The sequence below is a fragment of the Apodemus sylvaticus genome, chromosome 5 (genome assembly GCF_947179515.1).
Source record: "Apodemus sylvaticus chromosome 5, mApoSyl1.1, whole genome shotgun sequence".
Classification (NCBI taxonomy): domain Eukaryota; kingdom Metazoa; phylum Chordata; class Mammalia; order Rodentia; family Muridae; genus Apodemus; species Apodemus sylvaticus.
In genome coordinates, this window is record NC_067476.1 from 46,286,738 (window position 1) to 46,416,776 (window position 130,039).

General features: G+C 40.0%; 1 protein-coding gene across 3 annotated transcripts; it reads right to left on the reverse strand.

Annotated features, from left to right (window-relative positions):
- Nucleotides 1–42,714: 42,714 nt before the first annotated feature.
- Nucleotides 42,715–114,619, reverse strand: Ttc21b (tetratricopeptide repeat domain 21B). 3 transcript variants are annotated; one of them, XM_052182605.1, is made up of 29 exons: nt 114,489–114,619; nt 110,005–110,134; nt 109,798–109,908; nt 106,555–106,721; nt 104,597–104,719; nt 101,768–101,925; nt 98,534–98,618; nt 96,883–96,981; nt 95,372–95,564; nt 94,398–94,495; nt 93,829–94,029; nt 89,495–89,624; nt 88,707–88,864; nt 86,633–86,854; nt 85,822–86,060; nt 84,093–84,165; nt 83,530–83,640; nt 82,470–82,608; nt 77,600–77,706; nt 69,789–69,977; nt 68,303–68,413; nt 67,330–67,411; nt 59,169–59,319; nt 58,821–58,982; nt 55,704–55,899; nt 49,807–50,028; nt 46,619–46,739; nt 44,497–44,564; nt 42,715–43,227 (listed from the first exon to the last, which is right to left on the reverse strand). In XM_052182605.1, the coding sequence occupies exons 1-29, from the start codon at nt 114,507–114,509 to the stop codon at nt 43,150–43,152; spliced, it is 3,945 nt and encodes a 1,314-aa protein (XP_052038565.1). In that variant the 5' UTR covers nt 114,510–114,619; the 3' UTR covers nt 42,715–43,149. The 3 variants fall into 3 exon arrangements, with proteins under 3 accessions (XP_052038565.1, XP_052038564.1, XP_052038566.1); XM_052182604.1 differs by having other exon boundaries at nt 49,807–50,031; XM_052182606.1 differs by lacking the exon at nt 109,798–109,908 and having other exon boundaries at nt 49,807–50,031.
- Between the last annotated feature and the right edge of the window lie 15,420 nt (nt 114,620–130,039).

Here is a 130,039-nt window from a genome sequence, read left to right on the forward strand (position 1 = left end):
ACACATGCTCCACCCTTCTCCGTCTTCTGACATTCTAGCATATCATTGTGCTCCACTGCATCTGCTATTAGTTCACAGACAAGTCATTGCATAAATATTGACTTAACATGTGACATGCATGCAGGATCTAATATTCTCAACTCTACCATGAATCATGAATGGGGAATTTATCTGGGGATAGGAGGAGGGGTAGGAGGCACAAGTTCTTGTTCCAGGAAGTTCAAATGTTAGGCTAAGGCAATAAAAGTTATGTATTGCCTCCAGAGAGAGGGAGGGGGGAAGGGAGGGAGGGAGAGAGAGAGAGAGAGAGAGAGAGAGAGAGAGAGAGAGAGAGAGAGAGAGAGAGAGATTCTAGAGTCATGTCAAGGAAGAAATAAGTCTTGCATTCCAGTTGAAGCATAGCTTCTTTCACGTGGTAGGAAATGCATAGCTTTGGAAAGCTAAATATAGTTTTGAAGCCATTCTTTGTCCAGCAGTGTGTGTGGCCTTGGTCAAGTCATTTTTCCCTTCTAAAGTGTTATAGCTGTGGTCGGAAGTGGATGCATACAGTACTGATGAGTCCCTCTTCAGCAGTAGGAAGGAAGTCCAGAGCCAATGCTGAGTAACTTGGAGGAGTTATTGAAATTGCTCATGCCTCAGTTTCCCCATCTGAAAGTGGAAATGATAGTACAAGTTGATTTCATATCATTGTTGGAAGAATCACACATGTTCATTGAATAAAATATCTAGTAGTGTCCATGCATGGTAACTGTTTCCTATGACTTAATGAGAAAAGATATAGTATTAATCTTGCACATGGCCTGCAGAGTGGAAACCCAGTAGGTTTATTTATTTTTTACTCACTATAAAGTGTTGAGGTAAAGATTAGGAGAAAGTGTGTGGTAAAAATTTAAATATAAATTAAATTTATATTTAAAGAAGTATAAAAACATTTAGCCTACTCATAAGAAATATTAACATGTAATCAAAAAAGGTGAAACATGATAAACTATGCAGATAAGAACAAATATTGGCCCTTTGATAATTCAGAAAATAAGTTAGGAAGGAGAATGAAAATTATAATAGACACAACCTTGGGTATGAGACTCTGGAGGAAGGAGTGCTCATCTTCTGGGCAGGAGTTAGCCACCCTTGAGTCAATGTGTGTACAAGTAGGTTAATGCTGAGTGGCCTAAGAGAAGGAAGGAGACTCAGACAAAACCAACAATGGGTCCAAGACAAGCTGAGCAGTGCCTCCGTGTGTGTGTGTGTGTGTGTGTGTGTGTGTGTGTGTGTGTGTGTGTGTATAGGGGCAGTATGGCAAAGAAAATAACTCATTCAAGATATCTGGATCAATAAAAAGCCTTGTAGCCATCACACGACAGATGGAGATACAATAATGAATAAGACATGAAAGAAATCTTGTTAGGTGATACTTGCTGAAGACTTGCTTGTAGTGTCCTTTCCTCCCCTCTCTCTGTCTTCCTGGAAAGTGTAATTGTTGTTAGCAACAGTGCACTGGAGAAATGTCCCTCCTCTTACATCATCTCTGCATGACCCAGCTTTCTTGTGACAAAAGTGAAAGTGATGTAAGAACGCTTCTTTCCTTTCGCATCTCATGTGGCCTAACTTTGTCATGTGATAAGATGTGGTTAATATTGCTCAAGTTGTAATCAGCTTCCGAGTGGGACGTTTCATTATACCCAGTGCCTGTGCTGTTGTCTTATCTCATTCTCCAGCCTTTGCTAGCACAGTTCTTGTAATCAAGTCATGTGAGCATGGCAAAGGGTAGGCAGCAATAAATACAGAATTGAACTGAAGGTCTTGAGAACTTCAGTGATCTAAAAACTATCATGATGCATGCAAATTCTTCCAGATACTGTAAGTTGGGTGTTATTATGAAGGACTTAAACTTGTGAACATCTTTTCTTTATGGTGGGAAAGCATCTATATGTTAATTTTAATGCACTGGAAAGATATATATCCTATTCACCTTAAATCAATGCCCATCAATACTATTATGTGACACAGTCAACTTAATGACCTTACAAATTTTTTCATTATAAAATTATTCAAGAAACAAAGTTTTGTCAAATCTACTAACCAGGGAGAGTTTTTTACTTCAGTTTCGTCGTTCCTTGAACTTTATCCTACCACACATACTCACAGGTGTGTGCAGACATACGTCATTATGTTTACTGTTAATTGAAGAGTTGCTGTTGATATGAAGGAGCCATAGAAATGGCTCAACCCCCCTTCAGTGCAGACCTAATATAAAAAAAAAAAAACTATGGTATAGCTAGCACTGATCATTACAGTGTACTTAGAGTGAATAGTTTACTTTGAGTAGTTTTATTTCAAGTGATACCTTGGACAGATTTTCAAATTGTCAAAACTACAAAAAAAAAGAAAGAAAATTGGGGTAAGGTGGGAAATTCCTGTTAGTGAAACATAAACATGCTTGTGCATTTCATAACTTATTCATTATACTTAAAGTGTGTGTTAGCCTGGGAAACTTCTGGAAAGATAAAAAGGAAGTACACATGGTGACTACTTCGTGGGTGGGCACACTGCTAAGGCAGCTTCACAGCCTTATAATTCTTTAACTTTCACCATGCTAATATCTTTTTATTAAAATGCTTAATTAAAGCAAGAACACAGCAAATGGAGAAAAGCCCTTTTTAGGTCAATTCCACAATGGTCAATAAAAGACCAAATAAAGGCAACTTTGCCATGATGTCCATATTCACAAAGCACCATTTCTCAAAACTGGTTTTATTAAAAGGTCATTTCCTAGGGACTCAAAATCAATAAAACATCTTAAATGATAAGTTAGTTTTCAAAGGGAGTATGTTTCATTCATGTTGGAGAAAGAGAGAAACTAAATAGAAACCATTTTTTAAATGATCCTATAGAGAGCAGTATAATTGCTTTAATTTCCCTATATTCACAGGCCCAAAGCACAGGGGAGCCCCACGCTCTTCATTGCAGCTCACTGGGGTAATATTTCTCTTTGCTCTGAGCACAGTTCGCTTTGGGGGCAATGGGCCAACTTTTTCAGTTTCTGCTTTTCATGACTTCCTTCTGTCTTCTCCTCTGCTTCAGTTCAGGTCAGGCACACAGATAAGCATTATGCCCAGAATAAAACCGGCTTTGTCCATCTGGACTAATAAATGAATGGGGCCAGTTATTTTCGTTGGCTTATTCTGCAAGGAAACCAAACTAGTTTCCACAGAGCTTAGACTGGTCCTAAACCCAGCTACTTGTTCTTATTAATAATCAGCAATGATTACTCCAAAGTGTTAAAAAATGCCCAATAGTTTATAGAGGTAGTTTTGCGAGCTACTGGCAATTGAGCTGTGTTTAGAACTAGAAACTGACACAGGACTCTGCGTGTCCTCAAGTCTCTCACATTCCCATGTTGGGGAGTTTGAGTCTTTCAGTTCAGCAGATACTTCTTTCATGTTCTAGAAGTTTCGATCTTCCTCCGGGCAGTGTTCCTTCTCAGGCTATGCTGCTTTCTGCCAATGAGCAGAGCATTTGTGGTGCAGGCACGAGTTTTTCAAAAGGCTCTGTGTGATGAAGAAACTTAAAACTCATGTTTGTATTTCCAGCGTTCCGACATCACTCACTAGTTCACAGGTGGAGCATGGGGCAGTAAGTTTTTCCCCTCCATGCAGTGAAACCTCAGGGTGATTCTCACCTCTGTCTAAGAAAAGCAAGCACTGCCTCTTTCAAAGAGCATTCATGTTCTGGTTAAGATCCATGATGGCAGAGCCAGAGCCTGACCAATACAGATGCGAATGCTCACAGCCAACCATTGGACTGAACACAGAGACACCAATGGAGGAGTGAGGGAAAAGGCTGAAGGAGGCGAAGGGTTTGCAACCCCATAGGAAGAACAACAATATCAACCAACCAGACCTCATCCCCCAGAACTCACAGGGACTAAACCACCAACAGGAGCACGCATGGAGGGACCCATGGCTCCAGCTGCATATGTAGCAGAGGGTGGCCTTGTCTGGAGTCAATGGGAGGAGAGGCACTTGGTCCTGTGAAGGCTCAATGCTCCAATGTAGGGGAATGCTAGGGCCATGAGGTGGGAGTGGGCAGATGGGTATTTCTCATAGAAACAGAGGACAGGGGATGGGATGGGGATTTGTGGAGGGAAAATTGGGAACAGGAATAACATTTGAAATGTAAATACATAAAATATACAATTTCAAAAAGATTCATGATGGGACTCTCCATTATACTTTCAATACTGTGTCTAAATTATTTCTATAGAATGTGCACAAAAGCATTCAGCATAATTGTGTGTGTGTGTGGCGGGGTGACAAAAGGGATCAATATCCTCACATAGTATCCCAGGCTGTCCTCGAACTCACTATGTATGTAGCCCAGGCTGGCTTGGGACTTGTAGTAATCCTATTTCAGCTTCTTATGAGGCAAGATTACAGACATGAGCCATCATATCTGGTTTTAACTATTAGCCTGCTTTAAAAAAATTGGAATTGTTATTTTGTAATTCAAATTTTGCTTAGCTGTTGTCTCCAATTGTTATTGCTGATATATTGACATGCTAAAGAAATTCTTATATGAGAAAAATGTACAAGGAATTTAAGTCAATATAAATTTGCCATAATATTTATTTTATATACATTTAACTGAAACAGATCCAGATCCTATGTGTATTCTTAAGCCCCCAAAGAAAACTATAGTTTAAATGTCCCTGTATCTTCACAGAGACAGCAGGATGGCAGACCTTAGGGAAGCCCAGATATATTTAAAGGCAAACAAAATCCTCCAGAGAGGGCTTGGGGCATACTATCCTTTGGTGTGTTGGTTATTTTTGAGGTGAGATCACTTGGAAATCAGCAGGGGAGAGAGAAAGAGAGAGCTTCCTGCCCTCTTCTTTATACCTAAAAATAGGCTCCGTCATTTTGATGCGAAGGAGAAAAAAAAGTCCTGACCATCAGAGGCTTCTGTGGCTTTTGTTCAAATTCACTACTCTAACGCTTCCCCTGTGGGTCTTTTAGCACCTTTCCACAGTTTACTGCTCCTAGAACCTTAGGCTACTACAGGACCACTCTCCTCCTATTAATAACGTACCAGTCAAAGAGACTGGATACTGATTTCTACTTGGCTGCTTTACGCTGTCTACCATAGACAAACATTTAAATCATTCCGATTCAGTCCTTCCCTAACTCTACGGCAAACACCTCAGCACATTTTCCTGATCACCTTTTCAGGTTTTCTTTCTTTTTCTTTCTTTTTTTCTTTCTTTCTTTTCTATATTATTTGGTTACATTCCATATGATTTCCCCTTTCCTGGTTTCCCCCCTCCCCATAAGTCCCATAAGCCCTCTTCCCTCCGTCCACTCTCCAATCAACCCCCTCCCAATTCTCTGTTCTGGTACTCCCCTACAATGCTGGATGGAGTCTTTCCAGGACCATGTTTTCTTTCTACAAGTTACTTGCTATCCATACTTAAGGTTTCTGCACTGTCTTCTCAACATGAAAATGCTAAGATCGTTAAAGAGTAGTTCATAGGTCACCCGGAAGTTACTCAGACAGAACTTTTAAGTGGGGGAAGTGGTGAGGAGGCCAGAAAAAGATGCTTGATCTAGTTAAAGATATGAGAAATTTGAAAAACAGAAAGGCTGAAGAGATTAAGCAGGAGGATAATGAGGAAGTGTGTACTCCAGGAAGCCAGAAACCCTCAAGAGTTTTGGTGTGAGTGAGTGTAGCTGAATAGTTATATTCAGGAGACTGGACAAGCCAGCAAGAGTTCATGCCTACAGCTGCTTTCAAATATTACTAATTTCTCAATATGTGGACAATAAAAGCCCCCTTTGCTACCACAGTTTAAAACAATTTCTTATCTTCTTTTCCCTCTCTCAGAGTTATTTAGATCAGGACCTGCTAGGTAAGACCTGATGGACCAGTATCTTCTCAAACGAAATATACTTAGAAGAAGAAGCTTGGACATCTTTCCAACGTGAGTTAGGGTTACCGTATGCACGTGTTTGAATCTGGGGGCGTTTGTTCAATGGCTAAAATCACAGAGGTGACTCAGCAGTTTTTCAAGATAAGATCCTGGCCAACACTTGAGTAAAAATGTAGCCCTGTGGATATTATTTCCCTGCCCTCCTCCCTCCTTTCCAGGGACCCTCTCTTCCCAAGGACCTATATGACCCTGTAGGGCCGTTCCTCTAGTCCTTGTGCAGCAGACCTTCCGGGCAGGGTCCAAGGATCAGACAGAGCACACTAGCTGAGTTCAACAAAGGGAGACCTGGCTACCTGGTTTCTCTTAAACCTACAATTGTACCAAGTAAAGCAAGGCTTGCTTCTACTCACAGTCATGCTGGTTGGGTATAGTGATAAATACTCTTCAGCAAGTTCCATTTGAGTTTTGTTTTGTTTTGTTTTCAAGAGCAATGCACACACTCTAGCTTTAAAAAACTAAACCAGTACATGAAGACTCTTAAGAAAACCACTCCTGAGCTCCAGCATCCCAAACCAAAAGTAAGATTTTTTTTAAGACTTGATTTGTTTATATGCATCCTCAGATGCCTCCACTACCTGCATATTCTACTAGTTTGCGCACGTGTGTGTGTGTGTGTGTGTGTGTGTGTGTGTGTGTGTTTTATAGACCTTAAAGTAGCCTTGTCTCCTTATTGTATCTATCATTCAGTCAGGTAGTCTCATTTTCTGATGCTTCTGTTAAACTATTAGTAAAATCAGATTCACTTCAGTGAGCTGCCCCTGGTACCTTCTCCCAAGATCATCTTCCTGCAGCTGTCCGTAGTCCAATAAATGGCCTTGGTGCTTATTCTGAAGATTCCATTTTCCCTTATCTGTAATTAACCTTTTTGTGGTTCAGATTCCTTATACTTCCTCTTTTTACTCACTTTCCCATTTTGAAGAAACAAATTGTTGAGAAGCCTCCTTCTGTGAGGCCCTAAGAGGCAAGCAAGCATGTTCCAAAAAGCACCTACAGTTTCCCCTCAAGCTTGGCTCTGGTTTGGCAGGGCCAGAACTTCTATGTTGGAAGTCACACTCCCTCAGAATCCTAGAGACAAGAATGTAACCCTGATCTGGATTGCTCTTAAAGAAATTCGGTGAAGTCTGATCCTGATTCTAAGCGATAAAATGTTTTTGAGATGTTCTTTTATCTCTAGCATTCTGATGATGACCCAATTTGAGTCTTCATATACCTGTGAACATCAGCTCTTCCAATTTGTAAATGTGTCCTTCAGTTTCATTCCACAGTTTCTCCTTTTTTTTTTCTTTGATACTGTCTCTGTCTCTGTTTTTCTCTTCCTCATGGAACTATCACTGACAAGATATGATAATGTCTAGTTTCTGAACAGCTAATTGGATCTTTCACGTCACAGATCTGGTCCATGTTAATAGCCTTGTAGACTGTCTTAGTCACAATGTCTGTTTTCCCATATTTTACATTTATATTTTTAATTCTGTCTGAAACTTGCCTTGAATCTTCTATTTTAATTCTTCTGTTTTTCTTGGTAGTACTGTGTTTTCTTTTTCTTTTTCTCTTTCTCTTTCTTTCTTTTTCTCTTTCTTTCTTTCTTTCTTTTTCTCTTTCTTTCTTTTTCTCTTTCTTTCTTTCTTTCTTTCTTTCTTTCTTTCTTTCTTTCTTTCTTTCTTTCTTTCTTTCTTTCTTTCTTTCTTTCTTTCTTTCTTTCTTTCTTTTTTATTTAAAGACCCCTGTCTCACTGAATGCTCCTGTCAGAGAGCACACTGCTATTTTTCATGGGTTCATTCTCTACTTTTGCCTCTGAAATCATTGCTTTCAGGTGTTTGTCATATTGTTCTCTGAAGGGATCCTAGTTTCTGGAGTAATGCCAAGAGCTCAGACTACAGACCATTCCGAAGCCAGCACCAGCACTGTCTTCTGCCATTAACTTTGGGCAAGAGATCTGACCTCTGTTTTTCTCAGTGAGATAGAACAGGGTATTCACTGTATAGGAAGTTGGGAGATACATGATAAATTTATGTGTACCAAGCAGTGAGAATACTACCTGGCAAGTGCAAACCTTAATGATATTTGTCACACCGTATGTACTTCCTGTTTATTCTTTGTTAATTTCAGGCTATATATTTTTTTTAATGTTAAATACTGGTGATCTTCAGATCTTTATTTCTATTTAAGAATAAGAAACTAAAAGCTGACTAAAAATCAGGACATGTTAGACTTCTACGTTAGAATTTCAGGAAATCACAACCTTATAAACTCAAAAGAGTACTTTAAGAAAAAAAGAAATGAATGAGCGTTTCAAAGAAGCCTTCTTATAAACTAAACAATCCTTTTAAAACAAAGATTTCATTAGTCTTAAGAACTTCATACTTGTACACAATGAAGTATGGTTATATCTAAGCCTTCCACTTTCCCCTCCCACTTACCCTATATTCCTCTCAGTATGTACCTCTCCCAACTCTGTGTGTGCACGTGTGTGTTTTGTACCCCAAGCCTAATTAGAACTGTGTGCACATAGACTCATGGATATGGGGACACCCAATGGAGCATGAAAATTCTAAATTGACCATGTCCTCAAAAAAGAGTAATTTGTCCTGCTCCAGCAGCTTAACTACCAATAGCTCCTGGATAAGGAGTAGAGTCTGGTTGTCATCTATCTCATCTGTGACGGAATTCAAGCTGGTTGGATCTTCTCCAGGTACCTCCACCTGATGTGAATCCATAAGCTAAATGGATGTATTCTGTCCAGGAGACCACATTTCACAGGGCACCTTATCCAATGAAGAGAGATGACCATACTCACTCAGGCTAGACTTTTAGAAGCAGATAATTCAGCATTAATGATATTCACCACAATTGTCTAAAAGCCTACATGTATAAACTATAGCATAACTTTCACATTTGGAAGGATAATTTTGGACTTTGAACATCTTGACACAGACTTTGTGTCTAAGATATATTTATTTCAAGTCAACAGATTCTGTTTACATTTCCTTGCTGGCTTTATTTCCATGGCTGAAAATGAAATTAGTCCTCACTCACAGAAGCTAAACCATTGGTTTGAGGAAAGGAACGAAGCAGGGTAGTCAAGGATCCCAAACCGGGGACACAGTAGCTAAGCATCCAAACTGGGAACACTTGCAAAGCTGTAATCTGTTATTAGCCATTCACTATGTAACTGGCAATTTTAGTTATATTCACTGGCAATTTTACTCCACATTTATCTGGAGTTTAAAGAGTTTTAAAACTCTTAAGATGAATATAATAGTAGACGAGCAGGAAAAAATCACCTGTTTAATCACATAAGGTTACAGTGATATGAGAAAGTACTATGTAAGCTACATGGGAGATATTTATTATTTATTGAAACTACTATCAACACTATTCACAGGCCACTCTTTAATATATCTGTAGTTAAGTGTTGTGTTTAAGGAAGAGAATATGATGAGGAAAATCTAATCATTGTATACAATTGATTTGGTAAAAATTACTAATGCCTTTAAAACTGTATTCTATCTCCATAGTAATATAACTGTTCTTTCATTGGATCACCTCCATGTGAAGAAGACCTTGTCTTGGACTGTGGTATAGGGAACCCACAAGGAGACATGTGGTTCTTAGCCTTCCCCATGTGACAGAATTACCTGGAGAACCAGCTTTGACTTTTTAGTCTCCAAAATGTGTTAGAGACTAAGAATTCATATTTCAGGAAATGTCTTGGGTATTGCTACTGTCAACAGCTCAGGTACCGCCCCTTTGAAATTACTGAAACACATCTATTCAGTTTGGACCCACAAATGCTAGGTGGTATCAAATAATATCCATTGATGAATTATTGATACAACAAAACTGGTAATTTTGAAAGGCATCCATTTCATTCTTTGAATGAATGTGTTTCCATAAAAAAGCACGAGAAGAAACCGATAAGTAAGTTTGAGCTCACTTAGAGATACTAATACTTAAACCTAGATTGGGTGAAGCTCAGTAACAATGGCTTTCATGGTCAAGTCACCCTTAGGCACTCTATGTACCTCATGTACTTCACATCAACAAAAGCATTAGATGAAGGTGTCTATATGCCCCTGCACATTAAGAAAAACTGATTCCTTAAAGGGATAAGACATAGGGTGACAAGCATTCTGCCTTGTGCAGGTGTAGAATTTCCCAGATCAAGGAATCCTGGATAAACCAGGTTGGTTGATTGTCTTAGGAAGGCAACTATTTTCCAATGGATGTGCACTGCAAGTCAGAGCGGGCTGCAAGGCTTCAAGTATGTTCTTCGGGGTTACTGGGTGGGTGCTTCTACCCCTGCCATCATCCATAGTCCCGAGAGATGCTCACTCTGTGTCCTCAGTGAAGCAATAAGAACTAGAACCTGTACCAGATATAATACCTTGTATTTACAATAGAGGAAGCTGGTGTCTGGGATGGACTGGTTAATCAACATGGCCTTTGACACGACTTTTGAGGATTGCCTTTGAGAATGAAACAGATTATTTTATTCTTTAATTTAGAAATCCTAATATTTGAGAAAATAAAGTGTTCTTTGACAAAGAGATCACACTTTACATTGTTAGTAATGAATGATAAAATAAATAAACTCTAATTATGTGTTATATTCCGGAACAGTTGATCCCACTAGAGAAGAAAGCATGGGACAAGCCAAACTCTAAAGATGTATAAACATTGATAAGTAAGTGAGATTTTGTGAGGCATACCCAATATGAAAGCAGAACATATGGGTGCAAATATGAGCAGGAAGGATGGGCAGATCACTCGCTATATGCTAAATATATATGAAGTGCTTGTGACACAGTAGTCACATTAAAGAAATTTTGCAGTGCTGTATAGTAAGCGCTCACGAGGGAGGTCTTAGCCACTTGGGAAAAGGTGGGTTTCTAGATGGCTCATTCCTGAACCCAATTCTGAAGGAAATTATGGTTGGTTAAGGAGAGACACACAGATTGGGGACAATAAGTTAAAGGAAGTCTGTGGACTCAAAGCAGGGAATCACTGTGAGCCAATAATGGGGAAATCAGAGATTCAATGCCTTTAGCAATGCTGATTCTGTTACATCTGTCCTTATGGCCATTCTGTTTATCATTTAGGTGTTCTGCCTTGTTTTGAATAACTATATGCATTATCTTATGCTATGTGAAATACTGTAAGGCAGGTGTTATGTGACCAATTGTGTGTGTGTGTGTGAGAGAGAGAGAGAGAGGGGGGGGAGGGAGGAGAGGAGTGGGTATGCTATCCCATGCAAGTATATATGAGCAAGCCCTAAGGGCTTTGAGATGTGTTTTGAGAAATGGTGCCACTGGAGTAATGGGCATCTGCTTTCTTCCTAGGGTCATGCTCCAGAGAATGTCCTTAATGTGTCTGCTGGACTGGAAGAAACACAAAATTTCACAAATAATCAAAGTCCACTTTGATAAGGACATTTGATAAGAAATATCTTGAGCCATAGTTATGCTGGGATCCTAATTACCGAGAAACAGAAAAGCCATCTGCACAAGGCTTTCTGTCAGGCATGCCTAACACTGGCCAGACTTGTTCTCTCATTCATTCACTCACCGAATCTCAGAGATGTGAACCTTAAAGGCATGTTTTGAGAACCGGCAACTTTATAGCCTAGCGAAGACAAACTTTGATATTGTGATTGCGGCACATTTGTCAGTTTTCTCAATTATTATGAGAAAAAGGGTAAACCTAAGAGAAAAAACTGAGGATAGTGTTGGGTCTGACACCACATTATAGATAATAAATATAACTAAATGACTATGTAGATGGATGCCAGCAAAAGCTTTCGAGACAATTCATGTGATTATATTGGAGAAGTTTTAATGATGAAAGGGTGACAATTAACCACAATGGTAAAAAGACATGCAGCAACTGATTCCTTATGCATTTAAATAATTCTGAGTGTAAAGCTATGATGCCTGGGAAAGAGGAGCCTGAGGAGCCTGCAGAGTCACGCAGAAGCCTGAGTTCTTGCTGGACTTGCTGACACAATATGTTGCCTTATTGCTTAAATCTGTTTTACTGTTATTTGCAGATAAGTAAATTATAGTTGATTCTAGATTGATGGATTTTCTTCCAGTGGGGCATATTCTTTACAATAACTACAATATGGTTGCCTTTTTCCATACTGTACTAGAAGATCTAGGAAACCCTATTAGTAATTGGAAATTACTCTCCTGAGCCCTGCTGGGTGTGGAGCTATTAAAAAGGCAGTGGCGTGGGTGTCCAGAGAGTTTTAACAAGCTTTTAGAAAATATCTTTTAGAAAAATACCTAGAAAGAAGTTTCCTTTCCTTAGTCACTAGGAGATGCCAGACACTAAAAATAACTTTTTTTTTTTTTTTTTTTTTTTTTTTTTGCCTAGGGTAATGATAGAGACCCCTCTCCCTTTGTTTTTGCTTTTGTTCTTGCTTTTAGTTTGGTTTGGTTTTGTTTCCTTTGCTGCGTGTGTGGATCACCACTGATCCTCATATACAAATTTATGCTTTTCAAATATCTAGATTTTAAAAGATAGCAGAACTAGCAACAATATAGTTAATGATAGATTTTATTTAATCCAATATATCCAAATTATCATTTCAAAATTCAATCTAAATTTCACAAGGTCATTTACAGTACTAATTTCATACTGCCTTTCAAATTTTACAGGTATTTTATAATTCTAGCATGTCTCCGTTATCGACTAGCTGCATATCATAGTGTTCAGTAGACAGTACACATGTAGTCATACGTGTATATTCTCTATTTCAATCACAGCATATAAAACTCAGCACATAGTATATAGCAGCAAGCTGTAGTACCTTACTCTCTGAGGCAGCATTAGACTAGTGTTATTCTGTTCCCGTGTCTGATTCAGTGCAATCTTACATGTCAATACTTTATTTATTTATTAGATACTTTCCTTTTTAATTATTATTTTATTAGCTATATTCTTTGTTTACATTTCAAATGATTTCCCCTTTCCTGGTCTTCCTCCCCCCCCCCACAAAAAAATCCCATAAGCCATCTCCCTTCCCCCTGTTACGCAATCAACCCTCTCCAGCTTCCCTCTCCTGGTATTCCCCTACACTGCGGCATCTAGCCTTCCCAGGACCAAGGGCCTCTCCTCCCTTTGATGCCCAACAAGGCCATCCTCTGCTGCCTATGTGTCTGGGGACATGGGTAACTCCATGTGTACTATCTGGTTGATGGTTTAGTCTCTGGATGGTCTTTCCCTCAGGCTCTGTTCCACACTTTGTTTCTGTATCTCCTTCTGTGGATATTTTGTTCCCCCTTCTAAGAAGGACCAGCATATACATACTTTATTCTTCCTTCTTCTGAGGCATCATTTGATATGTGAATTGTGTCTTGGGTATTCCAAGCTTCTGGGCTAATATCTACTTATCAGTGAGTGCATGCCATGTGTGTTCTTTTGTGATTGGGTTACCTTGCTCAGGTTGATATTTTCCAGTTCCACCCATTTGCCTAATAATTTCATAATTCACTGTTTTTAATAGGTGAGTAGTATTCCATTGTGTAAATATACCACATTTTCTGTATCCATTCCTTCTTCTGGAGTCTAACTTCTTCAGTTCTTTGTATATCTTGGATATTAGCCTTCTGTTGGATGTAGGGTTTGAAGATATTTTCACAATTTGTTGGTTGCTGTTTTGTCCTATTGACAGTGTCCTTTGCCTTACAGAAACTTTGTAATTTTATGAGGTCCCATTTTTTCAATACTTGATCTTAGAGCATAAGCTGTTGGTGTTCTGTTCAGGAATTTTTCCTCTGTGCCCATGTGGTCAAGGCTCTTCCCCAGTTTCTTCTCTATTAGTTTTAGTGTGTCTGGTTTTATGTGGAGGTTCTTGATCCACTTGGACTTGAGCTTAGTACCAGTAGATAAGAATGGATCGATTTGAATTATTCTGCATGCTAGCAGCCATTTGAACCAGCACCATTTGTTGAAAAGGCTATCTTTTTTTCCACTGGATGGTTTTAGGTCCTTTTAAAGATCAAGTGATCATAGGTGTGCGGGTTAATTTCTGGGTCTTCAATTCTATTACACTGATCTCCCTGCCTGTCACTGTACCAATACCATGCAATTTTTAACACTATTGCTCTGTAGTACTGCTTGAGGTCCGGGATACTGATTTCCCCAGAAGTTCTTTTGCTGTTGAGAATAGTTTTAGCTATCCTGGGTTTTTTGTTATTCCAGATGAATTTGAGAATTGTTCTTTCTAACTCTATGAAGAATTGATTTGGGATTTTGATGGGGATAGATACTTTCTTTGTTTACATTTCAACTTTTATCCCTTTTCATGGTTTCTCCTCCAACCTCCCCATCTCATCCCCATTCCCATGCTCACCAACCCACCCACTCCTGCTTCCCTGTCTTGGCATTCCTTTACAACGTTTGTTGGGCCATTGAGCCTTCAGAAGACCAAGGGCCTCTCCTCCCATTGATGACCAACAAGGCCATCCACTGCTACATATGTGGCTAGAAATATAGGTTTCTCCATGTGTACTCTTTGGTTGGTGGTTTAGTTCCTGGGAGCTGCAGGGTACTGATTGGTTCATATTGTTGTACCTCCTATGGGGTTGCAAACCCTTTCAGCTCCTTGTATCCTTTCTCTAGATCCTCCATTGGGGACCCTGTGCTCAGTCCAATGGCTGGCTGAGAGCATCCACCTCTATATTTGTCAGGCACTGGCAGAGCCTCTCAGGAGATAGCTATATCAGGCTCCTGTCAGCAAGCACTTGTTGGATAAGTGGATATTAGCCCAGAAGCAGAATACCCATGTCATAGTGTCTAATACTGAGGTGAGAGCTAACCTCAGGTGAGAGTACAGGGGATGTCATGACCTCATCTGTACTTAAGGATGTTCTTATCATCTCTATTGAATATCACTTCACAGCTATTGTGTAGAAATATTACAATCCACCCTAAGAACTCTGATCTTTCAACTACACATTGACCACAAATATAAATGAATACCGATTTTCTCTGGGTCAAGTAGAATAGTTACACAAGGAACAAATGTTTAGACTAGAATCAAATTTTTGTTCATTGCTTTTTGGGTAAAAAGAATTTTATATATGGTTGCTTAAGTGGCATGTATATTAGTAAATTAATTAAGAATTCAGATATGTATTATTGTAGATACCATAAATTTTAAACAAACTGTGTTATTTAATGGTAACATTTAGACATAGTTATTAACTTCTTACTCATGGATCAGGAGCCATAACATTGCAAATAGAACTATTTGTATAAATCTAAACATATTTTTCCTATTCATTTTACATCCAGATGCTTCCCAGAGCAAAATCCCACCCCTGGACTCCCCTGCTGTTCAGCGCATCGCACAGTCGATTTCTGGTCAGCAGAGTAAATCATAGAAACGTGTCTGCCACTTCTGACAAGTAGCCTCAGAGCAGAGGGGTGGGTGCATTTCCTCCGTGCTTTTCTGTGATGGCTAGAATTCAGGCAGTAGGCAGAGCTGGAGCAGCCACTCTGAGCCACACAGTGGGAATGGAACACCAGGGAGAGCAGAGGCCTAGGCTGCTCCTGAATGAGCCAGGGCAAAAGTTCTAGTCTACCTTCCTGGGCTTGCAGAGAAAATCAGTTTCTGGTTTCTTTCATTGCGTACCAATATTTATTTTTTGTAACTTGTTTCTGAAGCTAATGCACATAATCCAAAAGAGTTTTGAAAGTTAAATAGGCTAGCATATGCAGAGCACTTCCTGTTGTGTCTGGCACACAGAAATGCAGGTGCTTGATACATGACTGCTGTTCCTCAGGATAAAGTATTGCCTTCAAAGATTACAGTCAGAGTCAAGTGACAACTGTAAGTGAACGTGCTTTCTAATCTGGGAGTCTGAGAAGTCGCAGTATGAATGTTGCTCATCTCATTAAATTAGTATAGCAGGCTAGCCAACTGCCAGCGATTGACTTAGACCAATCGACTTAATGAAAATTGGATACAGACTTCGCTTTTGCTGGGTTTACTTAGCTTTAATCAATTGTGAATGGCTGTAGCCTTGTCATTGCCTTTAAAGCTAAGACACCCTTTTGAGTAGTGGAAAGAAAACTGTTAGATCCTGATGAGACTAGGGCATGTTACTTTTACCTTAACACATTCACTACTACAGGCTGGAGAGATGGCTTGACAGGTAGCGGCACTTGCTGCCAAGCTTGGTGAGTTGAATTCAATCCCAGGGAGCCACTTGCTGGAAGGGAAGAACCCATTCCTTCAGCTGTCCTCCAACCTCCACACGCACCATGGCACATGCACACAGCCTCAATAAGTAAATACATTTATGGAAATGTAAAGTATATCATTCTAAAAATTACTGTAAGTGTTTATAATTAAAATAAATCACAATCTTAAAGTCTTGAATAAAATACATGAAACTCCACCCTAACAATTTAATGGACAAATCATTACAAATAAAATGATCTCCCCCCCCCCATAAAAAGTGAGTTAACATTTTCTCTGAAAATAAAAAGGGGGTCAAGAAAGAGAAACCAATCCTTGAGGAGGTCCAAAATTTAGGATTCAAACTCATAAACAGCAGCTGTTTTGTTTTGTTTTCCTAATTAAAACATCTCCTGGATATTTTTTAAGGTACGTAGATATTTATCTGTCTCAGTTTTGTACCTTCAAGGAATACATTTCTACATTATTACCATTTCATAGCAGTTGCTAATAAATTATTTGTAAAATAAACAAGACTTTCTAAAATGAGTGTAGTTAAGAGCTTAGCATCATGAGAATATCATTTAGTAACTGAAACATGTTTAGCAAAACCTCTGACAGTGAGTAATAAATAGCCACATGACGGTGTTACAATGATGAATAAAATTGACTGAAGCTGGTACATTTTTATTTCTAAGGAAGTGCTTTATTATGTATTAAATATGGGTCAGTATGTAATATTCACTATGGTATTGTTTCGTGTTTGTATGTTCTTCATTATATTGTATGTTTTCATGTTAAGGTCTCCCTCCCACTTGGACTGTGTCTTGTGGCATGTATAGGCACTGTGTTCTAGGCATTGGGTTGTTAGACTCTGGTCTGTTCTTTACTGGATCTGACCAAACTGGAACAATTTTTTTTGACTGTCCTGTCAACAGGTAAGACATAAAAGAAAGTATTTGCTTTTGGGCATTTAAAAACTTGTAGAGATTGTCCAAGGAAAGATGTCTGCTGGGTACGACTTGCAGGCAGCTAACTGCACAGGCTTCCCTGTAGCCACAAGGTCTGGCATAATAGTGAAACCTTTAAGTGGTTCTCAGTCTATGTATTGCAACCCAATTGGAGGGTTGCATGACCTGTTCACAGGGGTTACATATCAGATATCCTGTGTGTCAGATGTTTACAGTACAATTCATAACAGTAGCAAAATTACAGTTTTAAGTAGTTATTTAAGTTTAAATAGCTTTATGGTTGGGGGTCACCATAACATGAGGAACTGTATTAAATGGTCACAGCATTAGGAAGGGTGAGAGCCAGTCCTAAGGCTTAGGAGAAGCTGAGGGAATATGTGTAGTCCCAGGAAAACAAGGCAATGATGGCTAAGGGCTCTGGGGCAGAGCAAGCTCTGTATGATAAATCATCACCCAGAAAGGATAAATGGTAAGTTTCTCTTGGCTGACAGTGGCCTTCTCTTTTAAAATCTCATTTCTTTGCCATTGCCAAAACAATTTACATATACTTATACTAAAGAAGAAAAAAAGACTTGGAAGAAAGAAAGGTGGAGAAGAGAGGACAGGACTTGTCAAATGCACGAATACTCTTTGACCCTCAGTAGGAACCCAGATAAATGATGTTAGGATAAATGAATCTGACTGTACCCCATATCCTAAACTGGAATATCAGAAACTTATATGGACAGAATGTATGCCACATTACAACACCACCCTTGTAGGACACCAATGCTGGAAGCTCAAATTATTATAGTTTTTGTTAGTTCTGTGAGCTCAGAATCCATTCCCCTCAACATCAGGGATACCACATGCATGGAAGAGATGACATCATTCTATGAAGCGACCTCCACGAGGTAGGCAGTTTTTGATAATTTGTACAAAGCGCTTGCTGGTGGGAGTCTCACTTGAGCTGGCTGAGAGACCAGGGCTGAGTGACTTCCAGTAGCATCATACCCATCAATGTGTGTCATTCTCAGAGCTACAAGGCACAGGGAGTCAAGGAACTTGGATAAGCTGCATGCTTTCGAAATCATGGATTCCAATTTATTTTATAGTTTAGTGAAATGAAGCATAGAAGAGTACTTTTCCCTAAGCTTAGATGGATAAAGATCTTTTTAGTAAGTAATATTACAATATCAAGTGAGTTTCTACAAATCTGTTTACTAATACATTGATTTTTAAAGGGAGGTGGAGGGTGGAGGGAGAAGAGAAACCCAATAAAACGTTTCTATCCTGGCATGGTGGCTTGTACCTATAATTCAAGTACTTGGGAAGCAGAGACATAAAGATTTCTTCAAGTTCAAGAGCAAATCTGGCCTGTCACAGGGAGAGGGCCCGGCCAGCCAAAGACACAAAAGCGTAAGAGACACTTTCTGAGGAAGAAAAAGGAAGTCTGGAGGCATGTTCTCTTTCGTGTCCCATATTCTCTCAGAGCTTGTTTTGTTGGCTTTTCGTTTGTTTTTTATTTTGTTTTTTCGAGACAGGGTTTCTCTGTGTAGTTCTGGCTGTCCTGGATCTTACTCTGTAGACCAGGCTGGCCTCGAACTCAGAAATCTGCCTGCCTCTGCCTCCCAAATGCTGGGACTAAAGGCATGTGCCACCACTACCCGGCTTGTTGGCTTTTCAATCTACATTAAATACTCAAAAAAAATTCTCCTGTAAGATTTTAGGAAAGTGACAAAACCCAGGTATTTATTAAGTCTGAGAGATGATATAAGTTTTCTGACTAAGCATTACTACTAAAGTCTAGGCAATTTGTTATGAGTGAATTCTATGACTCCATAGGGTTGAAGAAGATGTCAGGAAGACCAATTGTCTATGTTCACATTGGAATAAAGCTTTTTTCTAAATTCTTACAAGGGATATGATGGAGGATTATGACATCAATATTTGACTCTGAGCACCCTCTGGAATTCTTCATACATGCTAGATAGCAGAGAAAGAAATGGTCTTCTCTGGGGTACCTTTAAATGCCCATGTACTTCACTGAGAAGTCTCTAAGTTAGTTTTACAGCAAATAACCCTTTCAGAGATAAGCTATGCTGATTTCTACATACATGTATAACCAGACACACAGAGAAAAGATAACTTAACCCATGCCTTTCAGCATTTAGGACTAAAATTCATGCTTCCTATCCTTGTTATGTGGAATCCCCTAGAAAATCTAATTTACAAATGTATTTAATTTATTCTTAGTGTAAGTGCATATGTGTGTGTGAGTGAACACACTTGCCGTGGCCCCAGCAGACAGTTCAGAAAACAATTTGAGGGAGTTTGTTCTCTTCTACGGTGGCATGTGATGAACAAACTTGTATGGGAATCACTTTTACCCATGGAGCCATCTCAACAAAAACACTAATTCTTTTTTTTTTTTTTTGACTTTGGGACTTTCCTTTTATTTTTTATTACATATATTCTTTTTTTAAGATACATAAAAACATTTTATAGTTTTTAATATGTGATTAAATCCTAAAGTCATACCATAGGAAGCTCTAATATTGTCAAACTTGATTTAAGTGACTGACTTATGTATTGCTTTGCCTCCAACAAGAAAAAAACGACAAACACTAATTCTTAATTTTAGGCCATATATGAACCCAAGAAAGCTTGATGGCAACCAGTCTAAGTATCCCCAGTCATTCTATATTAACAAGAACAACAACAAACCAGGGAATGTCCTGTATAGTGAAACAGGACTGTGAAAAGGCCATGCGTATAAGAGAACACCAAATGGCTGAGAGAGATATGGTAGTGCTAAACCTTTCAGATATCAAGAGGCTCAAGTCAAACTGAGATTTCTCTTATATACCTTATACACAATGAGTTTTTAAACAGTGCAACCTTCTAGAATACCAAGTACCAGCTAGACCGAGACAGAGCCATAGGAACCTCATTACAAGGTGTGTGGCCTTCTAGAATGACTTTAGTTTGCAATATTTGGAAAAAAAATTAGAATGCATACCATATACCTAGCAATGGCATCTACTATCTACTTTAGATTGTGGGAAATGGTAACAGATAAGATTCAATGAGAAAAGAATGGATAACTAAAATATATTGGATGCATACTATGGAATAATATGCAGTGGGTAGGTGGAATGAGTTATGATGTATAGCTCCATTCTATACAAAGAATGCACAGTACTCCAGAGAACAGGATGTATTGTTAAATATGTAAATTAATTCTATGCACATAATGAGCTTACTTATTTTTTTCAATGACAAATACATTTATGTATTCAATGACATACATGGAAATTTCTAGAATGTCTAAAGTAGAGGAGGTGAAATGGATCTGAGTTCAGGAATAAGTTACCAAAAGATTCAACAATGCACATGTGAAGGCATGAACATAAGGCCTTAGAAGCCTGTGTGTCTCAGTTAGGGTTTCTATCGTTGGGATGATAAACAACTTGATAAACTACAGCTGAAAAACAACCTCAGCAAAGTGGCTGGCGATAAAACAAATGAGTAGCCTTCCTTTATACAAATGATAAATGGAATGAGAAAGAAAATAGGGGAACAACACCCTTCAAAATAATATATCTTGGGGTAACTAACCACAAACAAAAAGAAAGATCTGTATGATAAGAACTTCAAGTCCCTCAAGAAAGAAATTGAAGAAGACCTCAGAAAATGAAGAGATTTCCCATGCTCATAGATTGGTAGGATTAACATAGTAAAAATGGCCATCTACAAAGGCAATCTACAGATTCAATGTAATCGCCATCAAAATTCTAACACAATTCTTCAAAGACAGGGAAAAAGCAATTTTCAATTTCATATGGAAAAACAAAAAACCCAGAATAGCAAAAATGATTCTTAACAATAAAAGAACTTTGAATCACCATCCCTGACCTCAAAGCTGTACTACAGAGCAATAGTGATAAAAACTGCATGGTATTGGTACAAAGACAGACAGGTCGATCAATGAAATAGAACTGAAGACCCAGAAATAAAACTACATGCTCATTTCATCTTTTAATGTTATTCAAAGACAGGAATAACATTTTATCTACCACAGCTCTTGAACTTTACCAGTGAGTTTGAAATATTTTTTCTTTTCTCTCTTCTGATAACTGTAGTTTGTCAGAAGCTAAAAACAAACAAACAAATAAACAAACACACCTCTGAATCTTATTTGTCTTTAGTTGCAGCAACAGCAGCAAAATTTAACATTCAAAGGTATAAGCATTACATAATCTAAAAAGACTTGAAGAGAACTCCCAGCCTTTCTTCACATTCAAACAGCACCCTCCAGATAGCTAGAGTAAGAAATCCCCAACTTAACTCTGTGTGTAGCTGTGTCTTTACACTCAACCATAGATAGGATCTGGAACCAGATGACATTTTCACTGGAAGTCCTTTGAAGCCGGACTCTTAACATGATGCTCATACCTGAAGAGTGCCCTGCAAGCATCAATCCGTTGAATACAAAAAAAAAAAAAAACAGGGTTTGCCTTAGCGATGAGACATACATTACTTTCAACTAATCTTTAAATAACCTTCACTAGTGGATGCTGCTATTTCATTTTTAGAAATGAAAATAATAATAGTCACTCGGCCCCACTGGACACAATGACAAAAGATGTATCAGATTCCCCAAGCTGCTCAGCGCGGAAGCAAAGGCATTCAATAGTGTGTTCACATCAGTCTGTGTTCTCTCATCTTGCTCCCCATTATGCATCAGACACCAGCTCTTTTTGCAGAAGTGTAATTGTTGAAGGAAGATTGGGTGGTCTGAGCTCTGCATCATGTATTTGATGTGCTCCCAGTTCAATCGGATGACCATTGGCCAACAAAAGGGCAAGTTAGTTAGTGCAGGGATCATTCTAAATATATATGAACAGCTATTTCTACACAATGAAAACCACACTTAAAAGGTTTAAAGGGCTGGGCTTTGAATTGCAATACGCAGATTCCTACAGTCAAATACAAAGAGCTAGGCATTTTCTAATCCAATAATTTCTTCAACTAATATTAATAGAAAACAACTTTCAGAGGCTCTTCAATTGTTTTCCAGAAACAACTGATGATCCTTTAATTTTTATTTATATTTCCTTAAGGTGTGTGTGTGTGTATGTGTGTGTGTTTGCTTGTTCATTGTGGAGGTACATACCTGTATATGGGTACACATGTATATATGTGTGTGCTGTAGGTCGGAGGTCAACATCAGGTGTCTTTCTCAGCTTCTTTCTACTGTGCATGTCTGTGTGTGTGTGTGTGTGTGTGTGAATCTTTAAATTTTATTCATTCTTGTGTGTGCGATGTGTGATTTTATATATATATATATATATGTATGTATATATATGTATCTTTAAATTTCACTCATTATTGTGTATATGATGTGTGTGAGTATGTGTGTGTTTATATTTGAGAATACTATGGTGTATATGGGGTCAGATGACAGTGTTATGGAGTTGATTTTCTATTTCTTTCTTTGCTTAGCTTTGAGGGATTGAACCCAGTCATCCAGCTCATGCAGAGCAAGAACCTTTCCCACTGAGCCAACTCAATGGCTCTAGATTGTTCAGACAGGATCTCTCACTAAACCTGGAGCTCACTGACTTGACCTGAGAAGCTGACTAAGTCCCAGGGATCCAGCTGTCTCCGCCACTCCAATACTATGGCTTATATGCTTAGATTTTCCAAAACCTAATTTAACAAGGGTTCTCAAAGGCTTTGATTCCCCTTCTAGTCCACCATTCAAAGGTAAGGGAGAAAAGATGGTAAACAGGACAAGGAGATGTGGACTTGTTTGGAAGTAGTTCTTTAGGACCATTCCAATCTCTGTTTGTCAGGACACCAGCAGTCCAGATCAGTAATGTCAGGATACCAACAGTTGAATTCAAAAGTTTCACCAATCAGCAATGGCAGCATGATCCAGCAGAAACCACCAGTCTTCTGTAGAATCTGCATGAGTCAGCAGGAGTGACCAGGACCATCTGGAATGCCAGAAGTTCTCTTCTGTGCCTCTCTCAAGGAAGTGAAGATCAGTGAAGACCAGCTATGCAAGCACCCCAATACTGTCCATTGAGTCCCACTTATTCTTTCTTCAAACATTGTGTGTCCTCTCACAGTCTTGCCTCATCAAAACATCCTGTGAGTCTACCTCAGCAAAATACCACATGAGTCTGCATCACAGGATATAACCTGAAACTTCCACTTCATAGGCTATTGAGGGCAATCACCAGAGTAGATTTTATGTGGGTGCTAGGGATTGAATTTAGTTCCTCATGTTTGCACGGTAAGTGCTTTACAGACTGAACCATCTCCCCAGAGCTTCTCACATTTCTTTAATATTATTAAATACTGATATACAAGGCTAGCAAGATGGGGTAAAGGTGCTTGTTCAGTGAGCATGATAAACTAAATTCGACCAGCAGAAGCCATGTACAGGTAGAAGGAGAGAACTGATTCCACATAGTTGTCCTCTGATCTTTATTTTATTATTTTTTCTTTTTTATTCGATATATTTTTATTTACATTTCAAATGATCTTCCCCTTTCCTGGCTCCCCACTCCCCAAAAGTCCCATAAGCCCCCTTCCCTCCCTCCCCCTTCCCCCATCCACCCCTTCCCACTTCCCTGTTCTGGTATTGCCCTATACTGCTCCACTGAACCTTTCCAGAACCAGGGGCCACTTGTCTGTTCTTCTTGGACATCATTTGATACGTAGACTATGTCTTGGGTATTCCAAGTTTCTAGGCTAATATCTGCTTATCAGTGAGTGCAATACCATGAGTGATCTTTTGAGACTGGGTTACCTCACTTAGTATGATGTTCTCCAGTTCCATCCATTTGTCTAAGAATTTCATGAATTCATTGTTTCTAATGGCTGAATAGTACTCCATTGTGTATATATACCACATTTTTGCATCCATGAGTATATGTATATTGTAAGTATATGTCTATGTATATGCATGTTGTATATACATATATGTCTATGTCTATGTATACATATATATGTATATATATATATATATATATACTGAACATACACAGAGGCACACACATACACATATATACACACATATATATTCATTTCTAAATAAACCTACTTGGTCTGTATAATGCTACTTCTATATGTGTTTTCAGGGCTGACCATTTGGTATTGGGTTACCAACCAATTGTATTCTCTTCTCTGATTAAGGCTATTTTTCCTGTTCTCAGCATTCTTTAAATCTCTATAGTGTGTGTGTGTGTGTGTGTGTGTGTGTGTGTAGAACTGAGGCCTTGTAGGTTCTCCATTTTGACATGTTTGATTAATCCTAGCTGCAAGGCTTTTCTTTTGAGTTTTCTGAGTTTGGGATTTTTCAATTCCATCTTCATTTCAGCTTGCCTTCTTTTATGTTTCTGACTTTTGAATTTCATTCTCAAGTCTTTATCGTTTCATTCACTTCCTGTTTGTGTTTTCTTAGGTATCAGGTGTTTATTCTCCTTAAGATCTTTCTCTTTCATTTCACTGAATTGTTTCTTTGTGTCTTTTAAAAACTTCTTGAATTCTTTGATGGAGTTTAGGATTGTTCTTTTTTAAATTCTGTGTCCTGTGTTCATCTAAGTAATCCTTATTGGCAAACATTTCTACAGGACTGGCAGGTTTTGGAGAGAAGACACTGGCTTGACTTTTCATGTTGTTGGTATTTTTGCAAGGGCATGCATGTGACTTCTTTTGTTAATGCTAAGACTGATATGAACAGAGGAGGCTGGGACAGAAGAAACAATATATGGGCTGGTTGGACTTAGAGATCAGAAATGGTTCGGGTAGAATGAAGTCATGTGGATAGAGGGGGCTGGGTCGGTGTACAGGTGCCTCCTGGAGGGTTAGTGTTAGTGCAAATCTGTAAGTGTTGCAGTTTTTCTCTTAACCAGGGTAACTTCCAAATAATTGAGACGGGACTATTAGATTTGTTTAACAGCTTTAAGGTTCAACAAGTGAGCAATATTAATCTATTTTAATCTTCCAAGCTAATCTGGCTACCTTGTAGCTATAATCCCCAAGTACTTACATTTTAGTACTGATCTGACTTTCTCAGCACCAAGTGTTCCCCTCCTCCCATGGTGTCTCTTGAACCCTCTCCTTCTAGAGAATCCTTACATTCTTTCTCTCACTTCCACTCTCCTGACTGGGAGGAAGTCCAGCCGTATTCTCTCCTCTTCTTAGTCATTGGCTAATCAACTTCTTTATTGACCAATTAAGGAATAATTATGGGGGACCAATATTTATACAACATCGAGACCAGAGATTCTCAGAATAAGGATTGCAACCAGATATGGATGCACAGAAATCAGCATCTCAATAATACAAGGGTAATCTTTACCCAGTGCACAATAACATATGCCTACTAATTAGGCCAGATCTAGCCAGCTGGCTGAAAAGGTTCAATATGGCCAGTGACTTGGTGGATATGTAGAAAGGATCTTGACAGAAGTTGACACCTGTTGCTTTACAAGCAGGGTGGACAGGTCAGGCTGGGGTACTATCTATCTGCTGGTAGTTTGGAAATGGTGCATAGACGGGGAGTCTCAGGGAGAGTTGCCAGGCCAGACCCTAGAGAAGGATGTAGGAGATCTGCCTGGGTGGAGAGACTGGATATGGCACCAAGTGATAAGCATTTCTGATGAGGAAAATTCAAAAAAATAATTAGGAGGATCTGAGAGATGGAAGTGATGGAATGGTCCAGACTTGGTACTTCTGTAATACAAAATTTTTTTTTTCTGTTCAGTGATACAAGCACTAACAGAAATATTCAAACTTTTTCCTGCTAGACACATAAACCACAATAAATGTAATGCAAATTCAAATTTAATATAATTTAAATTTGATTTAAGAGTACTCACTGGAAAGGTGCTTTTGGACTTGGTACAATAATCAAAACATGAGATTAAAAATAAATATGATCAAATTATGTAACTTTGGTATGGGAAGTTGAGAATATTACCCTGAGTGAGATAACCCAGTCCCAACAGACATGCATGGTATGTACTCACTGATAAGTGGATATTAGCCATAAAATACAGATATCATGTTACACTCCACAGACCCAAAGTAGCTAAACAAGCAGGAAGGCCCAAGTGATGACGCTTGAATCTCATTTAGGAGGGATATAAAATAGTCATAAGAGGCAGATGGAGGGAGGAAACTGGATGGGAGAGGGGAAGGAGAGGGGAATAGGAGGCTCAGGAGCAGGTGTGGGAAAGGATAGGAGACACAGCTGGATAGATAGCCATGAGAATGAATGGAAATCTGCAACTGTTGGGGGTGAGGAGATGGGGCCACTTCCAGGATGAGACAGAGACCCGCCCAAGAATCAATAGGGGTGACCTTAGCAGAAACAACCTACATTGGGGATATGGAACCCAATGAAGAGGCCACCTTCTGTAGCCAGACAGGAACCCCAGTGGAGTGATAGAGACACCCACCCACCCACCAACAAAACTTTGAACCCAAAATTTATCCTGTTTACAGATAATGCAGGCATGGGGGAGGGAGCAGAGACTGAGGGAATGGTCAACCAACTTGAGACCCATCCCATGGGTAAGCACCAATCCCTACCACTATTAATGATACTCTGTTATGCTTGCAGAACAGGAGCTTGTTGTCTGCTGAGAGGCTCCACCCAGCAGCTGACTCAACAGATACAGACTCCTGCAGCAACAGTGGATGGTGCTTGGGGACTCTTACGGAAGAATAAAATAGGAGAGAGAGTTCAGGACCCAGAGGGGATAGGAACTCCACAGGAAGACCAACAGAGTCAACTAACCTAGACTTGTGGGATTCTCAGAATCTGAACGATCAACCAAAGAACATACATGGGCTGGACCTAGGCCTTCCTGCGCATATATAGCAGATGTGTAGCTAGACCTTCATGTGGGTCCTGAACAAGTAGATCAGGGGCTGTCCCAAAAGCTGTTACCTGTACACGGGATATGTTCTAACTGGGTTGCCTTGTCTGGCCTAGTGGAAGAGGAAGTGCCTATCCTTGCAGTGGGGGGAATACCCGGGGGCCCCCACCTGCTCAGAAGAAAAGGGGAAAAGGGACAGGGGAAGGATTGTGGGAGGGGGCAGTGAATGGGGTGTAAAGTGAATAAGTAAAAAAAATAATAAATAAATAAAAATTAAAAAATTAAACTTTTATTAAAATAAAACAGCGAGAGAAGTTACAAAGAAGTGCATTTTATGTAGCTAATATGTAAACATTTAGAATATGTAATTGTTACACTTTCTACCAGGTTCCTCTGGGTCACAATATCTTGGCAATCAATCACAATTTGACAGCATACTTCTATGCTTAGCTCTTCTACAACTTCCCTTCAACACTCAAGGACAAAAGGTCCTTTCCAGGCTGTTAAAATTATTTTCTTCCTATTGATGTATGGGAAGAAATGTTTCTCCAAAACAGCCTATGAAACTTGAGAGGGAGTCCCTATGACTTTTTTTTTTTCCTAACTTAAAATCGGAAGGGCTGGTCACCAGGTGGCTTAGTCACTCTGGTCATCAGGTGGTTCAGGAAGCCATGGGCATTGTCTTAATGAAGGGTATTTCCAGGGAGCAACTCTAAATTGGAACCTCCACCTAGCCATCTAGATGTGCAGCTGGGGAGCACACTATAATAAAGAGGTAAATTGGGTTGTTCAGAAGCCTAGCCAGAAAACCCGAGATCCCTTCACTGGCCTGGTTGAAGCGCATCACTGTGACAGCAGCTAAGACACAATGACTCACACAGCCAAGACACAACGATACCACTATGGATAGTATAACATCAGCCAGAACACAGCAGGAGGGAATGGTTTCAGACTAGGAAGAAATGCCTGTCACAAGGAAAAGGAAGTAAGTGCTGACTTGAAGAGGAAAATTAAATTATATGCATATATCATCACACTACTAGCCCAAGAGAAGTTCAATCACAAAGAAAAAAAATTCAAGGGAAATAAGAAAACTCAAACAAACAAACAAACAAACAGAACCGTGTGATGACTAAGCGTTACTACTTTAGAACAAACATTCTGCTAACAGATCTGAAAGTTAGGAAAAGAATCCTATTCATTGTGGAGACTTATTCCATAAACAGTAAAACACCTGGAGAGCCTGTAGCTTCCATCGTGGGGATCAGTGTGCAGTTTGCATTAGCGGGAATGGGGGTAATCTACAGAAAGAAAACAGCCAGGGAATTGCAGCGTGTCAAGCTTAGAAGCAAACCGCCTTCACTTCCAAGGAGGCTCATCGAGTTAATTTATACTTAAAATTTAAATTAAAAACATCCCCAGTGGTCCTGAAAACAGGCTTTTCCCCCCCTAACAAATTATATACTATAATTCTCATCCAGTAGCTACTATTGAATATGACTCATGACAAAACTATAGCTGCCTGCATTTCAGTGACTGGTCTAACAACTCGGCCCTTGAGTTTCCTGTGCACTAATTGCATCTGCTTCTGCTCATTGCGCGTTCCCTCCCTTTTACGTCTCGGCTTATCTGATGCAACCCTATCTTGGTAACAGTCACAGTGGTCTGCGGCAGTAAGCAAAAAACCTTTCTGAGAGATGAAGTGAAGGGTTCAACCCACCCCCACCCCCACCTCCAGCCGCCGGCCATCCATCTTGCCTTAGGTGAGAGGCTTTCTCCTGAGATTCTGAGGTGTGCGCCCCAATGACCTGCATAGCAAGCCTCTCCCACTTCTGAAAATCCCATATTCCCAAATACAAGAAAGGACTCCCCCTTTCTCATCTTTGAATGAAGAGACTTTTCAGTTTTGTTTTGTTTTTTTTCATTCTGATGTTCTAGAATATGGTGTGGGTGTGTGTGTGCGCGCGCACATATGCATGCTAAATGTACTGAGAAACGGGAAATGCACTAACATCCAGGAATGCTCGTATTTGACTGACTTTCATGTTTATAGCAATAAAGGATTCACATCTTTCTAGCAACTTGGTTGTGATCACCACCATCAGATGGCAGTTTGGGAATTAAAAAGCCAGGGGAAAGAATGATGCTTCTCTATTTGCTTAGAAACTCTAGCCAAAGCCGGTGAGCCGTAGATCAAAGCAGGGATTCATCAGCGATATTAATGGTGGCTCCAGGTCTGAGTCAGTGACCTGGACCATTCATCTGCTCAGGCTGTCAGGAAAAGGGAAGGAGAGGTCAGGTCCCTGCTGGGCTGAGAATGCATCCCCAGTAGCACCTGAAACAATTAGCCTGTGTGCTGCAGGAGTCTGCAAGTGCTTCATCTTCCTCAGAAAGTACATGGCTAGATGACATAAGTGTATCCTTCTAGGAAGGAGGCTTCAGCCCACAGTTTTGCTTTTTCTGCCAGTCTTGAATGTGTCTCCACCTAACCCGATCCTGTGTTTATTTACAGATTTTATTATCTTGTACATTGTCATTTTCACTATTTTATATTTTTCTACAATAATATATTAATCCAACCATTATTTTGGTGCAGAATATTTGGGTGGGCCTAAACAGCCTTCAGGCAAGTGCATCACTCATTCACTTTAACTTAGCTCTACTGGGTACTCAGGGACAAAGGCCTGTCTCCTTTGACTTAAAAAAGCCAGCCCTGAAAGGCCACCCCAGTAGCAGGGTGCCCCCTGGGGATCAGCAGAGATCTGAGTCACAGTCTAACCCTGCTTCTCACCAATCTTTCTCTCATTAGCATTATTCTGAAAATTACTTCTTCAGGTGAAGACTAATATCTGCCTAGTGGTGCCAGACAAGAGAAATGAATATGGACGCTCAGAGGGCCCAAGTTCTCACAGTTCATACGTGCTGAGAACCCAGGTTTGGCTGACTTAAAGTCAGAATGGGCATGGTCTGAGAATTGGCATGGTCTGAGATTTGGCATGGTCTTAGAATGGGCATGGTCTAAGAACTCAAAAGTAAGGAACCTGCAATCCTCACACACCATCCAGATTCACAGCTAGTGAGGTCCTGTCATTTTCGGGCTGTAGGCCTGAGATACTTCCAACCATGTGAGAAGCAGAATAGCTCTCTTTCCCAGAGATGCCCACATCCTAGTCTCTGGTACAGAGAGTGTGTTCACTGACTCACTCAGGGCGAGAAGACTGAAGGTCTGACTGCATTACGGAATGGGAGAGCAGTCTGCTTTGTCCACAGGGAACCACTGGAGCCACAGGGGTCTCCTAACTAGGGAAAGATGTGATGGCAGAGATGACTTGGAGTGATATGTCCATCAATAACCCACCTCAAATACAGGAGGATTCTGGAACCTGGGGAGTTGTTCAAAGAACTTCCAGAAGAAGACAGCTTGGCATTATCCTGATTTCAGCCATATAAGACCCATTTTAGACTTCTGACCTGAACCAGAGGGAAATAAATTTGTGTTGTTGGGAGCCAACTGCTGTGGCTGTGCAATGATTTTTATCCTAACAGCAGTGGGAAGCTGACACAGACCCCCTAAGGGCAGTGTTTTTTTTTTAATCAGGACTTCTTGCATCCTGTCACTCTGACTTGATCCCTAATTTGAGGGGAGCCCTAATGCAAGAAGCAGCAGAGACAAATTTAACGAAGCCTCTCCAGTTGCACTATATTGGACATTTTAAAAAAGAGCTTGGCTGTGTGCACGGATTGATTATCAGTACTGGTACAGATGGCCATGTTCTCCCAACAGATGGACGTCTAGGCTAGGCGGGACATCTACACGGAGGCAGAAGGATGATTGACAGTGAAAGGCAAGCACCATCCAGGAACCCTTTCTACAAGGACATTGATTTACTTTTCTGATTTCTCAGTAATATTTTGCCTGAGTCTTCAATAATACTGTCCTGATTTTCTAAAATAATATTTTACAAGCATATTTTTTCTACTTTTCTGGTTCTGCAATATTTTTTTCCAGGATGAAGACTACTGCTTCTCCAGAACTATTCAGTGTGTGGTAGTGGAAGATAAACATTCCTATTATTTGCATCTGGAACCAATAGTTCTGTGTCTCTCTTGTTCCTTGTTGCACTGGGAAAAGGTCTAGTTTCAGATTTTCTTGCAGCTGAGCAATAAAAGACGGGCTTTGGTTTATGCTGTTAGACATTTGGGTCTAAAGGACAGCAAGGTTTATTATACAAAAGCTGAATCCATGTTGGAGAAATTTTTATTTATATTTTATGAAATACATTTATATTCATTTTATGAAAATGATAAATTTCTCGGATAAGAGCTACAACAGGAAAATTTGGAGCATTGACAAAATATCTTAACCATAAACAGAAAAGAGTTGACTTCCCTTCGATAAAATCAGGGGTTCTTTTGTGTATACGAGATGGGGGAGGAAAACCAAGGGTGGTCATAATTTTATAGTTAAATAGGTAGGACCTTGAATAACCTTGCAGTGATAGTTTTACCCTAAGTATGCGACGGGCAAGCCACAGTTCTACAGTGGAGCCATTACCAGGCAGGGCCCTAGAATCCTTCCAGAGGATCATCTTACCCCCTAAGGGCTCAGCATCTTCATTTGCCTCCTGCCTCTCCTGATAAGTTCACTTCACCAGATAGCATCTTGTTTGTGCTGACCTGAGGGAGCGATACTCATCCATCTCCTTGAATGGTGCTTCCGAGTTTGACTGATGCTAGCTCACAATGCCCCAGGACAGACATAGGAGCCCAAGAAGATGGAAGTGTTATTATATACACTTGGTGAACGGTATAAGAGGGACTCCTTAGGGCTCAAGGGAGCCAGCCTTATCTGATCCTCTCCCAGCTTCTCCTCATCTTTCAAAACAGTAGAGATCACAGTTAAGGTGCATTTTTACATGTTGATTAAACAATGTATAAATATAAAACTCAAAACACAGCAAGAGCAATAGAAAATTAAAGCACTTAGCTCTGTATCAACACAGTACCAAAACCGGCCATGGATCTTTATGACTGTCTTGGGTTTGGAAAGTGGAAAGCAGAAGACGTAGTAGAGAGCAGACATCTGGTAGAAAGAAAATAAATGTAGTTACAAAGTTAAGACAGGTGCATTGGTTCACCTGGGAGGTCTAGGGCAAGAAGATCACACACTTGTGGCCATCTTAGGCTGCTTAATGTTACACTGACTCAAAAAGTGCCAGAGAGATAAGATAGTTCAGTGGTTAAGAATAGTGGCTGTGCTTCTAAAGTAACCACATTCAGTGCCCAGCACTCACATGGCAGCTCACAAACATTTGTTAACTTCAGATCCAAGGGATCTAGAGTCTTTTTCTATCCTCTGAGGTCAATAAGCACACACGTATGTGCAGGCAAAACATCAATATTTCTAATTAAAATATACTTTTAAAAATTACAAAATAAACAATTTACCATATTTGAAATTGTTATTTAAATGAAAGTTAAATATTTTGTCAATTTCTTTCTTTCTTTCTTTCTTTCTTTTGGTTGTTCGAGACAGGGTTTCTCTGTGTAGCCCTGGCTGTCCTGGAACTCACTCTGTAGACCAGGCTGACCTCAAACTCAGAAAGCTGCCTGTCTCTGCCTCCTAAGTGCTGGGATTAAAGGCGTGGACCACCACCACCACCACCCGGAATCTATTTCTAATTAAAATAAGGTTTTAAAATATAGATAATCAGCTATGCCTGAGTATAGCTATCAGACTTAGTCCTAGAGGGACAGGTACTAAGAAAGCAGGCAGAAATGATTGTAGTGCATACCTTGGGACCTGGCAACTTTCTTATCTAGTATTGTAGACCTATGTAAATTGTTTCCCTTGCTCCTGTCTATGTTGCTAGGGACCGAGACCCCACCGACTACATGTGGTGAGGTCTTAGCTTTGCACCAAGGAAGCAACGCCATCACTGTGAGTCCTGGAGAGGGTGGCGCTGTCATGTGTGAGGTCCCTCTGCTTGGCACAGTGCTTAGCATGGAAGACTTCTTCACCTGAATCAGTAAGTGGCTAGACAGGTGAATGGATACAACAACGAAGGAACAGGAGACAAGCTCCGCCCTGCCCACATCTAGACTGGGGGAGCTTTGAGTCTATAACAGCAGGAAACTTTGTCTGTGAACCTGGAACCATGCTGGGTGGTGGTGGTGCACACCTTTAATCTCAGCTCATGGGAGGCAGAGGCAGGGGCAATTTCTGAGTTCGAGGCTAGCCTGGTCTACAGAGTGAGTTCCAGGACAGCCAGGGCTACACAGAGAAACCCTGTCTCCAAAAACCATTCCTTTCACTACATTGGTAAAGGCAAGTTATTGAGTACTGCGTGCTGGCAGCTGTGCTAGGAACACAAGATTGAGCTGTAAAATGTAAGCAAGAAGCTTTTTGTTTGATATGGTCCTGGAGGCGGACCCTCAAGGGGTGCAGTGTCAGAATGCACAGAGGGTGACATAGCAACCAACTTGTGTGTGAAAATCTGCAATGAGGCTAGTGTGCGGGTGTGTCCTTTGGGCTGGGATTGCTTTATTACTCCCATATTAAACACAACGCAGAACGTTTACCACCCACTGTGTGAGTACTTCCCCCCCCCCCCAAGCCAAATTCCTAACAGCAGGTCAGTGTTGAATCAGCTGTCTCACATCTTTTGGCTTGTTTGCATGTCAACAATCTACTCTTAAGGACCATTTTAAATACCAGAAAACAGAGACTACAAATGTCTAGAAAATCTGCCCCAAGTTGAACTGTTAAAAGATGAAAATCCAGGTTGTCTGGTTCCAAAGCCCCAAGATGCTATGTGGCCTCACTGTTCTCATCCAGGATTAGAGAGGCAGGTCAGACTAGTACCCAGCAGTGTGCCCCACACTCACTGTTCTAAATCAGAGACTGTCTATTTGAACTATATTGATCTGAAACAAAATGTGCTCCTCTCTTGTGCTGTCTGCTTAGAAAATAACGATAGAGAGTAGATTATAAATGATTTTAGGAGTTGTACATAAGTATTTTTACAATGTGAATCTCCAGCTGCTCTCCTTTCATTTTGTATTTTTAGTGCTGTTTGATAGCCAGCATATCTTGCCTAGATCTATCTCTCAGCCATTGATGTGGGTTTTACTAGTCTGTAGCTTTCCCAGTCTCCTATATGCCTTCTGTAGGGTAGGGTGTTTCTGCCACCCACTGAAGTTCAGTTCTCAGTTGTTGAGGAAATAGCAGAAGGCTTCATTATTTTATTTTTTATTTTATTTTTTGGTTCGTGTGGAAAAGAGGGAACAGAGCAGGTTCCTCCCAGATGCTGATTTCTAGTCAGCATGATGCTTGGGTCCCCTGGTTGAACATATTTCAGCCATCCTGTGCCTAAGGAGAAAAACACCACTACTGGCTCGGGTCGCCATGGTAACCAATACTCAGCAGGCAGTTGCTGTTTCATTTAACATTACTGGCTTTAAGAACTTGAGGGGGAAAGTATGCTTTCATATAGGAGAAAGGGGAAGCTGAGCAGTTTAATTAATGCATCTCAATCTAATGTAAGGAAACAGGTCACTGGCGCCATTTAACCACATTGCACCTAGGTCTATTTTAAATCTGTATTAGATCTCAAGCATCAAAGGACGGGGTCTTTTTCTCATCATGTGTGAAGTGCACAGAGTGGGCAGGAGAAGAGAAACAGGGGTTACGCTGGACCCTCTGCAAAGGATTTTTTACTTTATAGAGCCATCTCAGCTTGAGAGTATACAGAAGAATTGCTTTCTCTTCTCTCACCCACAAAGAGGGCCTGAGAGATGGGTTGCTAGGCAACCTCACACCGAAGTCTGGGGCACTTTGAAATTAACATAGCTGACCTCCCCATCATCTCTGCCGCTATGCTATTCAAAATCATTTTATGAGTCTGCAGGACTCAAGAAAGTAGATATAAAATGTAAATACAAAATAAAGAATAGGGGAAATAAACCCTTTTCAAGTCAAGACCAAGATTCCCTCAATGAGCTAGGCAGCAGTCTGAAAGGATAGGTGGAAGGGAAAATAGTGTTGGCTGCTATGAGTCAGAAATTCATAGTTTTAATAATATAGGAAGACAGCATTTCCCTCAGAGTTCTTTTGTAGATATTTATAGCTGCCATGTAGCGCATCACAGCAGAATCTGAAAATACTTAGGGTCAGTTTTTAATAACGCCATTTCTCTACACATTTTTTAATAAAAATGCTCAACTCTTATTCTTCACCCCATGGTGCTTTGCTTAAAGCTCCAGGGTCTCCTATTCACCCTTCTGTCACTACATAGTTAGTATGACACTGTTGGCATGGGGAAAGATGGAGTTCATTTTGCAAGGAGAGAAACACAGGGAGACGGCAAAGCTGCTCTGTGGAGCACAGAATATACTCTTGTCAGCAAGAAATTTTTCAGTGCAACTTTTTAAATGCTTTGTGCTACTAGGATATGGTTATAGGGACAGTTTAAAATAGATTGCACTTACCGGTACTGAAAATCAAAATTGGTAGAGTGTGTGTGGTAGGCAGGGAGGACTGTAACAAACGGGGCTTCAGTGGGTTTGTTTGTTATGGTTATTTGGGTGAGGCAACTCTGAACTTTAGTTGGACTAATGAGAAATACATGTGTTGGAATTGGGATTTCAGTGTGAAGACTCACGCAAATAATTATGGAGGAAAGAGCTCTGTTGAATGAGTTGGAATTGATGTGATTTTTGTGTTTCCTAAAATATGCATGTATACATGCAAAGTACAGCTGTGTGATCCATGTATATGTGTATTCATGCACGTGCACCTTTGCTAACTGCAAAAAGGACACAAGACTATACTCTGGGATCAAAAAATGGAGTTTTTAAATCCAAATTTCAATTATTTTTACATTTATTTATTTGTTATATGTGTGTGTGTATAAGAATTTTTCTATGAGTGTGTGGAAAACAGAGGACTTGTGGTATCATGTCTCTCCTTCTGTTCTGTTGGTTCTAAGGATCACACTCAGGTCATCTTGGGTTTGATAGAAAATGCTTTCAACCTGCTGAGCTTGTCTCTTCTGACTTGGATTTTTAATTTCAAATACCAACCTCAGTAAAAGGAATCAGGTCTTTTTCAGTTTTGTTTAAATGCCACAGCATGGAAATGGCTGGATTCCAAGGGGAGGGGGGAGGGGCAGGTTAATTAGATACTGAATCTCCTCATGCTGGAAAGTAAGGGAACATTCTTTCTCCCCCAGCTCTCTCTCTCTCTCTCTCTCTCTCTCTCTCTCTCTCTCTCTCTCTCACACACACACACACACACACACACACACAGTGAACGATACAGTGTGTCACAAGGACACAGGAATCAGCTGTAGGGTCTCTAGCTGGGCAAAATTGAAAAAATGTTATGTGCCAGAATTTTAATTTTTTTATTTTTTTGGTTTTTTTTTTTCGAGACAGGGTTTTTCTCTGTCCTGGAACTCACTCTGTAGACCAGGCTGGCCTCGAACTCAGAAAGCTGCCTGCTTCTGCCTCCCAAGTGCTGGGATTAAAGGCATACACCACCACCGCCCAGCATATGTACCAGAATTTTTAAGGACATTAACAAATTTGAAGGATCTTGAAACCCATGAGCCTACACGTTAAATTATAAGTTTAAAATAGGAATAACATTCTTACACACTCATCCTCAAACACCTGTGTTCTTAAACTACTGGTAGCTGACCTTTGTGTGCCAGTGGAGAAAGGGATGATGCCTAGAATAGTAACATCTGTGGTCATAACAAGGGAAACAAGATCAGCCAAGACTCATCACACGGCTAGCAAGGAGTTTGGGAGGAGTGCGGGATGTCCACATGATCTCAAAGTGCCTGTTTATTGATGAATGGTTGCAAGGAGAAATAAAGCTATACATGGAGGACTTGGGATGATCGAAGCTAATTCACCTGCAAGGCAGATGGACATGTGTGTTGTCAGGTGTGATTCCCTGTGGACACATTGGTCATGTTGAGTTCTGGCCATGGATGCTTGGGATCTCAAGTTGAATTATCAGACAAACCCCAAATAAGAAGCATTACAATATAAAAGTTCAGGGTGCTGAGGACTATTGTTTCCTACAATACGCATGATATGAAAGACAGAAAAAGTTTGAAATTTAAACAAGGCTAAAAAGACATGAGAGGTCCATGAGATGTCTGAGCAGAGGGTGGAGCCGGCCTCCAGGGGATGGAGCTGAGGAAGAACACCATTTGATCAATCAGCAGTCAGAGGTGAAAAGGTACTGTATTCATTCTGAATTTTCTGCATTTGATAATAGCAGTTTGACTGTGGAGGAGACTCTCTTCTTGGGGAAGAAATACCACTGAAATAATTAATGATAGACGATTGAACCTTACATGCTACTTAACCCATTCTCGGGATGCTCAGAAAAACCAAGCCACATGTTTGTTTTTATGTATGATTGTGTAAATGTACATAAAATTTATATTTGTGCAGAAGCATAAAATGTTAGAGATACTTTGCTAAGTATCTGGGTAAATATTTGTTTTGGTACGTGGGCCCTCTGACGTCTTATCCACGTAACTCTGTAACTCTGAATTGATTTCTAACTGAAATGTTTACTTCCAAAACCAATTTTTAAATCTGTGGAAAAAAATTTATACTGGAATGCAAATGTTAACCTTTTAAGAAACCTGTGAGGGACTGGAATGATGGCTCAAGGAGTGCTTATTTGTGAAGCGTGAGGACTTGAGTTTGATCTCCCAGAATTCAAATAAAGCAAGCAAGGCCTCATACCACTCACATAACCCAGTACAGGGGAGGATGAGACAGGTGGCTTCCTGAGGCTGGACAGCCAGCCTAGCACATTAGCAAGTTCCAGGCCACCGAGACACTCTGCGTCAAACAAACAAACAATGTGAATGATACCTAGGCATGAAAACCAATGTTTCTCTAGCTTTTATGTGCCTGAACACACATACAGATACATATATACATTTAGATACATCCAACACTCAACTCGTGTGTGTGTGTGTGTGTGTGTGTGCGGTTTTTGTGTTAAAGTATCTTCTGTACTTTGTGATTTTGGTCCTGGTGGGAAGTGAACAGAAGTTTTCAATAAACGGTTACCAGCTTTCATATACTGGATCCGTCCATGTCGATGATCCCGCGTTAACACGTCTGCAGTTCAGTATTTTGGCTCGCCAGTTTTCTCGAAAGCAGATAAGCCTAGCGAGCCTTTCCGTGTGCGCTGAGTAGGAGTGCGATGCCACCAGTTAGGCCATAGCAGCGTCCTGCTGCAAAGCGTGTTCTCTCAGGCCCTTACATCACTTCCCACGTTAAAAATACAACGAGGCTGCCTTGGGCAGAAACGGAAGTAGTAATTACTTTCTCAAAATATCCCTGTTTTCTTAAAAACAGTTTAAGATTGCCAAAAAAAATTTGCTTGAAAGAAGATAAAAATACCACTCTCTGAAAATGGATTGACTTAGAGACTGCCTTCTCTCCTGAGGCTGTCCCCTCGGGAGCAGGCAGTCAGCAGTCCTCTGGTTACTCAGCGTTTCTCATTTATGGGCTCAGATTACATTCACAGGCACTGTGCCAGGTGCTCCGATGAGCAAGCCTGGGAAGGCAGATTGTAACATGATGCGTTTCTCTAAAAAAACATCTGGTTCCGAGGAAAAGTATTAGGAGGTAGGTGGCACATTTTTGCTCCTAAGATTTATTTATGTGTGATTTATCATGTCTCAGTGCCCCACCTTCCCTCTCAAGTCAGGGGGGGCAGGGCGACTTCCAGCAACCACAACCAGGAACATGGAAATAAGTGAAGAATTCCTCAAGTCCGAGCTGAACGGAGGCCACGACGCCATGTTTCTATAGGCTAAGGGGCTGTGCTTGGTTAAAGGCTATTTTGTACAGCTGAAGCCCATTAGCATGAGGGCTCCTCTCCACACCTTTGTATGTGCCGGCTCCTTCTGAAGCTTTGGTTCTCCATTTCCTTTACAGGGATTGTGCTCCCACCCCTCACTCATTCTTCTAAGGTTCCAGGGCCCCAATTTTCCTCCTCATATGTCCCCATCTGTTATTTCTTGTGCCTTTAATTTTTCTGACTTCCCGCCATAAATATTTCAATATACCAAATGCATCTCTCTTAAAAAGCAATCAAATAAAAGCTTCTACCCTGTCTTCCCTCTGTCCTCATAAATAAATATATTCCTATTATGTCTCCTCACCTTCCATTTTCAGGATGTCACTAATCTACAAGGAAGGCTTATCCAAACCTGAAAAAGAGGGGGGGGGGTCTCCTCCTCCTCCTCATCCAAGGAGCCAGTGACATGTAAGACTCTAATTAGACCTGGTGTTGTGACCTTGAACGACATTATCGGTTACTTTCACCATTCTAATTCCTTTAATGTGGCAAGGTCGTCAAACTCCATTACTACCAAAAAACCCAAAGTGCAGCCAACTGGCTTGCTCATAGACCTGTCTTCCTACAGCTGTGTTCTGTGCCCCTTAGGGTGCCATGGTCTCTGTGTTCTCTTACTCAGTCATTTTCAACTGTCGTTTTCTGGAAGTCTCTTTTCTCTTCTCATTCTGGATCTCTGGCAATCAAAGGAGATTAGAATATATTTTGTAGGAACAATTAAAAATGCTTAAGAATTGAGTGTCAGCTCCCCCTCACTCATCTTCTCCAGGAGAAGAGCTTTAAATAGTGAAAAGGAAGTTTGCAAAGGTTGCCCTCTAAAACTTTAATTAACTTTTCAATTTTAAATGTCCTATTCTTAGTAAAAAAAAAAGTTTATTATAGTTAACTTTCTCTGTGGCAAAGAAAAAAATTATAATCCAGATAACAATTGGGTGATATACATTCAATTTTGTGTGTACGTGGTGACTGTTATATATGGGGCTATGTTTTTTTTTTTTTTTGGCAAATAGATATATAACCTTAATAATTATTCTTTTCCAGCTTTCAAAATTCTGACAATTAAGTATCTTTGGAAAACATTTACTGAGTTTGAAAATAGTTAATTGCATAGCAATCCATCATTAGATAGGTGAATGTAGTTGGCTTTTTTTTTTTTTTTTTAATGTGGACAGTAGTTTTGGTTCAGTAATACCAGAAGGGGGCAGGGAAGAGCAATGCTGCCCCCTCACCTCCATCCCAGAGCAGTCACAATGGTGCTTGTCTAAACCAGACAACTGGTCAGGGCACAGACTCTCACTTGTTCTGCATTTTCTCAACCAGAAGTGCATGAGCGCAGCATTTTCCTTCCCGTGCCTCTTTTGTAGAGAGTTCTGATAAGTTATTCTCTGCCAGTGAGATGAGTCAATTCAAGCCAGATTAAAGTATATAAAGGCGGGTTTATTGGGAGGCTGCTCTACAGCGAGTTCACTGGATCCAAGGAAGCCAGAGAAGTCGCCATGGGGAGGGAGACAGACGGAAGGGAGAAGAAAGAATGAGCACATTCAGGGAGGGAGGAACTGCAGAGACAGAGCAAGGAGAGGGGACTATAATGTCTGGACCATATAGGGAGGAGCTTCTGGGGGGTGGGAAAGTCCACCCCCTGGGCTAGAAAGTTCATGGTAGAAGGCTGGATATGCCAGCCATAGCAGGTAGGACTGAGAGATGCTGGGAGAACCTGGAGGCCAAGGCCACTTTGGGGTTTTTTTTTTGTTTTGTTTTTTGTTTTTTGTTTTTTTTTTTTTTTTTGTTTTTTGTTTTTTGTTTTGGTTTCTCTGTGTAGCCCTTGGCTGTCCTGGAACTCACTCTGTAGACCAGGCTGGCCTCGAACTCAGAAATCCACCTGCCTCTGCCTCCCAAGTGCTGGGATTGAAGGTGTGCGCCACTACCACCCAGCTGTTTTTTTTTTTTTTTTTAAGATTTGTTTATTATGTGCAAGTACGAGCCACTATGTGGTTGCTGGGATTTGAACTCAGGACTTTCAGAAGAGCAGTGCGAGCTCTTAAGTACCTCAGGTTCTTGGTCCGGGTGTGAAATTCAACAATCTCAGTCAGCACCAAGACAGCCACATGGCCCTGTTTGAAATTACTCTCTTCTCCAGTCCTACAGTGTTGACTCCCCTCAGATCCTGAATCCCTCCGAGGATTCCTATCTCCTTGAGCCCTGTTCCAAAGGTCAACTTCTCTGCCTCTAGCAATCCTACAGGAAGCCCTTTTCTCGTTTGCGCTGGGTTGACCAAAGACAGTTATTTTCTCCAGGGTTCCCCCCACTTACCACACTAGATTTGTTAAAGTCAAAGCAGATTAAACTTCCAACCACTCCCCCCTCTTCCCCCCCTGCCCCAGGGATCCAGGTTCTCTGACTCACCTCCATCCTGAGGCATAAGCTTCCAGTCAGGGCAAGGCAGTTGTTGAAGCTGCAGTCTGGGGTTACAACTACCTAGTCTGGGCTCCAGACTTCATATATTTCTGATTGAGGTATATATCACAGAAATCAACTCTCAGTCAAGAATCAAATTCTGGGGCAGTCAGTGTTGTAACTGAGTATGGGAGTGAAAATGGCTTCTCTACACTGATAACAAAATTCCTCAATAAAAGGAGTAAGTCACCTGGGTGGGGTACGGTAAGCCTGAACCCCCACCCTCAGTGACGTGCCCCCTTCAGCCAGGACACACCTCCTAACAGCTTCATAATGTTCCCAAACAGCACTGGGGACCAACTGGGGACAAAGTGTTGAAATACACAGCCTGTAATGGGGCATTTCTTATTCAAATCAGCACGCGCACGTGTTCATTCTTTGTTATGGAAGGAAGAGGCAGGCTCTGGAAGTCCGGGCGGGTGGAGAACAGCTAATTAGGAGTCTAGCCACGGTGGGAAGGATAAGGAAGTCTCTCTCAGCAGTTGTTAATTGCCTATAGCTCTTCACTTAGGCACTGGATGGTTTGGAATCTTTCAAATAGGAATAATACCTTTTCCTAGGCTTGTGATGAACAAATGTTGTAAGATATGTAAAAGTGTTTTTTACTAGCTACTAAATAGTTCCTCAATGTCATTATCTGAGTTTTATGAAACGCTATAAGTGCAATTTTGGTGATGAATGATTAGAATTTTATAGCACATAATTGGAAATAAAAGGACACTAAAATCACAGCGATATGATCCCCAAAGTAATTATTTTAAAGAAAAACAAATTATTAAAAATATTTTATTGTAAGTAAAAGTAAAACTGAAGGCTATTATTGTATTCTGAAAGAACTTAAGATGTAGGTAAGACATCTGGGAGAAGAATGCTAAGGACCAAGGTTGTTAAGATTAGGATAATTTTGTGTAGAAAACAGAAGCCAGCGATCAGAGTGCTATTTGCCAGGGCACCTGCCCCCCCACCCTCCCCACCCCTGACCTCCCCATCCTAGGCTTTGTTAAGTCTCAGATGACTGAAAGCAATTTTCACCCTTCTTCACGAGACCAGGGTCTGGGACACATTAAACTCGCTCTGTGGCTTCTGGTTAAATATTGCTATGAGGGTTTACCAATTTAAACAGGTTTCAGAATGTGACCATTTCTTAAGATCACACTTGCTTTGAGAGTAGGAAGCATGAACATAACAAAGAGAGGCAAACATATATTTTTATACTTTTCCAGGAAAGATTTTTCTAATAAATGTCATTTCCTTCCGTATTATTACATAATACTGCAGACTGTGCTGTATCTTTTGAGTTCTAAAAAAATATAAACAAGATATTCACAAAAATCTTTATTAAAATATACATTTAAAATAATTATTCTTTTTTATAAATTACATGAGATTATATCAAACTATAATAAAAAATTAACAGATAACAATACACTTTAAATAGGATTGTTGGAAAATCTAATACTCTTCAGAAAAGATATATCACCTAGACTTTAACAAAAATATCCTCTGTAGAAATGAGTTAGCTTTTATCACAGAACAACCATTTGTGCCAAATGGAAGGGAGAAAGATGAGCTCTCATCCAGCCACTCCACCAGGGACACCACAGAGCAGTGTTGTCCACGGACAGCAGCAGCCTCTGCTGGAGAAGGCAGGGCACACATCTGTGACAGTCAGCTGGAGCCTGTGTCAACTGCAAAGGCTGAGAAAGCTGAGGGACCCTACCATCTCTTGCCCAACACTTCAGTAAAAACAATCATTTTCAAGGTCTTAAAGATGCCCGTGCCTTATCAAGTATATCCTTTCTGATTTTGGGGTAAGTTGGATGTGCTTCAAGAACCTGGGGAAACAAAACCAAACTAACTTGTAACGAACTGTTGAGAACAAGGGAGCAATGACTCTGACTCTAACTGGCATTATGGCCAAGAGTTCACTGTATTAACACTATACTGTCACACTTTTCAAAGGTGATAATCACCACATGAGTGGTGACTCATTGAGATAAACAGATAAGAGCCTCAGAATGTGGAGCCACATACAGAAACATCTCATGCAAGTTTTCTTAACAGATGACCTAGAGGACAAATTATAATACTTCTGTAACTTAGCTGCTTGTCATATCTAATGCCCTTTGGCAGAGTAATACTAAACTGAGAGCATGCATCTGATATACCTAGGCTGACTTTGGAACATTCTGATTTCTAGCAATACTATGTCCGAGGGAGAAGCTATTCATTTAAAAAGATAGAACTCCACAAGTGATTGGAACGCATAGCCTTGGGTTAGTGTTCATCCCCACCTTGGTGAGAAAGTGCCTCACAGAAGTAAGCAGTCAACAGCAATCCCCTAGCCAGCTATTTACCACAATAATATTGGGACATAACTATCTGAAGTAAGAGCTGAGAAAAATGGTAAGGCCCTCCCCACACGGACTACCACTGGGACACAGCAGGATTTAAAAGATATTATTTTAATTGTAGGGTTTTAGTGGGACGAAATGCAAATACTTTCTAAATTATGGGGCATTTTCAGCTATAATTAATAAAAATTTCTTCACAAATAGATTGAGAAATAATCACAGCAAGTTCCACTTAATACAGTGACCTGGGAAATCTTCAAATGTATCCCTGGAGCCTGCAGAGGCCAGAGCAGGATGGAGGCCCCGGAGCTGAAGTTGAGAGCTGTACCCCCTGGTGTTAGCAAACCTGGGTCCTCTACAGGAGCAGCAGAGGCTCCTTCCTGACTGCTGAGCCATCTCTCCAGGCCTTCAAATACCTTCCAAAGTGGGTTTTGTTTAACAAGTTTTTCCTATCAGCCTATGTCTTTAAAGTGACACAAATACTTTACTATTTGGACCCTAGTTATGAACATATCCTTGCTTTAAATAGACATATTCTTAAATTTTAACTGAACAGTAATAATTTCTCCATAATTTATTTAGCAAACTGTTTAGCTAAATGACCACATCCTCTATTTCTTACTTTTCAGTGACATTTGAGAGTAAAAGGAAATCGTGCACCCATTCTGTTGGTTATAGGCCTTCGCCTTTAAGAGCTGCGCCATCTTTCCATCCTGTACTTTTTAAAGAAATTGCAACTTAAGCATTTACCTGGTGACATACGTCAATTGCATCCACATAGCGTTTTGCTTTTAAGTAATTGAATGCCAATTTGTATCCTGTTAAGACAAAAAAAAAAAAAAAAAAAAAAAAAAACAAATCTGATACAGTGGTCTGTATTTTTTCCTTCCTCTTTGTTGACTCATTAGCGAAGTCCTAAGGGAGACTGTGGGCCAAAGTAATACAGAGAAAAGAGACATATCAGGAGAAAGCAAAGTGAAATTAAGATGAGCAAACAGAAAGGAATGGAGATGGAAAGGACCACAGCGAGTAGCTCCTGGGTGGGAGCACTGCTCCTCCACAAGTGTGGGAGCACTGCTCCTCCACAAGTGTGGGCTCTTTAGCTTACTGAAGACGTCAAATCTCATCACCAGGCAAGCAGAAGTGAATCTAGATGTCTAGTGACTGCCATGTAATCTGAGTGTAGGCGCGAGGAGGCCCTCTCCTTACAGGCTCTTGCTTCCTAGTGGTCTCCTATTTTAAAATGTTGTTTTTCCACTTGAAATGTGTTCTTGTGCATATTTATACAAGAAATATAGCTATATCTGTGTGTATGTGTATATATATTATAGCACATATAATATATATGTGTATAATATATTATATATATATTACTAGCATAGCTATTTGGGGTCATTTGCAGTGACAGTACCAATGCGGAATTCTATGGAAACAGTGTGTGGATTTTGAGGGTTTCTGGACAAGTGAAAGTATAATGTTAATTTGGCCAGCCAGACTGGAGTAGTGGATATAGTGACAATTTTCAGGGGCGAACTAAATAATTGAAAATGTCAGAGGAACACCTAGGAAAGGAACTCCGGGAGAGCTGCCAAGATCACTTATTAAACTATAATAATATAAGGGAAAAGCTGGTGAGTTGGAGTCTCTGTGTTTTCTGAAGCTTTCTAAGGAACAGAGTATATAAATAACTTTGAAACATATTACTCTGGAGGAATAAATTACCAAAATTATTTCTATTTTCTGGGTATTTAATACATTTCCATTTTATGAGGTGACTCTATGTTATATGTTATAGAATATGAATATATAAATGACAATTTATAAACAATCATTAGTTCCTGTACTTTGCCCAATATAGCAGTTTAACAGATGCTAAAGAAACACAAGTGAGGGGCCAGCAGGACAGATGGCATTGAGTGTGAGGAGGACCATGACTGTAGCCACCATGACGCAGCCGGTAAAGATTGCTGCCACCTTAGGTTAAGGTTAGCAGCTTGAAATCACCTAATAAAACCACCAAGCCCTTTATACTCACAGTGAGTCAAACCATCCTTACAAACACATTCACATACAGAAAAACAGTTCAGAAAGAACAGAGCAAGCAAAGTAATTTCTCATGCTTTGTAGCCACAGAAACTCTGCATCTCTATCTCAATTGTAAAAAGTTGCACCAATGTTTAAAGGGAGAGTTGGTGAGCCAAGGTTAGTGGTGTCAAGGGACAGTGTCAAGCAGGGAAAGATGGCAGCTCTCTGAGGAAGCAGCACAGGAAGTACTTGAGTGTCACCTCAGGAAGAAGTTCTCACTGAAGGGCCATCCTCTGTGAGAGGGAAGGGAGTCCCAGAACTCATCCTGCCCTCTTCAGTGAGTCAGACTCAGCTCAATGGGAGGAGCCCCATCTGCAGGAGGCTGAGGTTAGTCACTGAGCCCAGAACTGATGCCACTCAACAGCTTAGACACTACAGACTAACATTCTCCAAAAAAAGAGTCTACACACACAACTCATCATGTTTCTAAGGCTCAAGAGAAAGGTAACACCCCCAAACTGTACTCGAATGTGTTAAAAGATCCACAGTAAAAGAACCTTAGGTGATAATGTAATGTAACCTATGCATAATATATTCGACAATGGGATACCTTTGGGGCACAAAATTACCATTTTCCAAATAGAAGGGTGAAGGGTGAAGAAAAAACGTAGGATGAACCTAGTAATCAGATAATAACTCACTATCCTCATAGCATGACAATATGTTATAAAGCATTGACAATAGAAGTTGGGTTGTAGTATGTATTGTTCTAAAAGTGTATTTCAAAGAAATTTACAATGATAGACCATTTCTTGTGAAGACACTGGGTCCAGTTTCCTGAACTCACCCACTGCAGGATTTGTCTGGTTGCTATGTTTCCACGCCATCTCATAGTTGAAGGCCGCATCTGTATACGCTTGCTCTTTCTCCATGATGTATCCCATATATTCATAAGCTTTGCAGCAGGACTGATGGGGGAATGGAAGATATAAACAGATAAGCTCCATACCAATAAAATTTATGGAATGTATAACATGCAGAGCAGTCATAGTAACCCATTTAAATGAGTATGCCACCAAAGTATGGAAAGAGCACAGTGAATGATTTTGGTGCTAAGGGCCAGCCCAAACCTTTCAGAAGCAGAATTTCTTTTACAGTACCAGGAATACATACAATGGTATGAGTATTTTACTCACAGACAGGTACCCAGTTTATTGTGACTAATTTAAACACATATTTAAGCTTAAGAGTATAAACTGGGTAGTGGTGGCGCACACCTTTAATCCCAGCACTTGGGAGGCAGAGACAGGGATTTCTGAGTTTGAGGCCAGCCTGGTCTACAGAGTGAGTTCCAGGACAGTCAGGGCTACAAGGAGAAACCTTGTCTCGAAAAAAACAAAATATGTATAGTAAACTCATAAATTTCTTTCAAAAATTAAGTATTGACTCAGCTCCTAGCCCACATTTACACTTCCATACTACCAAAAAAATAACCCATATACTGCATAATCTTAACCATATGTATGCTAGAATGCTATTCTAAAAGATAAAGACTTCCTTAAGTATAACCCAAACTCATGGCACATAGAACATACCAACTTCTTAATCACCCATACATTCAGACACTGTCATATATAAAAATGGTTGAAATATAATTTATTTTTAAAGAATTTTTTAGACTGAGAATCCAATCCATGCCCCAGATTGTGAGTGGTTTGAAATAGCTCAAGTCTGTTTTGACCTGGAGAATTTCTCTTCTGTCTCTATTATCTTGGTTAAAAAGTATAAAGAATCTTTACAACAGTATTTCTCTCTACACAGATTTTGTTGGCTACATTTTTGTGGGGTTTCTATAATACAGTCCAATATTATTGATTTTTCCTGCTTTTTGCACTGGTTCTCAACCTTCCCAATGCTGTGACCCTTTAATACACTTCCTCATGTTACGATGACCCCCAACCATAAAATTATTTTCATTACTATTTTCTCACTGTAATTTTGTTACTGCTCTGAATTGTGATGTAAATACCTGATATTCAGCATGGTCTTAGATGACCCCTGTGAAAGGGTCATGACCCACAGGTTGAAAACCACTGTTTTAAGGGGGGCTCAGTTTCAATATTTTCTTTATATACCAACAGTATTTACTGTAACATTCTTCCTTATTCTAAGAAATTTAAGTAAGTATTTTCACTAAAACCACTTTCCATTAAAACACAAACAAGAATGTGACTCTGGGAAAGCCCCCACCCCAATATCCCATAGCTCAGCACAGTAGAGTCTTAATGCCTTGATATTACTTTTTTTCATTTCAGTTGATTGAAAAATATAGTACACTGTTGTATTCATGGTGCTTATTGTGTTTTTTTTTTCTCCTCATCAAGCTCCATCTCTGTCACAGACATTGTGTTCTTCTATGACAAGGCACAGCATGTTTGATTCTCTCCCTTTGTGTAATATTCTGCCCATTTATAAACTCATCAGTGTTGAAACACAGTAATACTTATCATTGATTATTATTTTGAGAAATATATACATTGAGATATCTTATCAAATAATTGGCTACTTACAAGTGCAGTTTATATGGAAAGCCCAGGACAAGTGCTGAATTCTTCTCTATTGTCTAACAGAAACAGTCAGTTTATTAGCATACTGCAGTCCGACTAATTCTATTTTCTTCTTTGTATTTTTATGTAGTCATGTGTTTAACATATTGGATGTGTTTTAATCTATTGTATTTCTCATTCCTTTTGGTACTTGGTGTCCCAGCTCCGGCTGTTGGACTGTCTCCCATGCTGCTCCTGAGTCCCTGGCATGACTCTTACTGTATTTGATAGCTTTTTTGCCATTTATTATGGCAAGATGCTCGAGTGTCCTTTTATGCTTTCTTGGTCCAAATATCAGTGATTTTCCCTCAAAAATTATATAATTCAAGGTTCCTGAATTATTTCTGAGCCTCATGCTTTCAAATAAATATGCCAAAGCAACTGGGCTGAATGAAGGTTCTGAAGGAGCCACCAATTTTAATGTCACAAGTTGCTGCTATGTGGTCAGTGGTGACAAAAGCCGGGATTCTATCCGTGTCAGGGCCTTGATTCCTAGTCAATGTTGATTAATCTCAGACTAGGCATATAGTGTTCAACTACACAGTAGTTTAGACTACTTATCAATAAGCTTATCAATAAGTATTTTGTCTTCAAGGCCAATTTAGGTTAAAATTGATGAAACTGGTCATTTAAAGCTATCTACTAATTGATAATAGACATATTTTCTAGGTTTCTAATTCCTAATATTATATCAATACTACTAGGTAATCATAATTCCTCCTTAAAAAGTAAATGATCCATGTTATAATTTGCTTAAAGAGAATAAAAAACAGATTTACTGTGATTAGCATTTTTAGCTAATTGGTATGAATCTGTGAATACAAATAGCCTCAACTTTCTAAGTCAAATGTAATTATTTCTCAGCAAACACTAATTTACACCTATATTTAAAAAACATTCATAATACATTATCTTCTTTATGTGTCTAAACAACATAAATAAATAGGGTTTACACTGTACAGACTTGAAGATTTTCCATTTTTACCTAAAGATAAGGACTTTCATTAAATTGAATTAGAAGCCCCCATATATATTATGCATACTGGTCTAATAATGTGGAAATGACATGCAGCTGCAGTAAGTTCATCAAGAATACTTCTTAAAGGGAGGGACAGACGACCACAATTAATACTCTGCAATTTTCATTAGTTCTGGGATGAGATGGGTAATCATGGCGAATGCTTGACATTCCAAAAGCACTTTCTGTAAGTAGGCCATCGCCAGCTGGAACTTGAAGCTGCATAAATCTATCTTCCCACTTCCTTCAAGGGAACACAGCTTCTTCTTTTTATCATTAGTATTCATTTCCTGATTGTAATTTTAAACATTTAAAATTCAAGACACAAAGGCGAAACATCAGAACCAGATCCATTGCTCTCCTATAGGAAGTGTACACAGCACAGTTATCCTCCATTTTCCAGGCACCTACCCGGTTATGACACAGACACCGTTTTAGCAATTCTTCTGCCATGTCATATTTTGCTGACTGAATATAAATATCAGCAAGCAGCAGCCAGCTCTTCTCCAGATCCTCCGCTTCAATAGGATTCCAAGTCATTTTTGCAATCCGCTTCAGCTGGTTTCTGGCTTTTGGAGTCTGTTTCAAGATCATATAAGCCGTTGCCATTCCCAAGAGAGCTGGGATATGATCCTTCTGTGAGAAAATGAAACTTTAGACCACAAGATGCATCACAGGGGAAGTAGCAAATGCTTACCTGTGTCTTCTCTCTGGCTCTGTTCTGGGTAAATGTGACTGTTTAACACAGCGAGCCATCTTAAGTTATGATGAGTAACTTAAGCAATCAGTAAACACGTGGCCCAAAGAATTTAAAAACCTATGCAGAAACTAAAGCATGGGCCCAGCCGTTAGTGGGACTTCATCTGTTATGGGACGGACTGACTGATGCGGTTTATACATAACAGAAAGAATGAAATCTGATTCCCTGTAATGCTTCCTGAACTGTTTCTCTTTTAGATTTACAGTTTTGAGTCTGTGGTTCTTTTCACTTGTTAAACATGAGTAACACATTCACTTCCTAATCTTTGTTACTGCTATCTTCCCCCCACTTTCAATAAAAACAAACACACAAGCAAAAACACAAACAAGCAAAAGAAACAAAACCTTTTCACAGTGAAGTTTGGCCAATGAAAAGTCATAAATAGGGTATGCCTTAAATCACTTTCATAGTCCATGGAATAGACTCATGGTTTGAAGACTTTTAGATGCAGGGTCTGCAGCCTCCTGATAGGGTCTATACAGCACAATATACCCTTAGACAGAGTGAAAGCCCCTGAAAGTCTGTCTTCTGTAAAGCTAGGAAGTTAGTCAGAACTAGCATACAATGGAAGCCAAGAGAACCTACCAGAGAATGGACTTAAGCAACATGTGCTACTTCCTGACTAAGCTAGGCAGAGCAATTAGGACAGTTTCCAGAGGAGGATCTCTAAGCTTAAAGTCTTGAATCAGAAGTATGGTAAGAAATTGCAGGGTTATGGCTATAACACTGGTTAACTAAGTTAACTAACTGGTTAACTATTTGAGCAACTAATGTCAAATATCCAGAAAGGAGTTTGAAATGGTGATCTGTTTATGCCCAAGCCTGAGTTTGGTTGGAAGTTGGAAGATGGCAAAGCATTGGGGGCTAAAGGAATAGGAGGGAGATAATACTTTTTTGTCTTAAATTTTCTTTACTTTTTGTTTCTTCTTCTTTTGCTTCTCTTCCTCCCCCTCTTCCTTCCTTCCTTCTTTCCTTCTTTCCTTCTTTCTCTTTCTTTCTCCTTTCTTTCTCCTTTCTTTCTTTTCTCTTTCTTTCTTTCTTTCTTTCTTTCTTTCTTTTCTTTTCTTTTCTTTTCTTTTCTTTTCTTTTCTTTTCTTTTCTTTTCTTTTCTTTTCTTTTCTTTTCTTTTCTTTTCTTTTCTTTTCTTTTCTTAGACAAGATCTCTGCATAGTCCTGGCTGTCCAGAAACTCACTATGCAGACCGGTTGGCCTTGAGCTCAGAGATCTACCTGCCTCTACCTCCTTAATACTGGGATTAAAAGTGTGTGTCAACCCAGCTTCTCATTTTATTTTCAAATAAGGAGGAATAGCAAGGGAGTTCATTTGATTACCAAATTCAATCAGGTTGTAGTAATTTTTGAAGAGAAAACTGGGCTGTGATAAATTAGGGAACTTCACCCTAATCACAGGGTTCCCATTGTGATACAGGATGGCAGATCAGGGTGGCCCATCATGTATCTGTCAACTGGTCCTAAAAGGATCTCAGAAGAGATGAGTCCTGAATATTCACAGGAACAAAGATGTCCATATGGAAGAGTTAAAATAAGACTTTGATTTTACAGCCTGCAGTCTCATTAGGATGAACTAGCTCTTTATAGCTTCAATACTGCTAAGAGAACATTTTTATGTGTGTGTTTGTCTGTCTGTCTCTGTGTACAACTGTCTGTGTGCATGAAATTCAAAGGATGATGCCAGGTTTCTTCTCCAGTCAGTTTCCAGATCTTATGTTCTGAGTCAGGGTCACCAACTGAACATGGAGTGCAATACTTTGGCTAAGACTGGCTGGTCAATAACTCCAGGGATCTGCCTGCTTTAGCCTCCCAAGACCATCTCCACTTTTGACTTTTTATGTTGGTTCATGATTGTTTGACAAGCACTTTACCAACAGAGCCATCTCCCTATTCTCCAGACGTGAAAACTTTCTGAACTCGAGAACCGATCTGATCTTGAATCTCAGCACTAGACTGTCAGCCCCTCATGAGCTTCAGTGTGGACTTTGCATTTTCCTGGTACAGTCTGTGAGGCACAGTTCTTTCTTTTACTCTCAGTTACCACAGAGGACAAGTCTCAGGTGTGGCCAATAAAGGGCCGTTCTACTCTCATGCCTGGTCCCCTGGTTCCAATGATGCCAGAAGGTTAAGCAGCACAGGCCTAGTGTACCATGCACTGCCTCCTCCATGACCTCCTGCACAGTCCAGAGCTACATAGTGCTCTGTATTAGACATTTTAATCTGCCTTTATGGATTTGTATTTTCCCCTTCACTCTCTGAGACACTTTGCCCACTTCTGTTTTGTAAAAAATACAAATTCCCCTAGATCTTGAGTCACACCTGCTTCTAGAATCCCAGCTTCCTTTCAAGAGTCTCCCAATCTCATCAGAATCTCCATCACTCAGGGGAATGTGACCAGAAGGCATGGAGGAAGCAGTGCATAGTGGGTGTACCAGGCCTGTGCTGTGCTGTCCCACTGGCTTCGACAGCTCCACTCACGTGCAGTGCTGAGGTCATCAGGGCACTTCCCTGGCCATGCTGAGTCTGAGTCTGAGGTTTAGAGCATCACCTATAGTACATTCATTTGCAAGTCCAGGGGAAAATATAAAGCATTTTCTTTGATTAAGTAATCATTTTATTCAGTACACTTACTACATTTTTCTTAAGATTATGAGAAATGTGAAGGGAAGGATACATTATTTACTGATTCCCACTACACTGAATAGATGCTGGCTGCCTAATGAATATTCATCATATTAAATATATTCAGTCTATGAGTTAGTTAAGTGGAAAACGAAGCAACACGAACCCAGTGCTCCTGAATTGTAGCTCAGCCCTCACCATCGCCATCACCAGGGTGACACAGTTAGTGAGCAGACTGAGGGGTGTCTGAGCAGCACAGAGAAGCATCTCCATGGAAAACCTTCTTAGGCTCGCTAGGAAAGAGCTGCAATCCTGTTAACTCTATCTGGCTTTTATTTCTTTTAAACATTACAGTAGGAATTTCTAGAAATAACTCCTAACTATATGATACAATATCACCTCACAGCAGTTGGTGGCTGTGACACTAACTGCAAATTGTACCTCTAAAATTTCTTAGACTTACATGAACAGTCCATTTCCCTTCTTTCAGTAGCTGACATCAATCTGTTACAGAATGCCAATTCAGGGGAGTCCCAGTCTCATTTTTCTTTTTAAAAAACACACCATAGAAACTATATATATAAAGTAAAATCCATAGACTCAAAGAGGCTAAGTAACAAAGAGGGCCTAAGGGAGACACTTGAATCTCAATGAGAAGGGGAAACAGTGGGAGGACAGAGGGGACTGGGGAGGGGATGGTTGGGCATGAGAGTAGGAGGTATCAGGGTGGGGAGGACTGAGGGAGAGAGAACTGAGAGAGAAAAGATGGGATAGGTGGGGGACATCTAGAAATCTAGCACAATGGAAACTTCCAGGAATCTATGAGGGTGACCCTAGCTAAGACTCCTAGCAATAGCGGATATGGAGCCTGCACCGCCACTTCCTGTAACCAGGCAAGACTGCCAGTGGAGGGATGGGGACACCAACGGAGCCACAAAATCTTAGACCCAAAATTTGTCCTGCCTGCAAGGTGTGCAAGAATAAAAGATGGAGCAGAGGTTGAGGGAATGTCTAACCAGTGACTGGCCCAATTTGAGATCCATGCCGTGGAGGGAGTCCATCCCTGACACTGTTAGTGATACTCTGCTGTACCTGCAGACAGGAACCTAGCATAACCGTCATCAGATAGGCTCCACTCTGCTGACAGGAGGGCTAAGTGCCCTGTCCCGCCCACAAGTAAACTGTGGATCCTTCCTTCCTTCCTTCCTTCCTTCCTTCCTTCCTTCCTTCCTTCCTTCCTTCCTTCCTTCCTTCCTTCTTTCTTTTTCTTTTTTTTAATAAAATAGCACTGTATTAACTTGAATATGTGTTTGCTTGTTTTACTGCAACTTGATATGCCAAGGCTGACTGATATCCACAGTAGGCCTCTGCTTTTCTGAGTAGAAAGGGAAGAGGGGGTGGAGAGTAGCTGAAGAGAGGTGAGACAGAGTAGGGGAAGCTGAGATCTGGATGTAAAGTCAATAAATAACCTAACTTAAAGAGTACAAAAGACGACACTTTTGCTGACTCTGAAGTTGTACTGCTCATCTTTAAAATGGAGACAATAAACTTAACATCCTCCTAACCTAACATCCATCCTAATGTTCTGAAATCTTAAGCTGTATAAAACATCTTATAAAAACTGTAGCAATATTTCTTAAAACTATGATCTGACCTATAATATACAAATTTACTAAAGAACCCTGTGATTTACTTCATTGAGTGTCTTATGTTACCAAAGGATAATTCTTCCCCTTTATTGAGTGAATCATTTAACATCACATCACTGGAGTTCTTTAGACTATTTTAATATTTTGTAATTTATCTTTCATGAGAAAATCTATACAAATCAGCACCTCACTTAATGGAGTTTTCATAAATGTCTTTTCCTGAGTTTTGAGCCACACATGACCCCAACAATATCACAGTCTTTCTCTGAGAAGGGAGCTGTAGCCATCCTGCAAGGCACATCTCCCTTTGTCCCCATTCCATCTTACAGGTTATGAGGTTTAGAGAACACCCCCTTAGCGCTTGCAGAAGGGCTCTACTTTGTCTTTAGGCTGGTTTGCTGTTTTTGTCCCTGGTGGCTTACAGTGAGCTGCAGCTGCCGTCTAAGGTGGCTCTACACAAATTCCGACATTTTACTCTTCCTTCCTTAGCATCCTGAAGAGTGGGAAATGGGAGCATAGTCAGAGGGATTGGCGGCCTACCTACCACTGTTACCTCCAAGCCAGGAGAGACACTTCTAACATCCTTTGAGAGGGACATACTTGTGAGTTTTCAGTGACCTCGAGCACTGCTCAGTGAGTAGAAGGGCAGACAGATCAGTGATGGCGGTTAGACGTAGCTCTTACTAACTGGGCCTATCCCGTTTTAGCAGTATTGTGCACAGGAAGGCCTAACTGAACACTCAGGGAGGGACTAGATTTGCATGGAGCAGAGATGGAAAAGGAAATAGCCCCAATAAAAGGATTCCAGGAGGTCAGTTCAGGGTTGCTAAAGACAAATCATCACTTGCATGACTGAATTACGCATTGCCAGTCCTGATCCCCTTTAGTTCTTCAGCTGGAAACATGCTGAGTACACCAGGGTGAGAAGGTGGCTGTGCAGGTAGCCAGGCCCTCCTTGTCAGTACGTGAGCCTCTGCTACACCTCCAGCAATGAAAACCCTCCAGAACTCAAAGCTCTTCTCTTCAGAATTATCTTGTGCTCTTCTGAAGAATTTCTTTTCTGTAGAGTATTTCCATGTTCCCTCAGAGAGTAACACACAACAACACACCAAATGGATGGCCCATCCTGTAAGGTTATACAAAAGTATGTATCTACTTTTTACTAAGTGAGCTGTTAGGTCATGTTCAGCAACCAATCAGTTATCCAAAACAGCACTTGCTCTTACCAGGATGAGGCAGACCAAGCCGAAAGGAAACCCCACTGACCTCGGAGGCGGCTATTTCGGTGAAGGTGTTCAGTGCCTGCTCCACGCTGGACTTCTGCTTGGTGGCCATGAGGCAGCAGTTTTCCATTATGCGGAGTTGCAGGCGGCCCTGGACGGTCTGAGGCTTCAGTTCCTTAAGGAGCTTTTCTGCCGTCCTCACTGCTAACTGCACAGACTCTTGCTTCTCAGGCGAAGTGCTGCGGACAGCAAGGAGAAAGCACGTGTGGCTGTTCCTCAAGGCACTGGCTCCTTATTATCATTCATGAAAGACTTCCCAGTGAAGAGCACTGTTCTTACTCTTCTAATACCAAGGACGTGATATAAGTGAATTTTAACCCAAATTAGTATATCCTCAGTAAGACACCATTAAATCCCAAGACACTTTAAAATGAAAAGTAGATAATATCTCTATATGGTGAACATGTTAATGTTAGCTAATATCCAACCAGAATAAAAATCGTCTCTTCATAGGCTAGTATAGGTGATGTCTTGGGTTCAGTCCCTAGCTCTACAAAAAAGAAGAAAAATTCTAAGGAGAGTCATGAGACTGTCCAATAGTGTTCTATGCTTAGAACAGACAAGAGAACAGAAAAGAGAAAAAGGGGGCAGGTACTCTATGATTTCCTTCAGTACATGTTCCTTCTGTATATGCTGAATGTACCTTCTAATTTGGGAAGGCTGAGAGTCAGAAAGTAGAATACTTTCTTAAAGATTACAAATGGAAAACTTCCATTTGAGTCTAAGTTTATCAAACACACAAAATCTCTTTTCTTCATATTGTTACACCAGACACTTAGAAAGGAAATTACATGTGATGTAAGGTAGCAAATTTCAGGCATAGTAACAATTCAAATATTTGATAGCAAATTACACCCCCCCACTCATACATGCATGCGCATGCATGCGCATGCACGCACACACACACACACACACACACACACACACACACACACACACACGTGCAGGCACAGTTACTCATGCATCAGTAAAATCAATCACCCTTCCTTATGGGTGAAGCTTTTTCTTAGACAATTATTTCTTTTAATGTATATGAGGTATGTGTGTATATGTCTGTCTGTGTGTGTGTGTGTGTGTGAATTAATGCAGTCCAGAGGTGATAGATGCCCCATGGAGCTGGAGTTATAGACAGTTGTGAGCCAACCAACTTGGGTGCTAAGAGTTAATCTCAGGTCCTCTCCTCTTAACCACTGGGTCATCTGGCACAGGCCCTAGTGATTTTAATCTTACTGAAAATACCTTTTGCTCTTGTCATATTCTCTGCTAAAAGGTAGCTACTGCTTGTTTCACACCATTTGTGTGTATGCTTTGGCCTCCATGATTGTACAATTTGATTTTCATTTTTGACCTTGAGCCCTCTAGCCTTAGCATGTCCCAAATCTAGTCTGTTTCCTTTGGTTACATATAGCAACTTGCAAAGAGGCCCTTCACACATATCCACCTCTTTCAGATGTCTCCCAAACCTCTATGTGTACTAGCAACTCCTCCTCTGAGTTCTAGTTTGTCTTTTCAACTGTTGAGGTGTCCACAGGTATACAATAGTGTATTATCTTAACCTTCCTAAAACAAACAGATCATTTCTCTACTTAAGTTTTACGGGTCTCTAACCCAACCTTGAGGTTTGCCCTTCCTTGTTCTAATGTCCCTCCACTCCTTGCACCATCCTCGGACAGCTACGCACTGCATGAGTGTGCCTTCCCTCCCACAGCGCCGAACATGAGCATCCTTTCAGATCGCTATTTGTGGTGTGGCAATGGAATGGCCTTCGAGAGTCTTGCATGAAAAATGGATCACTGCCTGTCACCCACCCTTTGTATATTGATCTATCCTCACTTCTTCCAGGAGAGGAACAACAGACACAGCTTGAGGGGATGCTGCCATTTCCCAGCAGTGACCCACAGTGAACACTAAGAACTGTGGGGTCTGCTAGCACTCCGTCTGTGCCCTCTATCTTTTCTGGTCACTGCCGCAGAGAGGGAACTCTGAGCTTACGTCACAATGCTGTTGCAGAAAGCAGTGAGAGTATGTATAAAGAACAGAGCACAGGCTGGCATAAAGCTACTATGTGTTAGGTTGGTACACTTACCCTTTTCTTCATTTTGGTTTTGCAGTGTGTATGGTTGTGTATGTGTGTATGTGTACAGTTTGCATGTGTGATTTTGCATTGTGTGTGGTTGTGCATGTGTGTATGTACAATTTGCATGTGATCATGTGGAAGCCTAAGGCTGTCATCAGGAATGTTCTTCAATCACTCCACTATATTTATTAAGGTAGGCTCTCTCATCCACAGAGTTTGCCTACACAGCCACTGTCTACCAAGCCACCTTGCTCTGCAGATTCTCTGTCTCTGGCCACCAAGTGACAGACTAGCCACCAAGCCCACAGAACACTTATGTAGGCTCAGAGATTTGAACTCAAGTATTCAGATGTGTGGGACAAACTGTCTACTAAGGAATCTCCCAAGTGTCAGCAATTGCTGCTATTATGTGGATGTTTGTTTTATAGTTTTTAGATTTTGTAATTTATTTTTTGACAGAGTAATTAGGGAGGATGCCTTTATAATCCATTTATTATGATTTGGGAAATGGAAACATTTTAAGCCTAATTGTTTTAATTTTTACTGTTTTGATAAAACACCATGGCCAGAAAAACTTAAAAAATAAATTGCTTAATTTGGCTTATGTTTTTTAGTGTTAAAGTCTGCTAAGACACAGTGAAGAAAAGTGAGACCTCACATCTTGTTTCACAACCACAGGGCAGAGAGAGCTCTGGAACTCTCCCAAGCCTTTGGAAACCTCAAAGCTCACCCTGAGTGACACATTTCCTCCAGGAAGGCCATACTTCATAATCCTTCCCAAACAGTTCTACCAACTGGGGAGCAAAAATTCAAATCTATGAGTCTATGAGAGGTACTAATATTCAAACAAGCACACTGAGACAGAGAATCATTAGTCTTTCTCTATTAAGTATATATATGTATTCAATCCATCTTTTCCTCAGCATTATGCTAGAAAGTTATTTTCTTGCACATTCCTGCTCATTTTCCCCTGATATATATTCTAAAACCGGTTCCAAAAGAAGTGTGTAAAATGCTACTCACCCTAGGTCTCCATTCAGGTTTTCAAACACTTCACCTCCAATAGTTTCATTGTCTGGATTCAAGCAGATTTCTATCATATTATAAAGTGCATTTTGACCCCAGTCACTATCTTTCCGAGCTTTATTAAAATGTCGAAGGGCATCATTTGGTTCTCCAGTATACCTTATTGATTGAAAAAAATTCAATCACTAATTACAAATTTTATATGAGATTATATGATTCATAAATAAAGCAATTAAAACACTTCAAAGTGCAGTTTTTTTATATGATAAAAAGCCTTTTCTACTTTCTGTACAATGAGGGGAGGAAAATCATTATAATGTAGGATTTATTTGCCAAAAGATTTACCAAAAATGTAATCCTTTACAGTACTGAAATCCTGGCTCCAATTTTGTTCTGGAGTTGTGTTTCTCAGCCATCAAGAAAAATCTCGGAACATCATCAAGTTTCCCACATCTTCTCAGGAGATCAATCAAACGAGACAAAGTCATAAAATTATCTAGAAATAAGCAATACTTCAGGTATAGATCACATGTTAAAACATTTGTTCTGATGGTTATTCTTCTTTATTAATGTACAGTTTACTTCAAATGAAACAGATATAATCAAAGGACTATTTCATGTGTAAATCATTCCTAATGAAGTGTACAGTCTGAATCATCTGTGAAATGATACCTGCTTCATTGGGCCAGCTACTGTGGAAGAAGGCACAATACGGGCATGTCTAGGAAAGGTCCATTTCTGATGGTCCATTTCAATTTTCCTAGAGCCAAACCTTCTAGAAATGCTTTTCATCCAAGGCATCACACTATAAAATCCAGAAAGACTGATTGACAGCAGTTCCTGAAACCCTTTTCGTACTTACTGCAGATGGTATGGTAACGGAAGTGCTGGTCATTGACTGAGGTAGGCAATCACAAGTTTTATTCCAGAGTTTATGTAATGTATGTGAATGCTAATGACTAGATTCAGCTGATCAGACTGCAGTCTTACCACATCTCAGGATTTTAATCTTCTTTCATCTTTTTCCTACAGACAATAATGCATTCAGTTCTCTGGTTCCACTGTAACTTTCTTCTAAGTTCCTTGTAGTTTTCCCTTATTAGTAATGTACTTGGACTCAAGCATGATTTTAACAATGATTCATGAACACCAAAATAAAAATAAAACATAAAGAATCATGTGTGGAGAAGGAAAAAGTGACCCATTCAAGAGATGAGTGACGTCACATACGTGACTAATAGCCAACCATTTGTAAATGAAATTTGGCTGACACTTAGGGTTTTGATTCAACATTAAATAGTAAATAATTTAACTGTTATTAAGTGGCCTTCAATGCTTTGCTTTTAACAGCTGCCTAACAGACTATTACATGAACAATTAATTTCTCTGGGAGTTTGTTTTTAGGTCTTAGTGCTCTTGTGTTTCAATATCATAGAACTCATAGAGAATTTGTTAAAATTCTTACACATACTACTGTTAGGACTAAGTTAGTGTGAATTCATAGGGTTAAAGTATCTTCATGAGCAAACAAATATAGCCCTAATTTCAAAACAAAGTATTCTTGATTCTAATTTTTAAAAGTGAAGACACTGTATTACATGATGTATCAGTACACTTATGAGGCCATGCCTAAAACAACAAATAAGGACTCAACCAGATATTTGTGCGCACATTCATAGTAGTGTTATTCACAATAATCAGGATGGTGCGGGGAACTACCCATATGCCTATTGCAGATGACAGCTATATGTGATATGCTCAACATCCTTAGTCATCAGGGAAATGCAAATCAAATCAACCCTGAGATTCCATCTCACACCACTCAGAATGGATAAGATCAAAACCTCAGGGGACAGCAGATGCTGGCGAGGATGAGGATGTGGAGACAGATGAACACTCCTCCACTGTTAGTGGGATTGCAAGCTGGTCCATCCACTCTGGAAATCTTGTAATTCCTCAGAAAATTAGACATAGTATTACCCGAGGATCCAGCTATAGCACTCCTGGGCATATACCCAAAAGATTTTCCAACATATAACAAGGACACTTGCTCCATTATGTTTACGCAGCCTCATTTATAATAGCCAGAAGTTGGAAAGAACCCAGATGTCCTTCAAAAGAGGAATGGATATAGAAAATGTGGTACATACATTTACCCAATGGAGTACTACTCAGCTATTAAAAATGGTGAATTCATGAAATTCTTAGGCAAATGGATGGACCCAGAAAATATCATCCTGAGCATGGTAACCCAATCATAAAAGAAAACACATGGTATGCAGTCACTAATAAATGGATATTAGCCTAAAAGCTCTGAATACCCAAGATACAATTCACAGACCACATGAAGCTCAAGAAGAAGGAAGACCAAAGTGTGGATGCTTCAGTCCTTCTTAGAAGTGGGAACAAAGCAAATGGTTTGATCTGGAAAATATCATCCTAAGTGAGGTAACCCAATCACAAAAGAATACACATGGAATGCAATCTCTGATAAGTGGATATTAATTAGCCCAGAAGCTCTGAATACCCAAGGCACAAATCGCATAACAAATGACTCCCATGAAGAAGTATGGAGAGGGTCCTGATCCTGGAAAGGATTGATCTAGCATTGGAGGGGAATATAAGGACAGAGAAAAAGGAGGGAGGTGATTGGAGAATGGATAGAGAGAAGAAGGTTTATGGGACATATGGGGAGGGGGGATCTGGGAAAGGGGAAATCATTTGGAATGTAAACAAAGAATATAGAAAATAAAAATATTAAAAAAAGAGAAAAAAATAAAGAAGTGGGAACAAAATACTCATGGGAGCAAATATGGAGACAAAGTGCAGAGCAGAGACTGAAGGAAAGGCCATCCAGAGATTGTCCCACTTGGGGATTCATCCCAGATACAGTCACCAAACTCTGACACTACTGTGTATGTTAAGAAATGCTTGCCAAAAAGGACACCATCAAGAGGACAAATCGGCAACCAACAAATTGGGAAAAGATCTTCACCAATCCTACATCAGATAGAGGGCTAATATCCAATATATATAAAGAACTCAAGAAGTTAGACTCCAGAAAACCAAACAACCCTATTAAAAAATGGGGGTACAGAGTTAAACAAAGAATTCTCACCTGAAGAACTTCGGATGGCAGAGAAGCATCTTAAAAAATGCTCAACTTCATTAGTCATTAGGGAAATGCAAATCAAAACAACCCTAAGATTTCATCTTACACCAGTCAGAATGGCTAAGATTAAAAATTCAGGAGACAGCAGGTGTTGGAGAGGGTGTGGAGAAAGAGGAACACTCCTCCACTGCTGGTGGGGTTGCAAATTGGTACAACCACTCTGGAAATCAGTCTGGCGGTTCCTCCGAAAACTGGGCACCTTACTTCCAGAAGATCCTGCTATACCACTCCTGGGCATATACCCAGAAGACTCCCCACCATGTAATAAGGATACATGTTCTACTATGTTCATAGCAGCCCTATTTGTAATTGCCAGATGCTGGAAAGAACCCAGGTATCCCTCAACAGAAGAGTGGATGCAAAAAATGTGGTATATCTATACAATGGAGTACTATTCAGCCATTAGAAACAATGAATTCATGAAATTCTTAGGCAAATGGATGGAGCTAGAGAATATCATACTAAGTGAGGTAACCCAGACTCAAAAGGTGAATCATGGTAGGCACTCACTAATAAGTGGATATTAACCTAGAAAACTGGAATACCCAAAACATAATCCACACATCAAATGAGGTACAAGAAGAAAGGAGGAGTGGCCCCTGGTTCTGGAAAGACTCAGTGAAACAGTATTCAGCAAAACCAGAACGGGGAAGTGGGAAGGGGTGGGTGGGAGGACAGGGGAAGAGAAGGGGGCTTGCGGGACTTTCGGGGAGTGGGGGGGCTAGAAAAGGGGAAATCATTTGAAATGTAAATAAATTATATCGAATAAAAAAAAAAAGAGAGAAAAAAAAAAAAAAGAAATGCTTGCCAAAAGGAGCCTGATATGGCTGTCTCCTGAGAGGCCCTGCCAAAGTCTTACAAATACAGAGTTGGAAGCTTGCAGCCAACAACTGAGTGTGGGACACCAAATGGAGGAGTTACAGAAAGGACTGAAGGAGCTGAAGGGTTTGCAACCTGGTAGGAAGAACAACAATATCAACCAACCAGAACCCCTAGAGCTCCCAGGGACTAAGCAACCAACCAAGGAATACACATGGCTCCAGCTGCCTATGTAGCAGAGGACAGCCTTGTCAGGCATCAATGGGAGGAGAGGTCCTTGGTCCAATTAAGGTTCAATAGAAACCCCAGTGTAGGGGAATTGAGGGTGGGAAGGGGGAGTGGTGGGTGGGTGGAGGAACACCCTCAAAGAAGCAGGGGGGGATAGGATAAGGGATTTCCAGTGGGGACTAGGTTTGGGGATAACACTTGATATGTTAATAAATTAAAAATAAATAAATAAATAAAAATTAAGAAAAAACATTAATGACTCAAAAATGTAAGCAAACTTTTAATATGACAATGGGATGAACTCTGAAGACTATGCTAGGCAACAGAAGTCAGACACGTGGTCAAATGCTGTGGGATAGCCCATCAGTCACCTAGCCTTGCTAAGAATCAGAGAGGCAGAAAGTAAAATGGAAAGTGGTAGAAGGAACTGAGCTGCAGATTTACAGTTTAGACATATCTAGGATGGATGGATAACCATGTCTTACACAGCAATGCGGACATATTAATGCCACCGAACTGGATGCTTAGAGATGGGTAATATGGTAATTTTTATGTTACACATTTTATCAGAATAAAAAATTAGGGAGAGAACTTTGGAAGTTTTTTTTTTTTCTATTCAGTTACATATGTGAAAACAACCAAATCCTTTGTCCTCTCTAAACCTAATTTTACATCTGTATTTTTTGTTTATTCTGCCTTTTAGTATCACTACAAAGAAAAGGAACCAGGAAAGGGAATTCAGAATTGGCCTTATTTTTTATCACTGTGATAACAAGTACACTATCTGTATGTAAAAAATGACTCATTTTTCTTAAAATGATTGTAATATAATTATAATTGCTTATAATGATCTCAGAGAGACTAAACTACATTGTCTTTTCATTAGCCATAGCATTTGGAGAATGAAGTGTTTCATTTTTGAAAATGGCAATATATCATATGGTAAACATAGCGGGTACGGTTTTATTGATGGACAGCTACCACAGCACATATTTCTAATATGGGCACATTTGCCAAGGAGAAGCAAAGCTCATGAGCCGCACAGGTGCAGGAGTGACGAGCCATCCTGATCACACCTTGCTGCCCTTTCTTTTCTGCCCAAGAGGTGGGTGGGAGATGTGAGCCCAGGAGTTCAGGGCTGCGGAAGTACAAAGCACCGGAGAGGCCAGAGTGCTCTCCTCAAAGAGCTGACCTTTGAGCAGCACCAGGGATGGGGTCAGACACTGCCAGGCAATGCTGACAAAGGCATTCCCGGTAGCTAACAGCTTGCACACAACCAAGCAGGGTGTAGCCTGGGGTGCGCAGCAACCTCGACGCTGCTGAAGAGCAGGGAGAGGACTGAAGATATAAGCAGAAGGCTAACCCAGGCCATGACATTCCAAAATCATGCTATAATGCTAGGCTTCACTCTAAGCATGAACCAACTCTGGGCAAAGGGCTAGCTTATGGGTTTGAATACTGATCTGATGACATGACCTCCAGCAGCAGCAAATTCCCAGGGCTGGAAGCACAGGTGAGGTGACAAGGTATTTACTAATTGTGGAAGTGGGTCAGAAGAAGATGACAGACTGACTGTGCTATTTAGCAACTAAGCAGACAGAACTAGGGTAATTGTTAATTAATTAAAACAAAAAGGAGAAAAGTCAGCATGATTGGAAAAATTTGAGAGAATGTACAATATGTTGAGAGCAGATATAACTGGCACTTTCAAGTATAAAAAAATTGGATAGTACACTTCTTTTCTTAAGGGTTTTTAACTCTAACTCTCTCTCTCTCTCTCTCTCTCTCTCTCTCTCTGTTTGTGTGTGTGTGTGTGTGTGTGTGAGGTGTCTTCCAGGACAGAGGCATTAGATTTCCTGGAACTGGACTTACAGGTGGTTAGCTATGTGACATGAGTTTCTGGGAACCAAATGTCCTTAACTACATTATTGCTCCAGCTCTTAACCTCTAAAATAAGCTAAATACAGTCACAATTTAAGTTATGCTACTGGACATGATCAACAATGCACACATGAAATCACTCTTCATGGGTCTGTTTTAGAAGAAATCACACAAAATAAATTGGTAGATAAGTAGTTAAGTCCTATCAGGAATAAAGCATACATTATGAGAAAAAAAGGGTCATGTGAATAAAAATGTTAACTCAGCTGTAGCAAGTTTAAGAACTGACAGCAATCCTTTCAGTGATTACTGGATGAATGATACAATCAAGGTATTCTCTAATGAATTCACTCATTCAAATTTTCTTTGCAAATATTCTTCTCTTTTCTCAAATTTCCAATACTCTCTCAACATTCCCTGTTCTAACCTGAAAACCTCACTGCTACCTGAGTAGAAAGATATGAGCAGCCAGAGAGAACTCTGCTCTCTGCCCACTCCCATCCTGTCATCCATAGATCCATTCAATCAATAATCATTGATTCTACACTATGTGCTTGGCCTGTGTCTATCAGGGATTTAAAAGGAGCATGCTATTACTGACTTTTAAAAGTATACAGTAGCAGAGAGGACAAATATATAGATGGTATATATTCATTATATTCATGTGTGTCTTATCAAATACTCTTAAGTAACAAAGAGCTATTTATTAAGAACATGATACAGGGTTAGGATGGTCATATTATCCCACTTTCACCTGGAATTTTCTTTAGCATGGACCATTCTGGATCTAAGACCCCTGTAGTCCTGGGCCAAGCAGAAAGCAAGATCCTCAATGCATCCTCAAGGGTGATATATTTTAGAATACATAGTGAGAAAGAGAAAGAAGGAAGACAAAATAGGCAAGATTGAGAAAAACATGCAGCAAGCCTCGGGTGTGGGTCCAGGTCTTTCAGTACTGCTGAAGCACATGGCCTTACATTGTCTTTACATTGACATTATGAATAGATTTAAAATAAAGACACATAAGCAGGGTACAGGGAGTTATCTCACATCTCTCAAACCCATGTGAAAATGTAAGAAGTGATGGCATAAGGCCATGAGCTCAGTGCTAGGGAGACAGACAGAGGAGGATCCCTAGGCCTTACTGGCCTGTCAGTCTAATCCGTGAGTTCCTGCCCAGTGAAACACCATGTCTCTAAAGAGATGGGCAGCTTATTGAGACTGATGCTCGAAGTTGCCCTCTAGTATCCACAAGGCCCTCTCCCCCAATATTCCCCATCTTTCTATCACACATAAGCATCAAAGCACATATTTTAAAAATCATGAAAGTAAAAATGGTGCTGTTTGAGAGAGGAAAGGTATTAGGGCAACAGAAGAGGTTAACAGAAATGAGTATGATGAACTCACATTGTATACATATAAAGTTGTCATAACAAAACCTCTTACTTTGCACAATTAATATATACTTGTAGAAAAGAAAAAACATAGTTGTATACAAATGCTCCAAAACGGCAAGTGGCCTAACTCAATTAACAATCAACTGAGTGCAAGAAATGCAGTTGTTAAGTAATGAAAACCTAGTAGAGAGGAGACCCACGTGACACAAGAGGGCTTCTCTACTAGAAACTAATGTGTGAGCGCAACATGGCCAATGACAGCTTGAACCTACTCACCAGGTTCAAGATTCAGGTTCATATTCTTTAAAGAACATATAGAAAGAAAGATTAGATAATTCTTCCATAAGAAACAGAACAGTGAGAGAGAATAAAAACCGAGTTTGAAATGAGAAAACAAAACGAAGGCAAACAATGATGGGGGCTTAGCAGGAAATAAAGGTAGGGCTGGGCAAAGGGAGTAGGAGAACATGATTAATGTGTCTGAGAGTTATCACTGCAGGGCTGTGTGCTGATCAGGGAAACTGACACCAGAGAGGAGAATCCATGGAGTAAAGGTGGCCACGGGGCTGTGTGTAGTGCACACAGGGAAAGGCCAGGGACAAGCGGAATCACACGTAGGAAGGATGAGGTGGGAGTGTGGTGTTGGGGACTGGGAATGGGGACTCTCTCAGTTTGGAGTGCAAGGATTCGGGTAAGAGGACGGAGGGCAGCAGCAGGGTTGCTCGAAGTCTGAGGAGACAGCTGGAGTGCTGGTCACTGAAGTAACACAGGGGATTGACTGCAAGACAACCCATCCAGGCTGTGCTCACAAGTCACCAAGAGATGAACAGATAGTGGGGTTTCCCCTGAAAGCTACTTGAACTACTTAGACCCAAATGTGGGACTAACAGAGTCGGAGTCAATTCACTACTTCTTCCCCAGCAGTTTACAAGATAAAAAAGCAAAACAAATACAACCTAAGGAGACAGGAAGATGATTATATCTGAAGAATTAGTCAGTGTGCATTTACCTGGTTTTCGTTCTAAAAGCTGCTGCAAATGAAAAACTGCTTGTTCGTAGTCCTGTTTTCTGAACATGAGGTCAGCCATCAACTGTAAAGATAGGCAGGTTCTAAAAACAGCATCACACATTTTTTACAAAGTGTAGTCATTTAGTGAAGATTTAGCACTATAATGATATTTATGAAAAAACAGGAGGAACAGAAATTTATAAAAATTAATCAAGCATGCAAATCAAATGCTCTGCTCACAATTTTTAGTCCCCCAAAAGTTTCAAGTAGTGGCATGAAAACAAATGTGAAGGCCTGGAGAGATGGCTCAGTGTTTACAAGAGTGCACTGCTCTGGCAGGGGACCCAAGTTCAATTCCCAGCACCCACTAGGGGCAGCTCACAACCACGTGCAACGCCAGCTCTGGAGACCCCATGCCTCTGATGTAGGGCACTGCCCTGAGGGAGGTGCACACCCCTGGTCCCTTTACACTATACATACAAATGGGGAGCAGAATCCTTAGAAACCATTTGAGAGGCGTTTAGGATTCCATTGTGCTACTCTAGTGACATGCCTCAGCACACTCAAGTGACCATGAAAGGAAGGAAAACAAGCTTAAGTCCTGCATATCTTAAATGTGAAACATGCAAGACCTGCCAAGATTTTCCATGTGCCAAGACACCTTACACACTACTTAGTTGTACTAGTGAGCTTAAATGAGCCGTATGCAATGTCCCCGTGCAAGATATTTAAAAGCTGAAAGAAGGTTCAACCCATGTAAGAACAAACCAAAAGTGGGAAACAGGCAACCAAGAGTGGCACAGTGACACAAGGCTTTGTTCTTGTTGTTTCCTGTGAGTCCAGACGTTCTGCTGTGCCCATGTTAGAAATACATCACTCTTCCAAAAGCAAATAATAGCAAGACCTCATCACCTAGTAACAGCTCTATGGATAAAAAGTGAACGTTCCTCACAGAAAATACAACTCAACTGACCATGGTGGCAGGTTCATTGTCCTGGTCCCTCTGGAGAAGCAGTGCGCAGTGCCGCAGGGAGGCATCAAGGTCTTCTTGGGCCAGGTATAACTGTGCCAGTTCCAACATTATCTAGGCAGCAAAACCAGGAATAGTCAGAAACTGGTTTCAAAATAAAGTGAGAAACTGTTTGGGTGAAATTAAACTTTTGTCTGAATGTTACTGCAACAAAAATGCCATGCACAGCACACAAGATGAGAGACTGGAGCAGTCTTCGCTACTGTCTCTGCAGGAAAAGACAGACAGGCAGGTGATAACTCACCAGAGACAAAAGGTGTTGCTGATTTTAAAGCAGCATACAGGATTTTAGTGCAAACTTCTGTGAAAGGACCTCTAAACATGCTTTCTCATTAGGAAAATGAAAAGGGTCAGCTAGGTAGACAGTTGCTAAGACTTGCTTCTGAGCACCAGTGTTTCACTTTCTTAGCCACCACTGAAAAGGTGCCTGCTTGTGTATGCCTTAGCAAAGGCTATGCCATCAGTGCCCAGAGTCACTAACGTCCCTTTCACAGTCCCAGCACCAAGGAACTACTGATATACAGATGCTGGAGTACATGTACGGCACTGGCACTGCTTACCTAACTGAATCCAACCACCTACCCTGAGATATCGGGGACTGAAAAACAGCTATACACTATTAAAATAGAGATGGATATTAAAGGTAAAGAAATTGTAGATTTGGTTTATATTACTTATTCCACTACAAACTGTGTATCTTTGTGAGTGCATATGTGTGTGTTTATGTGTGTAGATGTTGGTGCTCCTGTGCAGGGGTGGGGCCAGAGGTCAACATTAGGTGTAGTACTCTATCACTTTCCATCACTTGTTTTGGTTTAGAGACAGGGTTTCTCTGTATAGCCCTGGCTGTCCTGGAACTCCTTCTGTAGACAGGGCTGGCCTTGAACTCAGAAATCCACCTGCCTCTGCCTCCCAAGTGCTGGGATTACAGGCGTGCGCCACCACTGCCTAGCTCATCACATGTTTTGAGACAGACGCTGACTGCCCAGCAGCTGCAGCACTCCTCCTCCTGTCTGCCGCACTAGTGTGGGCCGGTGTGTGCTGCTGTGCCCAGCTCCTTACAGCCTCTTGGTGAATGCGAGGGATCAGCTGGGCTCCTCGTGTGTGTGTGGTAAGCATTTCACTGATGTGCTGGCTCTGCAGTCCTCCAACGTTCAGCACCACTAGGTTGTTTTCTTTGGTTTTGCATTGCTGGAGACTGAGCGCAGAGCCAGGCACAGGCATGACAAGCACTGTACTGTGCAGATTCTCTCCTAGCTCCACATGCACCCTCTAAATTTTCCACAAACATGATTGCCTTTTTAAACTCGTTTTTTGCTGCATTTATTTTCAAATCTTTTTTATTAATAATGCAATAGGGCTTCTACATCTGAGCAAATTAGATGGTACCTGGAATAAAGGTATTTACCCTTGTTACAACAGTACTGACCTTACTATCTGTTTCACAATGAACCAGGGCCTCTCTATAAAATGTAATTGCTTTTTCATAGTCTCGCTGAGCAGCAGAGTGTTTTGCAATCTCTGCACAAATTTCAGCTGCAAAGTGTTTCTGTGAAGGAACTGCATCTGGCTGCTCCATCTGAACTCGCTTCAATATCCGAGCCTGCAGTTCTCGAGCCTGGAAAAAAGCAAGCGTTAAAACACGAGAAAGAACTGGGAAAGGAAAAGATGCCATTTTCAACAGTTTACATAACAGTATATTTGTACTATAAGATTTATATGAGTGTTGGTGGTCTGTGACAGAACAAGCCAATCCTCCTGCCCAGCAAAAAGAGCCTTTTAAAGATCTCAAACAAGGAGCTACTTGCAAATAAGCCAGCAGGCAGTATCTGTCCAACCAAAGAACTGCAATATTGAGTCTTTTCCTACGCTATAGGGCTGAACACAGAAAAAAAAAATCATCACAAAGGGAGCACAGTGATGGAACAATTAGGAAGATCCTTAGATATTATTGGTAAATAATTATAAATGCTAAATATAATGTAATAAAAACTCAATATTGGTAGATTACAAGTAACAAGTACATTACATGTTGATAGTTTATGAATTAATTAAGTATTTTTCTAAAACATGCCAATACTAAAAACCAACAAGACTGTTGAACTTAATCTTTTCCAATCTTGGGAAGGTATCAATGATTCATTCACACAGGAAGGAAACAAAACACACAGCTAGTTATCATAGTTAGTAAAGAAGACATATTGGTGTTATAAGATATAAAAATGAACAAAGAAATGATTCCAAGAACCCAAAACTCCTTGAGGCAACCTAAAGGTCTAGTGATGGGTAATCAATCTCATGATGGGTAATCAATCTCATGATGTGTAAACATGGACCTATGCTATGCACAGGCACCGTAGATTGAGGTATCCTAATTTGCATAAGAATATTCAACAGGCTGTTGGATTAGAAAAGATGATTTTGGGTCATACTTCTGTTCTGTAGGGCATTAATAAGTGAGAGAATGCCTTCCTTAGTGCTTAACAAGTACAATCTAGCCATAAGTTATTGACAATCATTCATGCTGACACATTTAGCAAATACTGAGTACCTACTGTACACCACACATTAAGCTGGGCATAGGGCATTGCTTCAAGGATGCCTGTCAAAATGTTGGTTGACAATTTATATTTGATGTATATGATTTATAACATTTAAAATTTTCATTTTTGAATCACCAGTTTAGAGGGTTATAACAGTCTTTTAGAAATGAAATTAGTCATAAAACATGCATCTAAATTATATACAGCAAAGAGTAATTTTCTTTCATGAAATTTTAATTTTGCTTACACTGCATATGTGTTTGTTTTTTTGTTATATACATAGGTATCTATGTGTTTATATATGCATATACATGTACACACACACATATATATGTATACACACATACATATACATATACATGTGCATATACATATACATAGAAAGACATAAAATTGTCCCCAGTAAGAAAGAAAAGAGGAAAAAGGAAGTACAAACAGTATTTGCTACAGAGGCTCATGGCAACTGCCTGAGGAGAGCTCTCTTTAATGAGTTGAACCTTGGAGGTAGCCTCAGTTTATGGCTGCTTACCCATCTTATTAATAACACCGCCCTCTTTTTTTATTTTATAAAAGAGAAATGTATCAATGTTGCAGCGGCTGGGATGTCAATACCAGGAAGGCACAGTACCAAGCCAGGGCCTTCTTCCTCTGTGCCACCCTATGGCAGAAGGTGAGACAATCAGGGAGTAGGAGGCTGATAAGAAACTTTAAGTTTTTTCCTAGTCTAAGTTAATCCACTCATGATGGCGAACATTTTAAACATCCTTCATAGGTAGAAGTCCCAGCTCTGTTTATTAATAACTAAATTTCTAACACATACTTTCTAAGAGACACAGTTAAACCATAGCAGCTATTCCAAACACACATAGGTTTGAAGTCTTTGATGGTGGTCATGATTCCCATGACCAAAACCTAATAATGCAATATTGCTTTGTCTTATAATCTCAGTAGCATGTGATAGTCTAGAAGCGTCTACTTTGTACCTTTAAAAATCTGCTCTACAGACATACTCTGAAAACTTGACTATCAGAATCACCAGCTGAGTATAGAAATGTTAATTTGTAAATTCCCACATGATACTGCTACCAACAGAAACTATGCCTGCAGATTGTAAAGCCTATGAAGCACACTACCAGTTACTCTTGCATCTTTATTTTATTGTGAAATAACTAGGTAGGGAGTATTATTTTTTATATCTATTTTAAGTTATTTTTTATTAAAACATTTAAAATTAAAATGATTACATAACTTCACTCTTCCTTTTCCCCCCACCAGCTCCTTTTGTATTCAACCCCCACTCAAACTGGTGGCTCCCTTTTCTTTTCTTTTTTATTTTATTCGATATATTTTTATTTACATTTCAGATGATTTCCCCTTTCCTGGCTCCCCACTCCTTGAAAGTCCCATAAGCCCTCTTCCCTCCCCCTGTTTCCCCATCCACCCCTTCCCACTTCCCTGTTCTGGTATTGTCCTCTACTGCTCCACTGAGCCTTTCCAGAACCAGGGGCCACTCCTCCATTCTTCTTGGACATCATTTGATATGTGGATTATGTCTTGGGTATTTCAAATTTCTAGGCTAATATCTACTTATCAGTGAGTGCATACCATGATTGATCTTTTGAGACTGGGTTACCTCACTTAGTATGATGAGGTAACCAGCTCCATCCATTTGTCTAAGAATTTCATGAATTTATTGTTTCTAATGGCTGAATAGTACTCCATTGTGTATATATACCACATTTTTTGTATCCATTCCTCTGTTAAGGGACACCTGGCTTCTTTCTTGCTTCTGGCTATTATAAATAGGGCTGCTATGAACAAAGTGGAGCATGTATCCTTATTACATGCTGGGGAATCCTCTGGGTATATTCCCAGGAGTGGTATAGTGGGGTCCTCTGGAAGTATCATTCCCAGTTTTCTGAGGAATCACCACACTGATTTCCAAAGTGGTTGTACCAATTTGCAATCCCACCAGCAGTGGAGGAGTGCTCCTCTTTCTCAACATCCTTGCCAGCACCTGTTTTCTCCTGAGTTTTTGATCTTACTCATTCTGACTGGTGTGAGGTGAAATCTCAGGGTTGTTTTGATTTGTATTTCCCTAATGACTTCACCCAGGAGGAGTAGGAGACAGGAAATCATCAAACTCAGGGCTGAAATCAATCAAGTGGAAACAAAAAGAACCATACAAAGAATCAACAAAACCAGGAGCTGGTTCTTTGAGAAAATCAACAAGACAGATAAACTCTTAGCCAGACTAACCAAGGGCACAGAGACAGTATCCAAATCAACAAAATTAGAAATGAAAAGGGGTATATAACAACAGAAACTGAGGAACTTCAAAAAATCATCAGATCCTACTACAAAAGCCTATACTCAACACAACTGGAGAATCTGGAGGAAATGGACAATTTCCTAGACAGATACCAAATACCAAAATTAAATCAGGATCAAATAGATCACCTAAACAGCCCCATAACCTCTAAAGAAATAGAAGGGGTCATAGAAACTCTTCCAACCAAAAAAAAAAAAAAAAAAAAAAAAAAAAAAAAAAAAAAAAAAAGCACAGGACCAGATGGTTTCAGTGCAGAATTCTATCAGACCTTCAAAGAAGACCTAACACCAATACTCTTCAAACTATTCCACAAAATAGAAACAGAAGGAACCCTACCCAACTCCTTGTATGAAGCCACAATTATGCTGGTACCAAAACCACACAAAGATCCAACAAAGAAAGAGAACTTCAGACCAGTTTCCCTTATGAACATCGATGCGAAAATACTCAATAATTAATTCTTGCCAACCGAATCCAAGAACACATCAAAACAATCATCCACCACGATCAAGTGGGCTTCATCCCAGGGATGCAGGGATGGTTCAATATACGGAAATCCATCAATGCAATCCACTACACAAACAAACTCAAAGAAAAAAACCACATGGTCATTTCATTGGATGCTGAAAAAACATTTGACAAAATTCAGCATCTTTTCATGCTTAAAGTCTCTTGTTTTTATTGTTACATACATGTATAAATACACACATATATAAATACAACCTGCTGAGTCATTTTGATGTGGCTCCATATTCAGAAGTTCTGTGATTTGAATAATTTTTATAAACTAAAAGATTTTTAAAAGATATGAAATTTATGTAATCTAAGTTTTATCTTTACATTATCTAAACTTCCAGAAAGGCAAATAGTGGACCACTGTGCATCTCAATTGTTTCGTTATTTGGAGAAACTCATTTATAAATGTGTGTGTGTGTGTGTGTGTGTGTGTGTGTGTATGAGCCAGAGATAGTGAGGGATGTGCGTGTCTATAATCTATGCATTAGAAATCTTATCCAGAATTAAGCTGTGCAGTCAACAGATAATGGACAAGAGGCAAAAGTTAAGTAAGAACCCACTGGGCCTGCACACTCTCAAACACAGAGTAGTTAACACTTTCAGAAGAAATGATTGATTCATACAGGGAATAGGAAGATCAGTGAAGGACAGACAGGAACAGCTGTTATAGTCTGTCAGTCCTAAGCAAGAGGAAACTAGGCATAAGAGATGCCTTGTGTGCTTCTCTGGGATGAGGTAACAGAAGAAAAGTACTCAAGTCTTACCAATGGCTAAGTCTCAGATCTCTTTCTTAATGTTTGTTTATTAGATCTACTGCTTTATTTTCTTGGGCGGGAAGGGTGTACATGTGGGGGTTAGTTCTCTACCCTACCGTGAGGCCTCGGGGCATCAGATTGCTTATGTGGTGACTTGCAGCCAACTACCTTACTCCTGTGTTAAGCCATCTCGATGTGTCTTGCCTTTCCTTTTCTAGCCATTCGATTTTGCATGTAGTGTACTGTCAGGAGCAGATGGTCACACCAGGGAGGATGCCATTTGCTTAATCACTGCTAAGTCATAAATTGGTATTCCAGAAGACCTTTGCCATCATACCTCAATTATCTGTGCCAATTAACAGCTTAAAGTTTTGAGACTCAATGGCTGTGGATAAAGGTAAGGGAGCTACAGTTGGTAGCATCATGGACCCTGGTAAGGAGGAAACTAGCTTTGCTGAGCTGTGCTGCACTGTTTGAATGCTAGATTATATCAGGTGACACAGGCAAATAAAATATTCACCAGTGATGGTGGATTCTGCAAGATTTAAAACCTCTTATGATAATTCTGTAATATACAAGAACGTACTGTAGATATCTAAATACTATATATTTAGATATCTGGAAATCAGGGACAGAAGAGACGTGCCCTCAATGGTTAAGAGTACTTGCTTTTTTGCAGAACACCTGGGTTCAGTTCATGCCTATACTGGCAAGTTTTGTGTGTCAACTTGACACAGGCTGGAGTTATCACAGAGAAAGGAGCTTCAGTTGGGGAAGTGCCTCCATGAGATCCAGCTGTGGGGCATTTTCTCAATTAGTGATCAAGTAGGGAGGGCCCCTTATGGGTGGTACCACCTTTAGGCTGGTGCTCTTGGGTTCTATAAGAGAGCAGGCTGAGCAAGTCAGGGGAAGTAAGCCAGTAAGAAACATTCCCTCCATGGCCTCTGCATCAGCTCCTGCTTCCTGATCTGCTTGAGTTCCAGTCCTGACTTCCTTTAGTGATGAAAAGCAGCATGGAAGTGTAAGCTCAATAAACCCTTTCCTCCCCAACTTGCTTCATGGTCATGATGTTTGTGCAGGAATAGAAACCGTAACTAAGACACTGCCATACACATCAGGTGACTCACAGCTGCCAAAGGCTCCAATTCCAGGGGAACAAATGTTTTCCTCTAGATTCCATGTATGGCACCTGCATGCTCAAGATGCATATATAGACAAACAGGCACACATGCATACACATAAATAAAAAAAATTAACTAAGAAATAATTAGAGATTATAGGGAGAAGTAGACAATTGGTAGAACATGAAAGAAACTATTAAATAAAAGTACAGGTGGTAGAAAACATGTATGTATAGCTGTACTTACAGAATATGCTGAGTTATTACATAATTACCTACTTGTACGAAGGAGTCTTTGTTTGGCTTCAGAGTGAAATGAATTGTGTGGTGTTAACTATCAATAAAATGTCAAGCAGCCAGGTTGAAAGGGATGAGAGACAGGATGGGAAAGGCAGAGCTGGAGTCAAGGAGAAGGGTAAGCCGAGAGCATGCACCACAGTCCACACAACTCCCACAGAACACTGAACAAGGCACGAATAACGGAGCATGAAGGGAAAATGAACTGAAACAAACAAACAAACAAACAAACAAACAAAAAACCCAAAACGAAACGAAAGTCAAGAAAAGAGAACATGAAGTTTTAAAATTTCAAAATGAAAAACCAGTTGTAAGATGGTAGACAGAAGTCCAAATGTAATCTATATTAATGCTGTGTGCAAGCAAATGAAATATTTGCTTTGTAAGAATTACATGCATGCAGCTGTCTATTTTTCATTTTGAGAGAACATCTCAGTAGGTTCATCTTGGAGGCTGGACTTCATCTTGCTATGTACCCCAAGCAGGCCTTCAACTTGGGGTTTCTTCCTTCCCAGTTTCACAAATTGTGGGAACTATAAACTTGTGCTACTAGAACTGGTAATAAATTAAAATGTCCCAATGGGAAAAAAAATGTCCCAGTGAACAGATTAACAGAAAAAAATTTTCAGAGCACATATAAAGTACTGATCGTTGGCCTTCAGATCCTCACTGTAAGGAAATGGACACTGAACGTGGAAACATATTCTGTGCAAACAAGAACCACAAAGAAGCAGAGTCAGGCAGAGCGATGGTAACCTGAGCAAAGTGCTTTCGTAGCAACTCTGTCAGGCTCATCCTGACGGAGAGGTACAGAAGTAAAACAAAAACTCACTCCACAGTTATCTGACTGCCACACATGAGCCATGGCATGTGCCACCTCCACAAAGTCAACAGTGGCACTGGAATATGCTGACCACTCCCTACTGCCAGAAACCCAACACCAATGTCCACAGAAACTAGTTCTCAAACTCATCGGTACTGAGAACAGAAGCAAACGTCAACAAAGCTCAAATGATTGGCTCAGGCAAAGTATGGCGCCGGCACAGTGCAACTACAGAAGTCAGGACATGGTCCCCAAACCTGGCTGTCCCAGACCCTGGTGGTTTGGTTTTCATTTTCAAGTCTGCAACAATTTATGTTTATAAAAAAAATTAAAAAAAAATTTTTGTTAAAGCCATTAAAAACATGTACATATAATTAAGAAGGAAACTGCTTTTAAAAAATTCTAATTGGCCTCGTGTAGTTTAAAAGCAAGTAACCATTCAAGGTAGCCAGAGGAACAGAATGTGATTCATTAATAATATTAACCAGAATAAGCCTTTGTGTGATTATCAAAATGGAAGGCAAATAAAACTAAAAATATCAAGTCTATGAAAGATACCTTTTCATGGTAGACAGAGGCATTCAGAAGATGCCATTGTGCTTGACAACTGAACACATTATTTTTAAAATCATGACCTAAATTGACAAAAGAGGAAAATTTAAACGATCAGTGTGAAATCTATTAAAGTTGTTGAATTAAAAAAATAGTTTCTATAAAGGAAGTTTTGAGGCTTCGATGGTTTCAAAATTAAACCATCTTTAGATATTGAATCATTATTTGCTTTGATAAATCTGTAAGTATTGGGCCAACAGAGAGTATTTTCCGCCCTCTGCCCAGAGGCATCCACACTGTACCTGCTGTAATGCGGCAATTGCGTCGCTGGGTCTCTCCATTTTAGAGTAAACTTTTGCTAGAAGGACTTGGGAGCGCCCATCCACCATGAGAGCCGACAACTCATTTACTAAGAATGGAATGCAAAGGGGATAATGTCATCTCAAGGAAATATCTGTATTTCTCTGTGTTAAAAAGGTCTTTAAAAGATATTTAGAGTGAATAACATAAAATTTCAGACAGTTACAGTACAGCCAAATCTTTAAAAAAAGGATTTAGAATAGTAATTGACTTAAGAAAATGTAGAGAACTGCACAGTAACCAGCATTTGTTCTTAGATATTTATTAGTAGGTAATCCCATCACTCATAACAAGACTGAAAATTTTCCTTGTGTAAAGATATCTATTGAAGGCATTAAAATAAAACAGTACAAACTTCTTTATACATCTTGCACCTGTGGAGGTCAGAGCACTGCTTGTAGGAATTGGTTCTCTCCTTCTTTCATGTGGGTCCTGGAGTTAAATCTCAGGGTATTAGGCTTGGCATCAAGTGGTTTTACTAGCTGCCCCATCTTACTGGTTCATTAACTTGTTTAACATTTCAACCGGAAAGGAGTGTTTTATTTTATAATGAATTTAATTAACAAGTCTCGGTAACAAAAACAGTCTAGCATGAATAAATTTCCAAAGATGGTGGTTTTGTCACAGTTACTTTATAGTAAGTGTGGAAGCCCACGGTAGCCATTGTCTTTGCTCTGGCCCAATTAGAGGGGCAGAGTAGGCGGGGCTATAAAAGAAGGTAGCTGGATTTATTCTGAAAAGTTTCAGATTACTCCTGGATTCAGAGGCTGTAGCAGAAGTGTGCAGCAGAGGACAGAATCAGGTGGGTCAGCCAGCTTCCATCCTAGTCCAGGAGAGACAAGGGGATAGAAAGCAGAAGCAGAGTAGTGGGAACGCTGAGACTCAGAGAGGAGCCATCAGCTGCTTGAACATAATGAGGTAGAAGCCAAGAGTTTGATTCTTACCAACTACAAAAGGATGAGAATGAAAAGAAATGAGAGGAGGGTTCCATGGACACCACACTGGGGAGCTGCATCAGAAACTTAGGTTTCTCCAGGGTAAGTTAAAGGCCTCTGTAAGAAGCCAGATATTAGTCTTTATTAGCTGTGGAAAAAGGAAGCTGTGAGCTGTAGGTTACTGACTTTAAAAATAGGGACAGTTTAAAGCTAACTAAAGCAATAACATACGAAATGTGTGTGAAGGTGTGAGTATGCTTCAGGCTGTATTCAGCAAACATTCAGTGAGCATTTCCTACACAAACACAACACAGGAAACATATATAAAATACATACTTATATCTTTCCCTACAACTTAGGCCTTTTTGTGTTTATTAGCGAGATTTGACAGAAGAAATCACACACTAAATATATCCATAACTGGGAGGATTTATGGGTCAAGTTTACTAAAGCTAAACTAAGACCATTTGGGGTTATTAGGAAGATTAGGGTAGACTCCTCTTACAGATGGAAACATACACAGTGGTAGCAAAAGGAAATCAATGGAATGTGACAGGATTTTCTCTGTCTAATTACATTAACAAATTAGTGCAGCAGGAGGCCTGTGATTGGACAGGGAAGGGAGGAGGAGCTAAGAATTGCAGAGACAGAGAGGAGAGAAGACAAGATGGCAGTAGATAGACAGGAAGGAGAACCTGAACCAGCTTGGCTTTAAATAGCCACAGTTAGGGTTATGATATCATAGAGGTTAGAATAATTGGGATAATTTGTCTAATCTAGGTGGGTAGCTTTATCATTATCAATTGGTTCTGAAATTATTGTATTGGCATCTTGTGAATTGAGAATTTATTGATACAAAACTCTCATTGGTTAATTATAAGCTTCAAGAGTTTTGATGTACTTGGTTATTGGAATGTGGGACCGCCGATGACAGGGGTTTATGGCTGAGAAGGAACTAGTAGAGCCAGAGACAAGTAAAGCAGAGCTGGGAACACAGCGGTTGGTCCCTGTGAGGGGGTGTGGGTGTGGGTGTGGTTGTGGTTGTGGTTATGGGGTGGGGGCATAGGGACAGCGGCAGGACTGTGCCAGGGCAGAGAGTTGCCGGTAGTCGTGCAGGAAGCCTGCTGGTCTTATTTTTAATATTTCCCGCAACAATGGAATGAAATTAAGTTTCTTACAGAGTCATATATTAAATATTTATTAGGTATCTATTAAGAAAGAAAGGTGATATTTGAATAAAACAACTAAATTTAAATTGACTATCCATTTTGAAGATGCTATGAAAGAACACCTATGTGGTTTAAAGTTAATTAAAAATACAATCAAAAAGGCTAGGTAACATCTTAAAAGAGTTTTCTAACACTGACTAGGAAAGTTTTTTTAAATACAGTAACTTAGAAATCAAAGAAGGATGATCAGGCACAATAAATAAACTTGGTAAGGAACTACCAGCCCCAGCAAGATTACCTATCAGATCAGCAGGCAAAGGATTAAGGGTCAAGGGGACACATTAAAGCAGACTGTGATCCATAAGTAGTAAAGATAACCACAGTCATCACAGAGGTGCGTATTAAAGCAGGGCTGTGTTGTAGTCTCACAACGACTGCTACACAGTACTTGGGCATGTTTATCTTTAGGAAAGTATAAGCTTTTAGTCAAGGTGGCTCATGAATTTAGGCAGCTGAGAGGAGGATTGGCATGAAATCTAGGTTAGCCCGAGCATAGAGTGCAATCATCCTTCCTACAAGGCAAAACAAGACAAGAGAATAAAGCAAGATTCAATTCTTGTAAGTACACAGGGTGTACAAACCAAAAACTTATTTCAGTTTTTTCTTATTTTTCTTCAAATACTAATCAATACTAATACTCTGCAAGTAATATATTCTAGCATGTATATGTTTGAAATAGAGGGCTGTATTTGCAAATAAGGAAAGAAATTATAAGACAGAAATTCACCACTACAGAATTTCACATATACTATAACCTATTGTATATGTGCACATATACAACTGTATATATAAACTGTATACATGTACATATGTATAACCTGTCATGTGTAGTCTAGTGTGTACCGCTGTCCCTCTGTTTCCTGAGGGACTGACTGGCTTCAAGCACATTGGGTCAATACCCAAATCCATGGGTATGCAAGTCTGTCATGAAGGTGATGCTGTATTTGCAAACAACATGCACATTTCCTCTGACAGCATTTCAATCATTGCTAGATGACTGATAACACCCACCACAGTGTAACGTTACACGAATAGCTCTTCTAGGGTGCTAGCTAGGAAATAGTGACAAGAAAAATGTCTCTATATGGTTAGAGCAAGAACAGCTTTTCTTTGAAATATTTATTTGATCCATGGTTGGCTGGGTCTGTGGATTCCTGAACGTTTGAATGTTAACTGTAACTGTGTATGCATCTGAAGAGACGGGAGTAGGCTAGCTTGGGAAGTACGCAGGTGTTAATTGCAGTTTTCTCTAGTGAGTGGGAGAGAGCAAAACTTTCACTTACTTCAGCAATCTCTAAATTCTGACATAAGTAATAAATAAGCACTGCATTTTACTAAAAATCTTTTAAAAATCTTAAAAAATAGACACTGGATACTTGTAAAAATATGTGAAAATATTGGAAAATTGTAAAAGCATAAATGTTTTTCCAGCACTTTATTCTTATAAACTATAAGCAACTGTTGGGAGCGACGGCTCAGCAGTAAAGGCGCTGCCAAGCCGCCTGCCAACCTGAGTTCAACACTGGGCCACGTTTCCCAAGCTGCCCTCTGACCTCAGCACCTGCCTACCCAATGGCATGTGTGCAACCCTGCAACACACACTACAAACCCAAAAGTAGATTAATGTAAACAAACTTAAGAACCAAGGATTAAGATAGAAGCGTATTAGTTGTCATGTAGCTTATGGTACGAATGTGGCAAAGCAAAATAGATGCTTAATAATACCAGTAAAATTAAAAATGTTACCAAGTTATAAAACAGTATTGCTGATAGTATGAATGTACTGGTATCAGCATATATTTCCTCACATTCTATATGGATAAAATTGCTGAGTAGGTAATAATTTTATTAAATAGGAAAATCACAATGACCATATTTGTATAAAATACAAATACACAGAGAATATATATTTAATCACACTCTACCTAAATGGAATGTGATAAGAAGAGAATAAGCAGAATTTATGGAACAATAGCTGATTTGTGTATTATTATACTTTTATAATGTCTGACATATTTTTGTGTGTGAATGTGTGTATGATGAGAGGGCACAGCCAATGTCAGGCCACCCTAACCTTTGCGACAGGGTCTCACTGATTCTGGACCTGAGTAACTCGGTCAGAGTAACTGGCCAGGATCAAGCAGGAGTCCTGTCGCTGTTACTTTATCTTTGAGAGGACAGGTACATAGTGTGCCAGGCTTCTGAAAACCTGTCTAGTGTCAGTGCTGGGGATGGAAACCTAGGTCTTCAAGGAAGCACGTTACTGTGGTACTACCTCTGCAGCCTCCCAAGATGCCCAAATTCTTTTTTTAAAAAATGTGAAATTTTTATAAGATAAAGATTATAAAAGCGTTGATGTGCTTAAATACCAGTAATTGTGATTTACATATGACTTATTTATATTATTTTGGGAATTTTATAATTTGTTCTTTTTTATAAAACAATGGAGTATTTATTAAATCTGTCATTAGACTTAAAGTCCACCCATTTGGTAGAACTGAATTCTGAATGAAGGAAAATGCAGATGAACTTATACAGCCAACCACATGTAAATTGTTGAGAACATCAATATATAATTATTTATTATAAAAATAAATAGGCCAGGTTTATCACGTAATTTTTTTTTCTAATCAGAAAGACTTGCATACCAGGCTCGTGAGCTAGAGAATGCTGGAGAACTTTCTCTGCTTTCTCGTACAGCTTCAGTCTCAGCAGGAGCTCGGCCAGGTCGTAGCAAAGGCAATTCTGCTGTCCACTTTTCAGAGCAGCTTCATAATAGGTGATTGCCTAGTCAAAGTCCATGTCAGTTAGGTCTAAGAAAGCACAGAGACTTCATACAGCTAAGGCATAAGGCATAAGGCATATCTGTACCTGGAAATAATCTATAAAGCACGTACCCCTGCTGTCAGTTAAGTATGCCACTTTTCTTAGGAATCACAGACCACATAGTAACTCGCATCTTTTTTTTTTTTTAAACAATAAAGGGATAATGAATTGTACTTGGCAAATATATTTCTCCAGAGATTATTCTAAGGTAAGCAAGCTTTCTCAAGTGCATCTGCTTTCCTAGTTGGCACACATAAACTTAACAATGACCAGGAATAGCTAAAGAGTACACAGTCAAGGAAGATTGGTTATCCTTACTAGAAACAACAACTACAGAACAACTGCCTTGAAGCACACAGCTTGACCACACTGGCACAGCAAGAAGGAAATGTCTACACTATATTACACTGTATAGTACACAATGTGATACTAGTGAGTTTATGGCCATTATCTGGTTGCAAAGATCAGATAATATAAGATCCTTTTTTTTTTTTTGTTTTTTGTTTTTTTTTGGTTTTTTTGGATTTGGTTTTTTTCAAGACAGGGTTTTTCTGTGTAGCCCTGGCTGTCCTGGAACTCACTCTGTAGACCAGGCTGACCTTGAACTCAGAAATCCGCCTGCCTCTGCCTCCCAGAGTGCTGGGATTATAGGTGTGCACCACCACTGCCTGGCTGAGATATAAGATACTTAAAGTAAAGGTAGCATCAAAACAATCTCCACAGAGTGCAGCACTGGAGAAACTGAGTCACCAGGAAAATCTAACTTGACACAAATATCAGTTTGCTCACCCAGCTGTGGATGATGGCTGCTGAAGGCTTCTAACTACAGCAGGTCTCTATCAACCTGACCCAATAGGTGTATCACACACTGGAAGCACTTACCTTTGAGTAATTGTGAGTTTTGACAAGGGCTTTCCCAATTTTCCTTGCCAGTGTTCCATCTTTGGGGTTCTGATTTAAGGCTTGCTCATAGGCCACTATGGCTTCTTCAGGCTAACATTGTCAAGAGACAAACGGCAAACTTTAACAAGCAGTTTAAGTGAACCCATTAAAGAACAATGTTTTAAGAACGTATATATTGAACAATATAAAAGTATACAATTTAAGTGACCTTAAATTGGCCAGATAATCCTCATTGTAATTAGACCCACAATGATCATTCTAGGCAGTCATTATAACAGTCAATAAATCCCTTTCCACCTCTCTGTTTAGAGGACACTCCCATACTTCTAGGACCAACTCGATTGGATATAGGGCAATCATTGAATTAAAGTCAAGATTTTAAAAATACTATAGAAGCTAATCTTTTATTGCTACCATCGAAACTCAAATATTAAACATGATGAAAAAGTAAAATTCCATTTAACCAACAGTTACACTTATTTCAGGGTTCTATAATTTTGTTTTGTTTTTAAATCTGAGTTCTGTAGAGTTAGAAAATTTACCTCTTGAATGTTCATGTATGCATCACCGAGGAGCAAGAAAGAGCGGGGGCTGGGCATTCTCTCAGCAATTTCTCTGGAATTAGACCAATACGACTCAGTATACTGAAAACAGGCAACATTTACAAACCAGTAAGATAAGACGTCAGCTTATTAAACTCAAGCACAGGGTGGCCCTCAGGATATAGCCAGGCATGGAATCTTGTTAAAAGCCACATGCTGTACATGTATACATTTCCTATACTGAAATCCACTTTTCATCAACTCTTTCCATTTTGTGACCTGCATGGAGCAGAGTAAAGGGAGACAGCAAACATGAACTCTCCTGTCCCAGGACTCCCTCCCAGGAGGAATAGATTGTACTGTCCCTCTGTACAACCTGGGCTCTCATCTTCAAGGAAAAATTATATGATGAACTAACTTAAGAATGCCAGGTCTTTTGCTTCCATATCTGCTGCGTTATTTATTTGCAGCAATCAGATTAACAAAGTCTTCCTGCTTCACTGTTCAGTGTGCTACAATTACAACTTTACAACTCTTTGTTGGGCTTGTTGTGCAGTATTAAATATATCTTGTTTAACTGACTGAAACATCTATGGTAATTATCACTTCAACTTTACACATGATGCCAAGAGTTCATGTCTATAGCAAATGTATCAGATTTGTCTGAAACAAACCATACATTTCATTACTACTTCACAGCACATCTAGAAGAAACTAAACCTTTTGAGTTTTGTTTGCTTTTCTGCTTTTGGGTTTGTTTTTTGAGACAGGGTCTCTCTGTGCAGTCCTGGCTCTCCTGGAACTGACTCTGTAGACAAGGCTGGCCTGGAAACCAGAGCTCTGTTTGCCTCTGCCTCCCGAACTGCTGGGGTTAAAGGCATGTGCTACCACAGGCCTTGTTTTGCTTTCTAGAGGCAGAAACTGACTACAAAGTCTGACTGGCCTGAAACATACATAGGGCAGGCTTCTCTCAAATTCACTCACAGCAATCCTCTTGCCTCAGGCTGCTTAATGCTACAAACCACCATACTGGGCTCTCTTACCTCCAGCACTTAAGCTTCCCCACCCCCAACAGAAGGCGCCGGTTTCTCTGAACACTCAGCACTTACCAAGAATCTGAGCAAGGTTCTTGGTTAGAACAATACTGATGAGCTGGGCTGACTTGTCTATTCACTTCAGCCACACACTGAGTGTGTCTGTGTAATTACTGTTTCGTTTGTGCTGAGGAAGAGCGACCTATGCATGTGTGTCCCAGTACCTCTTACAGCCTCAGTTTGACAAAACTATCAAAGCTATGCTCACTCACAAAAGAAAAGGTGAATCCACACCTTGGAGCCTGCAGCACATTAACATATTTTTCTCTTCTACAGCAGATACACCACATATTAATAAATATGCCTGTCTACTCCCTGGATCCCTGCTGTATAATGTTATCAGAGTACATCTAACCCTTGTTTTTTTCTTTCCCCAAACAATCTAAATTTTTGATTTAGATCATATCTAAAGTGAGCATTTGATGAGGAAATTTGAGAAACTAGGGGCCACACACTGAAGCAACTGTAGCTCTGCTTTAGGGTAAACCTGTTGATGAGAACAGTCCTAGGCAGGAGGAAGATGGTTGCTTCCAGACAAAGATTTGTAAAGAATTTGTGGCATGCATGACAGGTCTAGAAAGCAAGCATGTGGGTTAATTTCAGGAGGGAACTGTGGGATGCAAAGAACTGCTTACCTGTAACAAGTGATATACAACATTTTCTCTTTCCTATGCTTCAAATAAATATCTGCCATTTTTTCTTTGGCCTCTATAAAATAAGGCTGTTCCGTTGTGACATTTCGGAGCATGCTTAGTGCACGCTCTGTATCTCCTTGGGCCAGAGCCAGGTCTGCATTAGCAATCGTGACACGTAATTCTTCACAAGTTCCAGAAAACTCATGAATGGCATCCTGTAAAACCTTTGCTGCCTCATGCTATAACAAAAAATGAAAGGCTGTTCAGAATAGGCAAGGAGTTACCCGAAGAGAGGACTCACCTCTGAAACACAGCGACTAATAATACGTGTCAGGACATTCATGGTATTTAAAAATAAACTGATACATTTTTATGAAAAGTCTGCAAATTTAAAGAGATTAAAACCAGGTGAGACTATAAATTTTAATTAAATGGCTGTTTTGTTTGTTTGTTTGTTTACAACCAGAATAAAAAATCCCTGCCATTATTCTGGAAGAGAACAATAAATTACATGACTGCACTTCATGGTGGCCAACAAAGGCGCACTGAGAAAGTCATCCAGGAGCAAATAACATTTAACTTCCAGGTACTTGCAGAATCCACATTTTAGTGAAAAGTAAGGAAAAATAAGTTAATGAAATTTGACAGTTGGTCAAGGGACTTCTCTATATTACATACATATATGCAGAAAATTATTCAACTAGAAATATGTATCTATATATTCCATGTTACATACAAAAGTAGGGAGTTAGTCCAAATGCATACACACAAGCACACACACATAGCGATCCTCCAATCTTAGTCAATGTACCTGCTCTCCGTTTAAGCGGTGAACCTCCACCAACTCCAGAAAGATGGATAACCGATGGCTGGCATCCACCTCGGTTCTGTGCTTGGATTTCGAGGAAGCTCTGCTTCTCCTCATCCCTGGTAGGTTCATTGCCATGTGCAGAGTTTTAATTGCTTCTGCTACTTCTCCCATTTTCTTTTGTGACTGTGCTTTGATTAAATGATATAAAGGGTAGTCTCTCACCTGAGAAACAAATTAGTAACAGTTCTTTGGAGTGCACACAATGGAAATCAGAATTTATGACCAATCGAATAGGATGTGAAGTTCTGGACTGTAGCTCATTTGTAAGCATAACCTCAAAGCATGTTTCTAACCTCTTTTTTTTCATTTCCTAATCATAATTTCAAATTAAAATTTCATTAGAGGGACTTGCAAATTATAATAATAAAAAAAATTCACATACTGAAATTAACCAGACTCAATGAAGCATACAGTTGGGAGACTATATTTATTCTAACATTCAGGGAAACTGTCAATTCAGCCTCTTCTTTCTTGAATGTTAAATAGGTAGAACAACTGTTTTGTTGTTGTTGTTTGTTTGTTTTTTCTTTTTCTTTTCCTTATAGGCTATCAAAACAGCATAAATTTGGATTTTCAGCAAAGGGATGTCTTTATTTGAGGCTCCTCTAGTATGTCTCTTAGATTAACAGAAAAAAAGTTTTCATTTTTGATCTTTTAACTTTCAATACTAAATGTTTCAAAGTGTTTTCATTAAACACTGGCCTTTCCTTTCAATCCTACCCCAAAATACAGAATAAAGAGACTTCTACTGTATTTCAGCTGTAAACAGGACAGAGAGGACATGGAAACAACTAGAATGAGTAAATAAAGAAAAGCCAGCGGAGACACGACTCAGTGGGGTGGCCACCAAAGAACCAAGGAGCCTAGTCCTCTGTGTGCCAGAGGCTGTGCACCCTTAGGACCAGAGAACACTCACACTTTACTCCTCCCTAGGGACTGGGGCACAGGCCATGAGTGGAGCACCGGCTGCCCCTCCAATCTAGAGATCTACTGTCCTCTGAAAAAGCAGGGATAAATGCAGACTCTTAGAACTTGATTTCTCTAGCTCATATGATGGTTTTCCCATGGGACCTGGGGTGAGTCACTGGCTTAAGGCTGCCTTCCATGAGCCTTAAGTAGTGCTAAAAACAGCTCATGTTCACAGAAAGTAACCGAAATTTCCTGGATAGTAACAAGTGTTTTTAGAGCTTCAAACTACTTATTGTTCATTTCCAAAATTACTGTGTATTCTCTGACAGTGAATCTAAAAAGAGACTATGGGAAAATAATTCTAGGAGGTTGTGGGGCTCTTAATAGTACTCCTATTACTTGGGAGGCAGAGGCAGGAAGATTGCTGTAAGTTTCTTGACAGGCTGGTCTACAAAATGAAACAAAGGCCAGCCTGCCTCTAAAAATGAACAGAAAGAAGGAAAGAAGGAAAGAAAGGAGAAAGAAATAAAGGTCCAAGAAGAAAATGAGCACTATCATTTACTAACCTTATCCATAAAAATATTTGGTATGTTTCTCCATGGTCTAAAATGATTATATGTATAATTGCTACATTTAATTCTCACTATAACAACTGCTATTCTGCAAGCTGTAGAGAAAGAAAACAGGCTTAGAATAAGTAGAGTCTAGATATCGAGCCCTGAATTTTCATTACCAAACTCATATGAATTTATTTTGTTTTTGGTGTGTGTGTGTGTGTGTGTGTGTGTGTGCTTTCTAATGGGCTTTCTATATTATCCAGGCTGGCCTGGAGCTCCCAGCCTCCAGATTACGTACGATTACAAGCACCCCCTGCCAATGAAATTTGATATTATGGTGGTTGTGTTGGGGCAATTCACACAAATCTTCATCTGTATCAAATACACCTGAATTTTTCTTCTTATTTCTTGTTATTTCAAAATTCTATTAAAATATTTTCTGCCAAAGCACTTCAATTTACATGTAAAATAATGAACACATACACATTCATTAAAAGTTGAAGGTCAGTGGTAGGCCTTAGCCTGGCATCCTAATCTGGAATACTTACGTTAAAATTGTAGCTCAGACAAAGCTCAAGCGACTGAGAACACAGCTTGACTTTGTCTTGGGACAGGTACACCTGTGCCATCAGGAGGTGAGCCTCTGCATAGGAGGGGCTGTGCTCCAGGCAGTGCTGCAGATTGTTGTATGCTGCCTCGGTGTCACCTAACAAGGGAAGCAACACCGTGAGGCTTCAGCACTGAGATGGTGCCCCAAAGGACCCAGAATACAAGCAGTGACATTTGGCTGTTTAAAGTCTCTGCTCATGAACCTTGCTCTGTTCCTAGTTCCTACTTGTGAAAAGTAAAATTAACAAAAGAAGTAAGTGGTTAAGCAAGGCCTTCATATGTAGTGGTTTAGCTATTACCAGCTGGTATCACAAGAGATTTTAGATTACTAAGTCTCTGCTCGATCTCTTTACAATACACCTTTGGATCACTAGAGCATCTACAACCTACACTGTAATGTTTCTGTTCATTCTCAAATACACTTTTAATGCTTGGACAGATTCTCTTACTTGCTATTAGGTTTTCAAGTGAAAACTGTTTAAGATTAAGAGAGATTAATAACAATTTATTAGGGTTGCTTATACGTACATGGGATATGAAACAAATCTAAAATAGCAGGTTTTGAATTTTGGTTTCAATTTCAGATTAAACATACACATTCCCAGACAAAATATACATTGTATGTCACTGTTCTCCCTGGAGAGGAGTACAGAACCTATTTACAACTGTCATTACCAACACCACAATCAAACTCCTATGTTATTTTATGTGCTAAGGCATAGATCACCTGACAAATATTTCACTTTGGCCATTAGGAAGACAGCTTGTGGAAGACCTGGTACACTTCTTATAATCGTTTCCAGGACTGAAGAACAACGTCTGAGAACTGGAGAAAGAGGCTGTCCAGGACCTGCAGGCTAAACAAAGCAAATTGGATAATTTTCTAAGTTTCTAATTTTATGTAGCCAAGATTAAACACACCTTAATTTTAGTGTGACTGATATAATAAAAGAACCTAGTGGTTTTTATTAAATTTCTCTTAGGTTTTTGCATACTACCTTTGCTATATAATTGCACAAATATTAAATTATTCTTTAGTTCATCTACGAACAGACTTACAAATTATTATTAAGTTCTATACAGTTAATTATGGGATTGTTATGTAATTAATATTTTGATAACATATGAAAGTAGTTATCAGCTCAAAATTTATCAGAGAAACACCTGTTGAAAGAAAAGACAACTGAGAGATACTTCTTGCTCAGATTCTCTGCATCGGTTCTTTTGACCTGATAGATGATCTTCACCATCACCTTCAGATGATGAACTGTCATCTTCATCCTTCAAGTCAGTGACTGTGTTCTCTTACAGAAGATTACTCTGATTATGGACCACATAGCTTACAATAAAGTCTCACATCTCTTGTCCTATGCTGAGGCACAGAACATGTTCCCAAAAAGATACTCAAAATATGACTACTGCCTAAAGTATCCCAACTTCTTCAAATTTCTACAACACATATTCTATAATAGTTTCCCACCCAGGGACTCTTCTTTAATGGGTCTTTATATATCTTCAAGATCAGAGTTTTATACTCGTTTAAATGGAAACTATGGAGATTCTTTAAACCTGTTATAATGTCTAATATTGACATTTCACTTGCCAGGATCTACAATAACCTAGGAGACAATGCTCTGGCTGGCACTCCTAGATTGGGCTAATCGAGGTGGGAAGACCACCCTAAACGTGGGTCAATCCATTCTCTGGACTGCAGTCCTGGGCTGAAGACAAAGGAAATGAGTGCCACCATTCACCTTTTCTGCTTTCTGATCGGCCATCGCAGATTCCTGCTCTACCATGTTAGACTCTGTCTACAAACTGTGGGCCCAAATACACAAACCCTCCCTCCCTCCCTTGTGCACTCCCTCCCTTCCTCCCTCCCTCTCTTCCTTCCTTCCTCCCTACCTCTTTCCTTCCTCCCTCGCTCCCTCCCTCCCTCCTTCCTTTACTTTTGTTGGGTATTTTGTTACAGCAACAACATGAGTCATTAACACAAATATTTCTCACCAGAAAAATAAAGTAAACATGGTGGTAACTATCTAATAGTAACCTTGCCCCTTGTTAATACTAAGAATGTTTCTCTCTTTTTTTCTTCTATTTTATGTTGTTTGTTATATTTTGAGACTAGGCCTCACTCTGCAGCCCTGGCTGGCCTCAAACTCACAATCCTTTTGCCTAAACTACTAAAGAGCTAGAGATAAGGTATGGGTAGCATCACCCAAATACAGCCAGCCATCATTTTTTTTTTTTGAGACAGGGTTTTTTTGTATAGTCCTGGCTGTCCTGGAACTCACTCTATAGACTAGGCAAGCCTCGAACTCAATCCGCCTGCCTCTGCTTCCCAAGTGCTGGGATTAAAGGCGTGCACCACCACCACCACCACCACCACCACCACCACCACCACAACCAGGCGCCACCCATCATTTTATCAGGGTTTCCTTGTATACACAAAGATAAAAACAGAAGTCTAGACACAATCTTTGAGATTATGCTTGTTAGATTAAAAAATTTAAAAATAACCCCAACTATATGTGAAAGAGGCCAATGAACAAGGACTAGAGCTGAGGCCAGAGCTACATTTCTCGAATGTTCCTTTAAAAAAAAGCATTATGAAACTAAGTTATAACATGAGGATAAAAATTGCATTATGGGAAAATAGGATATGTAGTTAGAGACATAGCTACCAAGTAATGTTTTGTGAACTACCTATGCTTTGGTTCAGTCTTGGCACAGTCAACAAAGCAATCCTTTGAAAGTCTGTAGGACTAAAACCTGTCCTTGCTGCCCAACTCTTAGCCCACTCCACCCATGCTCTGTGTTCCTATGAGCATCTGCACCAACGGATCCCCTAGCATCCAGCCAGCTGCTTCCACAGGTCCCTTCAATTCTTTTTCTCACGGTGAGGCCTACTCTGATGCCCTCATATACATATTTACTTCCTCTACCCTGCTCCATTATTTCCTTATAGCAAACACCAGTATTCATTCAAGTCTTATTATGGGGTCTGCTCCATCCTTTTAGATATATCTCTTGGAGCAAATGTTGTAACTTGTTCCCCAAGCATGTTCTGCCAGCGTGACACAGTGTGCCGGATGTGCTACAAAACATCTGCAGAAAGAAGCCTAGATGCTGAGTGAATATTGAAATATGCACTCGAGCTACCAAGCAACTTGCATGACTTGGGAGACTGAGCTTAATCAGGCTGAACTAATCAAGTATTATTCTGGGAGAGCATAGTTTTTAAAGGTTATAAAGGCCTGGGAAATGATATGATATTACACAATATGCAGAGCTCCTTCAGGGAAGATAATTTTTCTTATTTTCATTGTTAATATAGCATCTAATGCTGTAAATCGGGGGGTGTGGTGTGGTGGAGGGATGCTAATAATTTTGGTCTTAGCAATGAGAACTTGTAGTAGGAAATGGTTAAAATATATACCACCCCACCAGGCCTCTGCTCCAAGTCCTGGTGGGTCCCACTCTCCTGCCCAGTGCCCACTACTTCCAAGTATCTGGTAAAGCATGACTCTTAAACTTGAGTAGCTAACCAAATATATTTAAGTATATGTAACTCCCAATTACATAATGCCAAATTACAATGATAAAGTTTTATGCCAATATTTCTAACCTCTCACATCCGATGCCATCTGGGTCTGCGCCTGCGCCTCCTCCTCTTCTTCCTCCTCCTCCTCGTTCTCCTCCTCCTCCTCCTCCGCTCCCTCCTGCAGCTCCCTCCTACAGCTCCCAGGCTCCCTCTCTCTCTGCCCCGCCTTCTCTTAGCTCCTCCTCTTTTCTTCCCTCCAATCACTGGCCTCTCACTGACTCAATGTGAATGGATAGGAAATATCTTGCATCAAGAACTGAATAGCCCTAATTGAAAAACCTGTGTAGAAACATGAGCCATGTACAAGGAAGTTAGATTATGTGTGCTTACTGCCAGTACCAACAGGATGCTGCCTACTGAACACAGGTCACTTTGCAAAGGATTTCCAGGTAGTGCCACACAGGTATCTAGTGCTACTACTCAAAAAACGCTACTGCTTGCAAAAGACCATTATTATCTCCAACCTAGATCACACAGCTGACAGCTGACAGCTGACAATAAGGTCCCATAGAAAATAAAGATCAAGAGCTAAAAGAATATGATAACTTAAGAGTATAAAATAAACAAAAAAAGATAAATGGCAAGAAATAAATGTGGAAATTATTCCATAAACAATCTTGAAGTCAAAGGCATGAGTGGAAGATCATAGTATGTTAACTCATAACTCAGCATATATATATATATATATATATATATATATATATACACATATAAAAGGTAATGGCTCAGCGATTAAGAGTTCATTGACTGCTCTTCCAGGAGTCCTGAGTTCAATTCCCAGCAACCACATGGTGGCTTACAGCCATCTATAATGGGATCTGATGCCCTCTTCTGGTATATTGGATTACAGCTACAGTGTATACCCATATAAATAAAATGAATACTTAAAAAAAAGGTAATGGATTTCTATGTATGCATACAGAAAAAGCACATGGAACTCATACCAGAAGTAAGTAATCCAAATCTAAACATCTACTTTATGAAGGAGAAATGATTCTTCTTTGGACTAAATAGCTAGATGTTCTCTGTGTCATTCCAAGGAGTAGGAAGAGTCAGAGGTCCACTTCTAACATAAAGGAGTGTTTGAGTTCATTTGGGAAATGCTTTCATTAGTTTTACAAAAGAGCTCCAGTTTTGAGTTTGCCCAAGGTGAAATGACACTTGATGTGATCAATCAGATTCAATTACGTAGCAAGTATGAGAATTAACCTTGAATATTTCTAAACTAAGTTTTAGGATTTAAAAATTTAAAAATTTGAAAAGTTTTACTGACCAATACTATGATTATTTAAAAGTAGTAATCCTTTCTATAATGACTGCTTTAAAATGGTTTCAATTAACATAATTATGAATGTTAATTCCAGATGCAGACACAGTTGTACCTGTTCAAGAACTTCTTAGCACTGTTTATGGGACACATGGATGCAATCTTGGGGCTAAGAGGCAGAATTCCCTACCTGAATTGGACAGAGATTCAGATACTCGGTAACAACTTCTAGTAAGAAGTCAGGGTTGAGCTTCTCAAAATACTGAATGCCGAGAGGGAGGTCTTCCAAGTGTGAAAAGTGAGTGTTCACAACATCATTCAACAAATTTATAACTTCGTCTTGCCGATTATTTTTTTTTGTAGCAAGAACTGCATGCAAATACATTAATTCCTGAAAAGTAAGTAGAGTTCATAAGTTATTCCATTTGGCTCTAAAGCGATTTATTTGTTTACATTTCAAATGGATATCAAGTATTATGTATAAGAAAGTATTGAAATGTTTGATATAAAATCATTCAGACCTAAGTGTTAGCAGAATGGAATTTTAGAATCATTGAGAAAAGTATTTAAAGTCAAGGTGCACAGAGGTAACAAACACATGAAATTGTTTGGTATGTAAGTACATGTAGGTATATGTAAATTGTACATGTAAAGTAGGTGCTCATGCACTATGAAGAGCTAGGGATGAACGAACAGTCACTTAAAGTTTCATGGTTTATGAATAGCAGCTGCGATGTGCAGTATGATAAAATGCCGTACCGCAGATTTTCCCATTGACTGCTGGAATTCACTGAAGAACTCCAACTGCTGGTCTGCGTCTTGCAACTGCCCCTCTATTAACTGACATCGGATAAGTCCTGAAATCAAACAGACACAATCAGGACCTATTCCAATGGACTAAACTAAGTTAATGGCTAGAAAAAAAAACTGAAATAAAACACAGCAGGGGGAGGGGTGGGGAAGAAAATAGGTAGCTAGGAACTATGCACAATCTATAACTTGATAGAAGCAACCAGATAAAATCCTTTCTTTCAAGATAGTATTTGAGAAGTAAATTGATATTTTTAAAGAAATATGACTTTTCCAATTAGTAGAGTTTAATTTTTTAAAAGTAAAATCTATATTCTCTGCTCCCATGGAGGAGGCCCCGCCTACCAGTGACCCTGCCTACCGGTGACCCTGCCTACCCAGAATGATGAAAGAACCCAGAAATAAACCAGATGTCCCTCAACCGAGGAATAGATACAAAAAAATGTGGTATATATACACAATGGAGTACTATTCAGCTATTAGAAACAATAAATTCATGAAATTTTTAGACAAATGGATGGAGCTGGAGAACATCATACTAACTCAAAAGATCTCTCATGGTATGCACTCACTAATAAGCAGATATTAGCCTAGAAACTTGGAATACCCAAGACATAATCCATACATCAAATGATGCCCAAGAAGAACGGAGGAATGGCCCCTAGTTCTGGAAAGGCTCAGTGCAGCAGTATAGGGGAATACCAGAACAGGGAAGAGGGAAGGGGTGGATGGGGGAACAGGGAGAGGGAAGAGGGCTTATGGGACTTTTGGGGAGTGGGGAGACAGGAAAGGGGAAATCATTTGAAATGTAAATAAAAAATATATCGAATAAAAAAAAAGTAAAATCTATAGTCTCTGCTTCGGTGGGCAGGCCCTGGAGAGCTCCCGTGGATGAGGCCCCGCCTACTGGTGACCCCGCCTACCGGTGACAGCAGAGATGTTGCTTTCATTCAGTGTCATGGCGGTCCTGTACCATTTCCAGGCCTCCTTAACTTTGCCTTGGAGAATCATTTGGTAGCCGAGCTCTGTAGCAATTTCTGCTTGCTGGGGAGTTAAACTAAATGCTTTTTCTAGGAAACTTTGAACTTTTTGGAGAATGAGTTGATTACGTCCACACTGTGGAAAAGAAAACAAAACCAATTTAGACAGTTAGTCCAGTCTTAGAATATCAGACCGATTTTTCTCTGCTCTTCCATATACAGCTTAGAATGCACAGAATGGAAGCAAGGGGAATAAAGATCATTTAAGAAGGGAAAGGCTTTCTATCATCTGGATATTACATTAAGAAAGAGCATATGACACACCCTCTACAAGTTGTCTATTTTAATAAGTACTATTTTATGACATCGCCATCTTGACACATAGTTCTGTTGTACCAAAAAAAAACCCATAATTTTTTTCAAATTAGATAGGAAAATCCTTATTTTAAGCTTTCTAAATAAGTGTACATAATTAAGTAAAAGTCCCCTTTCCCATTAAAGACAACCTATACCAATAAGGAAAGTATTTTAAAAATATGTGTCATATGTTTTATGGAAACAAAAAAAAAACACTTCACCTAAAATTTGTTGCTGCCAATGCTGTTAAATAACTATTGAACATACTAACTTTTACGAGCAATATATTCTTCTGAATATTTTAATAAGCAAACAATTCTATAATCATTCTAAAAAAATAATGAACTTGTGTCTCGTAGTAACACAAATAAAGAAAAAATAACTTAATTCATACTTTTAGATTTTTCTTCCTCTTAAATTTCATATATCTTGCATATTTTAAGATAATGGTTACAGTTTAGCAATTAAATATCCTTAGTAGTTTTCTTTCAAGTTAGTTTGATAATTGGCTTTGCTATTCTGTTGTATTTTTTCTTTCAACTCAGTCATCTTGCCTATACAGAAGCATGCCTTTATTATAACAACAATAGTAGCAACAAACCCAAGACACTAGTCTTTTTCTCCACTGAAATACTCTGTTATCCATTTTAACTGATTTTCCCAAAGTTTTATAATAGAAGCACAGAACATCACCAAACCTAACCGGATTCTGGCTTCCTCAGCATCCCTGAAGGCTGGAAGGGAAGCTATTTTCTCCTGAGTGTCCTTTGGTGGGAACTGATAAGACGCTTAACTCCTATCTGTTTCACGGCAAGCCATATATGTTCCTCAGCACTCCACCCACTAACTGGGAACTCTTTTTTTTTTTAGATTAACTTATTTGTTTTATGTATGAGTACTCGATCTGCATGTACACCTGCATGCCAAAAGAAGGCAGCAGATCACACTATAGATGGTTATGAGCCACCCTGTGGTTGCTGGGGATTGAACTCAGGACCTCTGGAAGAGCAGACAGTGCTCTTAACTGCTAAGCCATCTCTTCAGCCCCAACTGAAGCTAACTCTTAATGACAGAGCCTGGCTAGTAGACAGTCTTACGGTTCTGCTGAAGGCTAGTGTAATCTTATAAAAAAGTTGAGCATTCTGTGGTTCCATGACATCCAATGCATTTCCTAAATTTTCCAGCTTGGTAGCAGCCTAAAACAAAATAAACAGTAAAAAAATTTTAATACATGAATATATACTCTAATATACCTGACTGATATATTTTTAAAGAATTACTTATTTTTATTTCATGTGCATATGTGAGTGCCTGGATGTACGTATACAAACCATGTATATGCTTGATGCCCGTGGAAGCCAGAAGAGGATGCTACATCCCCTGGAACTGGAGTTGCGGATGGTTGTGAGCTGCCATGGGGATGCTGGGAAGTGTATCCAGTCTTCTTCAAGAGCAACAAGTACTCATCACCACTGAGCCATCTCTCTAGCCCCCATTACTCATATTTTAAGAGATTTTTGTTTTCACAAATATCTTCCATCTAGTGTGTGTGTGAGGGCACTGTGAAGTATATGCATGAGCAAATATTTGTGTGCACATGGTTTTTGTGGGTACATGTCTGTGTATAGTCAGAAGTTACTTTTGAGACAGGATCTCTCACTAAATCTGGAGCCTATTAGTTCTGCAGGACTAGCAGGTAAGTGAGCTCTAGGTATCTTCCCGTGTCTCCTTCCCGTGCTAGGGATATAAGCATGTGCCATCAGGCCAAACATTTTATAGGTGCTAGAGATCAAATTCAAATCTCTGTGATTGTACAGAACCTACATACTGATCATTTTCTTAGATCACCCAATAGAACCTAAAGCTTCTTTGCTTTTTTAAAGCTCCAGTAATTACACATAATTATTTCTTGCTAATACCCATCACTGACTAGAAACTTTTGGATGGGTAAAGATAGCCATATTTTTGTTATTCAACATTGTTATTCAACAAAAGAACATACTGAACTCTCTATAATAATGAAGTCATGCCACAAAGGCTGTTTGAGTCCAGCTTTGAAATGGGTTCTACAATAGAAAAATATTGAAAGTAATTAGCATAAATAATTTTTATTGTTGTTTCTGGTTTGTTTCTTTTGGGGCTGAGAATCAGCTCCCACTAAGCTGTAGTTCCAACCTTAAGTAATAAACAAAAGTTCATAGAAGATTTGATCCACTAAGATTCTTCTAGTGTCTACTAAAGTATTTGCTAGGTACTGCTATATTAGCCGAGTTAAACATGAAGATCTCTTGTATAACACCATTAGCTATAGATGAGATTTTGCACTCCTCTGCCAGTGTCTAGTATGTGTGTGCAGTAGCATTGAAACAGGTGTAAAATGTTATAAGGATTTCATTCTAAGCTCTTCTAACTCATACAAACTCAACTAAGGTGCAAACATATTGTTAATCTTACCTTGCATATGTATATTCTTATCTAGATCACAGTGTTATGTACCAGCACCTTATATGAAAAACATATGCTCTTATTAATAATCTAAAAACATTCCCTACATACTTTTGCTTTACTAGATGGTACAAGAAGCTAGAGTCATTGTAATGCTGTATTTCTAGCAACCAGTTAAAAGCTATAATAAACATTCTGAGACAGAACTTCAAGCTTCGAATGACGATGCTCTCATGCATTTATAGTAGTGTGTGGTGAAATTCATCTTGACATATGCGACTTATGCCACACAAAACAATTTACCTTCTCGATGTCCCCTTCTCTACACAGATAATATAAGGCCAGCATTCTCAGTGCCTCCACATTGTGACTGTCTTGAAGGAGCAGCCTGCAGGAAAACAAGTCAGTCAATAATAAAATAACCTTTCATTGTTGTTCAAGGGCTTAAAAGTTTGGTGGCTTGACTCTTCTACTTCTCCAGAAAACCACAACAATGATACTTTAGTTAAAAAGTTATCTGCAATTTAATTTTTAATGTTTTAAGATATGAATAGAGGATGTGCCTGTTTCATTTAACACTGTAGAATTGCCACTTGAAGTATTAGTTAAGTATATACAACAATGTATTAAAATTTGGGTTTAGAAGCTGTAGACATGGCTCAGTGGTTAAGAGCACTGCTGCTCCTGTAGAGGACCTGGGTTCAGTTCCAGGTTCCCAGCAGTCTTAGGGGACCTGACACTTTCACCTGGTCTCAAAGGGAAACACGTGCAAAAGGTACACTTACATACAAGTAGGCAAAGCATTCATATACATACAAGAAAATAAGTAAATATGCAAAAATTTAAGACGTTGAATTTACCTCACAGTTTTCATTAAAACAATTCTAAGAATGCCAAAATGAGTGAAATATTTACATTTGTATTAATTTATACAGAAATTAATACAAATTCCAAAACTCCTATGTGATAAAATACAAATTGGAAAATTTGAAAACATTTACTAATCACCAGGAAAAAATAGGCACAAGTCTAGCAAGATATAGTCTATGCTGTAAGAATTCTTATGAAATTTTATTAAGTGACATAATAAAAGTAATTGTTCAGAAGGGGTTATGTATACAGCATCCTCTCATGTATATAGGAAAAAATAAATGTTGGATTCAGTGTCTCTCCCTTCTGAATATGTCTTCTGCCATGCCATTGTGCAGTTCTTCTCTGAAGAAGCTGGAGTGTGCTATACAGCACCGTGACTACAGACTGGGCTATTTTCTTTGCCAAAGGGATCATGGCAACCATAGTTTTCTTTTCTCTGCCACTGGTGAATGAGCCAATTCAAGCCAGATTAGATTATATATAGTCAGGTTTATTGGGACGCTCCTCCCTGGCAGGTTCATAAGCTCCAAGGACCTACCTAGGCCAGAGAAGTCACCATGGGGACAGAGAAGGGGGGAGGGGGAAGAGAAGGAGAGAAAAAGCATGTGTAGAGGGAGAAGGGAAGGAGAATAAGAGGGAGAGTAAGGGAGAAGGGGAGAGGAAGGGGAAGAGTGAAGGGGAGAGGTAAGAGGAAGAAGAGGAGGAAGAGGAAGAGGAGGAGGAAGAGGAGGAAGAGGAGGAGAAGAAGAAGAAAAAAGAGTATAAACTGTCTGGATTAAATAAGGAAAAGCCTGTGGGGGAAGGACAGCCCAGCCTCTGGGCTGGAAAGTTCAGGGTTGGGGACAGAGTATGTCAGGTAGAGACTGAGGGATGCTGGGAACCTGAAGGCAGGTCTGCTTTGATACGTAAAATATGCACCTGGTTCCCAGGTCCCAGGGTCCTCATCCAAACAGGCAGGCCAGACAAAGACCTCAGCCTGTACTGCACAGGCAGTCTGTGTTTCTGTCTCAGCTCTTGTGTCTTTGCTATTTCCAAGAGGAATATTTCATCTGTGAAGTTACTGCTGGTTACTGGGGTCTGAAACCTGAAGCAGAGTCCCAGCAAATCAAAACCTGCCTGAGATCTGCCAGTTTAGATTACTGATAAGCAAATGAGAAGCCACTGCAGACTGTTTTATTCTTTGCGATGTGTAGTAAGTAGTTTGTTTCACTCCAACTGTTGTCTGATAAGATACTGCTCAGTTAGAGTTAAGAAAGGTTCCCCCAAATAATCTATAGGCAGTGTTGGATAAAACTTTTAACAGATTTGTACCTTAAGTTTGTTCAGCTGCAAAGTGGGAATACTACTAATGTCTCCCTCTAGGGTAGAAGCCACCCTCCCATAGCCAGGCCCTCTGAGCGCTTGGGAACAGGCCATCCATACCTTACTGCCATTCGAGATGTTCAGACCAAACAGCCTGGGGTCATCTTCCCACGGTCTCTGCCTTCCAGCTAAAACATCCAAGTCCAGTCACTTGTCCAGTGAAGCACCCTAAGGGTGACTTCAGGGTGCCCGCCCTGGCTCCCTCAACAGCATTCCTCTTTTGCATTATGGCAGTGACATGAAAATAGTCCCCCGATTTTGCCTTCACTCCCTTCCCAAGCAGAGTTCTCAAAAGAGCAACGACTCTATTAAATATAATTCAGACCACGGTGTTCCTGTATTCACAACACTCACAACTTTGTGTGTCAGAGGAAATGTCAAACCCTCCCACTGGTCCACGAGATCCTTCGTGGCTCAGCACCTGCTCCTTCGCATTGCCTTCTCACAGGCTCTGTCCTTCTCTTAATTCCTCTTTGTCCCTCAAAGAGATGAAAGTTTCTATGGCCCCAGGCTCTCTGCACAGGCTCCACTTGTGTAAGACTTCTCTTCGGTGTCTGCATGGCTTGCACCCATGCTTTCTCCAAGTTTTCCCTCAAAGGCCATTCTTCAAAGAGGCCTTCTGTGACCACCTCATAACTTCCCACCCCCAACAAACCACACTTCACTTTTCTTCCTCCCCGGAACCTATGTTTAACATACTGCGTAAGTTAATTGTGCTGCTTAGCATATGGTTCCTTCTCATTTCAGCATTAGCTTGCTAATGCTGGAGACACTTATTAATTTGAGGGGTATCTATTTCAATAATATAATCAGATATTGGTGCAAATCAACAAATTCAGGGCATTTTACATGTGTATGTTATTATTGCATGTGTGTAGCTGTGTGTCTGTTAGCCATGTACAAGTGCACATTCATGTGGATGCCCAAAGTTGGCATCCTATGACTTCCAATTACTCTTTACACTGAGGCAGTATCTTTTCCTTTGGGAACTCCCTGTCTCTGCTCCCACAGATGAGGATTATAACTAGGGCAGCTTTCATGAGAAGTTCAGAACCGTCAGGCATGACAGCAAGCACTGTAACCACTAAGTCACCTCTCCAGCCCCAATTCTGTTTTTAAAAGCAATACAGTTTTTAAATACTTTTTCAGTTCTATGCTGTTTGAAATAAAATCACTCTTATTATTTGAAAAATTAAATTTGATGCTGTGCAAATCTTGTAATGGACTGAACAAAATCTGATTTTCTTTTTTCTCATGTATAACTAGATAACAAAAAGGATGTGATATCATTTTATGCAGAACCTTTGTGCTGTCTCTACCGTCTGATCCCAATCCTGCAAAGCCAGTTGTAATTTCATTTTCTTCTCAAAAGCAGGAAGGAAGCTCGGAAAGTTTACAATGATCTGGCTCACGGTCTCCAGAGCACCGGAATAATTCTGTCGCATCTCAAGACATAGAACCTAATGGGAGGAGAAAAATGATATGAACCCATGGCTTTGTACATCAGGCCCTCTCATGCCAGCCTATGCTACAGAGTAAGTTCCAGATCAGCCTGGGCTATGGCAAAACACTGCTGTTCAACATTTTATGATTTTTTTTTTCCAACAAGGAGCACATCATTTTATGTAGGAAAAAATAAGTTCTTATCAAAATCCCACCTAAAAATATCACAAAAATTAGCATATATACATCAGCAAATTTACTCTAAAAAAGACTCTTACTGTACTGATTAACCTGTTAACAGGATAAAACTTAAAATATTGTGCAGAAGGATTAGGAAGCTGAGACAGGAAGATGGCCACCATTTAACGTCATTCTGTCTTCTACATGGCTAACCTGGGATATGGTTCAGAATAAGACCCTGTCTCAAAAATCAAACAAGATACAAGAAAAAACAAAGTACAAGAAAAAAAAAGTTGTTTGTTGGTTATTTAGAAATACAAAGAATATTGCTTCTTAGAATGGAAAAATCACCTTTAATGAATAGAGTATCTCTAGGAGATTTTTAAATAGCATATAAAATTAAAACACTTTTATAAATGCCACACTATAATTGGAAATGCTACTTTCAGGTTAAAAGTAAGTTCTACCAACTGCCAAGAGCTCACTTCAGTTCTAGGAATTATGTTAAGGAAGTGATTGAAAGAAAGACATCACAAAGAGGCACATCCATGGTGTTTACTGGCCAGCTGTTGGTGTAGAAAGGAAAATAAAAATTAACCCTCAGTGTCCATAAAGGAGTCATTACCTAAGAGTCCACTCATTCAGCAGGAGATTAGGTGGTCCTAAGAAGGACCGCATGAATTGTGCAACTTCTATACACTGGCACAAAGAATACCTGTCACAGATGACAGTTAGGTAGCGATAGTTATTGTCTTTCCCAAATGTTATCATGTTTTCTGGAAATATTTTTACAGTGTCTGTGTATTGTAAGCATTGTTTCTTCCAGGAGAAAATAAGTTGTAAGTGCAATCAGTATACTGAAAATTCCATGGTGAGGTCTGCAAGATGACTCAGTCCAGCAAGGCTCTGCCACCTTTTAATTTTGTCTTCTAGAAGTCTCAGGCAGTGGTGAGTCTCCTGACATGGGTGCTGGGAACAGAACCAAGACCTTCTGCAGGAGTTCTTAAACACTGGCTCATCTTTCCAGCTCCCAAAATGGCAATGGAAAGTTTTATTTATGGTGGTGTTTGAGTGCAGGTATGCAGGGGCCACAGCACATATGTGTAAGTCAGAGGACAAATGTGAAGAGTTAATTCTCTGTCCGTCTGTCTGGTTGAGGCATGGTCTCTCTTATTGTCTCTCCCCATTGTGCACAGCAGGGTAGTTAGCCTACAAGCTTCTGAGTAATTCTCCTGCCCCCTTCCCTCATCTTACCAGAGAGTTCTAGGATGATAGATCTCAGCCATTGCATCAAACTTTGTGTGTGTGTGTGTGTGTGTGTGTGTGTGTGTGTGTGTGGTTTTAAGGCACATATGTCACATCCTTATGTTTTCACAGTGAACATTTTTCTGAACTAATCCATCTCAGGAGTCCCAATCCTTTATTGCTCCTTCATTCATTCATTGTGTGTATGTGCCTGCATGTGAGCACAGGGGCACACGGATGGGGGCGAGGGAACGGCTCTCAGGAGGTTTCTGGGTTCTCTCCTCCCACTGTGTGCATTGTGGAGATTGACTTCAGTTGTCCGGCTCCGTTGCAGGGTCTTTCACCCTCTGAGCCACCTCACTCAGCCCACTGATATATTTTGAAAGGAGTTCAGAAGACATGAGTGGAGACAGATGCAAGGGTATAACTTAAATAACACAACTCAACAGAGAGTTCTCAAGATTGTCTATTGTTTATTCTCAAAATGCAAGTCAGATACTACAACTTACCTGTTCAAGCTCTGCACCAGCTACCTCTCGAATGCAAGGCCAGAGCCGCAGGCAGATGCCTGTGTCTTAGGTCCACCTCTCCCCGTGACCTCTGACCTCAGCTCCACACTCCCCTTCTTTCCTCTGACCTTTAATTTCTCACAGTCTTCTCGGACATGGATCACTGGCTATGCCTTTAACATGCCTTGAGGTATCTGCATCTATCACCCCTTATTGTTAATGTCTCCCCACCATGCTATCAGGGCTGTACCCTCATCAACCATAAGTCTCTGTTCAAAAGTCAACCATACTGACTGCCTCATCTCCAACTGCAAGTTCTTGCCCTACTCCAGGCTCCCCTCCGCCTTTACTTCTTACTGGATATAGGGCCTACGGTCTAGTTACACACTAGGTCATCAACTTACGCATTTCCTCACTGTTCATCTCTCTAACCAAGAGAAGGCCGACGACATGAGGTGCTCGCCTTTTCGCTGACCTGCCTCTTCTCCGGTGATCCCTCACACATAACAGATGCAAGAGAAACCCTGCAGGAATAAACTCAAGGACCAATCGCCACTGACATAACACTGATCCAGAAATCAGGCCCTTCAGTAGAGAAGTCACTTCTCTAGCTGTGTCCTACACAGATGCAAATCCCTCTGACAGCTGACACCAGGACCACAAATACTGTCTTTTGTGACCTACTTAATTTTATTACAGTTCAGGAATTCTTTAAGTTTTGAAACATAATTTCTTCACTTGGACTCCAACTCACCTTACCCAGCAAAGCAAAAATATCATTTCCATCTTGTAATCCCTCCTCAAAATACCGTAGGGCTTTTTTAGCATAAGGTTCCTTCCCTCTTGTAATATCAAGCCACGCTTTCAAAATTGGTCCCTGGAAAAGAAAGATCCTACTAGAGTCAACATAAACAGCAAGAAGTTTGTCAGCGACTATACTCCTGCTGTCTGTCTCTAAGCCTTTGATAGTAAATGATTGTCACAATAACAGCAGCATTCTCATAGCTTCCACGTGACTCAGTCTGTGAGTGTGAGATGCCTCTTTAAATCCAGCCCCAATGTGCTAGGGTAGGAACAGAGGTGACCCCCTTATTGCACACAGGATAAAGACCATGATTAGTGCACAGTTATCTTCATAAGCTCTGCAATAGTCTAGTGAGGTAGATAAATTCCTGAGAAACGAAAAACTGAAATCATGAATGTTTCCAATAGATTGGAAGGTTTGTAGAATTTCAAAGACGATTATTTTGTTTTTAATGTCACATAAGAAATGGAATATGGTCTAAGAGAAGAGTAAATAAATGAAAAAAGAAAAAAAAGGAATGGGATATGTTTTAGCAATGATCTTTAAGATTCTTACTTAACAGCATTTAATAAAGATTATTACTTACAGGCATTTAATAAAGGTTATTCTTGCCTCCCTGAATATTCACCTGAAAATGTGGGCCAGACTCTTAACCAGCTCCTCTTCAACTAAGGAGACCACTTTACAATCTGAATGGGGTTTAAAAGGTATTTCTGTGAAGTATTTGACAACATATAGTTTTAGCTGGTAATCCTTCTAAATTTTAGAATATAAAGCCCTCATTCCTTTTCTTGAATCTCACCTGCTATTCTGTTTTGCCATCACTTGAAACACAGCATGTGTCAAGACAAACATGTCACCTCTCTCTATAGCCAGTGTCTTCACTCAACACTTTCTTCTCGATGCCGGGTCCCTGAGGCTCTCCTTGAGCTGATGCCTCATTATCTACCTCTCTATGTAGATCAGCAGACAATCCTGGTGGGCTCTTAACAGTTTTGATTTGTACTCCTCTAGTCTTTCAATATCTTCTGTCAGAATACACTATTTTCTTCAAACTTTAGTTTCTGTCTGAATCAGTTCAGCCTATAAACTATTAAAATAAACTTGATCTGTGTTATAATAAAGTAACTTCCATTATATAAAGCCTTTAAGGAATTCTCAATGTCTATCAAATCATCTGCTGATATTCTTACTTGGTAATCATATCCTTCTATCTCTCCATGGTTTCCTTTTGCCATGTCGCTTACAGTTTATGATCAGTTACCTCATGTCTCCTCAAAAGCAGGCTCTCAAGGTAAGCAGAAAGCATGTCTCTTCACCTCTCACTATCATTTCCAACCAGTAACTACACCTCCTTTCCAGGTTTCCTGGTGAAACTGAAAGCTCTGTGGGGGCAGGGATTGGAGGGTTTGTTGTTGGTTTTAGATGAAACGCTATTTCCTTTCTAAACATTTTCCCTCAATCACGTAACCTTACAGATGTAGCCTTTCTCAAAGTAATGGCTGGGGCAGAATAGGCAAGCAATAAATGTCTCCCCGAGCACTTGAATCACATCTCCTCACAGCCCGTCAAGTTCTTCTCAGAATGTATGACAGGCACATGCTCCATGCTGATTTACCAAGAAAATAAGGCCTGCTTTCTCTTTGTGCTCCAAGTACAAATGGTACAGGTGCAGTGTAACAAGAGGGAAGGGAGAGAGGAGGAAGGAAGGGACTAGAACGGAAAGAACGAGCAGGACACTGTATCTAGTCCACACCTGCTAGTGTGGCAACAAGAAACCTTAGCCCTGTCAGGTATTTATGGTATTTCATATATTGTGAAGACATTTGTAAGTTAAACAAAGGATACTACAACATAATAACACAAGTTTCCTTTAACATTAGTTTTAAAATAATAAAGCCGGTCACCTCGTTGCTATCATGTGGCATTTTTGACATTCTGTCAATATATTCTCTCGCCTTATCATGGCGACCGATGTGCCATAAAAAGAGGCCTGCGTGGTACAAGGCTTTGCGTCCGGCTTCCTTCCGTTGTTCCTTCATTTTGGTATCTAATTCCAGGATAGCTTCTCTATCTGAGAGAGAAAAATAATATTAAATCTAAAATAAAATTAAATCCCAGATTGTGTTTATGATAGATCAGATGACTAACCAAGGGCAGAGTTATGAGAAACAAAACACATGCTGAACATGCCGTCTACATACTGATACTATTGGTACTTCATTTAAACACGAGCAAAACGAACCTTAATAATGTCTTATTTAACCATGTAAGTCCAAACTAGAAATAAAAAATTAATGAGTTTGCTGGTTTTAAAAACTAACCCTTTTAAATAGGGTTATTCAGTTTCCTTCAGAGAGCAAACAAATAAACATATACATGTCAATAAACAGAGATCCATACACTCAACTTGTTCCTTATATAAACTGTTTAATAACTGGATCAGGTATCATATTAGAATTTAAAGAGTAATTTAAAAACTGGGCTGGTTAAGGTGGCTCAGTGTGCAAAAGTGTTTCCAGCATAAGCCTGGCATCAGGAATTTGATCATCAAACCCATGTCAAAGGGGAGATGCTGTGGCATGCATGTGTAACCTTACCAGACCCATGTAAGGCTACATGTTGTGGCACGTATGTACAACCTTACCAGCCCCGTGGAAGGCTAGATATGGCAGACAAGGGTAACCTCAGCACTCCTGCAGGGAGATGGGGGACTGACTTTGTTGCTTTGTTGCATATCAAGTTAACATTAAGTAGTCATTTGGGAAACCCAATTAACAAAATGATCCTACAAGACTAGCCTGTGGGCTATTTACTTGATTCATCATTGATATAGGAGGGACAAGCTAACTGTGTTTGGTGCCAGCTCTGGGTTGGTGGTCCCATGTATGCTAATAAAGCAGGCAGAGCAAACCATGAGGAGAAAGCACTCTTCCCACTCCTCTACCCTGCCACCATGGTCTCTGGATCTGTTCCTGTCTCTAGGTTCCTGCCATGATTTTCCTGGATAATGGACTACAAAGTATAAGGTACAATAAACCCTTTTTCTCCCAAAGTGCTTTGAGAAATGGTGTTTTGTCACTGCAGTGAAAACCCTAACAATAACAGAAATTGCTACCAGGTCCTGAGGTACTGCTGTGACAGACATGATCATGCTGTTTTGGAGAGTACTGTGCAAGGCCTATAGAACTTTGGGAAAGCCAGAATGCTCAGAGCTCAGTGGGCTGATCTTGGGAATGTGGAAGCTAACGATGAGAGCCGGGCAGCTGATGGAAACCTCACTGTGAACTCAGAGGGAAGTCAGAGAGTCCCGCAAAGACTCTACCTGGCTAGTTTTCATGTCAACTTGACCCTAGCTAGAGTCATTTTGGAAGAAGAAAGCTTAACTGAGAAAAGGCCCTCATCAAATCGCCTGTAGAAAAGTCTGTGGGATATTTTCTCGGTCAATGATCAGTATGGGATTGAATGGGGCCCAGCCCGCTGTGTGTGGTGGTGCCTGAAGCAGGAGCTTGTGAATGGTGGAAGAGAAGGCTGACAGATCCACGGGGAACGAGGCAAAGCCGCTTTCCTTCACGGTCTCTGCACCAATTCCTGCCCTGAGTTTGTTCCCTGACTTCCTTGGATGATGGACTACAACTGAAAGATGAAATAAACCATTTTCTCTTCAAGTTGCTTTTGGTCATGGTGTTTCCTCACAGTTACAGAAAACTAAGACATGGACAAACAAAAATCACTTGAAAACTTTTGGGTCAGATAACCTGGAGTTCCTATTGTAGCATAAACGTAACAAACTGCCTCAAATGGTAGAGGAGAGAATAGTTGTGCATGCCACGGTATGTCGAAGGCCCTCCATCTCTGCCCCAGTGCCCATCACCTCACAGACAAATAGTAATGAAGTTTATAAATTTAAATTTAAGTTTAAACTGAAGTTGAATTTAAGCAAATAAAAAATAAAGAAAAAATTGAGGCATACAATCAGATTATCCACCTTTCAGATTCAAAAGGCACACTTAGTCATGTAGAGAAGCTGGGCAGGTTATATCATTCCCAAGAAAGACAATTATATTACTTTTGTTAATGAAATGTATATTAAAAAAAACCTGTAATAGTCTAACAAATGCCAGGAACAGTACCAGGACTAGCTCTCAAACTATCCAACTTTGCAATCCAATTCTGAAGCACGTATGTGTGAATCACTCACTACAACTCTTTAGTATCTTTTAAACATATTTAGCACAGCCCTGACAGAAGGTACATAACTGTTTATTTGTCAAACAGTGCTTTATTTATTTTCATCTGTGTATGTGTGCTTGACATGAAAAAGACATGTGATAATTTTTTAAAGATAAAACATGCTTCTAATATTTAAAAACTTACTCTATGACATATAGCTTATTTAATTATTTAAAATACTTTCAGTGTTATTAATTGTTACTGGACATACACACATATATTTTTAGGTTACTCATAGCTTGGATTCTCTTGTCTCAGTCATAGCTTACATTACTTGCTAACACAATGCAACTCAACTTTAAAGACCATTCCTTCCACAATATAGCCACGTGTCTCAACTACTGCTTAGAATAACATTCCATTCACAAGACATCCATGAAACCCAACCACTACACAGAATAACACCATATGTCCCAACAACTACATACTGAAAATCATAATAAATTCCATCATAAAGCCATATGTCCCAACTACTACATAATGAAAATCATACTGTTACTTCCATAACACAGACAAATGCCTTAACTACCACACAATGAAAATTTACTGAACATTTTTCAGGAGCTGTGTCCTATAGGAACTGTCAAGGCCTTCTAGAAGCTTACTACTTTGTCTAAGGAAAGAAACTGCATATTGCTACATATTTGCACAAAATCTTTGTACGTCACTGTCCTTTTAGTGCTTTGTGAAGCAATTGCTAACATATTCACACAGTCAACTTTGTTAACTTAGAGCATTGTTATGCACCATTAAAATATCTGCCATAGGACATATGAAAACAGCAAAAAACAGATTTATACTCTGCAGGACGATAAAACATAACGTAAACAGCACCGTGGATAGAAAACTTAAAATCCTTAAGTCAGAATGCGCAGACTACGGAGCATCTGTGTCAACACTCTACTGAGATGCTGTACCTGGGTTGGGGCTCATTTTGTGGACATACATCAGTGCCATCAGAGAGCACAGGGACACGTCTTGTTTATTTTTAATGGCCTCAAACTCCCGAAGGGCTTCTTGAGCTTTACCTGGAAATCAAGATTGGGGTTTGTGAAAAAAAAAGTATTCTTAGCTCAAAGCTAGGATTCAGAGACTATGGGAGATACCTGCTGATGAGCACATACCCTCCATGAGTGTGCCGTAGGCGTGGTAAAATCGGAAGACTGGATCGCTGCTATACTTCTTCATCCCTTCACTGGCCACAAGGAGCACATGGTGATAATATCTCTCTTGACAATAGTAATTAATCAGTGTCTACGAGGAAATAACGGCTAATGGTTAACAGGCAGGTTAATACTCAGAAGTAGACATCAATCTTGGATGAACCAGAACTTAATACGCTTCCTTCTCTGCTCGTTAAAATGCCATTAACAACGGACACTCAATAGTAAGGATGACACTGAAGGACCATGGAATTATTGACAAGTCAGTGCTTTTCTTTTTCAGTATAGTTTCTTTTTCCCCCTTTAATTAGTTTTTTTTTTTCAACAATATTGGAATCAGACTACACTTATATTTTGGCTACAAGTTTTTGAAGATTTTAGTGAAAAGAAAAAAGAAAACAAAAAAAATGTGGACCAAGAAAATGAAGAGGCTAGGGTTAGCTAGTTGTTCTTGGTGTTGGCTATTTTTTATTTGGTTTGGGTTTTGTCAATTTGACACAGACTAGTCATCTGGGAAGAGGGAACCTTAGTTGGCAAAATCCTTATATTAGATTAGCCTGAAGGCAAGTCTGTGGGGCATTTTCTTTACTAATAATTGATGTGGGAGGGCCCAACCCACTCTGGGGACCCCTGAGCAGGTAGTCATGAAAAATATACATGTGTGTGTGTGTGTGTATGTGTGTATATGTATATGTATATGTATATGTATATGTATATGTATATGTATATGTATATGTATATATATATATATAAAACATGTATGTATGTGTATACATATATCTATCACTCTTCTGTCTATCTATATCTATCTATCTATGTCTCTCTCTCTCTCTCTCTCTCTCTCTCTCTATCTCTGAGTTACCCATGAAAAACAAATCAGTAAGCAGAGTTCCTCCACTGTGGAATGCTGAATGAGAATAACTACCTTAGGCCCACATATTTGAATGCTTGATCTCTAGTCAATGAAACTGTTTTGGAAGGATCAGAAGGTTTGGCCTTGTTAGAGGAGGTGTGTCTCTGGAGGCGCCTTGCCTCTGTCTCTCTGCCCCTATCTTTCACTTTCTCACTATCTCTGTCCCTTCCTCCTTTCCTACTGCTTGTGGATTAAGATGTAAGCTCTCAGCTACTCTCATGCTCATGGCCATGATGGTCTTGAACTATAACGCTCTGAAAAATGTAAGGAAGCCCCCAACATTTCTATAAGTTGCCTTGGTCATGGTGTCTTTTCCCAGCAGTAAAAATGTAACTAAGATTGCTTCAGTTCCTATCTCCAGAATGATTCCTTGATTTCTTGCCATAATAAAATTCAATGACCAAAAGCAACTTAGGAAGGATAAGGCTCATTTCATCTTCTAGTGCCATAGAGGAGTACAGTTTACTGGCTTTACTCAACCTGTTTTTTTATATCACAGAGAACCACCAGCCCGGGACGGACCATCTACAGTGAGAAGGGCCCTTCCCACATCAGTCAAGAGGCATTTTTTTCAACTTAAGTCTCTTATTCTCAGATGACCCTGGGTGTATCAAGTTGTCATAGCCAGGACACAAGCTGTGACAAACTGGGTCTACTTTTCTTGAAAATGCATCTAAGGTTTAGCTGCTGACCTACTCAAAGAGGCAAGCCACACTCTCACCATCACTGTAACTATTGGGCTCCCTTACTTCATAAACAGAGGTGAGGAATCCTGTGCCCTTGTCTGCCTGCATCAGGACCACATGAGTAAGAAACATAGGTGTGTACAGCTCTTTTACTGTGGATTCTGCAGGGCTACGCCTCGCCTTTTCTAGTTCACAGCCATGCAATATTCTCTAGACTGCTCCCTCCTTGTGGTTTCCGCTTCACACTTCTTCTCCACCTCATTTCTGGAGAGAGTGACCCACATTCCATATCCCAGACAATCACATCATACCGCAGCAAAGTGCAGTCTGTTTACTTCCCCAGCTTCGTCATGCTCCAGTATCAAAATAAACATTATTTACTTATTTAGGCCACAGTACTATCCCCCTTGACTTCTGTGCTGCATGAAACATCATTCAGAGACTAAGGCTCTGAAAGGCCGTGGTCATGGAGAGCACATGGATTTAAAGGTGCAAAGACAAGGCCTCAAGTCTTCATCTGCATGACCCCTTTGCTCATACAGACGCTATAGTTAGTAAAGCAATCCTGGAGTACTTGACAATGCTGTGAAGATCCTGGTCTAAAAACCTAGGAGTAGTTGGCCAAACTCTGCTGCCTGGCCAACACCTCTCTCCTCAGTTCCATGTTCATACTTTGCCACCTTCTGCCTAAACCACCAAACCAACCATGGTCCTCCCTTCTCATGTGCCCATCCCTGCCAATCAAAACAGTCTTTAAGTGCATCCCTTCCTCTGGATTCCATACTACTCCCTGTACCTATTGGTACTCTTGTGGTTCAAGTTAGACCATTTAGTCCAACAAACTTCTCTTTCATTTCTGAGGTAGGATCTCATAATGTAGCTCAGGCTGGCTCAAACTTGCTTTCCTCCTGCCTCTTTTGCTAGAGTGTTGGGAGCAGTCTTGTATCCCCATGCTCAGCAGTCTAGCAAACATTTTCGGATTGTCTGTTTTCTAGTACTAGGTACTAGATACTGAGGTACTAGATACTGAGTACTAGGGGGTAAGATACTGAGAAGAGAGTATAATCTATACTGTATTATACTGTACTATACTATGAATCTATAAATAGGAAGCTGAGAAATGTTAGTAAGTGTGGTTACTGCCATGGAAAAATCTTGAGCTTTCAGGTGAATTGTAATCTGAACACTAGCTGGGACACAATGTTGTAATGGGGGAGGGGGTAATACTTTGCTTTTGAGAATACAGAATTCTGTATTCAGCTTGGAATTGTGGGTGACCACAGAACCCACGTCTGCAGAGGATGTTAGAGCTGATTCTTCAATTATAAACCCATAACTCTGCTTCTTTCCACATATAACACTGTACTTACTTCACTTTGATTATTATTGAGAAAAGCCCAGAAGTGCATAAGGCAGAAGAAGAGCAACATGGAGATGTGGTACCTGGGATGGGTGTGGTGATGGGTGGGGCTAAAGGTCAGCCCTTACTTTACAATAAGTAGGAAACCAGAGTGATAGGTCTATTGGTAGGGCAGGTCCAAGATGTGTCTGTTTTCCTTCCACTTGGTTTTGTATGGGCAGTGACGTAAGAATAGTTGGAGAAGAGGGGCCAGGGAAAACCCTTCATAGACAAACTTTAGAGCTCATGAAGATTTATTGGCATATGGGGATGCTTATTCATTTAAGTGCATCCGCAGCTGCTTCCCAACTACACTGCAGGACAGAGATGCTAAAGTAGGTACCATCTGGCATTCTGTAGAGGGTGTTTGCCACTCCTTGTCTGAGAACCTTGTTCTGCATAGAATATTGGACTGATCACGCTGGAGAGGGAAGAAGGCACGGTCAACACTCTCATTCTAAGGACATGTCTTGCTCCTGTGCTAAGTGATGAGAAGTTCGATAATGATTTTATCATTAAAGTGGTTTTATTGCAGAACTCATTTGGATAAAATGAGGGATTTTAAAAAAATGTAAAAGAGCTGGAGGAAAAACTTGAAAGGGTAATGTAGAAATTCATTAAACAAACAAACAAACAAACAAACAAAAAAAGCCAAACCTTTCAGTCTTCCCTAACTGTCAGTACTCATTTTCCTCTGAATAGAATCAGCAGTTCGCATGGCATTCCTGTGTTTAACAGCTTGTGTGGTCAGCCCTCATAAATCAAGTGAAAGTTGCAAGACTAGGCACCGTTACTGAAGTATCGTAAGTACATAGAAAATAGTGCAAAACACACAGAAGGCAGTCAACTAATGCTTGTTAAATGCACTAAGAATTTTTCCAGTGTTGGATTTTGAATGAGTAAATCCCATGTCCAGGAGTCTGTTCAGCTAGCTCCAACTTCTAGGAGTCATCCAGGAAAAAGCGCTCCACAAATATCAAACAAGTCCCAAAGTGGATAGGGGTGGGGTGGGGGGACATCATCTGAAAAGGAAAGTTCTTGCACTTCTAAACCTTGTCCTTGTTTTTCACCGTTTCTGAAATAATTGCTGAGTGCATCTATCTGAAGACCATTTCATAAACTAAATATTCCTCCCTTTAAAGCCTTTTGTTAACCGCTGCTCCTTTACAGGTGAGTAGTGCAGGGTAGAGGACATAGATGGCTAAGTCCCCCAAAATCACACCTGGAGAATAAGCAAGCTTCCCCAGGAGAAGTCCAAAGCCAACACAAGCCGGAGGCTGGGGGCTGGCCGTTAACGGCAAGGCTAGAGATGCGCTCCGGCCTCGGGATCATCCCGGGGGTCGCAGCATCTCGGCCAAGGCCGCAGGCCCTCACCATCGGCTACCCGTGCCACCCCGTACCTCGCAGTGCCCACTCGCCCTGCCCATGCCCCGCGCCGCCCGCTCACCTTCAGCCCCTGGGAGTCCATGGCCGCCGGCTACCCGGAGGGTGCCCACCACTGCCCGCCGCAGGGTTAGGGGTCCAGACCCACTTCCCGGGCCCTCAAACCCTAAGGGACGCGGCGGGCGGCACGAGGGGCGTGGCCCTATCTCCATTGGCTGCCGGCGTAAGGGGGCGGAGCCTAGTTGTAGGCCTTGGAGGGGGTGGGTGGGGCCCGGAGCCGGCGAGGAGGGAACCCCGAGGGAGGACCGCGAGGGCGACTGAGGCTGGAATCGTCTGGGCACTGAGTGCAGCCGAGTTGTGGGGCCACAGGAGGGAGGTCCAGCCTGGAAATGGTGCTAGGAGGAGGTGTGGGTGGAGCAAGAGATAATAGATTAAAGAATAAAGATGATGAAGCAGGAAAAAGGAGGAAGAACAATGCCGCTTTTCATCCCTGCAAACAAAGACAGACTCCATTTTCTCAGCATTTTTTTTGTGGAAGCCGATTTGCGCAATGCGGCTTAGTGGCCGGCTTGACTAGGGAAAATGATTTACCTGTCACGTGTAGTAATCGTGTCGAGGCCACAAGGTGGCGCAGAAAAATCACTGTTTGGCAAAACCCTTGAAGCCTGGCTTGGGCTTGTTCTAAATCTTTTCAGGCACTGCTGTAATTTTGCTATCCAGTGCTTATTAAACTGGTCCGCCAGATTTCCACCCCAAAGTCTTATTTAAAATATGTGGTTACCACTTTTATGTTTTTATTTCTTAAGTGTTTGCTATAGTTTGGATCTAAACTGTCCCTCAAAGACACAGGTGCTCACTGCTTAATTCCCCAGCCTGTGGTGCTGTTGGAAGTGGTGGGACCTTAGATATATGAGGCCCAGTGAAAGGACTTTAGAAGATTCTCACTTGCCCTTGAAGAGGACATTGGGACCATGGACTTGCTCCCCTTTCTGTTTCTTTCCTGGCAGCCTTCTCTAGAAGATGTTCACCAATGTATTTATCACGAGATTCAGCAAGCTGACTGACAGGCCTGTAGACACACTAACTTGTTTCTGCTTGTATTCTTTAAAAGACTGAAGCTGTGGCTGGCTGTTATACTGATGTTTCATTGGGCCTCCTACCCCCTCTTAGGACTCTTCTATTGGGTTGCTTTCTCCATCCTCCATATGAGATCTTTTACCTTGTCTTATTGTAGTTTGTTTTGTCCTGTTTGGCTGTCATCTCTTGGAAGCCTGCTTGTTTCTGAAGAGGAGAGGGAGGGGGAATAGACCTGGGGAGAAGAGGGTTATGGTGAAAATCTAGGAAGAGCAGAGGGAGGGGAACCTGTGGTTGGGATGAGAGATAAATGTATATCTTATTATATACATTTCTTGTATATACATTTTAGAAATGCATTTCTTGTAAATACATTAATTTTAAGACAGAAATTCTTGTCCATTTATAAACATAGTGACTATTGTCTATTTATTTATGCATCATCTAAAATACAATGTAGAAATATATTTACTTAAAATAGTGTATGGTCCTTTCAGGACATTGTTGTCTCATAGGAAAGACAAAGAAGGCTTTATCCACAATGACTGTCAAACTTGGGCTCATGTAACAATCATTTAGGATGCACAGTGTGGGGAGGGGCTTGGTAAGCTACTGACAGGAGTCTGAGTTAGTGGGCATAACCAGACAGGCAAAGCATGTGTTTATAACACATTTCCAAGCACTGCTGGTGCTTCATGTCTGAGGACTGCACCTCGAGAACCAGCATTTTTGCTTAAGTGTACTAGCCCTGTATATTGACCAACTTTTCCTAGTCTTAAGATTATTTTGCTGGGCACACGCATCAATATGGTTGTCCTTTGTCTTGCCTGAGGTGGTGTATGTGTGTAAAAGTCGTTGTATATCAACAGTAAGGGAATACAAAAAGTCACAAATTCCTATACAGTTGAAGAGAATAGATACATGTGGATAGGGAACAGCAATATTTTATTATTCTGTATGTGTGCATATGCTACAGTGCACATGAAGAGATCAGAGGACAACTATGTGAACTGGGTTTCAACCTTCTATCTTTATGGGAATCAAATGCTGATCACCATTTGCATGGGAAACCCTTACTCATAGAACCACCTTGTGGGCTCCCAGAAACTTACATACTTCCGAAACTAAATTAGCTTTATTTTTGCAGCCAGGTCCCCAGACTATAGGTACAGGGAAATTTTTAAAGATTTGTCCCTGAATATTGAAGATGCTATAGAATAAATCATTCATTTGCAAATAGAAATCTAGGTAATATTGAGACTGTGTTTGCCAGAGGAATCCAGATTTGTTGGATTTGAGGAATGAATTGATCATGGAGACATGAATGTCCTGGTAATACACAGCCTCTCGGATAAGTGCAAAAATGAAACACCATCTTCTATTGGGTTCTAAGACCTAGAAGACAGTTTGAAAAGTTGGCACTCTCCCCCTGAAAAATAAAAAAAAAAACCCTGTGTTCTCTCTCCCTCTCCCCTCCCCCATCTCTTCCTCCCATCCACCCTTCCTCCCTGTCTTCCTCTTTTCTCTTGTATGTGTTTATATTATGTGTATGACTATTAGTGTGTATGAATAAATGTAATGTAAATGTAGCATCCAGACATCAACATTAGGTGTCTTCCTCAGTCTCCACATTATTCTTTTAGGCAGAGTCTCTTATTTGAACTTGGAAATTTTACTGATTTGTTACCAAGCTCTAGGGATATCCACATCATCCTAATACCTGGGTTTCAGATGGATGCCACTGCACCTTTCTTTTCATTGGCTGCTGGGACTTGAACTCAAGTCCTTATTCATACAGGACAGACCACACTTTACCGATCTAGATGTTGCCTGAACCTGTATATATTTTCTTTAAAAAAGACTTTTAAAAAAAAAAAGTGTGTGTGTGTGTGTGTGTGTGTGTGTGTGTGTGTGTGTGGTGTAGGCCAGAGGAAGATAATGGTGTTCCCCTCTGACACTCTCCACCTTATTCAATTGTTTGAAGAGCATAATGCAGGGCAGGTACATTCTGTGCTATGCCAATAGATCTCCTTCCATAGTTGTTGTACTTGCAGAACTGTTTGTCCTCAAAGAGACATTTGGCAACAAAAAATTGTGGAGTGATGTGGTGTCTTTGCTTACAGGAGACCTACCCACATCTAAAATAAGAAGACAAATATGAATGCTCTTTAATCTAGCAAATGAAATTTTGTGAGTTTATTCAATAGAAATGCTTATAGATCTCTAAAATACAGGAATAAAATTATTTGTTGCACTCTGACCAGCTATAAAGAAACACTGGAAAAAACACTTTCAATGTGTATCAATAAGTGATTCTTAAATTATATAATGTATATATAATTCTTCATCACTTAAGAAGAATGGGCCTGATATATGTATCGTGTGAAAAAAGGTCCAAGATATAGTCACTGACATGTTGATGCAGTGAAGCATTGAGGTGTTATTGTGTTTAAAATAACAGGCTTTCATTTGTATGCACATAAGATGTCTTGTTTTGATTATTATTCAAGAATAAGATAATAAAATTTTGTGTGTACCTGCACTGTTTGGGGGTGATTTCCTTCCCCCCCATAAATTATTTATGTGTAATTTTTTTGCAGCTTAATCAGGGAAATAATATAATTTTTAAATAAAGTTTACAGACCTGGCACAGTGGCCTGTGAATACTGGCCACATTTTCAATTGGTGTTTAGTTTTTATGTTTATCATAGAATACATTTCTGTAACAAAAGAAAAAGACCCTGTGTGTCCGTAAAATATAGTAACAGTGCTTGTCTGAGGTGGTGGCCTTTTCGGCTCTCTCTTTGGTGCTGGCAGCTTTCATCTTAGGTGTTCACAGGCTCCCCAGAACAGAACCCATGTCCTGCATCTGCTCCTGGTGGAGATCCACTTGTGCTTAGGTGTTTTCCTCTGAGAAAAACAGATCCTTTCCCTGTTTTCCCAAAGTCCTGTGATAGTTCTTCATGTTTCTGATGTTACAGTATGCTTCCTACAGTAAACGTAGGTTGTACTGTCTAAAGAGAAAGCAACAATGTAGCATTTACTTTGCTCTTGCTGGAAAGTCGGTATGTTGTGTTACCTACACACTACAGTCAATGATGATGAGTCCTGAGGCCTTGATTCTTGTGGGGCTACACACCCAAAAGCCAGAGTTTCTCTGACTTGTCTGATCACAGATTCCAAGGAACTCTTGCTATAATGTTCTACTAGTCTAATTGCTAACACAGTGTGATACACATACATATCCTTTCCTTGGGGATTCTGATTTGAGATGCGGTTTGAGATTTTATTTTTATATTAATGCCCTGGTGCATTTTATAAATGGGAGCACTAAAAGATACTGAAAGGGGCAAATGTTATTATACAGAGACCTGGAGACTTAGTAGCTTTCATGCTCAGATATCAGATATTATCCTGACACTGATGTGTATATTTAAGGTATGGTCCAAGGATAAGGCCATGGAAATATGTAGGTTCTGGTGTGGAGAAAGGGGAGTGGCACAGTAATCTAAGGCATACCTGTCTACATTCATACTAAATTTTATACAATTAATGTCTAGTGAGAATTTTGTTACTTATCATAGCATGTGACATATAAGACCCTCTCTGATGTATGCAAATTAACGATGTCATTCATGTTATTATCTTTGGTGAAATATTTATGTCTTGAGTACTTGAACCATTTTTCCCAAGTCCTGTTATCCATTCATTGTATATTGACCACCTTTATCCTTACCACGTTGTATTCTAGTGATTCATTTATTTAAGGCTGTTAGTCTCTCCCTGTAGCCACTTTCTCTAAGGCAGAGCAAGTGAATACAGCTGCAACCAAGAAGGATCAGAGGAACAATTTATTTACATTTAGATTTTATTTTAAAATTTTCTGTGACCATAAGAAATACTGCTGAACAAGCTATTGCTTTGCCATGCTGATGAAAGATGAGCATTAATAATGCAGTTTAGAATGAAGCCAAGCAGTACTGAAGGGAAAACAACTCCAGTACTTTTCACAAGAATAAGTTTAATGTGGCAAACTTAATAGTTTCAACATAATAAAGAGCAGGGTATTATTATTATGTCATAAAGAATTAAAAATCACTTACAGACTAATATCCTGAAAAATGTATATATGTCTATATCTATGCATTTACTTTCATCTGTATTTTTTCTTTATAAGTAATAGCAATATATGTTCTTTTAAACATTTGCATGTGTGTGCACATATGTAAGTATATTCTTTCTACATATATACATATAAATAAATATATATTCCTCTTTACAACTTTTTCATGTGTTAGCTTACATAATTGTTGCATACAATCATGGAATTCAGATACAGTTTATTTATTTTTCACTGTTCAAGGTTTATTTGGTGTTTTCCTTGGCATGACACTTGAGTGGTTGGTTCCATCATATATACATAGATCTTACTTTTCATGTAATATTGCACTGTACACTGCAGACACACAATACATAAAATATCCTGTAGAACAGTTATGCCCAAGATATGCATAATGGACTTACACACTGGAGCCAGGTTATCACTCACTGGGAACTCATTGGCCTAGGCATGTTTGGTGAGGGTACGCAGTGCAGCAATGCAGCAGGCTCATGGGATAATCAAGCCTTGCACACAGTTGGCAGTGTGTTTTGGAGACAGTGGGACTGTCACACTAACCAGGTTACCACTACACAAGTACCACTTGGCAGCAGGGCAGAGCTGTGGGAACTGAGATTTTTTTTCTCCCAGACCACCAACCACAGTTCAGATGAGAAGTGTGTGGTCTCCATAGAAATCCTACTGCAACCTGCACAATGAGGTGCTAGGATCAGATACAGTGTTTATAAGTAAAGGAAAAGATACCTTAGATGGATAATGTGGCTATTTGACTATGCTTGGCCTAAGGCGTGGTACTCTTAGGAAATGTGGCTTGTTGGAGTAGATGTGGCCTTGGAGGAAATGTGTGATTATGGAGGTGGTCTTTGAGAGCCTCCTCCAGGCCATATGGGAGGCAGTTTTCTCTTGTTTGCCTTTAGAACAAGATGTAGAGCTCTCTACTCCTCTAGTCCCATTACTGCCTGGATGCTGCCATGCTTCCGCCTTGACGATAATAGATTGAACCCTTTGAACCTGTAAGCCAGCCCCAATTAAATGTTGTCCTGTGTAAGAGTTGCCTTGGTCATGGTGTCTCTTCACAGCAATGCAAAACCTAACTAAGGTAGATAGATAATTTTTCAACTGTTTGTTTGAAATATATTTATTTACGTGATGTATATATGTGAGAGCCTGTATATCTTTATGTACATTGGGTATAGGCCAGGTGCTGATGGAAACAAGAGTTTGTCAGATTCTCCAGGCTGGTCCCACTCTGTTAAAGAAAGTCTTAGTCTATAGCTCAGGCTATAACTCCCTATGTAGCCCAGGCTTTTCTTAGACCTTCCTGCTTCTGTCTCTGGAGGGATGCGGATTACTGGTGTGAAACCATACTCCCAGCTAAATACGTTAAAAAAAATCTATTTATAGCAGTGCTAAAAATTTGTCATTGTGCTCATTCACTAAACAGCAAGTGATTATTAGGCAACAGGTGTATGTATTAATGCATCAAAGTGGAAGTTTGGTGCAAGTGAAATGAATTCAGGTGGTATAACATTAGACAGTATCATCTTGATCATATATATTTCATATATTTTTTTCTGTTAAGTATCTCCTACCTCTTTTACTCAATAGAATTCAGTAGAAGCACACAGCCCCACTGTGAGTTGCTCCTCCATCCATTAGATACTATAATTTATCATTTCTTTTTATTTTCTCTTTCTGAGCCAGAACAGTAACTCAGTAACAGATATTAGGAAACCAAGATTACTTCTGGCTGACCTATCTATCATCTGTCTGTCTGTCTATCTATCTGTCTGTCTATCTATCTGTCTAACTATCATCTATCTGTTTGTCTATCTATCATCTACCTATCTACCTATCTATTTGTTGTTGTTGGTGGTGGTCTCCCTCTCCCTCTCCCTCTCCCTCTCCCTCTCCCTCTCTCTCTCTCTGTGTGTGTGTGTGTATGTGTGTGTGTGTGTGTGTGTGTGTGTGTGTGTGTGCACACTCATGGACCATGGCAATCATATGGAGGCTAGAGGGCAACATTCAGGTTGGTTCTCTCCTCCCACTTTGCAGACCCCAAAGCTTGAACTCATGCTCTATGTCTGGCAGCCAGCGTCTTTACTCTCTGAGCCATCACACCTGGATAGTCTCACTAGTGGCTGGGAGGGACAGCATGTGAAGTAACTGGTGCTGGACATGCTAAATTTAACATGACAACTGAGCGCATTAGCACAAAACACCAACAGACAGTTGAGCGGTTGCTGCGCCAGCTCAGCAAAATTATCAATACTGACTACAGCATAAAACTACAGGGGAAAAGCTTAAGGCAAAAACAAACAGCCAGAGATTTGGGAAGAAGGTTAAGGTGTCCTGGCTTCCTAAAAGTAATAAAAGGCACAGTTTAAAGAAATAGATGTAAGTGATCATGGCCTTCAAATTCTCAAAAACATCTCATATCTCATATTGAATAAAGACCATTGAATTTGCTTGATTATAAACACAAGTCATGCACTGGAACATTAAAAGAAAGAAAAAGTTGCTTTCGAAGATCAAAGTTTAGCAATGTTTTAGTTTAGATTATGTGCGATTTCAAATGCAGAGCTGAGAGCATGCAGTTAAGGCCTTCTATCATAGTACCCACTTGTCTCTCAGCTGCTGACAACATTCATCTTCACGCCTGTACATATTACACTGTCTGCTACCACAGTCGAATTGCTTGACTTCAAATTTATTTCCAACAGCTCAAAGGAGGAATATAATACTTGTGTCTTAATGCTTTCCAGTAAAATGCGCACATAGATGCAATGGCAGCTTTAATGAGAGAGAAACAAACTCATTAGCATGCTGGTAGGAAAATCGATTTCCTGTAACAATATTTGCATGAGGTATTTACCATTAAGGTTAGAGTTTCCTAAGTTTTATTTAGAAGTTTCAGGTCTTTGTGCTGTCAAAAATAAAGGTCAAAGACCTGTAAAAAAATAGAAACACTGCCAACTCCTCTTCAGTTCACAGGTGGATCAATTTGGAAATGTTATGTCTTTCTAAGCATGTGCTTCTCCAGTGAGTTGCTTCTCCAGCCTGACATTCTGCATTTCGAAGTCAGTATTGGATAGAAGGGATGTGGGTCATAGCTAGAAGCTAGAACGTCAGAGTCTTCTCTCCTGTGTCTACCACTTTTTGTTCCTTTGTCCATCATTCTGCTTTCCAGCTTCTTACCTCATACTATTGGTATAAGAATACAGGAAGCAAAATATGTAGCACAGCATTTGATAAGCTTAAAGTGGTTAGTTATATCAACAAGATGATTATCAGACAGATTTTCTCATCTATTTCTTCTAACCATAAGTAAGCGAGGAGATAAGAATAGAGCCCAGTTTTCTACTTGAAAAAATGTGAGAGTGGAAAAATGATGAATCAGGGTCAAGTAGGGTTAATTTTCTTTACTAAATCAGGAATTCATACTTAAAAAGTCCAAAGATGGCAGACTATTGTCATCTCTGCCACAGTGAAGACACCATTTTCTGATAAATCCTAGGGAACCGACTGCACTCAGGGCATTTGGTAAGAACCCCCTCCCACCTCTGAAGTCCCAGAGCTGTTGCTGGGGGTCTGGTAGGACTCCCTACCCAGCAACAACCAAAACCCTCAACTTCTCAAATACCACTCCCCTGCAGTTCCTTCTGCCTGTCCTTTCGGCTGGGGCAGACTCTTATCAGCTCTGCCACAGTGAAGACACCATTTCCTGATGCATCCTAGAGAACCCGCTGCACTCAGGTCATTTGAGAACCAGCTGTGCTCCAGACACTTGGAGTGTGCAGAGGCCTGGGAGCACAGTGCGCCATATCCAGGTGGAACAGAGAGATAGCTAGCTTCCAAGGACTGTGGAGAGGCCTGAGAGTGCAGAGCTGATCCTGGGCCACAGAGCTACACACAAACACCACCACAGGATTGCTGGTCTCCCAGGAGTGCTTACATACCTGTGTGCACAGAGAGAACAGGAACCACAGGAGTGCAGACACATAGGCTTGCAGGACAGATAAGCCAAAATCAGAGACAGCAAGACCAGCTAACTCCAAAGAAAACCATATGGCAAAAGGCAAATGCAAGAACATTACCAACAGAAACCAAAGCAACATGGCACCATCTGAATTCAGTTCTCCCACAACAGCAAATTCTGGATACCCCAACACACCAGAAAAGCAAGAGCTGGATCTAAAATCACATCTCATGATGCTGATAGAGGACTTCAAGAAAGACATAAATAACTCCCTTAAAGAAACACAGGAGAACATGGTTCAACAGGTAGAAGTCCTTAAAGAGGAAACACAAAAATCCTTTAAAGAAATACAGGAGAGCAGGGGTCAACAGGTAGAAGCCCTTAAGGAAGAAAAAGAAAAATTCCTTAAAGAAACACAGGAGAACATGGATCAACAGGTAGAAGCCCATAAAGAAGAAATACAAAAATCCCTTAAAATCTTTCAGGAAAACACAAACAAGGGAAGGAATTGAAAAAAAAAAAAACCATCCAGGATCTAAAAGTGGAAATAGAAACAATAAAGCAATCACAAAGGGAGACAACTCTGGAGATAGAAAACCTTGGAAAGAAATCAGGAGTCATAGATGCAAGCATCAACAACAGAATACAAGAGATAGAAGAAAAAAATCTCATATGCTGAAGATAACCATAGAAAACATTGACTCAACAGTCAAAGAAAATGCAAATTACAAAAAGCTTGTAATCTAAAACATCAAGGAAATCCAGGACACAATGAGAAGACCAAACCTAAGAAGCAAGGATTTACAACTTAAAGGGCCAACAAATGTCTTCAACAAAATTATAGAAGAAAACTTCGCTAACCTAAAGAAAGGGAAAAATGTCAAGTAATATATACAGGAAGACCTTTCAGAATCACACCAGCTTTCTCACCAGAAACTGTGAAGGCTAGAAGATTCTGGGCAGATGTCATACAGACCCTAAGAGAACATAAACATCAGCCCAGGCTACTATACCCAGCAAAACTCTCAATTACCATAGACAGAGAAAATAAGACATTCCATGACAAAACCAAATTTACACAATCTTTCCACAAACCCAGCTCTACACGGGAAAATGGGTGGAAAATATCAACACAAGGAGGGAAACTACACCCTAGGGGGAGGGAAAACAATAATCTTCTTCCAACAAACTCAAAAGAAGATAGCCACACAAACAGAATTCCACCTTTAACAATGAAATTAAAAGGAAGTAACACTTTTCCTTATTATCTCTTAACATCAATGGACTCAATTCTCTAATAAAAAGACATAGACTAACAGACTGGATACATAAATAGGACCAAATATTTTGCTGCATTCAAGAAACTCACCTCAATGACAAAGACTGTCACTACCTCAGAGTCAAAGGTTGGAAAACAATTTTCCAAGCAAATGGTCCCTAGAAACAAACCTGACTGGCCATTCTTATATTGGATAAAACTGACTTTCAACTAAAAGTTGTCAAAAAAGATAAGGAGGGACACTTCATTCTGGTCACAGGAAATCTACCAAGATGAATTCTCAATTCTGAACATCTATGCTCCAAATGCAAGGACACCCACATTCATAAAAGAAACTTTACTAAAGCTCAAAGCACACATTGCATCCCATACAATAATAGTGGGAGACTTCAGCACCTCTCAGCAATGGACAAATCATAGAAACACAAACTAAACAGAGACACAGCAAAACTAAAAGAATTTATGGACCAAACAGATCTAACATATTTATAGGACATATTTAAAGACCATTCCATCCTAAATATACCTTATACTCATCACCTCATGGTACCTTCTCCAAAATTGACCACAAAAGAGGCCGAGCACTGAATCCCCAATGGAAGAGTTGGAGGGAGGACTGGAGGAGCTGAAGGGGTTTGCAGCCCCATGGGAAGAATGATGATGTAGGCCAACCAATCGCCCCAGAGCTACCAGGGACTGAGCCATCAACAAAAGGGTACACATGGTTCCAGCCAAAAGTGCGGCAGAGGAATGCCTTGTCTGACATCAGTGGGAGGAGAGGTCCTTGGTCCTATGAAGGCTTAATAGATGCCTCAGCATGGGGAAATCAAGGGGGTGAGGTAGGTGGGGGTGTGTTGGTTGGAGGGGCATATTCTTGGAGGCAGGGTGTGGGGGGAGGAGTTGGGGTTTTCTGGGAGGGGCAAAATGGGAAAGGGTATAACATTTAAAATGGAAATGAGGAATATATTCAATAAAAAAAAAGTGGAGAAAAAAGTCTAAAGACATATAAAAGAATCAGTGGAAGGGAGAGAGTAAAGAGGACACAAGAGAGGGTTATAAGAGAGAATATAGTGTGACTGGGGAATGACCTCTACTGCAAAGTGGAAGAAAACAGAGGCAAGAGGGAAGGAAGGAGAAGTGAATCAAAGTGAGAGGAAAGGCAAATGAACTAAGAGTTACAGAAAGGAGGGAGATGGCGGAAGGAAAGGAAGAATAATGGAAATTTATATTTATCTGAAACAGGTATACTAGCCTTAAAAACTAAGGCATTTAACCTTATTAAAGTACCAATAGGGAATGGAGAGATGGCTTAGCAGTTAAGAGCACTGACTGCTCTTGTAGAGGTGCTGAGTTCAAATCCCAGCAACGGCATCCATCTGTAATGGTATCTGATGCCCTCTTCTGCTGTGTCTGAAGACAGCTACAGTGCTGTCATATACATAAGATAAATAATTAATTATTTAAAAAATACCAATAGTTAATTAGTAGCTGACATTCAGGTTTAGCCAGCATTTCCAATGATGAATTTGTGTCTATTACTTTGTGTATCGTTATGGTGTTTAGCTCCGATAGCCTTTCATCCTCCAGCATTTCCTTGAGATTATTTTTCCTGGGACATTGATATCTTCAGAGCAAACCCACTCCGTTAATAAAAAACTTTGATTAAAAATTGAAACTACTTAGACTATGGCTATGAAAACCTAAGGGTGACTTAGAAGTGATGTGGCTTTCTTAGTTTAACTTAACAAGAGATATATAGTCTCATTTGGTCTCAAAGCTGGGAATTCTTTGGGGGAGTTGTTTATCCATTGCTAATTTTCTTCTTTAAAAGATTTGAATTTCTAAATAAAAGATGGTCTGAAGCCAATGTGTCATTCCTGCTCCTCTCCAAACATTAATGCGTGAGTTCTAAAATTCTTTAATGATTTTTTGTGTCAATTAATTTAATGGTTGTCCATCACCAGTTTTCTAACTCTTATTATTCTACATTTGTTCATTAATTTCATGCTCTAAGGATAAAAATTTATCTTTTTTATACTTACTTTATATAAATAAATCCACTACATACACTGTTATTTTTACTTGTTTCATGTGTTGTGTTCTATTTGCTTGCTCTGCTTGTCCCAGATTTGGCCTATTACATGGATATTCTAGATGCTTCTTCTATCCTAGTCACAAAACCCCATAATTCTCTGTACATAAATTACTTTTTGGCATAACATATATTACAAAAAATGAGGGAGTTTTGTAGGCTTATATTTCACTATTTCTTCTTTTTCTACAAAGAAAAGTACTGATGAGACCTGATGTAAGCTCATTGTCCTAAATGTCTTTCTTTAAAATTAAAACTTTTTTTTCAGTCACTTCTAAATAGAAGTTGCTCTTTTAGGTCGGATGTTTATTGTAAACAAATGTGGTCAGAAAGATGTAGAAAGAAAGATGGAAAAAGCAATGGCCTACTTTCTTCTGGTCATATCTATTGTTGCCATTTCTGGTTTCATGACTGAGATGGTGCAATCTTGAAGTTAAAGGAAAGTTTCTCTTTTCCCAGAGATGCAATGTTTTAGTTGGTGTTTTACTGCTGTGAACAAACACCATGACCAAGGCAACTCTTATAAGGACAACATTTAGTTGGGGTTGGCTTACAGGTTCAGAGGTTCAGCCCATTATCATCAAGGTGGGAAGCATGGCAGCATCTAGGCAGCCATGGTGCAGGAGGAACTGAACATTCTACAGCTTCATCTGAAGGCTTCTAGGACTAGGGCATTAAAGCCCCACACCCACAGTGACATACAATCCAACAAGGCCACACATCCTGATAGTGTCACTCCCTGGGCTGAGCATATACCAACCATCACACACAGACAATTTGATGGTCAGTTTTGCTGTCTGGACCAGTCTAATAAGCTCTTCATGTCTCTGAATTCTAAGCTTGTTGTATTTCTCTCAGTGACGTGTTCTGTGTCTATGAAAGTCAGTTAGATAAAGTCTCCAAGTCAACCTAAGGTAAATCATGGCTTCTCGCTAACTTGGAGGAACTATTTCTTTTTCTTTTTCTTTTTTTAATCTTTTTTGAGCTATTTCATTATTTTGTATCAGCCTGGCAAGGGACATGTGGCATGTTAAAATGAGGCATAGAGAAGTTTTCATAAAGAAATAATTTACACAGGTGTCAGCAACTGTAGGGGAAAGTCTCAATGAATAAGGAGTAAGCATCTGGATCCAAGAAAGCCAGGGAAGGAGGGCTGTCAGGCTTCATAGAAAGTTGCTCTAGTTGAAAGGGGGCCATTTCAGTGAGTAAGAAGATCTGCAAGGAAGGAACAGCTGGGTAAACAGTCCTACATCACAGTTCAGCATCGATGCTCAGCACTGGCTTCCCATTGGCTAAGCAAACTGGGAAGAAAAGGGAAGCGGAACCTATGCATGTATACAGAGACCATCTTTCTCAGAAGAAACACGGAGAGGGTGTGGGAGGCTTCTGGAGAAGCCCAGTAGCACGCTCTTAGCAACTCTGAATTCATCAATGACGCTTTAAAGGCTCCTTTTAGTATCTCAAGTGGCCATCCCTGCTGCGATGACTTGGATAACTCCCCTCCCCCATGGATATTAGTTTATGTGTTAGTACTGGCTCCTTGTTTTCTCAGAGATCACATCTTGCTGCTGTTAACTGTTGGGCCATTCTAGGAAGTCCAATTTTTACTTGAAGTTTTCTGTTCTTTGCAGTGTGTGTGTGTGTGTGTGTGTGTGTGTGTGTGTGTGGTATATTGGGGGTTGGACTTGTATGCTATATATTCACATGCTGATGTCCATGTCTAGACTTCTGTCTACAGTCCAGAAGTTGGCATGGTTAAGCAACTTTGATCTCAATGTTATGTGTAAAAGTTGTTTTTCATCATCTTTGATTGGTCAATGATGAGCTGATTCAGCCTATGACTGGGCAGAGGAGACTGAAGGCTGGACTAAGGATCCCAATCAGGAGATCCCGGGTAGGCAGAAGTAAAAGAAGGACCATGAGGAAAAGAAGGGGGGGGGGTGGCCATGAGTCAGAGGGCCCAGGGGAAGTCATAATGAGCAGGTTGCCAAGGGATTCCCCATGAGGACACATACAGAGCAGAGCGAGCCAGCCCGTGTGAGATCCAAACTGCAAGAAATGCAGGCTGGGAAGTAGATAGTTTAAGGGTTGGAATAGATGAATACCTGCCCAGGGACAGTGCTTAAAGATTGTTAATACATTTAATAGGTCTTTATGTTAATTGTTTGATAACCAGAAAGGGAACAGATAAAACTATTATCCTTATGGATGCCTACGTGTGTGCGCGTGTGTGCATGTGTATTTGCATGGATCTGTGTGTGCAGCTCTCCCTATCATAAGTAGTTAAAAACACCTGTATGTTGTCATAAAATTCTGGCAACCAAAAGTAACCAGGCAAACAATAAAATAAAAAATTAATTTTTATTAGATTTGCACAGTTTTAATTGTGATTAGCATCATTTTGGGGGTAATAGTAGCATTTTCCAACATGCAGTTCATGAATACGGTTTGTCTAAATATTTTTTTTTAAGAAAAAGAGGTGCCTATGGTCTGCTTCTGTAAGGAACACAAATATCTTGATGTAATTGACTATATAAGTGTAATCCTCTCTGTTTTTGAGGAAAAGAAATTCTGAAGCCCACGTTTATATTTTGAACAATCTAGAGAATCATGATCCCAAAGCAAAGAAAAATAAACAGAAATGAGGGAATAAATAAAAATATGAGAGAAAAAGCACTCTGATCATCTGTTAGCACAGACACTATAATAATACAAATCAAATGTTATGCCCTTTTCCAATTGCAAATCATAATTTGGATGTGAAGTTGTGAGTGTATTTTGCCCCTTAAAATTATGAAATAATCCAAAATTAATGACTGTAATAAAAAAGCAGAGATCTACCACTACCCAGTCATAGTTTCATTTCTTAGTTAGCAAATATCTTTCATGAAAAACTGCTGTAGACAGAAAGTAAGAAAAGTGATTTTGTGATATCAACCTGAAGATAATTTCCTCTTCATATGTACATAATGCTGAAAAATAAAAGGAGGTGACTTTGTACAGTATTTATATTTGCTTATAAAACTCTAAACATGTTTTAACAGGTTAAGCAGAAGTGTTGTCTTTCGAAC

Coding starts and splice junctions, on each gene's coding strand:
- Ttc21b (XM_052182604.1), bottom strand. CDS start 114,509: ATGGACTCCCAGGGGCTGAAG. Junction 69,978..77,599: donor CAATTGCCGCATTACAGCAG/GTACAGTGTGGA, acceptor GCTTTTTTCCAG/GCTCGAGAACTGCAGGCTCG. Junction 68,414..69,788: donor ATTGTGAAACAGATAGTAAG/GTCAGTACTGTT, acceptor TTTGCTGCCTAG/ATAATGTTGGAACTGGCACA.